Raw genomic sequence first — 125,555 nt, 5'->3', positions numbered from 1 at the left:
AAAGTAATCACTACAATTACATTTCAGTTACTTTTAAAAAAACACCTACAAGGTGCTGGCCTTGGCTGCTGCACATCTAAGTAGCCTAAAACAACATTAAAAATAAACACATACAGAGGTAATAGAATAATTATTTTTATTCATAAGATAGCAATGGTAGTCTCTCCACTGGTAAGGGTGGTGGGGAGGGAGGCTGAGACCACTACTGAGATCTTTGCATGTCAAACCAAGTGCAACCCCCCCACTCAGCCAGCCAACATAATCTCTCTCACTTAACCACCTCCCAGACCCTGCCCTGCCACCAACTAAGGGACACTCACCCAAGCAAACATTTTCCCCTGAGATGCAAAAAAGTTTAAATATTGCAAATGCAGCACAGTAGCCAGAGAGGGTGATGGAGGCCACTTTGTGTGCCAAGTGCAAACACAGTATTCACACACACACATACGTGGTTATGTTCCAGACCCTCGCTGTAAAGCAGAGCTCATTGAATAGAATGGCACGCGATGTCCGAAAACCGCTGTAAAAGCAGAACAAGAGCCATATGAGTGGGGATTTAGTCTAATTGCATCTGAGACACTGTAAAGCGAAGCGCTGTAAAGCGGGGCCCTACTGTATTCACACACACACACATCATCTTTCACCTCCACAGTTCTTTATCTCCATTCTGCTGCTGCCTGCTTCTCCTCCTTTATCCATGTTCTTGACCTCCGGATCCTTTTCCCCTCCCCTCCATTCTTCACCACCGCTCTGTTTTTTTAAATCATTGTTTTCTCCACTCCACCCCATCTCACTCTCCGCCTCCTCCCTCATCGCCACATGCATCCACAGAGCATGAGGAAAGAGCGACACTGCACAGAAGCCCAGTTTGAGGCACATGATTGTCATCCACAAATCAGAGGTGCAGAAGACTTCCCCTGCCCCCCCCCAAGTAATGCCCAAAAGTAATTCTGGAAACGTTACAATTACTCGACAAAAGTAGTAAAATTACTCCTAGTTCTATTACAATCAAAATGTAAAGGAATTACCCACTTGTTACTCAAAAAAGTAATTAATTACAAGTAATTCGTTACTTGTAACTAGTTACTTCCAAGCTCTGCACATAAGCTACATAAAAGTTATACCTTTAAAGTGCATTCAAAGCACAACCCCTACCCCAAAGTCCTGTGAACTGTACTTTGTTAAATATGCCCATTACTGTAGCTCTGAGATGGGTAAAATACAGTTCCCAAAATTTGGGGTGGGAGAGCATGTGCTTTAAAGGTATGGTGTGTACACAGCCATACACAATCCTTAATTCTCTGGCTAATGGATGTGGCCAGAGCTTTTTCCCCTTCACTGTAGGCCTCTGCTACTGGAAGGTGGTGTCAAATGTTCTTTCTGACAGGAAGTAGGAAGGCAAAGTACCTGCAGGTGTTCCTTTTCTGGCTGATGGATGGGCCTTTCTGCTGTTCAGTCTTAGGTCAATTCATTGAGGAATTAGGACAGATCCAAAAGCTAGATCTGAAAACATTTGTAGATCAGTCCAAAGCCCAGTACTGTAAAATTTACAATGAAGGACTTGGGGTTTATCCACGTGGCAGCATTACTTCGTACTAAAGATGCTGTTTTTACCTCAGTTTTCTATTTGAACTGTCCACAGTAAGGGCTCAGTGCCAGCTGCAGTGTTTTCTAGTCACACTGGGTGGAAAGATCAATTGCAGAGTTTCCTAATGACCACGCCCTCTAATTTAACATTTCCACTCTCTCTGGTTACCTGGCAACCGAGCATGCTCAGTTTGTTCTACCAGTTAGTTTTATTTTAAAAAACAACAACCCGGAAGTGCAATTGTTTGTATTTTCACTGGTACAATACATATGAAATACAAATCTTTGTTTGAGCAGTAGTATGTTTTTGCACACAAGTTAGGAGGTAAAGAAAAACAAGGCACCGTTTGCAGTAATATTAAAAAGGCTTGCAGAATGGGGGAGAGCAGCCAGAAGTTGCTTGTCAGCCTAGAGGAAACAAAATGAAAGAAGGGAATAGGAGGGAGTGGGCATGGAGAAGGGAATGATTGACACACCCACCTAAAAGCATTGGAGCACAGTGCACACTAGAGATATCAAGTGAAGGCACTTTTTCCTTCCCTTTTCGAATTACCAGAGGATTAGTACAGAATTACAGGGGGGAAACTGTGTGATAGCTTCTGTTTGCCAGCAACGTCATGTGAACCATGTGAACGAAAAGGGGATGTGAGTAGCACCAAACACACACTAAACCACCATGTAGATGAGCCCTTTGACAGGGTTAGTTTGAGCTCCTGCATCAAGAACAGCACCATTTACCACAGGTACAGCAGCGACAGAAGTGGTGGTGTAGCACTACGTTACATTAAGAGGTGTTATATGAAAAGGATGGAAATGAACCACTGTAAATTCAGATGTCACTAGACTAGACCTTCACCAGCAAAAGGGGAATTGTGGGTTTTCTTTTCTGATGTTCAGTTTTCATGTTAAAAAGAGTAGTCTCTCTCATTGGTAAGTCTGGTGTATTGAGCAAGAGGCGGAAAGTAACCAGAAGGAAACATAGTCTTGTGAGCATGGACAGCAAATGTTGCAGAGATCACTCACACTGTCGAAATTGCTCCAGCTGTTCAGATTGGCATTCCAATCCTCAACCTGTGCCTCCAGTTTTCCTTTGTTCTTCAGCAATTAGCTATACAGAATATTGACTGTATTGTTGGAGTGCAATTTTTACTACATCACCAGCCACTAGCATCAGCATAACATCATCATAGTGTAGTCAGGATCCTATACATTCCCAACAGACTCCCTCCCTCCCTCTCCCGCCCCCGCTGGAGCTTCAACACCAACCCCAAACACAAGACTCAGCCTGGTAAAGTGTTAAATTGGAAGCCACCCCTCTCAATTATTTGTTGGGGGCTGGGGACAGGACTGAGTGCCAAAGCAAATATCTCCTGGTATTTCATGCAAGGGAATCAAGCCACATACCACAGAGGAAAGCAAAAACAAAATCTTAGGATTGTCAGTCAGTGGAGAAATGTTTCTTCCTGAGCCCAAATATGGCAGTCATCCTGAGAATGCCCCTCCACTAAGGGTTGCTTCAAATATTTCTCCCCACCCCTCAAAGAAAATTGACATCACATTGGGTGACTTAAGGAAGCAGTCAGTAAACTTTTGAGAAAAAAAGTCCAGAATCTAGATTCAAGAGGAGCAGTGCCCACTGTTAAGGCAGGCTGGTTGTCAAGGTAACAGTAACACATCCTTCTTTCTGACATCTCTTGCTGGTGGCTTAAAAGTCTGCCAGGGTTTTCCAGTGAGAGAGTTAGGAGAAAGTGGGAGAGGGAGGGGGCACAGAGCAGATAAGGATAGAGAGATTGTTAGCAATTGTTTCAGATAGACTGGAGTCCTAGATATATTTTTGTAGGAGATTATATTAATTGATAATTTTACATATACATTTTTGTGTTTTGGAGGGATTAGAAGTTTGTGTTTCTTCTGGAGAGGCAGTCAAAAGAGACATTGTTTAATGTTAATGTAAGTAGGATTTCTTCTGCTTCTGTTTATATCCTGGAGACACATTTCTGGGGTCCCCTACACGGCCTTGGTCCCTTGGAGGTTGCTAGGTGAACTGCTCACTTGCTCTGCTGAGTTCAGATTTCCCATAATGGTTGTCACAATATCTGCTGCCACCTCCTACTGAGTTAGAGCAATAGAACTCTTCCTCTATATATTCTTGTTTGAATATATTCACACACGACACATGGAGTGAGCAATGCACCCAGCCTAGAACACAGATAGTTAAAACAGTAAACATATTTATTTGTAGAACTAGGGGCTCCACCCCCGCTTGCTTCATTCATCAACCCTGCCTATCACCGGCACTCCCTCTCATGGGTTGCCAGTGCTCCCCCTCCCTCCCCCGCCCATGAGTCGCCAGCTCTCTCCCCCCCACAGGTCATCAGTGCACCCCCTCTCCCTCCCCTTATGGGTCACCAGCCCTCCTTCCCTCTTTTCCTTGACCAACCCACTCATTGAGGGCCAGCCCTAGCCAGCACAGCTGCCTCCACCCCAATTGTTCGCTCCTCTGTGCACCACCCCCACTGGGCACCCCGCACGCCACTGCAGCCATCACTACCTCACGCTGTCACCACCAGGTACCTTGCGCACCGTCGCCACCACCAGTCACTTGGCACACCACCGCCACATTAGGCGCTGGGCATTCCGCCACCACAATTCACCTCATGCGCTACCACTGCCACATGAAGTGTCAGGCACACCTTGTGTACTATCATCCCCAGGTGCCTTTGCACCTTATGTGCTGCTGCCGCCACTGCCATGCACTTCTTGCACTGCCACCACCAGGTGCTTGCACGCGCCACTGCTGCCGCCACCCCATAGCCACCACCACCCTGTCTCCTGTCACAGCATCATGCTACTCATGAATACTTCTGCACAGGTTCACAGGTAGTGTGATGCTTAGAAAAATATAATATAGTAAGAAATAATACCTAGAACATGTATTCCTTTTATACAGAGTACTTAAAACAAGTTAATTATATATTGTGCGAAGAAGTCTGTCCTGAATCTTTCCCGTCAATTTTATTGGAGGACTCCAAGTTCTAGTATACGAGAAAACCTCTCCCTTTACTCACTTTCTCTCCAAGCCCTTGATAATCTTTGGCTGTCTTTCAGTCAACATTTTATTTTTTTGTTTAATCATTTTTGTTTTGTTTTGTTTTTTGTCTTTGAATGTTTTATGATTTTGTTTTGTATGTTTTATGAAAATTTGAATAAAAATTATTGTAAAAAAAAAAAAACTACTGGAGGAAAGTGATTTTATAATATAATTTAAGAGACAGGATTGTTATATATTGTAGACCTATAACTGATTTGATCTGCGACAAATGGGAAGTCAACATTTTATTTTTTTGTTTAATCATTTTTGTTTTGTTTTGTTTTTTGTCTTTGAATGTTTTATGATTTTGTTTTGTATGTTTTATGAAAATTTGAATAAAAATTATTGTAAAAAAAAAATATAATCTTTGGCTGTCTTTTTACTGATCCTTTCTCAGCTGTTTTGCACAGTGGCCACCCCCCACCATTTGAGGGGAAGCCCACAACAGGACATGGACACTATAGACTTCTCCTGGCTTGTGATCCCCAACAATTGGCATTATGTAGAGGCATACTGCCTCTTGCCCTGGGAGTAATACATAACCAGCATGCGCTCATGTATTCTCCATTTGGGCTTCCTCCACTTTCATGCAAACACCTGTCCCTGAGTAAAACAAAACCCTACCAATGCTCAGTCAGCTAGAAAGCTTCCTCTTGACCCTCCTGACACAAGTGAAGCCGCCCTAGCCAGTGACAAGTTGCAAAAGAGTGGTGAGTGTGCAGCAATTTATCTACCCCCTTTTTTATTTAAGCATGTTATTTGCACTATGAAACCATCATACCATACCACCATCATACTTTCACTTCTATAGCTTTAATGTTCAGGCTGTGGCTGCTGTACAAACCTTCACTCAGTTCCACAAAAATGGCATCAATGGGAAGTATGTGGGAGAAGCAACTTCAATTTGCCACATTGCCATAGTGCTATAGCACATCAAAGGTGATAGTAAACAAACAAACAAACCTGAAACAATTCTGGTATGAAAGGTTTTAGGATATTTTCTGGAAACTGCAGACTACACACAGATTGCTACTTATGTCACGTGACAGTGCCAAAAGCTTTGAGGGTACCAATCAACTTGAATGCAGAAATGTGTGCAACCATCCCAATATTGCCATTAAGAGCACAAATAATCCTGAATGCACAAAAAAAGTAAATTTAAAAGGTTGTCTGGAGAAGCCCCATGTCTACCCAGAAGTAAGTCTTATTGAATTCAGTGGGGCTACTCCTGGGTCAGTGGGGTTCGGATTGTAGCCTTAGTTGCTTATTAGCCTTGTGCTGCTGTTTTATTCTTCTCTGTTGTTTCTTTAGCCATGTTCATTTTAATAGGAAAGCAGCCTATACCTATTTCAAATAGGCAGACAGGCAGATAGACAGAATAGACTTGGTTGTCATTGGGTCCCTATTTGAATGTTGTTGTTTTTATGTGCCTTCAAGTCGATTACGACTTATGGCGACCTTATGAATCAGTGACCTCCAAGAGCATCTGTCGTGAACCGCCCTGTTCAGATCTTGTAAGTTCAGGTCTGTGGCTTCCTTTATGGAATCAATCCATCTCTTGTTCGGCCTTCCTATTGTGTGCCTCGTACAACTCCGGACTCTCCTTTCACATATATCAGGTTAAATCTTTTCCTGTGCTGACAAAGGTTTCATGAGACAAGGCAACACACTATCCAAAGCCAGAAAAAGAGAGGTGATACCTTTCTAAATGGGTACTAATTATTTGGGGTTTTGGATCAACACAAGGCATCTGAGGCTGTGAAAACACTAGTCACCAGAGCAGTACAGTAAAAAGGGGCAGAGTTTGATTAGCATTGTGTGACCCTGTTTTCAGAAGAGAGATGAATATGCACTGGAACCCACAGGTGAGTGTGTTTCTACCCTGATTTAGTTCTTTTTTTACCTCTACAACTGGAGCCAGTTCAGAAAATCATCCCTGTGGAGCAGTCTGAGCTGTGCTGTAGAAACAGTAAAGCTAATATCCACATCCTGGCAACACAGCTCCTTCATTAAGACTGGAGGAGTGGGGGGAAGAGAGGCTTATTTCAATGCCTGCTATTTCAATGTCAATTATTTCAAGGGTGCTGTAATAGCAGACATTAGAAATGGCAGTTCACCACAGGTTTTCCCCGATCTGGTGTGTGAGAAATAAAAAGGCTGCATCCCATCCCAATCCCACCAGAATGGGGCTAATGCAAACCTCAGCCTGGAGGCTTCCACATCCCTGTCCTTGCGAGGGGAAGAGGAACTTCCGGAATACTGCATGTGCACTGAACACAAAAGAAAAAAAAGGAAGGTACATGTGCACAGATAAACAAACATCTGTATGCACACGCTAACGATCGGAGCATCATGACAATATCCTGGGCAGAGCAGGGGCTGGTAATGAATGTGCATTGGCCTAAGACATCGCTGTCCCCATTCGGCCCACTGGAGCGGAAGAATCTGATACAATTCAAAGAGTAAAGATGTGTACACTAAGAGGTTGCTTGCGTCTGATCCCTCCCCCATCTCAGCAATGGAAGAGGTGGTGGGCTGGCTGGTGAGGCAAATCAAGAGTTTAAAAACTTTGTTGTGTAGAAAGTGTTAAACGCTCCTCCACCTTAGATCTAGAAGGTGAAATGAGCTATCTGGGCAGAGGGTAGGGATGGGCGAGGAATTCTATTCAGTTTGCATTTGAAGCCAAATGTATCAAATTCACACTTTTTGAAACAGGAGAACTAAAACACAGCCATCCTTTGAAATTAGCACCTATTTGAATTTTGCAACGCAGTTCGCCAACCAAACAATGTTTAAGAAAAATGCATATGCTAAGGTGCATAAAAATGAATAGATGAGTGAAAATAAAATGCAATAATGCATTATATGACAAGAAACGGCTTGGGAAATGTGTAAGTCAAAATTGACTACAAAAATATGTTTATTAGGGGAAATTAGCACTAAAATGCTGGAGAATTTTCACAATTTTTTAAAATTGCAAATTGCTGCAGGAATGTGGAGAAATGAATTTAAGACTGGAAATATGACAAACTGAGAGAACTGAAATTGGTAGATCTTTCCATCCCTAACAGAGGGCAAGGGAGTTCTCTTTCAGCTGAGAACTTTCCTGCCTTTTCTCAGAAGTCACTACAACAGGAGGAGCAGATTGCTTCTGTGAAGAGCTGGCTTCTTCCAAGTCATTGGGGGCAAAGGAAGAGTTTCCAAGGGCAATAGAGCCTCTTAACTGTTTAAATAAATAAATAAGAATTGTCCCATGAGGAGTTTGACGGGTTCCCCTGCTGGATGGCTCTGTAGATGCACTGTTTAGCTGTCTCTAAGGATTATACAGATTGGCACGTTTCTGACCCTGACTGCGGTAGATAAAAGTTTGAATGTTGTGCTGTTTCTATCTGCTCCTTTGCAGCAATGGGGTCAGGTTTTGGCATGATGGTGGTGTGGCACTGGTTGCCTACCTATCTTCCAGGTTTTCAGGTCTTTGGCTTAAGGACCTTTAGTACTGTGGCACCTGCCTTTTGGAATTCCCTCCCTTTAATATTAGACAAGTGCCATCTCTGTCATCTTTTTGGCGCCTACTGAAGACCTTCTTCTTTCAACAAGTCTTTTAAGTAGAGACCTTTTCCCAGTCTTCGTCAGTGTCGGAACTGCTTCTTAAGATGTTTTTAAAGCTTTTTTTTAAAGATGCTTTTCCGATTTTTAAAAAATGTTTTGGTTTTGAGATGTTCTAAGATGTTTACTGTGTTTTGTGTCTTGTTTGCCGCCCTGGGCTCCTTCTAGGAGGAAGGGTTGTACAGAAATTTTAATAGCCACCACCACCACCACCTTTTGGAATGCACAGCTCATCAAAATTTAGTTACTTGTAAGGTTTATATAAATTGGGTAAAGTTCTGCCCATGGTGTAAATGCATCTTAGATGCTGCTTTTTTTTATCTGTACCTTGGCAGCAGATGGGGTCAGGAAAATTCCCCAGTCAAAGTCTGCATACACAGTGTAGAAGAAAACAGAGCTTTCTGTTGTGTTGAATCAACAAGATCTGCTAGAGGCACCTTTTATTAAAAGCAAACAAAGCCAAGCAAACAAGTGAATGGCCATTCGGAGAGAAAATTCACGCATGCTTGAGCCCCCCCAAAGGTTCCAGCCCATTCTTATAGTTTTCTTTCAGAGATATAACACAAGCATTTCAAGTTACTAGGATAGAGTATCAGGGTCACACACATATTTATCTATTTAGAACAGTGGTTCTTAACCTTTTCCACTGCCAGCACCCCTTGGATTTCCAAAATATGCTCTTGCACCCTCTGAAAAAATACCGTTCATTTTTTATTTATTTTTTATTTTATTTTAATGTGTGTTTTAGCCTAACTTAGCTAAGATAAATGACAGTTTTCCAAAATCTTTGGTTGCATAGTTACCGCCTCACACCCCTAGAAAAAGTCTCGCACCCCTGGGGGTGCATGCACACCAGGTTTGTTGTTATGTGCCTTCAAGTTGATTACGACTTATGGGGACCCTATGAATCAGTGACCTCCAAGAGCATCTGTCATGAACTGCCCTGTTCACATCTTGTAAGTTCAGGTCTGTAGCTTCCTTTATGGAATCATTCCATCTCTTGTTTGGCCTTCCTCTTTTTGTACTCCCTTTTGTTTTTCCCAGCATTATGGTATTTTCTAGTGAATCAGGTCTTTTCATGATTTGTCCAAAGTAGGATAACCTCAGTTTCATCATTTTAGCTTCTAGTGACAGTTCTGGTTTAATTTGTTCTAACACCCAATTATTGGTCTTTTTCGCAGTCCATGGTATGCGCAAAGCTCTCCTCCAACACCACATTTCAAATGAGTTTATTTTTCTCTTACCCTCTTTTTTCACTGTCCCCAGGTTAAGAACCACTAATTTAGAAGGTTGAGCCCCAGTAGTTATCTCAGAATGTTCTGTGGCATTTCCTTGTAACATCCTGTCAGCATGTTTCAATGTCAATCTCCTATCACCCCATTCGTACTTGCAAAGTCTTGACCAAAGCTGGGGCCTACAAATCTTTATTCCACAGTTTCCCCTTTTTGAGCTTATGTAGATCAACCTCATATCACACTTCAGTTTGCTTTAAACCATTCATTTCATTCTCATAGTCTTTCATTTCAATAATCTCATACATGTTAAGCGCTTCCTGTTTTTGTTCTGGGTTCAAAGGCTTTTGCTTTTGTTCCATGGTACAACTTAAGCAGGATTTCACAAGCATTATGACAGGATAAATTCCTACTAATATAGCAAACAATATCTGTGGCATTTTCTTGTAACATCCTGTCAACATATTTCAATGTCACTCTCCATGTCAAGAATGCCTGGTTTGTTAAGAGGAGAAATTTGGCTCTGAATCCAGCACCTTGGCCATTTCATTTTGTCCTGTATTGATTATGCTACGTGTTTTGCTGAAGCTGTTCCCCTGTCCAGTGTAATTGCCTCAAATATTGCACAGGCCCTCTTAGAACTGTTTTCTCATTGGGGTTGCCCTATCACTATAGTTGTGGAAAAACAAGGAGTCTGACCACATTAATATAGAATGCTATTATAATGCTCTCCCGCTGGAGTGGAACTGACTCCCTCGCTTTGCAGCTCCATGACTGCAAATGCCGCCTCAGTAGCTGCTGAGCGCGAAACGGGGGAAGCTTCTCCCAGTCTTCTGTCCAAAGGCCACACAGATGCCAACAACAAGCACTGAGACCTGGCCAGCGGCACCGAGATCTGGCCAGAGAACAAGGCAGGTGAGAGACCAGGGAGTGCGAGGCGTGCCTGGCCCGCAGGAGCTGCCCCCCTGGCTTGAGAGGCCACCGGACTGAGTGAGTGAAGAAAGCAAGGTGGGCAGGCAAGCAGGTGGTCAACTCCCAAGCCCAAGGCAATTGATCCTGACCAGGCACAACTCGTGTCTCCCTTACCAGTGCTGAGTTAAACCAACACCAATCCTGCAAAGTAGGTAGATTGTCAGCATCCCTTTAACCTGGTCACCCACTCTGGGCCAAGGGGAAACCCAAAGTGCTAGAAATAGACCTGCCAAGGATTCCAAAAGACAAGAGCTAATGATGCACTCCTTGTCTTGGAGCCTTAAGGCCAACTAAATGATACTCTGTGGCTAAGTAGCCAAGGTGCTGGATTCAGAGCCAAATTTCCCTTGAAATGAACACACACTGGTAAATAAGAGGTAGCTTGATTAGAATAAAATATAGCGTATATTCCGGCGTATAAAACGACTTTTTAACCCAGGAAAATCTTCTCAAAAGTCGGGGATCGTCTTATACGCCGGGTGTCGTCTTATAGGGCGGGTGCTGAAACTTCTGAGCCGGACTGGAGAATCTGCGGTCGCCGCATATGGTGGGGGGAGCTCAAAAACGGCCGCGGCCGCATCCCCGCCGTATGCGGCAACCGTATGAAAGCAAACCGGCTGGCTGGATGCTGGCCTCGAGCTGGGGGGGTGACAGTCACCCCACCTCACGCGAAGGCAACCCTGTTGCTACCAAGCGCCCCCAATACTATCGCCCCCAATACTAAGACTCACAGGTAGCTGCAGCCTCCGACAGCAGGGCGGGGTGCCGTAGGGAGCGCACCTCTGTCTCCTCGGGGGGGGGAGTTGTTCGTTGTCCTCCCCAGGTCCGGCAAGCTTGTAGAGAAGGGCTCGCTCAGGCAAGGCAAGCGCACACGCTCCCGTGACTATCGCCTCCCTATTTTGACAAGGACGAGCCCAGCGCAAGCGCACACCCGCTGGCCTGAGGCAAGGAGGCAGGAGGAGAGGGATGAGCGCGGAGAAGGCCCTCTCCCTCCGAGACAGCACGGGCGCTGTGCCCTCCTTAAGCTGGCAGATTTCTTCCACTCCGTCTGACAAGGCGCGTTCCCTCTCAGACCATCACAACACGCGCGCACGCACGCTTCCTTTAAATCAGGTTGTGATCCAGTAGTGTATTAGTACCGTATATTCTGGTGTATAAGATGACTTTTTAACCCAGGAAAATCTTCTCAAAAGTTGGGGGTCGTCTTATACGCCCAGTCGTCTTATACGCCGGAATATACGGTAAGTGCAAAAATATATCAGCAAAATAATTCCTTAAACCAAACACCCCTAGGGTTAGGTAAAATACAAAATGCAGAGAGTTCAAGTCCCAAGCAAAAAATAAGCAGCCTGTCTATGCGCCCAGTCATCCTCACAGAAAATGACACTGTTTTTAAAAGTTATTCTCTGAGAGAACAAAATGGATGCTAAGCAAAGATGGATTCCAGTTGCTTCAAATTTCCTCCACATCTCCCCCCCATTGGCAGCCTTTGCTGCCACCTTTATCATAAAGGCTCCTCCTTGTCTCCTATCCTCCTTTACCTCCATGTCATCAGTCTTTGAGGCCTGGTGAAATTTTGCACATCCCTGGCTCCCAAGAATTTTTGCCAAATTATTTCTGAACTTTACCCCGATTAAGAAATAGAGAATGGGGTTGAGACAGCTGAGGAAGTAAGCAATGGCCTCGGTTATGATCAAAACATAATCAAACGTCTCATCCAGAACAATACTCCAGTGTACCACCCAAATAAACTTCAACAGATTGAAGGGTGCCTGTGTAACAATGAACACCCCAACAAATAGCAAATATTATTTTTAGGGATTTATACTTGCGGAAACACTTGGCCTGGCATAATGTTTCACAATGGTTGAGTAACAAATAGCCATGACCAAAAGAGCCATCTGAGTAACTTCTGTAAACAGCTCCAATAAACCTTGTAGGGTAAATTGCAATGCATACCTTTTTATCATATTCATCCTGAGCACTAAATAAAGATTGCGGCAATGCGAATGCCATAGCAATTACCCATACCAAGGTGCAAACTGCCTTTCCCCAGACTACTCTTTTGGCTTTACAGTGATTGACTTGGACGGCTCGGACAATAGCAAAGTACCTGTCAATGGTTATACATGTAAGAGTTAACATGGAACCATATAGATTCAAGGTGTAGAGGCCTTGAATGATTTGGCATGGAAGAGTGGAAAAAATCACAGGTGGCAGAATACGCCCAGAATGGTAATATACAAAGAAAACACAAATCTGCTATAGCGAAGCTCATCAGAAACACTTCTGTTGATACTTGCACCTTTTCATAAACAATGAAAATGATAAGAACCACTATGTTTCCCAACACTTCAAGAATACAGGCAGCTGAATACATATAGGCCAGGAAAACTCTGCTAAATGAAAGAAATGCCTTGGACCCATGGGCTTCATGGAATGTTGTGTTGAGGTATTCCTAATAATCATACTCTTGGTGTTCATGTGGCCAAATTCATTATGGGTAGGGGTGACTTTTCGGGTGCCAGGTCTATAAGCCCCTGGAGCTAGAGTGAAAAGGGCAAATGAGAACATAAGAAAGCAACCCCCTTTCCCCATCTTCCCGTATTGGTTTGGCTTGCCTCTGCAGGCAACTCTTGAAGATTTTGTAGTCGATTACTTCACTTATTTTTTCTCCGGTACCCAAAACAGGATAAGAGCCAGAAGGTAGAGGGCGGCAAACAAGAATATGAACCAGGTCCAGCTAAAAATGCCACTCACAGTCCCAGAGTGGTCTCTGCCTCCTCTGCTCTGAGCCTTCTCGTGGGTTGGTCCCCTTGGCAGGTGGTAGAGGCACCAGGTCAGCTGGAGAGCAGGAGCAACTCGTGGATCTTGGTTAGTATAGGCTCACAGTGGTATCTTACCCAGGCTCTTTTGTGGCCTTGGTGCTGTCCATCGGCAGGCCCTCAGGGTCCGATATCAGTCAAGAAAGGTGGCCCCACACATTACTAATGCTAGCATGTTGGAATCTACCAGAAGAGAATTCCCGCCACAGTTAGCATTAATATTGTATGAGTGCTCCAGGAGTGGAGACAATACCTCATCTGTTTCTTCTTGCTCTTCCCCGAGGTTGCAGGGGAACAGATTGTCCGGGGGTCGAACTCTCAGATACCCGGGGAGCCTCATCCAGGTACCAGGGAAATTCTTCTTGTTCTCTAAGTCCAGAACATAGCTCACCAGGTCCAGAAGGAGGTCTGGGTTGAAGGCACAGTCTTTGCACCTAGGCTTCTTGGGTTATGTGTGGTTCTGTTTGTCTAGGGGAGAGAAAAGTCTTTCTTTTTAGTGTGTGGACCTTTAGCATACAAGGCTTACTCATGGGGCAGCCAAGGAGAGACAACCCATGTTCTCGTTGAGCTGTGGCTCTCGTGGATGAGTGAGGGGGAAAGCAGTAGCAATGACAAAATTTGAACTTTGCAAAGTGGGTCATTTGCCAAAGTATGTGCCCTGGGCAGTCTCTAAGTCTTTAGAAGATGGGGGTGTTGAGGTGTTTTTAAGCATGTAACTTCATGCAATTTACAGGAAATGCTGCAGCAAGCCAGGCAGTAGAAATAGCACAGTATGTCCATACATCCCTACACCTCCCCTTTGACCGCATGAGCCTCCATATGAGAGTCATGGGGACAAGGAACGTCCATTTTTTTAGCATTTTCCAGCAGGTATTCTTGCTAGAGTGGACCAAAATGAATAGGAAAGTCAGGAACCCTGGTGAAGGCATTGTGACCATTGAGGGAAACAAAGGCAAAATCACCTGTCTTTTTGGGGTCCCTCCATCCCAGAAGTGCCTGCAGTCCCCCACTGACACCTGAAGACACTCCAAGATTGGAGTGGACAATTAGGGTCCTACCGGGGTGGGGGGAGCTTTTCATTTTGATCTGTATTGATTATGCTACGTATTTTGCTGAAGCTGTTTCCCTGTCTGGTATAACTGCCTCAAATATTGCAGAGGCCCTCTTGGAACTGTTTTCTCATTCGGGGTGCCCTAAGCCTATTGTTGTGGAAAAACGAGTCTGACCACATTAATATAGTGGCTTCAAATTTCCTCCACACTGTCATTTCTGACCAAGGCCTTGGGTTTGTGGCCAAGCTGACCCAGAAGCTGTGGGAGATTGCTGGCATTGAACACCTTACATCTGTTGCTGCTTGCCACCAAATTAATGGACTGTGTGAGAGACTGAATTTGACTATCAACCATATGTTAAAGGCATATGAGTTGAAACATCCATCTGACTGGGACTTACAGTAGCTGTACCTTATTTGATGTTTGCTTATTAGGATGCCCCTCAAGAGGGTTTGGGGTTTTCTCCTAATCAGTTGGTCTTTGGAAGAGACCTGGTTAGACCTCTTTCATTATTCAAGGCAGAGTGGGAGGGGAAATTGGAGTCTATCCCTGTTTCAATTGTTTCTTACATGCAGAATTTGCAAAACACCCTGAAGGATGTGCTAGAGGTGACCCATAAGAACTTGGGGGAAGCTCAACAGCAACAAAAGGCTTTGTATGATTCTCAAGCCAAGGCCTGGCAATTTGCTGTGGGGAGTGAAGTCCTGGATTTGAAACCATTTCCAGGCAACAAGTTATCAGTGATCTAGGAAGGACTCCTACTGGTAAAAGAAACGTTGTGGTACTAATTACTTGCTGGCTTATCCCAACTCTTCCAAGTGGCCTAGAGTGTTTCATGTCAACATGATGAAACAATATTTCTCCAGAAAGGGTTTAGTATTGGCCTATACTGCTGCAAAAGAGAATGCAAAAGATTTTGTGGACTTAGTGGCTGAAAGTCAGCAGGAGGGGGGCATTTCTGAATCCTTTCTACCTGACACTTGTCGTATGAGCAGCAGGCCCAACTGTTTAAAGTTATGTCAGAGTTCCAGGCCATTTTTTCCAGTAGGCCTGGTAGGACTCATTTGGCCACTCATTCTATCGTTATTGGTGACCACCCACCAATCCAGTCGCAACTTTATTGTGTTACTGGACCACATGCAGAGATGGTGGAGAAGGATATCCAGGCTATTCTGGAGCTTGGAGTTATTGAGTCATCAACTAGTCCATGGTCTTCACCCATTGTTCTGGTGGCCAAGAAGAAGGCTAATGAGGCCCGCTTCTGTGCGGACTATAGGAGGATCAACCAAGTTACTCAAGTGGATCCTTATCCTGTGCCTAGAATGGACCATTTGATTGAGCTTTTGGGAGCTGCCAAGTACATAACTACTCTGGCAGGTGCCTCTGGATGAGGCTGCCAACTTGAACTGTGCCTTTGTGACTCATCTAGGACTGTTCCAGGTTAAAGTTTCCCCCTTCGGATTGAAAAATGGTCCCAGCTCCTCCCAGAGACTAATTTAGACTTTATTGAATGAAAATGAATTTGCATGTGCTTATTTGGATGACATTCCTATTTTCAGTTTAGATTTGTATTCACATGTTCAACACTTGCATACTGTGTTTCAGAGGCTTCAGGAAGTTGGCCTCACAGTGAAGGCTCAAAAGTGTCAATTTGGGTTGGGGAAGGTGGTTTACCTGGGACATCGTGTGGGTGGGGGAAGTGTGAAACCCCTTGATGCTAAGATCAAGGCTATACAGAATTGGCCTGTGCCTTGCACTAAGAAGCAAATTCAGTCTTTTCTGGGCTTGGCTGGCTACTCTCGCATGTTTGCCCCTCACTTCAGTAGTGTGGCTGCTCCCCTGACTGATCTTTGCAGGAAACACCAACCCAATCAGGTTCAGTTGTCTGATCAACCAGCCTTTGATGCTTTAAAGTTTTTGTTAAATAACTACCCTATTTTGAAAGCTCCTGATTTTTCTGCACCTTTTGTTGTCCAAACTGAATTGGAGCTGCCTTGATGCAAACTGATTTACTTGGAGATTTGCACCCTATTGCTTATGTCAGTAAAAAAACTTCTGCCCAGAGAGCATAATTTGGATACTATTGAAAAGGAGTGCCTAGCAATTTGGTGGGCATTGAAGCGCCTATATCCATATCTGTGCAGGCTGCATTTTCAGTTGCAGACTGATGATTCGCTATTGTGCTGGCTCTTCAAGATGAAAAACTGCAACAAAAAACTTTTGAGGTGGAGTTTAGCCTTGCAAGATTTTGATTTTACTGTCACACACATCAAAGGGTGAGACTATGTTGTTGCTGATAGCTTGTCTCGGGCCTATGCTCCAGATGACTGATTTTATGGCTATGCTGACCTAAGCTATGGATTTGTGGACCTGATTTTTGGATTGACCCAAATTTTATCTTTTCTTAATTTTTAGTCATTTTTCTAAGTCTTTTTACAATCCTTTTTAATGGTCCTCTTTTACATTCTTTTTTGAATAGATGCTTTTTATAGTTTTAGGCTAAAGAGGTAGCCTGACACGCTTGGGATGCATACAAATATTTCTTTTTATTATTAAATTGTTTTAAGGGTTTTGTTTTGTTCATTTTCTAACTTCTGTTTCACCATTGGCCAAACACAAGTATTAAACTTCTGATTTCATCTTCTTGAAGGGGGAATGTGTTGAGAACGCCGGATTTGTTAAGGTTGTTAACTAAAATGGTTCCATGGCAAGGAATTGTGGGGGGGACATATTGCCTGAAATAGGGCCTCTAGAAGGCCATGAGGCTGTCGGTTCTCACAGCTGAACTCAATTAAGAAGTGAGTAAGAACACCTGCTTATCAGCCTGAGACTGGTACTCAATGCCACAGGCTTGGGAAGGTTGGAGGAGTGTGTGACCGTTAGGCGCAAAAGCTCTCGAATATTTCATCATTGCTGCCCTGGGCTCCTGCCAAGAGAAAGGGCGGGATATAATCAAATAATAAATAAATAATCAGAAAGAATCCTGATTAGCTATTTAATTCCTGGTTGTTGCTGGGCTTTTTCCATAAAAGTAGAACTAAGACTCTGGGTCTTTGTTCCCCAATGTTCCTTGGTGCTATCTAATGTTGGGGTTTCATCTTCCATCTGCTATCCAGGCAATACACCTCTGGGGCGATGTGGAACCATGAAGTTACTCTGCTTGTTTTCCTAAACTGTGTGAATATAGAATAGGTTAGACAGATTTATTTTTTGCTTGGGACTTGAACTCTCTGCATTTTGTCTTTTACCTAACCCTAGGGGTGTTTGGTTTAAGGAATTGTTTTGCTGATATATTTTTGCACTTATATTTTATTCTAATCAAGCTACCTCTTATTTACCAGTGTGTGTTCATTTCAAGGGAAATTTGGCTCTGAATCCAGCACCTTGGCTACTTAGCCACAGAGTATCATATAGTTGGCCTTAAGGCTCCAAGACAAGGAGTGCATCATTAGCTCTTGTCTTTTGGAATCCTTGGCAGGTCTATTTCTAGCACTTTGGGTTTCCCCTTGGCCCAGAGTGGGTGACCAGGTTAAAGGGATGCTGACAATCTACCTACTTTGCAGGATTGGTGTTGGTTTAACTCAGCACTGGTAAGGGAGGCACGGGTTGTGCCTGGTAAGGATCAATTGCCTTGGGCTTGGGAGTTGACCTCCAGTTAGAATTCTTGACACTCCCCATCACTCCCTTAATATTTGCAAAGTCTTGACCAAAGTTGGGGCCTACAACACGAACCCATCTGAAGCACAAAAATGTAGTTTTTTCTCAATCTGGAATTGTTCATGCTGGTCCTCAACATGCTGCTCTCACTCTATATTGATTCTAGATCCTGCTGTCCACAACAGTGGTGGCTGGTGGCTCTGTGTCAGTGGGACATTGGAATCTGCTCTGGGTTTTAGTCCATACTTTCAACGAGCTGTCCAAGGTGCTGAAATCTATTCCTTCTGGTCCACAAAAGTGGGTGTGGTTACTTGTTACACATTTGAAAACTCTCCACTTGATTAGGTTCTTCCCAGGAGGAACCCAGGAGGATACAACACTCTGGGGCTGTAATGAAATCCTTCCTTGAGCTGGCAAAGGAGGAAAGCAATAATGGAAAAGAAAATGCCAAGCAGGAGAGAAACATCTGTGAAGACTTCATTGGTACAATGAATTGGGATAGCCATATCCTAGAAAATATGCAGGAATCCTTTGATAGGGCAGAGATGGAAAGCTTCAGAGATCAGTAACAATTCATGGACAAAACAAATACACTGTTGTCAAGCCTGGTTGGTAGCTTACAGGATCTAACTGAGGCACTGCTAGCGCTGCAGCAAATAAATACTGGTGAGAGCATCCTGTGAGCAGAATTCCACTCATGGGATGCTACAGAAACTTATTTATTATCTAAGTCACAGGCCTTTATATACAACAGCCCCAGGCAGAGCAAAGCTTGAAAGCAAGATGGAAAGTCACTGGACTACAACTCCCATAATTTCTTACAATGGGTTGTGCTGTGTGGGGCTGATATGAATTGGAGTCCAACAACATCTCGAGAGTTAAAGACTCCTCATCCTTGATTTAAAAGCTTAAATCTTTTATTCTCATCAGGTATCATTTTAACTGGAGATGCTTATGATTAAATTACTCAGTAGCAAGTATTATTTTAATTGAATAATCTCAAAATATCTCCCGAAGTGAGACATTAGTATTAACTTAATTGGGCAAAATGAAGGTTGTTAGCTGATTAAAAGAACTTTAACTGTTTATTAATCCCACTTCATTTTTTAGAACAGATGGTACTTTACTTTCTTCTATCATCATAAAATCTAATTCAAAACATGCTTGTTGTAAGAAACCTTTTAAATGTGCTTCCAAGGATGTGTATGGCTTTGATTTAAGAATGGTCTTGGCAGCGGCTGGTTTGCCCCAATTTGAGCCACATGGTGAGGAAATAATTCCCTTTTCAGCTGCACTCACAGAAACACACAGAATGTAAGGAGAAAGAAAATCTAATAAAATATTTGATTTGGTTCAACCTGGATTTATGTTTGGTATTTTAAAAATATGTGTGAAATAGGAATAGTTTCATGGTCCTACTTCTTAGCAGAGATATAAATGCAAGCAGGGACCCCGGAACTGTTTTCAAGGGGGGCCCCCCCTCAAGACTGGCAGGCAGGTTATGTCATGATGACCTACTTGCCGGTGCATTTTACATCTGCTTATTTAATGGGTTAAGTAAACAATAAATCTGTCATATTCTAGCACTGTCACAATCATAAATACACTTGAATAAAAAAGAGAAAAACGTAAGTTTAATATGTTTTCTCAATGTTTTTAATCCTTTTTTAAAGTTGTTTTTTTAAATTGTTTTTAACGCTGTTTTGTTTTAATGTATTTTAAGATCTATTTTCATGATGTTTTAAAGTGATTTTAGTGCTTTGTTTGCCTCCCTGGGCTCCTGCTGGGAGGAAGGGCGGGATACAAATTAAATAATAAATCAAATAAATAATAAATAAGTAGTGATTGCTCAAAGTAAAAATTACAGAAAGCTTATGGATAATGGAATACCCTTTGTAAGTTCTAACTAACCTGTTTATGCTTCAGAGATGGAAAAGAAGAAAGCAAGGTCTTTTGTACAACGTTAGGACCTTTCCATTTATTACTGGAACTTCACATAACATATTTAAAATAAATATGTATAAAGATCTTAAAATAAATTAAAAGTACAATAAATTAAAATAAATTAAAAAAAGATGTTAGAATAAATTTTAAATTAAAGAATAAAATAAAAAGATCTTAAAATATGTAATAAATAAAATAAAGATTTTAATATAAACAGTATAGCTGTGTTCCTTGTATTCTATTATTTATAACAGGGATATCATAACAGGCATGTATTATACTTAATAACAAACCCTAAAGATAGTTTCAGAAGGGGTGGTCATGTTCGTCTGAGATATGAAAACACAAACAAGGAGTCTGTTGCATCTTAAATAAATGTGTGAGTCTTTAAGGTGCCATAGATGCCTTGTTTGTGTTTTAATAAACCATAAACATTACTGTGGCACACTTAAGCCAAAGGTGGCTTGGCGTTCAGCAGTTCTTGTGATGAATTCATTCATAATATTTTCCAAAGGAATTTGGCCAGTTTTTTGCTTGTGCACATGAGCTGGAGTGTAAGGCGCTTCTGTGTCATGAGATTACTCGAGTATGTCTTTACCCTCCTCAGAGCACTGAAAGAATGTTCTCCTGATGCTGCTGATGCAGGTATGGTGTGTAAGAGCTGCACCAGCATGACTACTTGGTCTAAGAGATTTCGGACTGTCTGAGGCTGTTGTCTCAATAAGATACCTTCAATAGTCTTTACTTCAGCAGTTGGAATGACTGTTGGGAGGAGTAACAGTTATGCCAGAAGCCTGTTCAAATCAAAGTCACAGCTGTGAACTCCAAGGGCCTCTCTGAGCTCTTCTGTGCTGCTGAAATGCCTTCCACATGCAGCAGTTACTAAAGCATTTTCCAGTTTCACTAGTTGGTCCATTCCAGGCTGGTTGAACCAACGTTTGATTTCAGATGTTATGTGATCAATTACATCAAAGAAATCCTTCTGGAGAGTTTTCTTTGCATCCAGGACCACTGGTGGTGTTGGTGTCTTTGTATGCTCAAAACGTGCTGGTGCTTTTCTACCTCTTGAAATTTCAGGCATCTTCAAGTCCAGTTTCCCAGCAGCAATTTTTGTGTCTTGCCAAATTGTTTCAAATGCACTCTCTGATCTTAGGTTTGAAAGGGTACAAATAAGCATTTCTGCTGCTTGCTTTGCCCCTGCTGCACTGTATTTGGTGCCTTGTAGGGCAACCTTCCATTTACCTATTTCACTTGCCCTACTTCCTACTACTGTGATCCTAGGGGCAGTGGAGGTTGTGCTCCTTCTCAGCGCTGCTGCGGGACACCATTTTTTAAAACATTCCTTCCTCCCCACAGAGTGGGAACATGAAGTGGGATGGAACAAAAAACACTGCTGACAATTACCTAAGTACAGGCGGTAACTTGCTCACCAAACCATACATTGTAGGACAGGCTAGCATGGGCCAAGGAACTTCAAGTCTTCCCTCCACCTATAATGTGTTGTTAGACATCCCTTTATGCTACCACATCCTTCCCACCCTTCCATCCCCCTCATTTTGGAGCCTATTTGGATCTCTTCAGTACAATTAATATAAATATAGACCTAGGAACTGGAGCAGCAGATCTTATTCATCTGGACATTTGAACTTGCACATGGTTTAAAATGTTTACTGGGGCAAGTGCTGAGCAGATGGCATCCATTTGTTTTTAATAATTGCCATTTTATTATGCTCTTTTAAATAAAGCCAGGATCCTTGACACAAAAGCAAATACCACAGAATTCTGGACTGGGCCCAGACATCACACACAAAGGGCCAACAGTTATCTTTCTATCACCACTTATTTTGCCTGTGTTGCTTTTGGAAATGGAGATAGAATCTTATTAAGGACCCCTCCAGACATTATTTTTATTGTGCATTCATGATCAGTTGTGCTCATGATGGTACCAGGGTGGTTATATGCAATCCCACTTTCAATACTGTTTGCAAAAGTTTTGGGGTGAACATACTACTTTGTTTCCAGTCTGTGCATGTCTTGTAACTTCCTGCTGTATTTTGTCCTGCTCTTGTTGTGCTATGGTTCAAGATTGTTCTAGATGGCAATAATGCAATAACATTGGGGAAGCATCACAGAACAACTAATAAAGCGAAATGATGTGTGAATGGTCCAGTATAAATCCACCAATAATGCACTATTATTGCTTCAATGACATGTTGCAGAATACATCCACAGAAAAAAGTCTGGAGGGTCCCTAAATGACAGCACAAAATGTTGAATGGCAAAACTGGAAGAAAAAAGGGGCAGTATCAAGAGTAGGTTGCTGGGAAAATGGGACATGCTGACACTGAAGTATAGTTGCCAATACTGAGATGCTCCCCATGCCAGACCTCCAAGAAGTATAACACAAACACAAATGCTGTCAAGCCTTCCATGTTGTCACTTAATGGTCTTGTGTGGGTACTTCTAAATCTCAGAAATCAGCCCATTAATAATAAAAAGGACAGTTATGAAAATAGCAAAGCTTCAAGTATGCTTATTTGAAATCTAGGCCAACCTTGACTTTTTAGAGTCAAAGAGGTTGACAGGAAAGCAGTATTTTAAAGCCCATATTTTTTGGACATATGTGAGGGTAACTGAATGCCATTAGTAAAGGAGGGTTTAACACGTAGGCCAAAGGGAGGCGCAAGTGCAGAAGATCGCTTTAGAATGGAAAATTACCAGTACACAGTTGGGGAATTGTATCTTTGTATCTTTGTTGTCTGTAACTGAATAAAAGTGCTGTGCCTCATCTGCCTGGGGGCGCAGTTTGGAGGACAAATTCCCCTGTGCCTCTGCTAGCAATAAAGCCATCTGTTGAACCGAATTTGGGCCTGAGACTCTGTTCTTCTACCGTAACATTTGGCGCCCGAACAGGGACTTGAGATCAGGGGTATTTCCCCCTGCTCTACCTGGAGTCTCGGTCAGGGATATTTCCCCTGTATCCGCCTTGGTCCCCGCGGTTCCCCAGATCACTTCACCACCTCCCTTGGGAGCGCGCCTTCAGCAGTTGCTGATGCCCGATCGAGCTGAGGGAGACGCTGGGGAGCGGCGCTGAACCAACGAGGTCCTTTCGGAAGTTCGGTCCAGATCGCTTTACACCCGGTACCGGAGGTGTTCACCGCCAGGTGAGTATAAGGGGATCCTTCTCACCACTGTCCTGTTTCTGCCTGCCAGCCGATCCCAGTGGGTCGAAGGGGGGTCTGATTCGCCCCCATTTCTGTTTCTCTGTCGGGAGGATTGGGAGGAGGGTTTCCTGTCATTTGGTTGGTGAGTGTGTGACTGACCACTCGATTCCCACGTCTGGCCGTTGGACGCACTAGTCCTGGGATGCCCTTGGGTGTCTTGAAAGTCCGGGAGACGTGGGCAGTGGTGTATGCCTGAAACCCTCGCCTCAGCAGGTCGACTCCCCCAATTCCTATAGTTGGCTTGTATCCTGTGATCCTCCCTTCTTTGTGTTGTTTTCTGTCCTGATTTGACTAGGTTAGGAAAGAGCTAGGTAAGGATGGGGGGAGGCTCTTCAACCCCTTTGGCTCTCATGGTCAAACACTTTTCTGAAGTCTTTGATACCAGTACCTGCAATGTAGAGGCCATGAAGACTAAGTGTTCCTGGGACTGGCCAGGACTCGGACCCCTGGTGGATTGGCCCCCTGAAGGTACTTTTTACGGTCCGGCCATTTCCCGCCTCTGGAACGTAGTCATAGTGGAAGGCAATCCTGGATGCCCCGAGGATATCCATTATGTGGAAGGATGGAAGAAGGTGGCTAACAATCCGCCGCCCTGGGTGAAGAAATGGGTGGAAAATGCAGCTATGATTATGCTAACTCAGGTTAAGAAGGCCCCTAAGGCGGGTCGCAAAGTGAATCAGAAGGCCAAGGCGCAGCCCGACCTCTGTTACACTGTCACCCAGAAACAGAAAACAGCTTCAGAAGACCAGGCCGAGAAATCAGAAAAACCTGTTTTAGGAACTCAGCCTGAAGAATCACCTCCATCGTATGTGTGTCCTTGTCCATCTTCAGCACCATCAGCTCCACCACCCCTTGTAACTGAGACTCAGTTGGTAGAGCATGAGACTCTGGATAAACACATATACCCTCTGCTGCCCAGGGCAGAAGGTCAAGGAAGCCCTGCAGAGGAGGGCATCGAAAGCCTCCGGAGATCTGCCCGATTAATAGAAAAAGAGTTGGGGAAGCCCAGCCCCTTCAGACAGAGGAAAGAGGTAAGTACCAGTCAAGGAAAGGACAAAAATATAGATGAGAGCAACCTTGCGGGCTCTAAAATTCTGCCTGTTCGCACCGTCCCAGCTATGGTTCCCGCTCCAGACCCAATTGATCCCGACAAAGTAGTCTACAAATCGGTCGATACCTATACTTACGTGCCATTTAGTTCCTCCGACTTGCTCAATTGGAAAAATCATGGACCATCGTATGAAGAGGAACCGGAGAAGTTTGTGGATATGGTTGAAGGTATAGTGTCAGCTCAGAACCCCACCTAGTCCGATATACAACAGTTACAGGGATGACTACTGAGCAGCGCATGCAGATTCAGACCAACTTAGAAGAGGCTGCAGGCAAGATTGCTAAGTGGGAGGGAGCTAGGGACGAAGACCGAGCTGTGTATACGGCCACATATGCTCCAACTGTAGACCCTCGATGGGACCTTTCTAGTGGGACGGACCGCACCGCTATGCGTCAGTATCAACAAGCCTTTGTGGAGGCAGTGAAGAAAGGGCGGAAGCGAATGATGAACATGCAAAAGATCCACGATGTAGTCCAGGAAAAGGATGAAAGCCCTGGGGCTTTTCTTGAACGACTTTTTAAGGCATACCAAAGATACACCCCCATCGACCCTGAGGATGAAAGGAACCGACAGACAGTGGCGCTGGACTTCGTGTCCCAATCAGCACCGGACATCAGAAAGAAATTACAGAAAGCCGAGGGCTTCGAAGGAATGCCCCTCAGCCAGTTGAAGGTCTTAGCAGATAAAGTATTTCTCAGTCAAGATGTGGAAGAGAAACAGGAACAAGTAAAATGGATGAAGGAAAAGGCTAATCTTCTTGCAGCTGTCCTGAGGCCCCAGGAGTCACGAGAACAGTTCCCACACCCTCGTCCGTCTTTAGGACGTAATCAATGTACATATTGTAAAAAGGAAGGCCATTGGAAAAATGAATGTCTGGAAAGGCCTCCAGGTCTGGGAAGAGGACGTGGACAGGATAATAGGTCCCATCGAGGACAAAGCCGGGGAAGAGGACATGGAAACCTGAATCCTCAGGCTCCCCCGTTCCGACCTCCACCCCCCCGTTGGACAACCTGCCCGCACTATGACCATGGAAGATTATTATGAAGGGGAGGACTGAGGATGCCTACGGGGCATTCTGCCTCCCGACCCTGTACTGGAAATCACTGTGGGAGGCAGGAAAATCAAGGGCCTTTTGGACTCCAGAGCTCAGCGTTCGGTCCTCAACGTGCTGCCTGCTGAGTTGCCCATTAAAAAGAAAACCTACATACCCGTCATAGGGGCGGGAGGACAAATCCTTCAGGCCCCCCAGTTTAAACCAGTAGGCACCAAGGTTGGTTCCTGTGAGGTTGATCACGAGTTCATCCTGATCCCTTCTTGTCCAATACCATTAATCGGCCGTGATCTGCTCTGTAAAGTTCAAGCTACCTTGTCTTTTCACCCAGATGGCCGAGTCACCGCCACGGCCAATGGACAGCCCCTGACGTTGATTTGCCCCCTCCAAGAAGCCTGGAGGCTCGGACCAGCCATGGGCCTGTGTGCACCGGCAATTATTCATCAGTCACCGACGGCCCTCCGTGTCATTGGGGCTGTGCCCGGAGTGTGGGCTGAAGATCATCCTGGAGGGTTGGCCAGATTGGCCACACCCCTTCGGATAGAATTAAAAGACGATTATACCATAGTTAATCAAGCCCAGTACCCAATTCCAGCAGAGGCCCGAATCTCCATGCATGAACATTCGGGGAAACTAGTTCAACTTAAGGTCCTGGTGCCGACCACATCTGCTTGGAATACCCCCTTATTACCTGTAATAAAGCCCAGTTCTGGACCAGTCCCCCTCTATCGTCCAGTGCAAGACCTCCGATTGGTAAATCAACAGACCAAAGATATCGTGGCGGCGGTCGCCAATCCATACTCTCTGATAGGATTGATCCCTGGAGGAAGCCAGTGGTGTTCTGTGATTGATTTGAAAGACGCTTTCTTCACTATCCCCTTACATCCTGATTCTCAAGCAATCTTTGCTTTTACCTGGGAACATCCACAGACTGGTCGAAAAAGACAGTTCACTTGGTCACGGTTACCTCAAGGGTTCAAGAATTCACCCACCCTGTTCGGCCAGCAACTAGCCAAAGACCTTCAGCAATTCCAAGAGGAGGTCGGGTTGGTGCTTCAGTACGTAGATGACCTCCTCCTGCCCCGCCGGACTGAACAAGAATGCTCCACCGACACAGTTGAATTACTCAGATGGCTCCAGAACTGTGGGTACCGTGCCAGTAGGGCCAAAGCTCAAATATGTAGCCAAGAAGTCACCTATTTAGGGTCCACGATCAAGGAGGACACCCGTGTTTTAGGCAGTAGTAGAACCCAAGCTATTAATTGCTTGCCCCGGCCTACCAACAAGAAGGAGCTCCGTGTATTTCTGGGCATGGCTGGCTACTGTCATATTTGGATTTTAGATTATGCTTCCATGGCTAGACCATTATATGATCTGTTAACAGGAAGGGTGCCAGAATCTTATCCCATAAATTGGACCAGAGAAGAAATCCAGGCCTTAGAGCGGTTAAAGCAGTCACTAACTAGCTCACCCGCTTTGGAGTTGCCAGACATTACTAAACCCTTTCAGCTTTTCGTAGATGAGAGAAAAGGAACCGCTGTGGGAGTTCTCACCCAGCAAGTTGGAACCTGGAACCGACCGGTCGCACATCTCAGCAAAAATATGGATCCTGTTAGCCGAGGATGGCCAGGCTGTCTCCGGAGTATAGCGGCAGCCTCGCTTCTCTTGACAGAAGCTGTCAAACTGACGTACGGCCAAACTATAGAAGTGACTGCATCCCATTCTATCCAATCTTTACTAGAAGTGCATGGACCTAAATGGATGACCAACTCTCGCTTGGTAAAATATCGAGCCCAGCTATGTGAGAATCCCAATATAATTGTAAGGGACCGAACGACCCTGAATCCGGCTACCCTGATGCCCCTGCCTGGACGGTTAATACACCAGTGTGATGAAATTATGTCAACCGTACATTCCAGCCGACCAGATTTGAAGGATGTGCCAATCCCTGGGGGAATCGTATGTTGGCATGAGGCCTAGTAGTTTTCCATCAAGTCTGAAAGTTTTGAAAGTAAAGAGGAGTTATGTCCTTGCCAGTCTGGGAATGGACAGTGAAGGCCGTTGCTATGGTAGCCATCTGATAGCGACTGGGAAAGCTCTAACAGAGTCTATGTGTTGTTGTCTTCTGAATTATGCCTCTGAGCTGAGAGGCTGTCTTTTGTGTTTATCTATGGAGAGAGATGTACCAGAAGGGGGGGTGACTGAAGAATCTCTACATGTATTTACTCTTAAGCCTCTGGCCTTAATGTCTTTCAATAAAGACTCTTAACATGCTCTGAAGAAGTTTCTTGCTCAACTTAACTCCAACGTAATGTATGCTGTTTCACTCAACAATGCACACACGCCAACATCGTATTGTTTACTGATGGAAGCAGCTCTATCATAAATGGAGTCCGGCATGCAGGGTATGCTGTGGTCACTGAAGACCAAATCCTAATGGCTAAACCCCTGCCACCTGGTACGTCTGCCCAAAAGGCCGAACTCATAGCCCTAATTGAAGCCTTGAAGTGGGCTGAAGGGAAAAAGGTTACCATCTACACCGACTCTAAATATGCCTTCTTAACTGTTCAAGTACATGGGGCCCTTTATCGGGAAAGAGGATTTCTGACTGCAGAAGGCAAGGAGGTGGCACATGCCCCTGAAATCCGCCGATTACTGGAAGTCATTTGGAAGCCTGCACGGGTGGCTGTAATCCATTGTCGAGCCCATACAGGGAAGACTAACCCTGTGGCTAGAGGAAATGCTAGAGCTGATAAGGCTGCCAAAGAAGCCGCCCTGGAATCCTTACCCAAGACTGACAATATAATGACTATTTCGTTACCCTCTCTGACTCAGGTCCCGCAATATACCCAGGAAGAAATTGAGGAAAGTCAGAGACAAAATTATACCCGTCAACGGGACTGGTATGTTCTTACTGATGGCAGGGTTTGGGTACCCCAAAGGTTGGCCCGTACGGCCGTTTTCCATATGCACAATCAATGCCACCTAGGAAAAGAGGCACTCCGACACTTAATTGAGAAGACTATGTTTATTGATAAACTTGCTTCTCTGTGCACTGAAGCGTCTCGACGATGTGTAACTTGTGCCCGAAGCAATCCCCGAAGAGGATCCGTCCCTGAACCAGGTCAGATTCTCCGGGGAAGTTGCCCGTTTCAAGTGATCCAGGTGGACTTCACTCATATGCCATCAACCGGGGGCTACAAACTTTTATTAGTGACTGTATGCACCTTTTCCCGATGGGTTGAGGCATGGCCAGTCTGGTCTGAAGGATCCAAGGGAGTAGTAAAGCATTTACTTGAGGACATCATCCCCAGGTACGGGTTGCCTCGACAGATTAACAGTGACAACGGCGCAGCCTTCCTAGCTGAAGTGACAGAAAAACTCAGCAGAGCTCTTGGAGTGGACTGGAAACTCCATTGTGCCTGGAGACCTCAGAGCAGCGGAGCGGTTGAACGGGCCAATCAGACCCTCAAATTGCACCTCAGGAAAATGTGCGCTGAAACAAAGACTAAATGGATTCAGATGCTGCCGGTGGCTTTGTTACACATGAGATGTACACCTGGAGCTAATGGACTCACCCCATATGAACTGGTCTATGGGAGGCCACCGCCTTTGCCTGTGGTAGTGGATACACTGGCATTAAGGGGGGAAATAAACCTGAAGCGCATTTTAAAGGAATTAAACCGAACTGTTCTAGAGATAGGTCAATACACAGAACAGAGCCCCTTGGGACTCACCACCCCTGTCCATGGATTCCGCCCTGGAGATACAGTATGGGTCAAAAGTTACAAGGAAGATGCTTTGGGAAAAATGTGGGAAGGGCCTTTTGTTGTCTTATTAACTACCCCTACTGCCTTAAAGGTCGAAGGAAACCCTACCTGGATCCACTGGAGTCACGCTAAAATAGCCTCTCCGGAAAGATGGGCGATTGCCAGCCAGAGAGACCTGAAGATGACCCTGAGAAGGGAAGCCACCACGCGGGACGCAACGGGAGAAGCCTCCTCAGGACCGGCAACCGAGAGAGCGAAATAGCTGAGGGCGCTGCATCCCCTACCGTCCTGGATAGAGTAGTGGGACTCCGCCCGAAGATTCAGATTTGCCCAGCTTCGACTAGAATGCCCTGTTGTAAATTGTCTTATTTGATTATACTATTCCAGTTTGGGGTTATTCTAATGCTGCTGTTGTTTCCTCCCCACTGTGAAATGACTTGCCTCCCATTCTGCAAGATTTGCATTAAGACTGTTAGGAACCATAACAATATCCAGGACACCATAGTTTATCAGAGTAAATTCAGTTGTAAAGGGACAACTGTCGCTTGCCATTTTCGTAATGTTAGTTACTCAACTTGTACTCAGGGAAATCAGACAACTTGTTATGATCCGAAAGAAAATCCTGATCAGTGGTGGCTCCAGGTAAGGGAAGGTACGCAGAGTGGACGAATGCTCTCCCAAATCAGATTAGCCACTCCTAATACTAAGGTATGGATCAAAATTGAGCCTTGTGAGATTTCAAAATGGCCTGACCAATGTGGGAGTTATGATTGGGAAAAGACCTATACATGGAATGACAAGTACATCTGCCCGGAAAAAGGAATAAGTACTGAATGCACGAATCAATGTCCTTACTGGAACTGTGTGGGCTGGGCCACCTGGCAAACTACCGGGATAAGTGCTCACCTTTCCAAGGTCACGGTACAAAGTGACTGCGGGCCCCGGAAGTGTAATTATGTAAATTTTACTATTAATGACCTACAGGCCTTTCTGAATAAATTTGGGCAACACTTTGGGCTACGCATTCATGGCCAAGAGAAGGACCCATTAGGATTGTTTTATCTGAAACTCGTCCAATTGACAGAGGCAGGTCATACCTTGCAGCAGACTTTCTTCTCTGAGTTTTGGGAGGAAATAAAAACCCCTTTCCAGGTGCCTGAAGTGGCCAGAAATTTGTTTATTACTTTTGCAGAAACTGTTGCCACCACTTTAAATATCAGCAACTGTTATGTTTGTGGGGGAACTCAGATTGGAGATCACTGGCCCTGGGAAGCTGCTGAGTTGAATGTTAGTCAGCTTTATAACGCTACCAATGTCTCGAACCCCCACAGTCAATGGATATTGAAGGCTACCCTTGTTGGTCGTTGGTGCATACAAAGAATCTTCTCCGGAGCCCCGCGGATAGGTCAGATGCCTTGTGAAACCATGACCATTTTGAATCAGTCCACTGTTAGTTATTGGCCCAATGCCTCTATGATACCGGTTAACTTGTTATGGACATCAGAGTTAAAGTTAAGATTAAATTTATCGGTTGTTAGCAATGGTTCCCGGAAAGCATTGCCGGGGTTTTACTGGGTTTGTGGGAAATATGCTTATTCAGAACTACCCGAACCCTGGGAGGGAACTTGTACCCTAGGAGAGGTCAGACCATCCTTCTTTCTCATCCCCCTCAGTGCAGGGGTTCGGTTGGGACATCCAGTATATGATAGAAAGAAGAGAATGGCGATTAGGATTGGTGACTGGAAGGACGATGAATGGCCCCCTGAGAGAATAGTCCAGTACTATGGCCCTGCGACTTGGGCCCAGGATGGGTCTTATGGGTACAGGACCCCAATTTACATGTTAAATAGAATAATTCGGTTACAGGCGGTGCTTGAACTTATAACGAATGAAACTGCAAGAGCCTTGACTGTCCTGTCTAAAACACAGACCCAGCTTAGGAATGCTGTATATCAAAACAGGCTCGCCCTTGACTACCTATTGGCAGCGGAAGGAGGAGTATGTGGGAAGTTTAATTTGACCAATTGCTGTCTACACATTGATGATAATGGGAAAGTGATAGAAGACGTAACTAATAAAATAGTTAAGCTTGCACACGTGCCTGTACAAACATGGAAAGGATTTGAGTGGGCGAAAGGATTGGGCCCATGGTTCCAATGGGTAGGGGGGATACGAGGTATCATTGGAATAATAATTGTGGGAATTTTGATGTGTGTTTTGTTACCTTGTATTTTACCTCTGATTATGCAAGGGTTAAGAAACATGATGGAAAACATAGCAGACAGGAGAACAGCAGTACAGCTAATGGCGTTGTATGAATATAGATCCATAGCTACATGTGAGAATGATACTCCCTGAACCTCTTAGTGAGGGTCAGTGAAGTATCAAGGGGAGGATTGTGAGGGTAACTGAACGCCATTAGTAAAGGAGGGTTTAACACGTAGGCCAGAGGGAGGCGCAAGCGCAGAAGATCGCTTTAGAATGGAAAATTACCAGTACACAGTTGGGGAATTGTATCTTTGTATCTTTGTTGCCTGTAACTGAATAAAAGTGCTGTGCCTCATCTGCCTGGGGGCGCAGTTTGGAGGACAAATTCCCCTGTGCCTCTTCTAGCAATAAAGCCATCTGTTGAATCGAATTTGGGCCTGAGACTCTGTTCTTCTACCGTAACACATATTGAAGTCATATGGAATGCTTTCCACATTTCACTGACTGGAAGTTGTTTTGCTGATTGTTCAGATGGGAGCTCACATACTTTGTGTCTAAATAATTTGCTTGCACAATTCTAAATTTACTTTAATTTGCTCCCACAGTTGTCATTGCTATGCTCCAAGGGAATAGAGAGATGGCCTATGCCACGTTACACAACTGACATACATAAGCATAGATTTCAAATGACAGATTAATGAATAGTGAGGTGTAAATCAAGGACTTTTGAAACAACAGATTCTGTGATGTACAGAACATACTTTACATGCAGAAGGGCCCAGGTTCAGTGCCAAACATTTCCAGTTAAAAAATAACCTTAGGTGGCAAAACTGAGGAAGACATCAGGCTGAGACACTAGAGAGAGACTGCTAGTCTGAGTAGGCAGTATTGGGCTATATCTTACTTGTTATGAGGCAGTTTCATGAGCTCATAATTATAGTCTGGAGTCCTTTGCACAATTCAAACATATGTGAATACTCTGCTGATAGAATGGAGTTCTTACACCTGAAGTGTTTCCTGAGGCACTGAAACAGATGAAAGTATGGACATATGCAGTTAGTAGGGAAGCATTTATGGATGAAGTCCAGTTTGCAGGCCTGTAACCAAAATTCCCAGGCTGTGCCAGCACACAGTAGTTTGCCATATAAATTAAATATAAATGATCCTGCTTGCCCAGAGGATACTCCCTGCTGTGTATGAATTAGTGTTCTGGTCTTGCTTCCTTTGTCTGCCTCTGCCAAGAATCTACATAGGATTTGACTGAGTCATCCAAACACTCCTGATGGAGATCTGTAGCAAAATTACCAGTCCCAGAAGGAAGCTGTCTGTTTATCTTTACATAACATATCTCTAATTTTAATTTAGAAAAAAGTAGATCTCAGCTCTCAGACGTTTGAGAACTGCTTCTTTAAGTAATCACTGGGTTGAGGGTGAAAAATTAAAGAATTAAAGATGAAAGAAAATTGAATCAGCACCATTGAATTCGATAGAGTAGATGTGGTTAGGATTGCAGCCATAGGTAGTGAGCCTCATCAATGTTTCGGGATATGTCAATAACCTCCATTCAAATTCAAGGAAATCAATCAATTCCAATCTCTGTAGTCCAGTTTAAGTCAGGTGTAAATCATGGGAAGGCTATAAATATTGAGAAAAATCCTAGCCCAGTAAAGCAAACATTGTGCAGTTGGCTTTTTTATGCTGCTATGATATCTTTTACCTGCCTGATGGATGACTGTACTCCTTCCATGAGAAGAAAACTTGCTGTTAAAGTAGATCAAAAACACTTTTGTCACAAGCAGTATTTCTTTATTTTCAACAGAAAGTTTGGCAGTGATCTCAGATTCTTATACCCCATCTCAGCTGCTATAAAAATCAGAAAGATATTTTGATACACTGTAGGTTCTCATGTCAAAGTAGCCAACTATAGCATCTCTTTTAGAACATCTGCCACAATTCAGTGGGCTATTTAACAACAATGATACTTCAGTCTTCCCTACTCATTTAAATGGAGGAAGCCAATCATGTCATTTTGCATGAATGGGGACTGCTCCCTATGTGAAAGCATGTAATAGTGTGTAAATAAGCAAATACTGTTATGAACAGCCAAATTCTGAACGAGGTTGACAGATTTGTTCATGTTGCTGAAGCAGGGACGTACTGCACTAATACTGTTGGGATGACACAGAATATCCACTGAAGAAACATGGACTGTTTTCCCCTTCAGTTCCAGCTTAGGAAAAGATTACACAGGCTGGAGTAATAGTAGTCCTTCAGCATCTACTATTCCCCACCACCATGGCTATATGATGATCTTTTTGTTATACCTTCTCAAATTTCTTGGTTGTGTTTTCAGCCAGATGTACCCAGAAGGAAATTGCCATAGCTCAGAGATATAGTATTCTCCCATCAGCAGATGGATTTATTTTATTTTATTTTGTTTATTTTTTTTACACAAAAGGATCTTGTTTGCACATCTTCTGCCTTCTTTACACCATCATTGTCCAATATTATAATTTAGGCTGAAGCAATTCCACCTAACTCTGATTTTAGTGGTAAAAAAAGTGCTAAGTGGTTTTATGCAAATTAACAATTCGCCCATGAGGAGGTTTAACATTAAATGAAAGCAGGCTGTGCTAAAGCACTTTCAGCTTTTCATTCCAAGAGATGGTAATATGGACAATTCAGCAAAAACTGATTTAATTTAGTGCAGTCAGCAGGAAGGAAAAAAGGACTGGAAGAAGATTACATGCAACAAACAACTAATGAGCCTTAAGTATCACATTATTTTGGCAACATTCAAATGCTGCTCAAATAATGAAGTCATCCTATTAAGTACTGGGTGCGAAAATGTGGATATTGATAACTCATGCCTTTTAAGAATAATATAACTGCTACTGAGTTGGATGTAGCTTTCAGCCAATTAAAATGCAGCATAGATCTAATTCATTCTGCCAAGCCATGACTTTATCTGCAAAGAGTATATGAGGGTGTATAGGTGTTGCATGTGTGTATATATATTCCTTTGCAAATATGTATGTATATTTATACCCACACAACACCCACACACACAGAGAGCACTCTATTTCGGGACCACGTGAAACACCTTGACCTACTCTTCCATAGGAGGAGTCCCACTGTTAAACTATCATGAACTGACACACATAAGGCAACTGGTCTCTGCACCTCTTGTCAAACCACTTTCCAACAGCAACCCCCGACAACACTGCACAGTTTTCTAGCTTCCCACCATCAGGCTGGGTGGTGATCTCTGTTTCCCAGTTCTTATAGCGAATGCTGGTACTGGTCAGGTCCACCCATTTTCCTTCAGCTGCCAGATCGTTAATGCCAAGCCAAATTTCCATTTCAGGCCCAAGGCTCTTCCTTACATAGTCATACAGAGCATCATTTTCATCTCCTGTATGAGGAGTGCTGAGGGTGCCACCTTGAGAAATGCAGTCTTCACTGGCCTCATGATAGGTCTTGGCATCGGAAAAAGCCAGGAAACATTTTAGGTTGACTTTGGTGCCTTTCAGACAAACTAGCAAAAGACAAAAAGGGGAGGGAGGAGTGTCATCAGAAAAAGAACAAAGTGGTTTGAGGTTTAATACTAGCTCTATTAAATGCATCTGCAAGGAACCAGTTTCCTGCCTTGTCCATGCTACGAGTTTTTAAACCACAGGTTTCATTCTATAGTATGTGAATGGTAGTCAGTGTTAATCTGGGCCAATGTTTTTGGGAACCTTTGGGCAAGATTCCTTCAGTGGACCACCTTTTCTGAGGGGACCCTTCTCCACACTGCTGTTTCCAATTCACACCCTCTTCCTTTGGACCCAATCCACATAGCCAGAGGGAGAAGATGAGATGTGTCAAGGATTGCTCCTTCTTGTTGCACCTATCAGTTTTCAGAAGGGAGAGCAGGAATTAACAGCAATGTGGAGGAGTGGCACAGCCAGAGAGATCCAGAGGCTAGCAGTGGTCCACCTGGAAAAGCACAGACCTTGGCATATACCAGATGAAGCTGGTTATCTCTGTTATTAAGCTGGGGGAGTTATAGCCTGTTGTCCCTGTGTATGCCTTCTACTCTCACCACCTGGTGCTTCAGAGAAATTGGCACTGCCATACTTCTTCTGGGCCTTGGAGCATGGAGATGAAGAACTTCTGCATGATAAGAAAAGGTATGATGGATGGTTTAAATTGAAGGTTTCTTCTCAAAGGAGAGTTTGAGATACAATAGGTTGGCTGATGGGCACCATGACTAATGCTGGTGATAGTCTCACTTGCAAATGAGTCTGTGTGGGGGTACCTGGCACAGCCAGAGGGACAGATAATGTGCTCAGCAAGTCTTCTCCAAGATGGGCATACCACTGCTTGTCAGATAGCTGGGAATGGTATCTTTCCAGACTAGGAGCACTGTTACCAGCTTATAAAATGACATAGGTCTGCATTCTACTCCTGAACAATTTTTGTGTGGATAGTTACCTGTTTGATTTTAAGGTTCACTATCTTACTGCATTGCTGCCCTATAGAGCCATACCCCTCTTTCCAATCTCCTTAGACAGTCTGTTGAAGACTGCCTTGAACTAATCCACAGATCAGTGAATACACTTGTCTCAGTCCCATTCAGCACGTAGCCCAAACTCTCCTGTTCTGCGATTACTGTAAAAATAAGGGGTAGAAGCCCAAGGCTAGCTAGCAGGCAAAGCCCCGAGGTAACTGTTTCAAGTTCCTTGAAATCCATGTACCACCCAATGCTTGCACAACAGGATGGGTGCATGCTGTTTTGTACACTTCAACACTTAACTGACATGATGGGATTTGACAGGATAAAAGGGTGTTGCAGGCAGGGACAATGTGGTTCCTTTGAGCCTGCTCACTGGTCAATGAAGGAAGGAAGGACACAATAGTGATATATGTGTGGTGTGCATCTCCCATTTTTAGAGGCAGAAAGAGCACTAATGGGGAGGACATGCAGAGATCATGGGGATGTGGAAAAATGCAATGCGACCTATAAAACTGTGTCCGCTGAACTGTTTGTATAAGTCCCTTTGAACAATGCTGTTCACTTTGCTTCCACGGCAAAAATAATAAAACAATGCATTTGTCTACTCGCGTTCTTTTATTTCCATTCCCCTCATGAGCTAGCATAGGAGCTAGGGTGTTTGACTGGCAGGGACTGATGATGAGGATGTGGACAGGGAGAGATGCTGAAGTGGTTTGGTTTTCTAGCCACTCTGCTCTTTATTTATTTATTTAACTTATTTATTTGATTTATATCCCACCCTTTCTCTCAGTAGGAGCCCAGGGTGTTAAACAAAAGCACTTTAAAACAACATAAAAACAGACTTCAAAATATATTAAAACACAACAACCATTAAAAACATATTAAAACATTTTTTAAAAGCTTTAAAAACATTAAAAAAGGTTTTAAAATATATTAAAAAGCAATTCCAACACAGATGCAGATTGGGATAAGGTCTCTACTTAAAAGGCTTGTTGAAAGAGGAAGTTCTTTAGTAGGCGCCAAAAAGATAACATATGTTGCCTGTCGAAGATTTGATCTCTGCAGCTAGGATGGGTGTGAGGGTGAAACAACAGAACAAATCCAGATGTCTGAGCTTGAATGTAATGTAATGAATGTAATGAGAAACCAGTTAGTGCAAACTATGGTGCTTCATACCATGGTTTAAGATCCACATTTGTTGATCTCAAACATCCCAAACCATGGTTAGTGAACAGTTCATATTAAACTGGAGATAAAAACAAGCCATATTTTAGCTAACAAATCATGGTTTAATCTTATGTCATAAACAGCCCACTCACTAAATCTACTCCACAAGCTGATACAATTTTGTGGTGTATAAAATATGACTGTTGGGTTTTGTACCTGTTTGAAGTGCTTGCTTTTCCTTTAGCAGAGCCACTTCCTGGGAGATATTGTCTAAGTGCTCCTTCAGGTCTTCAATCATTTTGAGGCTTATAACATCTGCAGAGCAAATAAAGAGATGCATGATAATGTCTGCCTACACCTAATGAATGTAATCACAGTTATGAATGGAATCAGAACTTCCTTCCTCATTCAGGGAAAGGGGCATAGCTCCGTGGTAGAGCATCTGCTTTGCATGCAGAAAGCCCCAAGTTCAATCCCTGTCATCTCCAGGTAGAGCTGGAAGAGACTCCCTGCCTGAAACCCTGGAGAGCCACTGCAAGTCAGTGTAAAAGATACTGAGCTAGATGGTCTGACATGGGATAAGATGGCTTCCAATGTTATATAACAAAGTATACAATAAACAAAAAAGCAGCACATTATGCATATGTGTTATAAAAATGAAGTTAGCAGTATTATTTATTTATTTATTTATTGCACTTGTATACCACCCCATAGCCGAAGCTCTCTGGGCGGTTTACACCAACCAAAAACATTAAAACAAATATACAATTTAAAACACATATTTTAAAAACAATTTAAAACACAATTAAAAATTTTAAACAGTATAAAACACATGCTAAAATGCCTGGGAGAAGAGGAAAGTCTTGACCTGGCGCCAATAAGATAACAGTGTTGGCGCCAGGCGCACCTCGTCAGAAATATCATTCCATAATTTAGGGGCCACCACTGAGAAGGCCCTCTCCCTTGTTGCCACCCTCCGAGCTTCCCTTGGAGTAGGCACCTGGAGGAGGGCCTTTGATCTTGAACGTAGTGTACGGGTGAGTTTGTATCAGGAGAGGCGTTCCATCAGGTATTGTGGTCTCAAGCCGTGTAAGGCTTTATAGGTCAATACCAGCACCTTGAATCGAGCTCGGAACAGGCAGCCAGTGCAAGTGGGCCAGAATCGGTTTTATATGTTCAGACCGTCTGGTCCCTGTTACCAATCTGGCCACTGCATTTGGCACAAGCTGCAGTTTCCGAACCGTCTTCAAAGGCAGCCCCACGTAGAGCACATTGCAGTAATCTAACTTGGAGGAGTAGATGGAATTAGCAATTAATAATGTGTCCATGTGGCAAAATATCTCACCTATTTGTTGCATATCACATCTGGTTAAACATGGGACCCAAAATACCCTCAAACTTGGCCACCTTGTTTTTATAGTCATATGCACCTCTCATGTGTTAGAAATGTGAAATAAATGGCAAGAATTAAAAGAAAAGAATAAGAAGATGTGTATTAATGACTACTTTAGTCATTGCTCAGTTAACTTTAATGAGCTTCACTAACTTTGCATTATCATTATTATTTTGGTTCCTCTTTTCAAAAACACATTCTAGGAAAATGTCTGTTTCACAGCGCTCTAGTCTAATCATTCATCACAATATTTCTGGTTTTTTATAAATTACATTCTGCTTTTCTTTGGGATGTGTACAGCTATTCTAGCTACCAGTCATAGCATGAATATGGCAAGGCTCTGCTCTCCTTCCTTATAGTTCTTCATCTTTAAAACTTGACTTGGACCAGACAACTTTTCAAAATGAAAGACTATCCTCTGTAAAGTAGGACACATGGCCCCTCTAGTCAACAATATGATATGCATTTCATGCATGAGCATGTTTAAACATGGAACAGTTTTGATCTGAGGGCTCTGCCACAAAAACAGAAAAACCTCATCCAATTGGCCATGCAATGCTTAAGACTCAATTTAGAATACTGCCATATACAGTCTAAATATAATAGATAAGGGGGAAGAAGTGATAATAGTGTTAATGTGCTTTGCTCTTTTGATAAAGCCAGTTTGGACAGTAATTTCAGCATAAGAGAGAATGAAGTGCACAACTGTCACACTGAGACAGAAAAATGGAAAAGTGAGCAATTTACACGTGCAGTTTTTGTTGAACTGTATGACTTCAAAGTGGGGAAAACACACATTTGAATGCTTTCCTGTGTTGCAGAACCCTCTTTATACATAGAGAACCAGAATTTCATGGAGATGGCATCCCTGGTTTCTATATACCAATTGCCCTAGCCACAAATGCTGTGCAAAGCTGCAGGAAGGAGAGAATCCCCATATCCAAAGCCAGATTGTGCTGATGTTTCCCTGGCCCCAGTTCAGAGATAGATGAGCAAACCTGTTGCCTCACTCCCACTAAAAAATAATGTAATACACTTTTCTATTTAATGTTTATTTTTCTTTTTTTCATGAATGTAATATACTCAGAGTAATAAATTGAAGAAACTATGTTCGGTTTGTGACATGACTTAATGAATGACATGCTTTTCTTTTTTTCACATTGAATCTCCTATTTATAACAGCTTCCCTTGGCTGTGTTATAGGTTTTCCTCTTCAGATAAAACAATAAAACTTCATGTCATATTTACTCTAAGTCTAGATTTCTGTAGGCAAATGTTTTAAGAGATCTAATGGTCAGAGCTGGAGAACTGTGAATGAAAAAGGAACACTAAAAGGCATAACTTGTAGTGATTGTTGGTAACTGTTTCTAAACTCAAGAACAGAAGGTTATATAGTTTTTTCAACATATATTTAGCTCATTCATACAACAGACAGGCAGACCCATTGAAATTCTACAGGTCATTTTCTACAATTAATTTCATAAAAATATATATTAGTGATTATTAATTCATTTAGCTTGCACTATTCATATAAACAGTGCTGGTGTCATCCTTCCTCCATAAAAATCATTTGTTACATGCATTATGTAAGCCAGTAAAGGAAAATAAATGAGTACCAGAAAGATGAAAAACAAAAATATATATTAAAACGTTTGGAGTCCACTGTCTGAGTTAGTGGGTATTAAAATTGGTAGTTTACTTTCGATGAACTAAAACCCTGACATTTGGTAGATAAATGGTCCAAGAATCCTAGTTACTAGAAAAGTCTGCAAATGTGAGTTCTACACCTCTCTCTCAAAATGGGGAGCTCTAACGCGCACCTGCAATGTATAAACCACTTCCACGCTAGTAAAATGCTGAATTTGGTACAGACATAACCTAAGACATCCAAAAATCTAGAAAAATCTGAAAGACATTTGTAAGCCTCTCCTGAGAAATGAGGCATGAAGTATACCTCATAATTAGTTAAGACACTTCCAGGTGTCACAGAAACCTAAATTCAGTACAGACATAATCCAATGTGCTATGTTTACAATAACAACAAAAGCAATTTTGGATGTTTCTGAGTCTCTCCTTAGGATAGAAATGGAGCGTCGGGGGGGGGGAAGAGGAAAGATGTGTTCCCAAATGATTATGCCACTTTCATGCCACACAGAAAGCTGGAATTCAGTAAAGAAATAAGCCAAGACACACCAATTACTAGAACATTCTGAAAACTGGTTGTTTTTTGCACTCATGAGTAAGTAACCTGGGGTGTAAAATTTACCTCATATAAGATAAGCCAGTGTTCTGGTATTGAGCAAGTCAGGCTGGGACAGAATGTTGGGTTTGTCAGGGTTCTGTTGCCAAGACTTGGTGTTGTGGGAGAAGTCACTTTCAAGTGTAGCATATAGCTATGGTTGCAGATTGCAAATTGCACCATCTTGTCCTTTACATTTGCTCTCTGCCTCCCAAGGGACATGTGTGTTCCAATTAGGGCTTGAGACAGAACCAAGTAATGACTAGATGTTATATTCTCAAAAATTAGTGAATATCAATTGGGGTGTGTGTGTCTCAATAGCACTGACGCATCTTAGATCTGCCTTACATCTTGAGTGGCGAATCCAACTATATCTATAAAACTCCTCCTGCATTCCAGCTCAATATGGTTATAAACGGTAGACATTGGTAGCAACTATATCACTCCAAGCTTTTTCACCCCACATTTATGGACTCACATTTATTTTTAAGTAGAAGCAAAGCCTTTGTAAATTAGTATTTGTAGGAAAGCAAATATTATATAAGCTGTAACCTTTATTCATCTTTTTGGGTCTCTTACCTTTCTTGGGTTCTGGCTTTCTCTTGGGTCTGGTGTTTTGCTGAGTTGTCATCTGTGCCATAGAAAAAAGGCACATGAGAAGGCAAACTCCTCGGAACGCCATCCTTCTGTGGCTGCTATCCTCAGAGGGAATGGAGAAGTGGATTTGAGCTGTCCTGAGCCAGGCTTTTTAACATGGCCCTTAACCAAAAATGTCTGGCCAATAAATAGTTCCAGATCCGTCTGTAAGCATTCCAGTGACTAGAGGTTATTTCACAGATTGCTGGGAGAGATCCAGTATCCTAAGGACTTTCAAACTTTCCCATAAACATAGAGGATAGGGAAATGGGATGTTTGTTTTGTGCTCTTGTTTAAACTTGCAGGCAAAATAACCAAGAATGAAATATATTCAGACTCCAAAATAGCATTGCCACCTTTTCCCTTCGACTAGAAGTTTCTGCCTAACAGTGAAGGTTGCCAACTTTTCGATTAGCCACTGAGCGTTTAACAGCATCTTGATGTGCAGACGCATTACCAGGTGACAATATTCAATTCCACACTGTGAAAAGCATCTGCTGATTTCTGTACCTCAGTAAGCTATTGGTAAAGGCACAAGAGGAGGCAGAGCCAGGCTTTTTTCTAATAAGTTGGTAACCCTACTAATAGTCAGTGGGAACTTCAACAGGTGTAATATTTCCCAGCATGGAGATAAACTGATAGGCAGCATTTCAGGACATTCAACTCTCCCTGTCACATAGCTCTAAAAGGCAGAGGAGCACTGCCATTGTGCTAGCAACTAAATCCATTATTTAGCAATTCCACTGGAGAGCCTATGTGATGTAATAGTTAGGGCGTTGGACTATAATAGTGGGAGACTAGGGTTAAAATCCCCACTTAGCCGTGAAGCTCACTGGGTGACCTTGAGCCAGTCACTGTCTCTCAGCCTAACCTACTGCACAAGGTTGTTGTGAGGATGAAATGGGGAGGGGAAAACCATGTACACCACCTTGAGCTCCCTGGAGGAAAGGTGGGAAATAAATGTAATAAACAAATAAATAAAATTTGGAGCATTATTTTCCTGTTTGGCAATTTAGAGATGGCCTCTAAAGACCATTGCATAAGCAACCAATTACCCTTGGTTTAATGCATTTTAATGGCCAATAGAAACCAATGTATTTCCAGAGCCGTTTGATAGCAACCAAAGCATTCCAATGGTCATTTGGTGTCATTCTTTTTAGCATGTCCCAAATTAGAACTGCTGCTTACACTTCAGTATTGCCCTGGACAATACTGGAAGGAAGAGTGGGATATAAATTTAATAAATTAAACAAATATTATTAGAGGCAGCCTTGCAGATGCAGTCAGTGGGTAATAGAGCACAGAGTTGCCCTTAACACTGCAGTGAATGGCAAAGCTCTTACTAGCACAGATCTCAAATGTGCAGAATGGAGTGAAGGAATGAAGAGCGGCTGTACATTTCAGGTCATAGAACAAGACTAACACTCAGCCAGAAGAAAAAACAAGTAGTGATGTCACTAACCATTTTTGAAACAGTTCTAGGAAATAAGCAGGTATTGCCATGCAATAATTAGAACAAAGCACTTTAGCATAAGTGTTAAAAGAAAGAAAAGGAACTGCAGATGGGAAACAAAGGCAAGTTGTTAGATAAAGCTCTTCAGTTCACCGTTTGAATAGATTCCACATCAGCAATAACTGTTAAATAATTAGGCCATAAAGGAATTCATATATCCTGCTAGAATATTAGCAAATATACTCCATGACACACGCACAAAGAAGGCTCAGGATAGAAGTAGGCACTTCTTCACAAGCAACACATAATTATCTTACAGAATTTGATGCCACAAGACATGATGGCCAGCAATTTAGATGGCTTTAAAACAGGATTAAATTTATCAAGGCTAGGCCTCTCCACAACTTTTTATTTCATTTATGAATTCCCTCCTATGAAGCATCTCATTTCATAAGAAAATAACAATATCTATATAACTGTTAGGCATGGTAACTGAATAAAGCTTCCATGTTCACAAGATACCTAACAAAAAACAGAGTGGCCATCTCCACTGGTCAGTTTGTGAACTTTCAGAGGCATCGGCCAGGAGATTGTTAGAAATATAGTAACTTTGCTTTGATCTGGTTCATCAAAGCAATTCTTAAGAGTTTAATTATTATGAAGATTAATGATTATAACTTATATCTTACAGTAATTATCCATTCCATACTTAGAGCTGATTTGTACATGCAATGATGATAGCAAACAGACAGCACACCAACATCCTTAGGCTTATGCTTACCTGCTTCCTGGAGGAAGTATCATTCATTCATTCATTCATTCATTCGATGTGTATCCTGCCCTTCCTCCCAGTAGGAGCCCAAGGCAGCATGTGAACCAGAAGCGAGCACTTATCTGTTTATAAACAATTATCCAAATCTGAATTGATCTTGGCTACATAAATGCTAGTTCAGTTACATTTAACTAAGTACATCTTGGCTTCTGGCTCTCATGCTACATTTGAATGCATTTGAAAGTCTGGTGGCAGTACCATGTGTGTAAACCCCCCTTGACTTGCAACACGTATTTCAATGTCTCACATTCCAACTGGAGTTATGGCCTCCCAACAAGAGTGAAATTCTGAGGGTCAGTTCACATGTTATCCTCTTAATGAGGGAATAAAATGAACTGAAAGAACTTGAAATGTGGCATTTGGGACTCACTAACGACCTTGAAAAATTAACATCTTTTGCAAAAGCAAAGATTTCCACAGAATAAACAGCCAACTACTGCTCTTGAACAAAGAAGTTTTTTGAAAAAAACTGTGTGGTTGATCTATAGTTTAGCTCCCACTATTTGGTTTAGAAAAACTTCTATAACTGACACAAAGATATAACAAAAGGAAAAACCATTTCTTATTTTCTCTTCAGCTCTGAGGAGTTATTGAAATTCTTGGTATATTCCATGAGGCTTTTGGATGTTACATTCTGAGCAAAAGCAATTAAATGCTTTTAATTTCTGGGACAAACATAGCTCTTTACTCCACAGATGTTTCCTTTTATTGCTCTGCTGGATGTATGACAAAGAAAACGTGGCAGTAACTGCGCAGCAACACATGGAAATTTCCACCAGCCATAATGGCAACAGCTGCCATGGCAAAGACTGTTCAAGAATTAGACTGCAATTCCAGTTGGGTGTGCAGGCTGTTGCCTGTCTGGAACAACATGTCTATGAATTTCTGTGTCAGACAGTTGTGTTGCCGGTGAGGTGGGCACACCTCTCTTAGCAGCGTGGAACAGACAGTTCACCTCTGAGACATTTAGCTTTGAGTGCAATCCGTTAAACTACAGTACAAATCATTCTGCTGATGTCATTTCCTGTGCTTGTGGATCCCTTCTGCCATGTATTGTCAGTTCTTTGTCATTTCTCTTATTTTGGGATATTAACAAGTTGGTGTTTGTCATAATAAATCTACATTGGATCATTGTATAGTGCTGGTCCATTTAACAGAGAAATATAGTAACCGAAGCAGAGGCAAACTCCTTATCAACTTGAAAGGGGCTTTTGATTCTGTTTCAAGAAAGTTATTGTGGGATAAACTAGCAAAAACATCTATGGACAAAAGATCGTTATTTCTTATTCACAATTTGTATGTTCAAACTAGTATTCAAGTTTGCTGTGGTCAGAAGGGTCAACTGTCATATGAGATCAGGACAAACAGGAGGTATAAAACAGGGATGTATATTGGCCCCATACTTTATTTCTGAATGATTTGGTTTCATCACTGCTGACGGTAGGCAGCCCTCCAAAGACTGGTGTAAGTTAAGATCTCATTGTTGTTATATGCAGATGATGCTGTGATATTATCTTTAACACAATTGGGTCTAAAGCAACTGTAACAGGCCTTCTCAGACTATTGTGATTAAAATCTCATCAATTATAAATTTTGCAAAATGTAAAATTTTGGTTTTCTCTAAATCATGGGAAAGGTTTTATTAGACATGAAGAGGGAATACTTTGGAACATGTTAATAACTAGGGCTCCATTTTCAATACAACCTCAAGTAGAACTTGCAACATAAATATGCACTTGAATCTGCAAACTGCAGTGCATCCGCAACTGTTTTTATTATATTCAAGGTGGCTGCAGTAATCGTCCACCTCTCAGGGTAAAGCCAAGCCACTGACTCAATAGTATTCCTATATGGATTGAGTTGTCTAGTTCTGCTCTGGAAAAAAAGCCCAGGCTCTTTTCTTACATCATATTCTGGGAGTATCCAACTGGGTAGGATATACAGCCATGTGCATGGAAACTGGTATAGGATTTGTGGAAACCAGAGCATGGATCCAAACACATTTGGGTTACATCCTCATTTTTCTTCATCAGTATCTAGCATTATACAACTAATGCTAATAGCCTCATATTTTAATAAATGGTCCCATATAACTTTACATGAAATTAGTTCAATAGGTGTTTCATTTAAACCCCTTTTAATGCTTGAGCAACAAGCTTTCAAAATTTTGACCCAACAATTGTATGGCAATGACAAACGAAATCTATACTCCTTGGCTACTAGAACTTGTTCCCCCATGGCTCATGGGATTGTGCCCAGTTATGATAGTTCATCTTTTAATTCGTTTTCTATCAAGAATATACAAACTCATTGAGAATTTATACTTGCAAGAGGTAACGTTTTATCACCAGCAGTATTCCAGGGCAGATTTTTGAAAAATCTATTTCCCGAGATTGTATCCATATAAGGCTGTTAGATGGGAGTCCTTGAAATTCTTGACACATGCACTTCTATACTGTAATTTCTATTCTAAATGTCATATAATTTACCCTCCTCTGAGTAGTTTGTCAGGTAATGCATTGTTTATTGGATAAGGTCTTGTATATGACTGAACAGGTGGGTAACTTTTTCCTAATTGCCATGCACACAGAAGATCAACTGACTGTGTTTAACTAAAACTGGATAAATTGTATCTTTTGTGTACTGTTATTTGTGCTCTGCATTTTAACCTGAATGGGTCTTATGACTATAATAAACAGAGCTTGGAAAAGTTACTTTTTTGAACTACAACTCCCATCAGCCCAATCCAGTGGCCATGCTAGCTGGGGCTGATGGGAGTTGTAGTTTTAAAAAAGTAACTTTTCCAAGCTCTGTAAAGGCATCAACTGTCTACTGCAGGTCTGTGGGAAGAAAATCCTGGACTGATAGGGAGGGGCTATAAACACAGAATACTACAAATCTGTTGCTGCACTCTCTGAAACATTCCACCACCCTCCCCACTGTGCCTGCAGATGACCAGTCAGGGGCAGAAAACAGCATGCAACCCAAGAGCTGAATGCAGGTGATCCCCAACCAATATAGCACCTACCTGAGCATGTATATTAAGATCAGGGTGGGGAACCACTGGCCCAAATGGTGTCCCCCTCTAGCCTGTGAGGCTGTTGTGGGCAAGTCACAGCTACTTGCCATACACCTGATGTCATATATGTCAGCTGAGGGGCAGGTAAAGGCAAAGCTTAGCTGAAAGGGGTTTTGCAGGCACTGCCGATTGGCAGCACCTGCCAAGCTCCTTCTGCAGTGCTTCCTAAGCACCTGAAAATCAGCTAGTTGTCAGGTGGTTTCAAAGCACTGCTGAAAAGGTTCCGCACTCCACTGCAGCTGGATGGGGTAAGTCAGTGATGGGAAACCTCAGGCTTGGGGGCCAAATGCAAGGCTCCAGACCTCTTTATCTAGCTCTCCTGACTCTCTCCCAGGGATGGGGGACCAGTCAGGATGGTCTGCCCCCAAACACTGATGGAATCTGATAGATTCCTGACCGTTCTGGGGGATTTTCCAGTGGATATAGCAGGTGATCCTGTTGAGACCGTGGACTCACTATGGAATGGCGAGACTTGCAAGGCCATTGACATGATTGTTCCTGAGGGCCCTGTCTGGTGCCATGGAGCCCACTTTGCTCCTTGGAACACTGAGGAGCTGCAGTCAATGAAACAGACCGGGCGAGGATTAGAGCGTAAGCAGTGTAGATCTTGTTCCAGAGCTGACCATGCACAGGTTCAGGCTCATAATTGGGCCTACCACATGACGGTGGGGACAGGAGACTACTTTGCTGTCTCCATTGCATCTTGAAGGAGCCACCCAGCTGAATTGTTCTGTGTGGTCTGGAGGTTGGTTACTCCTGACCAGGGGGGCAGAACTCTGGAGCACAAAGTGTCCAGCTGTGATTTAGAGGCTGCTATTGTGGCAGTTCTAACCAAGGTGTCCAATGCAACGTCAAACCCACTGTGGGGTCAATTCCAGTTAATACAGCCTGATGATGCCAAGATGCTTGCAGTAATGCATCCAACCACCTGCTCATTAGACCCTTGCCCATCCTCGCTTGTTAAAGCTAGCTGGAGTGGAATGGCTGAATGGGTCACAGGTGTAGTAAACACATCTTTGCATGGTGTGATGCCCACTGTCCTTAAAGAGGCAGTGGTGCACCCCCTTCTTGGGTGAGTGTTCCTTGGCCCCCTGGCACTTGTGCTATTGGGTTCTGCAGGGTATTATTCTCTCCCCAGTACTATTTAACATCTATGTGAAGCTGTTGGGAGTGGTTATTAGGAGTTTTATAGCAAAGCATCAGCAGTATGCTGATGACACACAACTCTATTTCTCCATAACATCCGAATCAGGAGAGGATGTGAATGCTCTGGATCAGTGTCTGAATGCTATAGTGGACTGGATGAGGGCCAATAAACTGTGCTTGAATCATGGGAAGACAGAAGCTCTTTGGGTAGGTGGTTCCCATGTCTGGGAGATAAGGAAGTTACCTGTTCTGGATGGGTGTGCTCCCTCTGAAAGACCAGGTCCATAGTCTAGGGGTAATCCTGGATTCACCTTTGTCACTAGATGCCCAAATATCCTGTGTTGCTAGAGTGCTTTGTACCAGCTTTGTCTGGTTTGTCAGCTACAGTCGTTCTGGGACAGGGATAGCCTGACCTTTGTAGTCCATGCATTGGTAGCCTTGAGGCTGGATTACTGCAGTGCACTCTATGTGCAGCTGCCCTTGGCCCTGGTCTGGAAGCTCCAGTAGGTGCAAAATGTGACAGCCAGACTGCTAATGAGAGCAGATGGCCAACAACATGCGACACCACTCTTAAAATATCTGAACTGGCTGCCCATCCACTACTGAGCCAGGTTCAATGTCCTAGTATTAATTTACAAAGCCCTGAACAACTTAGGGCCAGGGTATTTTAGGGACTGCCTGAACCCTTATATCCCAGCTCGATCATTGAGTTCATCTGCAGGAGCGGCCTTAGTTGTCCTCTGAGATGGCGAGACTCATTTAACATTGACATGAAATTGAGCCTTCAGTGTCATCGGCCCAGTTCTCTGGACTGCTCTGCCGACAGAGATTCAGCAGGCGCCTTCTGCTTTAACTTTTAAGCACCTGCTGAAACCCTTTTTTTTTCCCTGCCAAGCTTATGTAGGCAATTAAAAAGTGTAGTTCTGCAATAGCTGACCTTTGTATTTTTAATGTTTTTATTATCTGGTTGTTATTTAACATTGTAAACTGCTTTCATATTTTTAACAAAATAGTGGTATACAAATATATTTATAAATAAATACACACACACCCCAGGCACATTCACCACTGGCCTTGCTTTGCACCCTCACTGAGTAGGCTAGAAGGTGTCCTTGAACTCTGATAATGCTTCTTGCTTGCTTGGATGGACAATGCAAAAGGATGTGTGAATGTGAAGAAACTAGCCTACTGTACAATGGTAAAAATCAACATTTATCGCTTTGCCCCACTTTGCTTCTGGCCCTGCCCACTGCTGGCATTTGGATCCTGAAAGGGAACATGTTCCTCTGGCTGAAAACACCACCCTTGGGGTAAGTGAATTGAACTACTTTAGAATTCAGTGCCTTCTTTTACATTTATACAAAGGTGTCAATATTTTTTAATTTTGCTACCATCACCCACTTAAACAAGAGTTGAAATGACAAACGAGAGGGGAAAAAACCACTTTTATTTAAAGAATATATATTCAACTTTGTAAAAAAAAACACAACTAGCTAAAAAACGAACCCACTGACAGATTTTCAACTAGTTCAATGTAACGATGGTGTTCATCCCAGGAATCCAACTTTTTTCTGTGCTGTTCCAAGAGTCTCTTCTTTGTCTAAGATTGTTTGCAAAGAGGTATGCAACACCTTGCCTACCCGCTCTCCTGTCTGGAATGCAAATGAAAACAAACAGAACAAAAACAATGCGTGTCAGGAGAATTTAACTGCAAGGAGCCAGAGAGAAGACTTCTTCTGTGGAAATGTTTCTCTTTAACAGTTAATAACTACCAAGTGTGGTGTACTGCACTTTTAACAACTGACTGACTGGACAAAAACCATATTGTTTCTATTTGATCAAAATGTATTTGTAAAATGCAATGGAAAGCCCTAAGAAGTGATGCATAAAGTTGTGCTCCTGTTCAGCATATAGTAAGAACCATTCATGTAACCACTTTGAGCTAACATTCAGTCTGCACTTACATAAGCACATTCTGACGCAGATCCCTCTGTGTTTCACTGCATGCCCTGATCCTGATTTACTGTACCTTTGCCAAAGAAAAGACAGAAGGGGAAATAGCCTGGTAGACCTACAGATCTAGCACTGAACTTGAAAAGAGGCAGAGGCTGGTTCTATAGTAGTCAACCTGGCACCAATGTGCACCATGACCTCAGAAATCCATTTTCGTGTCTGCCAAGGCCCTCTATCCCCCCAGTTAAAAAAAAAAAAAAGTTTTGAGGAGGGTGCTTGTTTTGGCTACATTTTGTTTCAGGGTGCATACAGATACTTTGCCTGGTTTGGAGGGTGGTGGCGGTCCTGACCATCTCCAGTTTTTTTTTCTGTGCCCATAACAGCTTCTTAGATTTCCAAATGTGCCCCCAGACTCAAAAAAGATGGGAGACTCCTGTCCAACTGATGAATAATTTGACTTGTTGAAAATGCAGCAGAAGGTGTTATACACTTGCATATTTTCCTAAACAGTTTACAATTTTTCAGATCAGAAGAAGTGTGGGAAGAAGCTCCGATGCTAACATTATCTCTCTTCCCCAGCAGATTTCAACAACAGTGGTAAATCAGAAGGGTTATTGTGAAGTACTCTAACCTCCCACTGGAGGCAAAAATTGTTCTCCCTAAAAGCATTTTAGCTATCTTGATATCTGCAAAGATCACAGGGGAGATACAGAAATTGGTGCCACAAAGCTCATGGAGTGCAACAACACAAAAGCAACTATGCCAATGCTGTATGTCTTGGAATGAAAAAGAAAAAAAGAGTTTGCCTTCTCTGCTACTTGACTATCTTAAAAAGGAGCTGGTATAAGTGATAGATATAAAGCAATGGAACGTGGAAGAAAGGCAATAGGCAAAACATAAAATATAGATTTGAAACTACAGATAAGCAATGCCTACTATAAATAAATCTGACCTGCAACATAATTTGCTATACTTTTCCAAAGCTATCTTCTATGTTTTATGTGGGCTAGATGGAATTATTGTCTGCCTCAAGGCCAACAAACACAATGCAATTCCTCATTTGGTGTCAATATGTTGATACATGTAAAATGTTAGGGAAGAGTTATGAAACTGTTACACATCATGTACCTTGCATTTTTAAACATCCTGCTTGCACCCCCATTCAGCAAAAATATGCCTTCCATTTCCTAAGAAAAAGCTCTGATCACCATTTCAGATGAGAAAGAGCATGCGATTGCTGACACATATATATATATAAACTAAGCATTAAAATGTTAACAGAAACCAGTATTTAATAAAACTGTAACAACTAAATGGTTTTAATTTATATAAACAAGTGTGCATACAAATGTAATGTCTCTTGAGAGATGCTGCTTGTTTTTAGTAGTTAGATCTTTAAAACCAAAATAGTTTTGACTGTTCAATCTTTATACTGTATTTATTAACATGCTCAAATTCACACTGTAGTTGGAATTGCAACAACCTGGCCACATCCTACTTACCTCCATCATCTCAAATATGCTTTCTGGGTCGAGGCTTCCCCTTCCCACTTTCTTCATACAGGTTAGGATGCCTCTACTGGTTACAGAAATGAGGAGACTAGCCAAAGAACATGCTTCCTCCTGAAGTGTGGCATCCACTACATGCCTATAACCAATCTGAAAAAGCAATGAGAAACAAACTGAAGCTGCAAGCCCTTATAGTGATGTGCGAGTAAGACAGGTGAACCCGGTGGGAGTTACTTCCAGGTAAACATACATTAGGATTCTATTGCTCCCATGTGGGAGTAGTGTTTCATATACCGAGCAGCAGAATGGACAAGAGCCTTCCTATTCATTTCGGTATCAGAGGCAGCTCTACAAGTATATCCCAGAAAGAACACAGTACTGATCCCCACCCTAAAGTGCAGTTTCTGCATGTCCAGCCTGCCCTTACATTAAGATAATCTTCCTTCCGAAGCGTTACTGAGAATGCCGTGCCATCAAAGATGAGGCAGGTGACAAGGAGAGAGAAGGGCTTTTTGGTGGTTGCATCCCAAGTGTGTCATGCTCTCCCCACCAAGGTTCATCTGAGATCTATATTACTATCTTTTCAGCAGCAAGCAACTCCCTTTTAATTCTCCAAGGCATTTTAATTCATTCTTAATCCTTGAAGGTATTTGTTTTATGCTACTATCAAGTTTTATGTTACTTAATATTTTTATTGATTATAGTTTGGCTTTACAAAAGTAGGATTAAAAAAACTAATGTATTGCAGTGTTTAAAATAATCATGGATAGAATCATCCGCAGCTAGAAGTGTGGCTGTTTAAAGCTGCTCCACACATCACATTTTTTCAACATGGATTTTAAAGATCCCAATGTTTGCGCTGATAAATGGCACAGCTCTTTCAGATGTTGATAAAGAAAGCTTTTTGATTACTTATCCATCTCAAACACACACATTTATATACAACCTTTCAAGACATAATATTTCAGGGCGGTGCACAAGCATAAAGGAAAAATACACAAAACACACATAAAAAAGGTAAAAAGTCAGTATGTTAAAAAAAAGAAAAGGAGAAGAACAATTTAGTCTAAAGGATGAAAAGTAGGAACAACACTGAGAAACAGCATGGTGAGGGGATTCTACATCCATAGCATTTCAATCCAGAATCTTCATACCATTCATTCACCAAAAGACCTACTGAGATTAATAGAAGCCCTCATAAGCAATTGCTTTCTGTAAATATGTTATCAGTCTGGAAACTGTTTTTTCAAAATAGTTTCTCAAACCACTGGTAAATAATAGTCACCCAAGTCATTAAATATGTTGATTGACAAAGTTCTATTTCTATTTATTTATTTATTAAATTTATATCCTACCCCTCCTAAAAGGAGCCCAGGGCTCCTTTTAAACAGAGAAATCTCCCCCCACCCACCACCTAATCTGTCCCATATTGGAAACTCAAGAACACAGAGAGAAATAATGAAATTCTCTCATGGTCTCCATGGCAGTGGCCTCAATAAAAAATGGCAGGTCAACCTTTTTGTACTGAAACTTTTCTATTGAAATATACCCACAGGAGACAAGTTCAATTTTTTTCAGAGGCTTACTTTGCTTAGCGTGATAATGCAGGGTACATTATCCACATTAAGTCGAATACAGTCAAAGGGATCATCAGAAAGCTCAATTTCCCGTCCTCCTTCATCCTCCAAAACACGTACTTTGGGTATCCTAGAGAAAATAGGAGTAAATGTCAAAATAATATGCAATTCCTACATATGTTGCCACATGGGTTTACCCCAGTTCCAAATGTGATTAGTGCCCTCATAAATTACTGTAAGAATTCTGTTCTAAAAACACCCTTCGTGTTCAGGAAATTCTAGGTGGTACCTGAAGAGCATGTCATTAATAAACCAAAAGCACAATTAAGAGATCACTATATACTCATGCACCTTATCAAAAGGTGACCAAAAAGATTTAGTAAAAGAAACTTACATGGTCAGGAGAAGAATATGCAACAGTGTTACGTGACATGGAAACAGGCAGAATGAGAGCAGCACTACTAGCCTGCAAAAAGGGGCATATGCAGAACCCATTGTGCCAGATACGTTGCAACATTGTCACAGCCCAATTCTGAGTGAGGCAACTCCATTCCGATAATCTGCCATTGCATTCCCACTAGGAGATACTGCCACAACATTTCAGGAGCAGAGGGTTATATGGATGTAACTGTTCCCAGAGTGGCTAATAACGTGCCCCTGACCACTCTAGTCTATTTCTATACTATATTGCTGCTTATGCATCAGGCAGCACAATCCAACTTAAGGGTAGCCAGCAGGAGGGGGGCCAGTGGAGGAGGAGCTAGAGGGAGCTCTGCAGCATCTACCTGCTGCTTGGGAGCCTCCAGCCCGGCTGAATGGAGGCTCCGTGGGGAGCTGCGAGCGGGAGCTGGACAGGAAGAGCCAGATCCCACGTATAGGCCTACCAGGGAATAAGTGCTCCCCATAGATCACCATTATCATTATAATACTCTGCCTGCCTTTTTGCAGGGGAGCGCTCCAAGGGGAACTTGGATCTTGTGTAGTCCCCTCCTGTGGCCCCTCCCCCGCAATGCCCTGTTTTCAGGGCTACCACTGGCTTTTGCTGACTCTCCACCCACGAGGCTGGCTGTCCCTGGCAGACCCCCAGCATCGCTGGCAGGGTCCTGGTGGCACCGTGGCTCAGCTGGGACAGGGAGCTTCTGCTGGTGGAACCCGGCACCTCCAGGAGCCTGCCAGCTCAGCCAGGGGTCCACCTCATCAAATTCTCCCCAGCCTGGTGCAAAATCAAGTTGGATTGCGCCCTAAAGCAAGAATGGGGACTGTTTGGGGCCCCATGGGCCAGGTCCTTATCTTCTCCCATCCCGCAGGCCAACTTTGTCAGGTGGGTGGGACTATCATCTGCTAATTATCTGATGTCATAATGACATCAGGTATTGACAGAAGGATTATCCTGCCACCTGTCACAGTTGGTCCATGAAGGTGGCAGCATCAATTGCTGTGTGACAGAATCAACATGCAGCCATTTTAGGGCAACATCTAGAATTAGCTTATGCTGTCAGGAGAGCGCCCCAAGTTGCAATCTCTGCACCCTAACCAGCCACACTTCTTAAGAGGCACAGCCTTTGAACCTGATAGCATGAGAAAACACATGCAACATGACATGACACCCCATTTGGCATTTTTAAAACAGCATTATGATTGCAGTTCAGAGCTAACAATTTTACGTCACCATTGATCTGTAGTCAATTTTAAAAAATTAAAATGAGAATTTTTCATTTTCTGAATAGAGAGGCTTTTGCCAAGACCATGAGGAAAATGTTGTTTTCCTTATCTAAACTTTTTTAAAACTGAAGCCGTATCAGCTAATAATTTAGAACAGCTTCCCCTTCCATAAAAAAGAAAAGGCACAGTCCCAGTCTAATATGGGTTCATTCCATTCCAGTGCTGAGGTCTTTTCAGATAAACAACCTAGAACTGTTTTCAAATAACTGTGTGCCAAAGCATTATGTAGGTTTTATATAATACAGTGAGAAACAAAACACAAGGCAAGATGTTTTCAACTAGACTGTTTGGCAAAGTTTAGGAGCTTCATCATGTTACAGTTCCTCTGTGCATGGTAGGAGGTCTAAGCACAAAGTCATGGTCTCTTCACATTAATTAATTTATATGTATTGTCCTCAAGACAAGACAATTGCTGCATTTAGAATCAATATGTGCTGGCTTAAGAGAATCTGGAGTGTAGCAGAAATGGTAAAAATGATCAATACAGTCAGGGTACATAAGGTAAACAAAAGGCTAACATGTTACTGGAATAATGGTGCAATTGCAGTTGCTACGACTAAAAGACCAAGCTACAAATCTGGAAGTCCCTGGTTCAAATTTTGCCACTTATGAACCCACTGGGTACTCTTTTTAAGCCATGAGCCCCCAATGGCAATAAGGGAATAGTAACAGGGACCTATCTTATAGGGAAGGTGTATAATGCATGTAACTACAACATTTTATCTGAAAAACTGGGTAACAGCAACCTTCTGATTAAAGCTACTCTTTTGCCTGCAAACAGCTATCACATAAGAAGCTGCTGCAGTATTTCTCCCTTCCTGGCACATCCATATTCCTAGTAGACACTCTACATGAGGAGTAAGCAATCTGTGGCTCTCAATCTAATTTCATGTGGGTGGGCAGGAGAAAAATGAGTGAAGGGGATGGGGGAGGAGAGACAGAGACAGACCGAGGGCAGTAGAACAAGAATGAGAGAGAAGGGGGATGGCAGAGAGGGAGGGAAAGAAACACCCTCCCAGCACACTTTTGGCTCTAGCCCCACCTCCCCATGGCTTCAGCCCTGTCTGCCACTTCCTCTGGCCCTGCCCACTGCCAGCATGCAACCCTGAACAGATTATCCCCCAGGGACAGTGGTCCTCAACAGAAAAAAAAAGGTTTCCCATCTCTACTTATTTGTTAATGAAATCAGCAGGATTTGGAGGATTGCTGCTGCTGGTACTATTAGTAAGTGTTATTTGGTGATTGTTAGGTGTATTTAAAGGATTGTATTTCATCAATTTAATTTAATTTTTAACTGTTTGGTTTGTTGTAAACCACCTTATGGCTTCTGCAAAAGGTGGAATATAAATCTAAATAAGAAAGTTACCAGGAAAAAATTAAGTCAGTAACTTAAAGGAAGACTTCAATACTTAGGCTTATTAAGTATGGTTTTGCTCCCCTCAAACAACAAACAGACTTGTGGCATCTTAAAGTTTAATAAATTTTGTTACAGCAGAAGCTTTCCTGGACTGGAGCCATCTTCAGGAGTGGGGAGAACTGACATGCAAAAACAAGAGTGATAATTCAATTAACTGGAAACATGAAAAACAAGCACAGTAACCCTTTACAACAGCAATGATAAGCAATACATCAACCAACTTAGTAATGCCTAATGAATTAACATCTGTAGTATGTTAGGAAACCATTCTCACTGTCAGTACTTTTTTGCCTTTCATGTCCCTCTAACCTCACTGCGCACACGCACACTCTGTGTACATATATCTACAACTGAGAATTAAGCTTTATGCATCTGATGAAGCAGACTCTAGTCCAGAAAGGCTTATGCCATAATAAATTTAAGTTTTTATGGCACCACAACACTGTTTCTGCTGCAACACAGACTGACATAGTTATATCTCTGAATTGAATTCCACATGTTTCCTTTAGAAAAGGTTGTGTACCTTACCTGGTATTAAAAAGTGCTGCCTTCACTGCAACAGAGATGGCATCAAACAAGTTACCACCACACTCCAGTAACTGAAATGTTAAATAATAAATTAGTGCATTTTACATGAATAGTCCATTCAGTTATATCAATCTTAGAACCTATCAGTAATATCCAATTGTGTGCAACAGCAATTCCTTTAGCATAGTGCACCAGCTGAATCAAATGGTTGTCTTGTGCTTTGAAAGATGTTGTGCAACTCCTCTGCTAATATTATTATACTCTATGACAGAATATTGTGCCCTGCTGCTTGTGCAATAATGTCATCTCTAAACCTTCTAGCACTAACGTTAACATTGAATCTCACCCTATGAATATCTAACCTGTTGCTATTTCTCTGAAAAACAAGCTATATAAATGTTTAAATCTTAAAGATGACTAGTCATAAGACATTTTTAATGATAGACACTTCAAAAAAAAAAAAGGTCAAATATACCAGAAGAGTGAGCATTATAAAAAATTGTACTGGATGAGATGATATTTGAATAATACTTAAACTAGATCTAATATCTAATAATACATGGGCTGAAATCCTATATACACTTTCCTGAGAGGATGTTTCACTGAACTCAATGGCATTTGCTTCTGAGGACACTTTAAATGCTTTACATAGGTTCTCTTGGTAATCCTCACGACAATCCTTCAAGGTAGCTGATAAACAGCAGTTTGCTGAGTTTGCAACTGAACTTAGCCTGATTTTTTTACTTGGAACTCAAGTTGTTAACAGCTATCTATGCAAACTTTCTCTGATTTCAGCAATGTTTTTTAAAAGATTTTTTTTGTACACGAACAAGTCAAGAGTTAACAAAACAAGCAAATAGTACCTTGCCTTGGCTCAGATCAGACAATACAACACTAGAAAAGTTATGGGCAGAAGTGATTCAAAACAGAATATAGAAGATAGGGTACTGTTTTCCAGGTGATTTGGACAAGGAAAAACCTCAGTCCAAACAAGCCAAAATAACAAATCTACTTTGAACCATGACTTCATATCCTGGTCTGCTTCAAAGCCATTAACCATAGTTTCCAAGTTCAGACGTAAAAGGAACTTATAGTTAATTAGTTTCTAGGCTTGTTTTGCAGCTTTTGCAAAGGGATGACCAAATCGACTGCCTACAGAAGCAAAAGGCTTGTTTCTATCTTTGCTGACGAAAGGCAGCTAATGATGTCCAGGGTTGTGGTGACATTTAAACTATCTGCCCTGACTTTGAGAGGAAACAAGTTCATTAATTGATTCAATCCATCAACAGCCTGAGAAGTTCTTTGAAGCTCTAGTTTCAATTAAGCTCAGATTTGTTTTACTTACCAAGACATCAACGTAAAGCACCCAGCAGTGTTCTCTGGGGGTAATGCAAAGCAACTTCAAGTCAACACTGCTCTCATTGTTAAATATTCTGTAGAGGGTATTTGCTATTTCAGTGCCAAGCTCCTCTCCACCGCGGCCTTCAAATTCTGGAGTCGCATTGGCTGAACTGAAAGGAAGAAATAAGAAACCAAAACAGCTTTCATCTTTCCATTCAAGGCCCAATACAGAACATTAAATCCCATTCTTTTTCTGCTAAGAGACATGAATGCATTTGGATGTAATAAATCAGAATAATAAAGGGGCCAAAGAGATCTATGAATTACCAGAAACAGGCAACAATAACAAAAAGTCACATAGTTAGGTATCTCAGCTCCAACTCTTTTAGTACACTATAACAAAAACTACTAGATACAATCCCATAATTTGAAGGATTTTTTTTTTAAGTTAGGAACAATTGGCCCCTTCTGTCTTCAGGTAAAGAATAAGGGAAAAAGTTGCAGAGCTAACAATATAGTCTGTTAAACATGACAGATTTAAAGGAGACAAATGCAGTGGGAGAGAACAGATAACAGCGTGATCGGCATATTCCTAATTGGCTATCGCTACCCTACATATTTCTCTACTGAAGTAGTCTCATCATCAAGAAGTGTCACTCAGGATGGGCTCTAGTATTTTAGAAATGCACACACAATTTCAAAAGTGTAAGGCAAAAATTATGCCTTACCTGGTTAAAAGGTATCCCTGCAGGAGGGTCAGCAGAAACTTTACTGGAGGCCTAAAGGTTTTAGTGCAGTCCATCCTGTTCCCTCCCACCTGTTGCCCAGATTCAGAAGCTCTCAGGTCCACAGCAGGTGGAAGCAGCTGCAGAGACCAGCTCCCTATCCACCCCTCTCTCTGCAGGAAGATAAGTGCACAGTAAACAGCACCTAACCAGCGCTTGGTTCTAGTTTGAGTTCAAGTCAGGCAGAGCCACAAGTAGCTGCAGCAGGTGAGAAGGAAGAGAGATGTGGACAAGCGAAGCACCACCCTCCAAGCTGCTGCATGTGTAACATATCCCCTCATTCCTCACCACTACACTTAGGAAGGAAGGTTTCACATGTCTTCCTACTAAGGGAATCTCAATAAAAACTTTAATTAAACAAGTAAATCTGCATACATGCAGCTTGCCACCTGCAGTTTTTTTTTAAAGTATGTATTAAGTACTTGTATTAAAAAAATGAATCTGCTGCCCAATTGACTGAGGGCACCTTTTTGGTCACTTACAAATCGATCAATTTATCTAACCAATTAAATTTAAAGTACTTATATACTGCCATATAATAAAATATTAGGGCAGCGTACAACAATAAAACATACAACACCAGTAAAAACAGGAAAAAATGATCATTAAAGTGACTGGCTAATCAAATATGTTTTATACTGCTGCATAGGACTGTAAGCATAAAGAAAATATTCAAGATACACCTGAAAGTCAAAAGCGAGGATGGCTGTTGAATCTGCTGGAAGAGCATCCCACAGCATGGGACTAGTGACACTAAATGCCTGACTTCTAGTTGAGGCCAGTCAAGTCTCTGCAAAACCATGAATCCGCCACAGTAAGCAACAGCGACAACAGCACTGTTGGGAAAGCGGCTTTATGCCCGATACTCCTGTTGAAATGGATCCATTAGATATGCATGCTGTCTATTTTCCTGTAGTATACATAGATGACTGTTATGTACAGGTACTGTTTTTCATAGCAGTATAAAAAAGGAAGCAGGAATTTAACTTAGCATTTCTCTTGTCTGAGTTCTGAGTCGAGCCACCGGCAATTAGTAAGAAACTGGACACTTTTTAATGGCATACTTCTGAAGGAGCATTAAAAGCTTTCTAAGGAGAAGCACATACAGGAAAATAATTCTAACAATAATCTAATTCATCTGCACTGTGCAATTTAGCTTCCAACCAATTTGGAATGCTAAATTGTGGCAATGTTTTATAATCAGTTTATATTAACCTCAAGTTAGACTGTCATATATACTGCACTAAGGGTGAGATTTAAATTATGCTGAGTTAAATTAAATTAAAGGACAGGTTCAAAGTTCTTTGAGCTTCTGCATTTTAGAACTTTATTATAGGAATACATTACATTTACAAAGCAAAGCAATGAGCTACACTGTCTGTTGTTGCTACTGTCCATATGAATTTATTGTCCATATTTTAGTTAAGTGGATATAAATTGTCTAAACAAATAAAATAAGGCTAAATAAACAGCAGTGTCTACAGTATAGACTGGAACTTGCCTCCCAAAACCCACAATGGAATTTGTAAAACAAACAAACCTTATAGGCACGATTCTGCTCTGTGTATGCATAAAGCAGGATTTAAAAGGTTGGTGTGTAGCTTTCCCAGTCCTCCTTTCCGACTCTCAGTGGTTAGAAGCCAGGTAGTCAAGAGTCTCCCACAGCAGCTGTCACTGCCAAGTAGCATAGGCCAAACTAGGTTACTAGCTCCTCAGTGCCCCATCCAACCCGCTTCCACCACAAAAGCTGCGGTTTATCAGTACTGTATTGCTGATACCCTCATCACAAGCAGTTGGAATAACTATGAACATTCCAGTATGCCATAACTACTTTTGTCTATAATAAGGAATCACACAAATGTCAGCCACCTATTATAAGAGAGGCTTACATGTCCAGTTTCTGAACGGTTGGCTCAAGGTTTTATATGCTTAGTCATAAGAAATCCATAATACAACTTCCTCCCACCCTACACCACCAAATTTAGGGAAATTACATAAATTAGATATAGATCAAATTAGCATCAACCTCTTGGTATCAAGTTCTTTGGATGTGTTTGCTGTGCTCTTCATAACTGAACAGGTTGCCTGCTCTCCTGGTACAGAGCCATAGAACAGTTCCCCGTCCTAACGTGCAATCATGGGCGAGAATGTAGTCCTCATTTTATTCATGTGTCATCTCAATAACAATGCATCATCAACATACAGATTTAAAAAATTCTAGTGGAAGACTCAGCTTCCTGCCCTTTCTTATATGTCTCAGAAAGTACAGGTCAGCAATTCAAAACTAGTTCATAATTCGACAATCTTTTAAAATGGAAAAGAGAAATCACCAGAATCTCCAATAAACAATAAATATACTCAGTCTGAGGAAGCTGAAGTAATTCACTGAAAAGAGCTTTGTATGTTAAAAGTGTTCAGTTCACGCCATCTACTGGCAGGCCGATAATGTGTCACAAATTAAAACATACAGTTTCTTATTATGGTAGTGAAGCCTCCTCATTTGCTTTGAGCAGGTGCAGCATACCAGTAACAATATGTGCAGGTTCAAATGCACACATGTTCCTCTACTACTAGTGGTGTTCCTGCTGGCAGTAATCAGCGGAGGGCTCTGAACAGAAGCATTATGGAATGGGGCAAGGGTGGAGCTGGGCCTCCTACGGACCTGCCGGCTCCTTTACTGTGCAAGCCTAGAGCTAGCATAGCGAAAAAAGAAAAAAAGAAAAGACAACCACTCCCTTCTGCCTTGGTCTACAAGGCCTGGCAGGATGGCAGATGCAACAGAGGCTCTGCTGCTCTGGAGCCCTGCTTAAGATTGCTCAAGTATTTTTTTTTTTTAATCTGACTTCATGTACCTCTCTAGATATTATCTTGCTACCCATCAATGTCATCTTGGGAAATGCAAGAAGAACAAAACCATCTGCAATGGTTGCAAATAAGAGGTGCAAAATACAATACAGGTATTCCAGTTGTCAGAGAAGAAATATTTAAAATGTAAAAACTGATGTTTTGATCCTCCGTGGCGCAGAGTGGTAAGCGGCGGTAACGCAGCCGAAGCTCTGCTCACGGCCGGAGTTCGATTCCAACGGAAGGAGGAAGTCGAATCTCCAGTAAAAGGGGTCGAGGTCCACTCAGCCCTCCGTCCATCCGTGGTCGGTAAAATGAGTACCCGGCATATGCTGGGGGGTAAAGAAAGGCCGGGGAAGGAACTGGCAATCCCACCCCATATATACGGTCTGCCTAGTAAACATCGCAAGACGTCACCCTAAGAGTTGGAAACGACTCGCACTACAAGTGAGGGAACACCTTTACCTTTATCATGCTACTCCAGTAGTGTGGCCCTGCAGATCCTGCCAGGTCGTCGTCTCCTTACTTTTGTGGGGGCTGAGTCCCTACCAGGTCCCTGTGTTTCCAGCACTACAACCAATCAGCATGAGCCCCCTTTCATGCTGATTGGCTCCTACCAACATCTGCTGTTGTGGGAGAAGAGTCACGAGAGGAGGAGGGTGGCAAGGAGCATGACAGTGACAGAGAGAAGTTTACCAGCCAGAAGCGAGTGCCCCGTGACTGGGGCTTACTTAAAAAAGAAACAGTATTTATTTATTGCATTTATAGAATGCCTCATAGCCAAAGCTCTCTGGGCAGTTTACAATTAAAAATATTAAAAACAAGTATATAAATTTAAACCATGCTAATTTAAAAACTCATAAAAACTGATAGGCAAATTAAAACACATGCTATTCAAATGCTGTTTTAAAAAATTGGGGAGGGAAGGAAGGAGCGGCAGAGACATTATTCCTCCATGCTCAGCCTCCTAGCACTGCCTGCCTGCCTGCCACCAGCTAGCGCCTCCTTCATCCTATACTGAGGTGAGCTAAAGGTGGAGAGTGTGTGAGTGAATGGCAGGGACATTGCTGCAAACTCAGGCTGCCGCTGCCTGCCAGACAGCAGCACGTGCCTCCTTAAAAAGTTGGGGAGTGAAGGAAGTGGAAGCAGGGGAATCCCTGTATGCTCATGCCTGGCAGACATTGCGGAGGCAAGGACAGAGCAGAGGGGGCATCCCTGCATGCTCAGGCTGCTGTTGTCCACCAGCAAGGTGGAGCCAGTGGCAGGTGCTCCCGTTGCCCCAGGGAGGAGCTTTTTGGAAGGGGCGTTGCTCAAGCAGTGTATGGAGTAACAGATTTACATGTTCTCTGTATGCATATGAGAGAAAAGGAGATATGTATGTGTGGTCTGTGGGGGTTGGAGAGGTGCACTTGGACAGAGACAGAGAGATCTATATGTAGCGTGTGTCTGTGTAAGAGAGAGAAAGACGGGGTAGGTATGTATGCATGTGTGCTGTGTAAGAGAGAGGGAGAGATGCACCTGGACAGAGAGGGAGACATATATGTGCGGTTGTGTATATGTGAAGTGTGTGTAAGTGGGAGGATCAGGGAAATGCCTGTGTATCTGTGGTCTGTATGTGTATGGTGAGGACATATGTGTCTTCTGTGTGTGCGTACGAGAGTGTGTATATTTTCCCTGGTAGCAGCGAATGCTCCCTGTTGTTATTAGACGACAACAGCATCACTGAAGGAGAGGGGGTGCGATAATCAATATTGTGCCACTGTCACAAACAAGACCAGCAAGACATAGCACTGACTTCCCAAGGTAAGCATGAGGTGGTGGTGGTGGGAAGCAGCAATGGCAGAAATTGTGTGCCACGCTACATACCCTGTAGTGGCAATTTTGCGATTGGTGCCTGTGATGTTCCTATATTAATGTATATATGGTAAGTGTTGGTTGTTTAGAAGATACATGGTAAGTGGAGTGAAAGAGGAGGGGGAGTGAATGGGCAGTAGAATGCTAGATGATTGGCTGAGTGTTTAAAATGGCTGAACGTATAAAAGGAAGAGTGAGAGTGGAATCAGGGGGGGAGAAGAGAAAGAGTGGATTGCTTGGTGGGGTTTGAGAGAGCTCTTTGCCAGGAGAGAGTGGAGAAGGAGGGGGGTGGAGTTCGGATTAGTATTGAGTAAAACCATATGCTTATGTGCCTTAAGAAGAAATTTTGTTAATCTTGTTAGCTTTGTTATCTTTAATAAATACTTAATTTGGTTTACCAAAGGCCTGATCCTTGGCTGGGGTTTCACGGACCAGAAGGGAGGGTAAGGTAATGACCAAGGCTGAAGGGGAACTGTAACAAATGATGGCAGCGGTGAAGAGAATAACAATACCAGTATTCAGAGTCTCTGGGAATACTAGTATTAGGACGTGACTGGTGGTTGCCTAGCAGGGGGATCTGTTGAGATCTGTGCTAGAGCGGGGAGAGAAAAAAATAAAATAAAGGACAGTCTGGACTGGTGGAGTCCCTGGTGGTGCCTAGTGACAGGCAGTAGCCACGTGCAGGTAGGAACCTGACAGGGAGAGCCAGGGAAGGACGCCTCACAGTGCCCTTGGCACCAGTCTTAATTTTTAGAACTTAATTTTGAGTTCATTCCAACTCAAAGTAATATTATCTATAAAATGATAAATATTTTTATTTTTATTATATATTGTTTATTTTTATTATCAACTTTTTATTATCATTACATTATTCAATCGAGAAGGGGAAGGGCGGGCAGAAGAGTGTATGTCGCTGTGAGGAGGCGTGGCATGGCTCATGAAGGGACCCTGCACTTCTAAATTTGCCACTACATGACTATGCTACTCCAAACACCACTGCCTGGTATTTAGAGGGCAAAGAAACAACCTAAATGTGAGAAATGCACATTGCAGCGAAGAGTTGAATGTGGTGCTCGCTATTCTGGAAATGATGGCAAGGTCACCTCAGCAAAGGGAACGAAGGAGAAGGAGCCACCAGCAGCAGAGAAAGGGAGTCAACAGAATGGAATGAATGGCCTTACAGAGATCTGGTGAGGACCAGAAGATGGTGTGTCTCAGGGCACTGGCCATGAGCAAAATGCAAGACACTAATTGCAAAATGCAAAAGATGAGGGATGGAAAAGGCAAAGAGCTTGTCAAATTAGATTACTGGGTATCTTTAACAATCCATTGTTTGGGATCCTGAAATCCTGAAGCAAGCATGAACAATTTTTTTTTGGGGGGGGGGGAGGAGAAAGTATAACAAAATTCATCATAATTTGGTGTAGATGAGTGAGGGTTACTATGTATGCCAACCTGGAGGAAGAGTGTGCTATAAATTAACTAATTAAATAGAGAAATGTAATTAAAGTTTTATCACTGAAACTTTAAAAAACACACAAACACAGAACACACAGTCCTGACACCAAATAAGTAACACTTGTATGGTTGAATACAAGGCCCCATTGTGACCCAGTTTGCACTAACCAATCCACAAAGAATTCCAAGTAGCCTTCATCTGGTTTATCCAGCTTTGGTGCTCCCATTTCTGCTTTGACTCCAACCAAGATGTCTGTGTGCCCCTGTTAAAATACAGCACTCTGCTAGAGATGTATCCCAAGTCATATGATCTTACCAGCATACATCCCTTTACTTTCCATATTGGTCAGCATTACCTAGTATTCTTCCTTAAAGAAATGAAAAGCTTTGAAAAGACAATGATAACCTTTGAAGTTCCTTTGAAGTTCCTTCAAAGCACTGAAACAGCCAACCAGCTAATATCATGATCTGATGTAAACCAATGTAGACAAGCACTGCTAATAAACAACGTAAGTTCAATAGACTGTGGTATTAACGTTGCCAATATTTGTTGTTCAATAGAATGTCTACCTACAGGGCTACTAAATAAATTCCTCTGAGTCTCCAGACTTTGTCCAGCATATGCTAAACAATACATTTTATTTTAATATAATAGGGACAATAAATTGTATTTATAGTGTGCAACTATACCAGGCAACTATAGAGGTAAGATACTACCTAGAAGGAATTTATCTTCATTGGTTACTAAGCAGATGGCTGTAGAGAACTTTCTATTTTTCTTCATCTTTCACATATAACTAAGATTCCCAAACTGTTTGTATGATTAGAAAAAGTACGTTCTCACTAAAGAGTTGTACCTAAAGATGAGGACTCATAAATCAAATGACCACAATGCAATTAATCCCCTCTCTTTCCTCCTGTTTGGCCTCACTTTGCCCTTGAATATCTGTTTTACAGGCACCTTCTCCACAGTAGTCTTGCTTGTCTGTCTCCTTCCTGACAATACTACATGACACTTCAGACAATGTGAAGTTTTTCCTCAGCTTACTTTTCTGCCTTCCCTACCATGCAAGCTCCTTCCCACTCTACCAAATATTTTCTTCAGCTCCCTACTTCTGAGTTCATTGTCTATTCTGGCCTCATCCTTCAGGGATCTTGCCAGAAGCCCCCTCCCAGCTTCCTTAGCAGCTAGGCCATCCCTGGCTGGGGCTGATGGGAAGTCCAGCAACATCTGGAGAGCCACTGCTTCCCCTCTCCCAACCTAGGCCTTATCCATTTTCCAGCCTTCAGCTTCCTCGCCAACCCAGCATGCCTACCCCTTCTCCTCCTGCAGCTTTTTGCCAGCAGCACCATATTCTCTTGTGTATATGTCTTGAGTGATTTTTTCTATAGGCCCTTTTTCCAGTAGTACCTGCTTTCTTCATGTCTTATTTCTCCAGTCCCTCATCCCTGCAAGCTTCTGCCTCCTCCACCCATGCTTCTCACATCAACCCTTATTTTGTCTCCTTTCATCTATCCCATTTTTAGGTTTTCTGTCTCTTGGTTCCAATATATTTTGAGCCCTCTTCTCACTGAGCTTCCTACTCCTCAGACACCTCTCTCCGCATTTCCTCCAATAGCAAACAGGCCCAAAGCTGTTCTTTTCTCATCCATACTAACCTTTCACTTCCCATAACCTGTACTGTTTGCCATCATTCTATCATTTCAATACTATTGGGTGATTATGCATACTGATCATCTAGCTTTGCCAATTCAACACCCATAGGGAAGTGAGGGCCATTACAACAGAATCATTTCTATTTGCGTTCTACATGTTAATGGGGCCCATCTCTCTCTTGCACTGCTGGGTTCTTTGGCCCCACATTTGTAGACATACATGTGATATGAATACACAATAATATCTGCCAACTATGTTTCATGTATCTTCCAAGTGGGTTCTTGGCCACAAAAGCTTATGCCATAATAAATTATTTACTCTTAAGGTGCCACTGGACTGTTGCAGCTAAAGCAGACCTATGTTTCTAGCATTATAAAGAGAGGCATTTGATCTTCAGAGAAAATGAAACAATATAACTAGCAATGTATAACAGACCCTACTAGGTGTACTTACAAGTTTTACTCTAGCAGATCCACTTGTATTAGATACCACATCCGTCTCCACTTCAGTACATCTATAATCTTCACAACGACGACCATCAACTCGAAGATCCTCCTGAAACAGTAATCCATCACAATGTTTTACCTTATGCCATTGATTAACTACAAGGATAAATCTTGCCTAGAGAAACAGATGACTGCATATTATTTATGAGCTTGTGATTATGTGCCTGTCAAATAAAAGTTTGCCTCCTAGTATAACCTTTACCTTTGCATTTCCCCCCGTTATGATTTACTTAGGCCCAGTTTGGAAAATCACGTACAACAGTGATGGAGAACCTGTGGCCCTTCAGATTTGCTGGACTCCAGCTCCCATTAGCCCCAGCCAACATGAACAATGGCCAGGGTTGTTGGAATCATAAACAACATCTGAAGTACCAGAGGTTTCCAATTCCAATGTGGTATCCCCCAGATGTTGTTGTATTACAACTCCCATCACTCTGACCATTGCCCATGCTGACCAGGGCTGATGGGAGTTGGAGTACAACAATATTTGGAGGGCACCATGTTGGCTATCTCTGGTTCAGATTATCAAAAATGAGTGGCACTGAGCCCCTGGCTTGCCTGCTTTCCTTTCCCCTCCTTTTTCATGTGCAAGGTTCCTCTTTCACATAAACGAGGAGGAGAGTGTGAACCCATGGCTCAACATAGCTCATTTCCCATAATCTAAACAAGGTTCAGATGATTGCCCAAACTGGGCCTTAGTCAAGGCTGTTGACCATACCAATTACCCAGCTCTTTTTAAATTGCCTAGATTTCTATGCCTCACTTTTATCGGTTGAAGCACATTATTACATATGACAAGATATGCAATGGATAGAGCAATCAGGAATGTCACTATTGCCACTATGAAAATATTCTGAAAAAATTGTTTAGAGGGACACAAAGGGCCATCATTTTTTCTGTTAGGCCTCAAATTTCTGTAACAGTGCACAACAGTGTAGATATTAAATTCAGATTTTCCTTCACAGATATGTGGAGACTGGGAAACCTTCACCAACTGAATTTCTGCCCTTCATGCATGTGAAAAGTAAGAGACAATAAGTGGGCAACTCTAGTTGGGAAAATGAAAACATTTGCAGGTGCTACCAAGAACAGCAAAACCCACTATGCTACTATGAACCTCAACAATTAATCTATGTCACTTTTAAAGAGTTGAAATATTGGACCATCAGCCCATTTGGAAGCCTTGTCTCCGTAAGCCAGACATGGAGAGCTTGGCTCTGCATACTCAAAACTGGCTACACTTCCATACAACCTCTATCAGTTGCAGTTCAAAGTGTGAACTGACTATGTTGGGAAGTACTGCATCCGAGGTGATATCGATGATGTTAAAGCTCCGTGCCTAGTGTTAGGTCTGGGACAGCTCATTCATACATGCATGTTGTGTCATTTGAAGTCTATGCAGCCATCAAGCTATAAGCATGCATGTGTGAATCAGTCCTCAATAAAGAGGTCAATAAGCAAACATTTTATCCCCGACAGCCACATGAAGAGGTGGTGGCGATGGTGCTCGGTGGTAGATGGGCCATTAACATATATGCATTCAGCGGTCTCTCCCTCCCTCTCTCTGACACACACATTTCTCCCCACCCAGCATGCCGATGCAGGCAAAATAGTTGTCCTCTCATTGCTATGGTACATTAACCAAGTACATGCTCTTCCGAGAAGTCTCCGGGCTCTTCCCTGCTGCCTTCAGAAACATTGTGCTTCTGAATAATAGTGGATTACAAGTGAGGAGAGCACTGTTGCATTCAAGGTCCTGCCTGTGAGCTCTTCATAGGTATCTGGTAGGCTACTACGAGAACAGAATGCTGAACCAGATGGGTCTTTGGCCTCATCCAACAGTGCTTTTCTTATACTCTTATCAACCGGGAATACTGAGAAGAAGCAACAAATACGCAATCTTGATATGATTACTCAGAAGTAAGCCCCATTGAGTGCAATAGGAATAACTCCTAAGTAAGTGCGAACAGGGTTACAGCTCCAGCCGCCTTTAGCGGCCCCGGTTCCTCCGAAGCCGTTACCTGGACACCGTGTATGATGTACACTTTCTCCGCTTCGCTCAACGCCACGGACGCCATAACGGTCAACTTTCCGCGCAGACTCAACTCGCTTTAAGCGCCGCGCGCCCCTCTCTAGCTGCTGTTGCCGTCAATAAAAAGGCGCCCAATGCAACTTCTGGAATCCCGCTCATCGTCACGGCGCCTTCTAATTACGTTCTCCCTCCTTCACACTCCGCTTTCTCTTCCCTCCCTTTACTGGTGTGTAGGCGAGGCGTCCTCACGCCTTTCCCACTGAATGATTTATTATCTACTCTTACGTCACAGACGGAAAGGGATGCTGAGGGCTGAAAAGTACCTGTTGGAGCTGGTTGAGGAATCTCCCGTGTTCAGTCACAGTGTAGGTCTTTTTTGCAAGAGAAAACCGTTGCTGCTAGACCGAAATAAAAAAGGACGTTGTGATGTTTGTGCCCGATCACTTGTGTCTTTAGTCAGAAGCAAGTCCCGTTGTTCATTTAAGCTTACTCCCAAGTAAACGCAGAGGATTGCAGGCGAGCCACCCCAATCTGCGCATGTTTACTCGGGAAGTAAGCCACACTTGACTTACTTCGAGGTAAGTGCACTGAATTGTATCCTTATGCGTGAGTATGAATTGTAGAGCCTGTGCGTAAGAACCATTTATTTACAATAAGGAAACGCGGCGTGCATTTTATCCCTCAGTTTTCAGAATTTAAGAAACCAAGCCATTATATGTTAGCGAAACCTCATTCTATCATTAGCAAGATAGGATCTACTGGAAAGTATCCAATATTGAGTACGAATTCAGTATATACCAGTAACTAGTACAAAATATTTGTGTGCATATACACAAAAGTACACATTTTCATATCTGAGGGGCACATGTGCCTTGGTTTCTTTTTGACACATATATTAATATCCCACATTATGAATGAATTGGTTGCAAATATGGTTCTGTTTGAAGTGCCATGTTCACTTTTGACTAATGCTATTCAGCAAGGCTGTTCATTAAAAAAACTCCCATTGGTTTCAATAATTACTTTAATTATGCTATATGACTGCACCCAAAGGTGCCATGCATGCACGAACTGTGTATTACAACCAAGAAGTGCAAACATTAAAATCCACTTACGACAGTACAAAATGCATTTTGAGTTAATGATGTATGTATCCTTAGCTTGGGATAAGTTATTGGGTTAACTCTCCAGCTTTCCAGTTTTTATATGAAACTGCTTGAAGCTTGTCAATGGGTATAGGATACACGGATGATACCTTATCATTAAACCCAAGTGAGGCAGGTGATCACATGCCCATGATCAGAGGGGGGCTTGGATGAAAATAATAAGCTAAAGGTTAATCCAGATAAAACAGAGTTGGTAATAGTAGGGTACTCACTGCTAGAGATAATAAGAACGCTGGAAGAGACTGCTGGAAGCAGATGTCTGTGGAAAGCCCACAAGCAGCATCTGAGTACAACAGCACTTCCCTTCTGCAGTTTCCAGCAATTAGTATTCAGATGCATACTGTCTCTGACCTTGGAGGCAGACTATAGCCATTGTGGCTAGTAGCCACTGGTAGCCTTATCCTCCATGAATTTATCTAATCCTTTTTTAAAGCCATCAGGTTGGTGGCCAGCACTGCCTCTTGGAAGAGAGAATTCTATAGTTAGTTATGTATGTCTGTCCTGAATCTGAGGTTACACTCCTGTATAAGAACCAATTTTGTAGTTTAGAGTACTGCTGGACCTGGCATACCCTCTGGATTCCCAGGTAGCAATTGTGGCCTAGAGTGCCTTTCATTACTTCTGCCAATTCACCAACTAGAAAACTCATTCATGCTTTGGTGACCTCAAAATTAGACTATTGTAATGCACTCTATTTGGGGGTGGTTTTGAAACTGTCAAGAAAATTCAGCTACTGCAAAATGTGACAGTCCATGCATTAATAGGCATGGACTAATATTCACATATATTGCTTGTTTTGAAGCATCTGTACTGTTTTTGTTTCTAGACCCAATTCAAAGTGATAGCTCTAGCCTACAGCCTTAAAAGGCTTGAGCTTCCTTTCCCCTACACACAAGATCTTCTGATGAGGCCCTGCACTGGACTCTGTCATATGGCGAAGCTAAGAGTGCCCGCTATGAGCAAGGCCTTTTTTGTTGCAGTCTTCTGAGTGTGTAACTCTTCTGAGAGAAATTCATGCAGCCTTCTCCTTGCTACCCTTTCAAAGGGTGATTAAAACATTTAAGTCAGTTTGGATTTTGAAAATTGATTTATTTTATTTGTCCTGCTCTATTGATCAGTCTCTACATATGGTTTTCCTGTCATTTTATATTGAAAATAAGTTTATTGATCCAGCAACCTGTCATTTTAGAGAATCTTTTGAGTTTCCTTTTGTATTATTGTAGCGGCGTTTATTTTTTCTTTTAATATGGTCATTATATTTTTATAAATAGCACTGTAGAAATATTCTTAAATAAAATTAAATATAAAAAATAAGTTATGCGTAATGAAAGGTGCTATTGCTAACAAATGAGATGGTAGTATTTTAATAATTCATCCCTGATCCATCACATATCTAAGCACACTTTCCGGGTAGTAAATTCCATTGAAATGTATGGGAGTTACACCCAATGTCCTAAATACATTTACTTGGTAATAATAGGGACCTTGAAATTTATGTCACAGGTTACCTTACCCAGGTGTGACCCTCCAGATGTGGCTGAACTACACCTCCCACCATTCCTGGCCATTGACCATGCTTGCTGGGGCTAATTGGAGTTATAATTCAGCAACGTATGAAGGTCCAAAGGTTCCCCACTCCTGCCTTATCCCTTATTGTGTCATGCGAAAAAGGGGTGGGCAGGGGATTCTGTCCCGCTAATGGCCACCTTTTTATAATCTAAAGGACTAAAGCAGTAAAAGCACAGTAACGCCACTTAAAGTAGCTTGGAGGACTTGACAGCGACAACGTTGTTGCTGCAGGAGTGACAAACAACGCTGCCTCGAGCTCTCTCCATGGGAAAGGGGCGTTCCGGTTTGAAGGAAGTGGATGGAGAAGGCGCGGCAACGGTGGGAGGCTCACTTCCTGGTTCCTTCCCCTCAGAGCGTGAATGGGGGGGGGCAACGGATGAGTAGAGTCGAGCTCTAGTAGGCTCCCCTCGGCAAGGAGCGCAGGGGCGTCGCGTGCTGGCTTTCCCGGCTGGTGGGGCGAATGGAACGTTTCCCTGGGCGCTGGAAGGTCGAGCCAGGAGGCGCGGGCCGCTGGCAGAGCGGGGGTGGCAGCAGCAGCAGCAGCAGCAGCAGCGAGCGCGTTGCTTCATCATTAACCTGGGTAGGTTGAAGGGGGGGGGAGCCGTACGGAACGGAATGTTGAGAGCCCGGGGGATTCTGAGCTCGCGCTGGGGGAAAAGGCAGGTGGGCGTTTAGAGGCTTCACGAATCTGGCCAAGGGCTGGCAGCCGTTGCTTTCCCTGCAGCAAAGAAAATGCAGGGAGCAGGCAGGCAGGTGGATGCGTGTGTAATGGCGTGTGAGAATCAGAAAGCCGGTAGCAAACGTGGTTGGTCGGGATGTTTGTGTGCAAGCAGGGTTTCCTGCAAGGTGAATCTGGTGTCACCAAGGGTAGGTATAGTGCTTATCCCCCCCCCCAATCTATATCATGTTTGGTTGAAGTTTTAAAGAGGGTAGGATTGGCTGAAACGAATGAACCAGGCTGTTGACTGAGTGTGAGTACATTATTTGCCAGAGTTATATTCTAAGGAAAATACACGAAGACCCCCCAAGCTCTCTTCTCTTTGAGCAATGTTCAACATGCCAAATAACAGGGCCCAATGTCATGAACAGATCCTGTAATGGTATGAATGCTGAGGGTGAAGACCTATACTAATATCTTGTTAGAGGTGTGTGCATTAAATGATGTGAATGACATATTTTTTTCCAAAACAGTCTTAAACATCAAAAATGCTAGGTGCTGCTATGAAAACTGACAATTTAGGTGTGGACAGGAGATATGGCCTTACACTATACTAGTGATCTGTCACTGTTTAGTACTTCTGGCCTTTTTTTTCAATTGAGTTAATGGAACAAAACTTGTAGTTTAGAGGTTCAAAGCTTCTCATAATTGGTCAGAACTGAAACCTGCACCATTACATCTGAAGGCCCAGTTACTATAGGCACGTTGCTAAGTTCTGCTAGCAGAATTTAAAACTTACCTGCTTCATGAACCTGGAACCTTGCAGATAAACTTCTATCAGTGAAGTGTAGTTGGTGAAGTGTTGGAATTGGTCTGGGAAGACTTGGGATCAAATATCTGCTTAGCTATGAAGTTCTCTTGAGTGGTGTTGGACCAGTTGTTATCTCTCAACTTAACCTGTCACACAGTGTAGCTTCGGGGATAAAGTACATGAAGATGAGATTTCTACCGGATAAGGGTTCCAGGCTGGGCACACCCTTATTATGTAGAATTGTATTTCACTGTGGAGTGTTGCGACATAAACCAGTCTTTGAAAGTAAGAGGCCTTCTCCTCACATGCTTAAGCCTATGAAGTTGTTTTCAAATTTTGGAGGGCCTGAGCAAATATTTAAAATAGCAGGTGTGATTCTACTTGTACAGTAACTTCCAGAAGATAAAGTAAAATATTACATTTTTTCCTGTTAACCTGGTAGCTAATGTAGTTTTTAAAAGGGAACATTTATTAAATATATTCTAGATGGTGAATTTTTTTAATTATCAAAGCTTGCCTGGTAAAATGCATGTGGACCTGATAAAAGATGTCACTATGTAGCTTGTCTTCCTTATTCTTAAATTGGTGGCATTTCATATTATTGGAAAGTCTTCAGTAGCCCAAGTATGTCTGCAGCTTTAAGCAGTGGTTTTCTTTGTTTATAATACTAAGGCAGTATTCAGATCTTGATTTATAAACTGATAATTTACCAGTAACCTAAATTAAGAGAAATTTGGAAGCTTCTCATTGTGACCTTTAAACAATTTATTGCACTACATAGCACATTTAACAATCTTAAATTCTTTTCCTTTGGTATTCTTCAGTATTCCACGAAAGGTGGGAATGCTGCTCTTTGGCATGAACAGTTAAAATAATCTAGACATGACTAAATTTTAGGTGTAAAATGTCTTAAGCTTTCCCTGTTTTATCTCTTGGTATTTTGGCACATTACTACACTTGAAGTTTATAATTTTTCAGCAACATATGTTTGGTGACTGCAGTGCTCTTCAAAAGGTGGTATTTGCATAAAAATGCAGTTCCATTTGTAATATGATTAAACCTTAAGTGGTGAAGTGTTTATTTTTCCATTTAGTATAGTATAGCAATGTATGTCTGCAACTTCAGTGCTTTTCTGACTTATGCAAAGCTGTCTGCTTCTTTGATATAGCCTGTTCATGCTATGTAGATTGAGGACAGCCTTTAGTTACCGAATTTAAGATTTTTCCCTGCTTGGGACAGTAAATAACTGTCTGCTTATAATATTATTGTATTCATCTGTTTGCTCTTTTACATGAATGTTGTTTCTTATCTAAGATTGCAGTGCTATTGTATGCACGCTTACCTGGGAGTAAGTCTCATTGAACTCAGTGGAATTTGTCAGTAGACATTCCTAGGATTGTGCTGTAAAGACGCTGTCTTAGATTTCTGACAAAAATTCTGTTGTGTGGTTCTCTTCTGAGCTACTCCTGTGTACGTTAATTGTTAATCCTGTAGATGCAGGAAGAGATGTGATCCATAACGGGGAGAGTAGAAGCATTGCCTCAGCATAATCTGTCCCAGTGTAACTTGATCACACACAAATTAATCCTCAAAACAATGCAAAGCATGTCCACTCTGACTTGTGATATGATATTGTATCATCTTTGCCCATTTTGATGAACTGGTACTTCCAAAAGACTTTTTAATTAACTGGTTCAGGTAGATCCAATGATAAATGATTTTGCAAGTCCAGGAAATACCGTGTTTCAAGTTTACTCATATCAAGATGCTTGGTCACAGAAGAGAAGCTAAAAACAGGGATAGGGAGCCTATGGTCCTGCAGATGTTGTCATTATCTCTCATTTGTCCCAAACACCATGGCTAATGGTCAGTGATGATGAGAGCCCAGCAACATCTGGTGGGCCACAGGTTCCCCATCCCTACTTCAAAACAATCCAGAGAGGAACCACAATTGACCATCATATCTATTTCAACAACTAGCATACATGAGAGGAGTCTGGAAGGAAAAAGACATTTATCCATTGGTAAGCAAAATCCAACATATTTCAAGCCATAAATAGCGTTTGATCATACATGAGTAACAAAATCACGCTATGCTGTACACCTTCATATCCAGGTTTCATCCACTGGCATGTTGTATAATGTTACATATTTTACAGCAATGCTCTTCAGCTCTTTACATCAGGTAGCCGCAGTAACTATGTGAGGCATTGTATGGTGTGGTAGTTAGAGAGTGATGCTATAACTGGGGAGACCAGGCTTGACCACTTCACTATCTCTTGGCCTAACCTACTTCATGGAGTTGTTGTGAGGGTGAAATGGGAGAGGAGAGAATTGTATATATTGTTTTTATTTGGAGGAAAGCCAGGATATAAAAGTAACAAACACATCTGGTATTTAAGACAATGGGAGATAAGTTTAAGAGTGCATTTTAATGGGATTTCAGGCTGAGGTTATTTCAAGGGGATTGACTTGAAGGCAGTCCATTTCCATTTTCCTTTTTTTTTTAATTCAGCACATTGAATATCTGCAAGGCCCATAGAAACTAGGATGATTTGTGTGCAAATTGAAATGGTAGATCAGAGACCAGCAGACATGGTGGGCCGGCAAAGTTCTAAATGGCCACTGTTGCACAAATACTCTTGTATTGCTTAGCATGTCCTATATCTCCACACATATCCCTTCTGTTTTAGTTCTGTTGTACAGTATTGGCTAGGGGGAAACTGTCATCTTGATAAACTCTCAGGCTTCATTAGTACTTGGTCTTTGACTTGCAATTACTGCACTTAAACAGAGCAGTTTCACCGGATAGTTACTATGTGAAGCCACAGAACAGGAATTCTTTAATAGATTTTAGTGTCTCAAGGCTTGAATAAGGATTAAATGAGCAAATTACTACAATGAGTAAATTACTTCTCATTTAACTGTACATTGTGTTTATATATGAGTAGTTGGGCTATGTTTCGTATTCCTGTTATCTTTAATTTCACTCCCTTAAAGCAATTTCTGCTTGCAGTAACATTTACTTCCTGTCCAGTTAAAGCATCAGGTGAAATAGGATGTTGCTTATGAGCATCATGTCATAATAAGCTGGTACATTTCAGAGGTACCACAGCGATATCTTCTGCAGCTACAGGTGAACATAGGAGCTTTTCTGAAAGATTGTAGTTGGTAGTCTTGAACATGGTATGGCTTAATTTGTAAATAAACACACAGAGTGAGACTTGTCATAAAACAATGTATTGAGATAAGTAAACAAATTCAGTTAAAGCAACAAATAAGTATATGATTTCTAAAAAATTTACACATTTCAGCCTAGAACTAGAGAAGCAGCAGGGAGTGCAGTATGAATAAGGATAAACAAGGAGTTAGCTGATGATAAATCAAGAAACAGCAATGCAATACATTTTGTACAGTTGGAGATTGTGAAATCTACATACATGAACATGTTCCCAGAACACATAAGCAATATTGTGGATTTTGAGCTAAATCACACAGATGTGTCAAACCTTGGTAAGCAGATTCTGCAGAAGAGTCGATAATGCAAGGCAGCCAGGATAGAGAGAACTTTTCAGAGGAAGGCAATGGTAAACCACCTCTGAATACCGCTTACCATGAAAATGCTATTCATAGGGTTGCCATAAGTCAGAATCGACTTGAAGGCAGTCCATTTCCATTTTTTCTGATTCTTGCTCCACCCTCTGGTTAGAGTTAGATGGCCAGTGAATAGGGGGATTTCATTATGGGACATAGGTTCTCTCTGCTCTTCCCTACAAGTTTGGAGATAAAGGCTTTGTTACCTTGCCATGTTGTTACAGAGTAAGGGATACAACAGTGGCTAGATATTATGCCCTACTGCAGTTGTTTGGAAAGCAAGAGTTTTGTTCTGCAAAAATCAGGATCACAATGAGAATATATTCCCCAACTATGTTTTTTCCAACAGCTAGCTAGGAGAAAGGGGGAGGGGGGAAGGGGAGGGGAGGAAGCATAGGGGGAGGGAGGAAGAGGGAGGGGAGGAAATTGGGTGGGTGGGCACTGGACAGAGGGAAAGCCCTTTTCCTTTCCAAAAGGAAAACGTTGCATCATTATTTGGGGGGGTTCCCCCCACCTTTTTTTCTACAACAGACATATGTAGCCTCCCACCCAAATTTAAACCAAAGCTGTCCCTGGCCATATCCACACCAGATATTTAAACCACTTTAAATAGTTGTGATTTCTCCCAGACACCCCCTGGGAAGAGTTATTTGTGAAGGGTGAGGAGGGTTATTAGGAGACACCCTATTCCCCTCACAGAGCTACAGTCATGAGTAGAGGGGCTGACTGTTAAACCATTCTGGCCACTGGAGGGAGGATCAGGGGACTAAAAGTCTCCTAACAACTCTTAGCATCCTTCACAAATTACACTTCCCAGGATTCTTTGGAGGAAGCCATGACTGTTTAAAGTGGAAAAAATGGCTGGCATGGGTATAGCCCCCTGATTAGCCGAGCCAAACAGCTGTTAGTCTGGCATTTAGAACACTGACAGTTGGTTCTTACTGAGCATGTCTGCGTTATCATAGACTCCAATATTAAATTTCTTAAATTAATTAAAAATCAGCCATGCATTTTTTAAACTTTAAACTGCAGAAACTGAAGGTCACAGTATGGGACAAGGTCAGTAATAGGATTACAGGTGCTCTGTGAGCATGGCTGATTTCTAATTAATTTCAACAAATTATGAGACCACTGACAGAAAAAAGTCCAACGGGGTCTGGATTTTTCTCTTATTTTACCGTTTGAACTCTAGATTCTGTCTGAGTGTTTTGTGTATTGCCATGAAAACTTACAGGGTTGTTAAGCAAGCGTTTCTGAGTTAGAACTATTATTGTAAGATTTTGTTTTTAAATGAGCTTATGGGAAGCAGCAGAATGGCATGGCTGTATAACATTTAACTGTACCTCTTACTTAAGGAGTACAGGTTTCCAAGTGTCTTGTTAAAATGAGTAGTTGTCAGTTTTCACATTCTTTCTTGATGTGTGTATCTGTGTCCTTTGAAGTAATAAAACTCAATCTCTGTCCTTCAAAATGTTGTACTGATTCATCTAGCATGAGTACTTGAAATATCAGCATCATTGTGGCATTGTTGGTGCAGCAGACCTTAGCTTTAAGCTTTAGGTTATACAGTGCAAAACCAAATTTATTTATGTGGGGGTCTTTTTTTTTTTTTTTAAAGAAAACTAGCCCTCATTCTTATGCTGTTTATCTCTCCACTTCCTTCAAAGTTTATCTGGTGCAAATTAGGAGAAGCACATTATAACCATATTTCCTGCTCTCAGTCTGAGAAAATTGAACTTGGGGGTTAAATATAATAAAGCTTGACTTTGAAATCCAAAGATTTCACCCTGCTCATGTTTTTCTTAAAGGTTTTCGTTTTCAAATATAATTCTCCCATTCAAACACTTCCTACAGAAATATATTTTAACTTTCACCCCAAGGTTGTTGCTACATAACAACTGTAACAGTTCATCTGTAATGTATGAAGGAGTTCTTAATTCTGTGTACTTGAAAATGTTGCGCAAATTATAGCTTTATATTGTGTGTATACATTTTTTAAAATGAAATGCATAAAACTGTAACTTTTTCCTGAGCAAGATTTTCAAAATAAAAGACCAATTGATATGGTAGAGGTTATATTCTTCTTCCAGAGTATTGGCTGAGAGCAGATTTCTGTACACAAATTTTGGCTCTAGGCCAGTCTAACTTACAAAAATGTCTAGATATGCTCAAATAGCAGAGCAGTATTCATATTGGTTAGTGGAGGGTAGGGAATACCACAGTATCTTTCTTGTATGTGTTTTCCCACGCAGCAAGTCTGTTCTATCAAATGCATGATTATAAAAGAACTTTTATTGACAAATCATGATTATTCATTTTTGTTATAAGTGATGCCTTATACTCTTGTCAGTTTTTAAAAACTTTAATTTGCTGTTTGCCTATATTAAACTGCTTAGAAGCCACTTAAACCACTTAGAAGCCATTTTGATTATTTATATATCAATAAATAATAATATTTTGGAGGAAGGGTGTCTGGAAATTTTACTTCCAAAAGTACACACTTCTTGAAGGTACAGAACTCAATTTACACTTATTTATATTTGAATGTGTAGCCCAGATTTTAAAATTCTGTAGGAATCTTGATTTAATCCATTGTTCTTGCTTTTTTAAAATTAAACTCAAGAGGACAAAAATAGAATGCTTTAGGCTACAGTCTTCTTCACACTTACCTAGAAGTAAGTCCAATTGAGCAAAGTGAGTACATATGTATAGGATCTGCTGCATGTCAGGGAGCCAGTCCTTATTTAATTCTGAGTGGTGCCCAGGATCTGGTATGAGATGTAAGCATTGTCAAACTGCTTGCAAACATCAGCAATGCTGCTCCAAAAGTCAACAAACCTGTAGGTGAAAAGCTGCCTGGAAAGTCCAACAAGGTCACATTTAAGTTCAAAAGTAACTTCTAAAAAGTGAGAGGATTAGTTAAAAGAGTTGAAGTTGGGATGGTCCAGGACACTTGGAAGAAGCCACTATTATCAAAGATCAGATAAAATTGTATGCCAGAGGCTAGAAAAGCTACAAATGTTTGCATGATTAATAAACAGAGCAGAGTGGACTGAGTGAAATCATGGCCTTTTTATATCATGATTTAAATCGCCAACTGAAGCCCGTTGTTCTTGGCTACACCTTGTGGTTAGTGAGGAGAGCTTGAGCCTGAGTTCAGATTGGCTTAAATCAGCATGGCACAGGAGCAAAAAGGACAGAGAAAGAGCAAAGTGGCTGCAAGCTCCTCATCTGGAGTCTGCACATTCTGTGTGGTCCTGGTTAGCTGTACTTTGACTTACTGTGTCTTTCAAACCAGGCTAATGGTTATTATCCAAGATGGCTAAATGGGACCTTCATTTTGAGAGGCAGTGAATTTCTGAATACCAGTTGCTGGAGGTTAAATTGCAAGGAAAGGTGCCTGTGCGCTGCCTGTGTGCTTCCATGAATCCTCTGGCTGGCCACTGTTAAAAACTGGATGCTAGCCTAGATGAACCTTTGTTCAGATACAGTAGGACTGCTCTTATGAGTAAAAATTGTAACATGTTTGAACAATTTACATTATTTGCTCACTCTTAGTAGATCACCCTGTTTAGGGTGTTTCCTAAATGCAAATGAAGGCACCTGCCCTGACTTGAGGCATATTTATGGATATGTTTACTTTGCCTAGATCTCTCTCAAGTGATTGGAATAATTGGTTGTACCAACAACTAATGAGATGCTGTTAGACTTGCATCTCATTTTTTCATGGCTTTTGTTCCATTTGGCACAATTCAGGATGAAGGTAGAATCCTGTCTTTTTTCAGCCCCTATTTAACAGGCCACAGGCAACCAGAAATTCCACACAGGCAAGTGTGCTAGCAGAGGAGGGATGGATTTGTGCTGGCCATGCGGGAAGGAAAGCCCTTTCCTCTGTGACCAGCACGGAATGCAGCAGACTGGTGGAAGAGGGACATATCACTCTGTTGCTCCTCCACCACTCCGCTTGGTAGAAGGGAATTTTTTAATTAAACGACTAACTAGCTGGTAGCCTGTATTTCTATGCTAGCTGGGGGGGGGGGTTCCTTGCCTCCACAGCCAACATGAAAACAGTCTGCTAGCTTCTTTGCAGGGTAGTTACTTTCTGTGGGTTTTTTTTTTTTACAAGACTGACTTATCCATTATGAATTCAAGCACCGTATCAATTAACAGTATGCAGTTTATACCAAGCACACTGTTTTTGGCTGCTATGCATTTTATAGCAAAGATGCCACATATTTATGCCACAGTTTGGGCACATGTTGCCTTGATTTTTGTGTGGCCAAGGTTGCTTAAGTATATTTGCTTTTTAGATAAGTAAATGTCCTTTAAATGTTACTGAAGTCATGGCCAGCTCACAGTGGAAGTGTGGTACCCCGTTTTCTTTTGTAACATATGAAAGCGTTCTTCATTCTATGTACTTGAAAATGTTGTGCAAATTATAGTTCTGTATTGTATGTACATTTTTAAAATGAAATGTATAAAATTATGTAACTTGTTACAAAGCAAATTTTTAAAAATAAAAAACCAACTGATATGATAGAAAACAGTGTATATTAAAATGAGGTGCATGTCTGTCTTAATACAGTGCTAATCTTGGAGTCAATGAAAGCAAATTTTACTAACAATTCTGTGAAAGTAGATGGAGGATTTTTTATTTATGCTGCTCATCCTGTAATTTTTGTAGCAAAAATATAAAATAGATTTTCTTGTAGTCAAGCTGATGTTTTACCCACTGAATCTGTTCTAAAATGCAGCAAAGAACCAGAAGGTTAGAGTAGACACTGTGTTAATTAAGCTATAAATATCTAGGCTCTTTTGGGAGGATTCATATTATAAAGCAGTGAATGAAAATAGATAGGTATTTTGGGGAATATAAAAAAGTAAGGTTTCTATCTCTAGGAAACATTCTGTGTATGCCCAGGTTCAATCCGCAGCATCTGCATTTAAAGGCTTGAGCAGACAGTGGGACCTTGGAGAGCTGCTGCCAGTGAAGAATAGACAATATTGGACTACATTCCTGATGTCCAACACAGTCACCACTCACCACATGTGGCGAAATGGTTATTGGCCTGTGGTGAATTAGTGTGTTACTTCTACCACCTATTTTTTAAATAAAAGTTGTAACAAAATTCTTTCATATATGTACCAGTTCAAAAAAGGGTCTACCCCTCTGCCCTTGACAATCCCAGATTCATTCTTGTGTTCTGTATACTGCAAAATACGTTTGCACTTTGGGCAGAGTCCACATACGGCCCTTGTTTTCGAACATCGCATTGTGGTCTAACTGATTTTAGGTTTGATTTTCCCATACTACTTAATGTCAGATTTGTCACTAATTCTATCAATATATAATTTTTTTTAATTGTGTATTTTTCAATCCTCAGAAACATTGTAATTTTTTGTCATGTGATGAAAATATTAACACATTAGCCACAATGTTGGCAAATATGAAAAAAAAACTACACCACAGCACTAGATGATGGACCAATAGTCTCACTCAATGTAACGCACTTTAATATTTCATTATTGAAGATAGAACTAGGTGGGGGTACCCAAGCTACCGGTTACATTAACTCCATAACTAGTAGACATGTCAGGAGATTTAAAAAAAAATAATCCTGGATGCGGGGATTCCCCAGTTTTCATTGGGTCTGTCACACACCAGGAGGAGAGGTTTAACCTTTCCCTTCCCAGCTGCATCCCTGGCTAAAATCCCCCCTCCTTTGCACTGTAGTTAATCTTTTAACATCTCTCATAAGAAAGTCCATCTAAGACTCATTCGGTGCCGTTGCATAGTGAACAGAGGATTCTGTCTGGCCTTCTGAAAAAAGAAATGGCTACAAAAAATGGAAGGCGGCACTAAAAAAAAAAAGCCAAAGAAAAAAAGGTGAATCTCAATTGTGTCTTGAGAGTTTATTAATATAGTTGAAATGTGTTGAGCAGTTTAACATGTATCTTCATCAAAGGCACCAACTGCAAGGTCCCCTATATCAAAAGATGCTTCCAATGAGTTTTAGTTGACTCACACTGGAGGCACGCACTATGTCAGCTAATATACTTCAGAAGCACCTGTTGCTGTTGAGGAACTTGCAGTTGTTACCCTTGATGAAGACACCTGTTGAATTGCCCAACCAACAATATGTGTAAACTTTCCTTTGACAAAGGACGGTAACAAATAAACAGCATTATATTCAGTGATCCAGAGATACTGGATCTGTAAAGGGATGCAGTCAATCACAGAAAATTTAGGAATGCATGCAACTGAGAAAATAGACTTAGACATAATTGGTTTCCACTTCAAGCTGGCATGTGTGCACCTATGTTATGTCCACAAATGCACTGTTAAATAGCTAACAGCTGCAGGAAAACAAATACCTTGGAAAGCATTTAGATAATTTTTATATCTTCTCAGGAATGGCCAACTTCTCCCCAGTCAAGATGCAGAGGATCAAAGGCTCCTTGGTGATGGTATCCTCATCAGCCCCAGAAGCTAGATGGCCCCCTTCTCCCCATCCCCCAGCTAAAGACCCTAGTGGTATCCTGGCAGCTAGGTAACCCTTTATATTCAGTTATATACTATATTTTGGAGGTTGGATGTTTGTGATTTATTTGTATTGGCTCTTAATTATCTTAATTGTGTATTTATTTTAAAATGTATTTATTGTACTTTAATTGTAACCATCTGGATAAAAATGTTTTAAATAAATAAAACAAATTGGCTCTAGAGCTGCTTCTCAATCGCCAATAAGAAGGGTGCTTGCAGGCTAATTTAAAACATGTCACATGCTTCTTTTGAGCAAGCTAGCACTGCTCCCTGGCCTCAAGGAGTAGGCTGCTTGATCCAAAAGCAGTGTGCAAGGCTTTATCTGTAATCTGCTATTCTATTCATTTCTTAAATTTGTATCCCATCTTTCCACCAAATGATAAAGCAGCTAACAATACTAATATACTGTAAAATAAAATACAATAAAACAGCAATAATAATAAAAATAATAATAAAAAGAAGGCAGGTAAAACATTGATAAAATCAGTTTAAAAATCTAGCTAGTTGATGGGCCAAAGGCCTGTCTAAATAAAAATGGGTGAGATCTAGGCGGTGCGAGTGGGCACCCACTTGCATAGTGGGGCTTCTTTCTCTCTTCCTCCTTACAACCCCTGTGTGCCCCCTAGATCTGTTCTGGAGTCTTGGGGGACCTTCTACAGTAGTGTTGGGAGGACATGGAGGGATAGATAGGGAAGAAGAGCAAGCAGAAGTCCCATCGCACAAGTGGATTTCTGTTGCTTAGGTGGGCAGACATAACTGGATGTTGCCCATAGTCTTTGCCTGCATGTGGACAGTCATTAGGGATGGGGTTAACTGGCCCTGTCTTGGGAAAGAGTTGAATAAATACTTGCCATCCAAATATTTGCTGTAGATGCTTGTCCCTCTCATCTTGATTTGGAAATGTATGAACTGAGTGCTGTTTGCTATAGTTTCTGAATCATATTTAAAATGTTTTTCACGTAATGTTGGTCTCTAAATTCATTCTTTGCTGAAGACATGGGGATAAGTTCCAGCCATTATCTACTGAATTGCTATTAACTCAATTACTCAGTGTAATTGAAAAAGCAAAGTTAATATTGTAACCAGGAATGTTTGTCTTCAGGAATTTCCTTCTGGCATTTACACTTTTTTCTTTTAACTGGTGCTTGTATTTAAATTCCTAAGTTTTTGCATTATTTTAAAAATTCCCAGTGTTCTCATCTTACTTTGGATAGAAGAATTCTGTTAATCAGAAATATTAGAGTTCTAACATTTCGAATAGAGTAAGGGCTAAACAGTTGTCTGAAAACATAAGAGCCCCATTAGATCAAAACAAAAACCCATCTAGTTCAGCATCCTCTTCTCACAGTGGCTAGGCATATGTCTACTGGGAAGCCCACAAGCAACACGTAAGCACAGTAGCACTCTCCCCACTTGTGATTCCCAGTAACTGGTGTTCAGAGGCATATAGTCTCAGATACTGGAGAATAATACATAGCTGTCATGACTAGTAGACATTTTTAGCCTTATTCTCTAGGAATGTAACCCCCTTTTAAAGCTGTCCAAGTTGATGGCCGTCGCTACATCTTGCAGCTGTGAATTCTACAGTTTAACTGTGCTGTGTGAAGACATAGGTCTTGTCTGTCCTGAATCTTCCAGTGTTCAGCTTCATTAGAGGCCCATGCGTTCAAGTATTCTGAGAGGGAGAAAAACATATCATGTCCCCCTTACTTGCCTTTTTTCTAAGCTAAAAAGCCCCACATGTTGTAACCTTTCCTTATAGGGGAGTTGCTCAGTCCCCTTGATCATTTTGATTGCCCTTTTCTGAACCTTTTCCAACTTTACAACATCCTTTTTGTTATGTGGCAATCAGATCTGAGCCCAGTGTTCCAAGTGAAGTCACACCATAGAGTTGTATTATATTTTTTTTATTTTCAGTTTTTTTCCTAATCCCAGTTTTATTTTCAGTCCCTTTCCTAATTATCCCTAAGACTGAAATTGTTTTTTCCCCAGCTGCCGCACACTAGGGCAATGTCTTCATTGAGCTATTCACCATGATCCCAAAATCCCTTTCATGGACGTGATTCATGTCCCAGAAGTATATATGTGAAGCTAAGATTTATTTGCTCCAGTGAACATCACTTTACACTTGCTTATATTGAACTGCATTTGCAATTTTAATTCCCATTCATCCAGTTCGGAGAGATGATTTTTTGTTTTAACCATTCTGAACAATCAGCAGACCTGGCCATCTCACTGCTAACCTTCTAACTCCAGTCATTTAAGAACAAGTTAAAAAGCACCAGTCTCAGTACAGATCTTGAGGGAAGCCCACTTCTTACACCCCTCCATTGGGAGAACTGTCAATTTATTCCTACTCTCTGCTTCCTGAGCCATTAAAGGACCATTCCCCTTATGACTGCTAAGCTTGCTGAGGAGTCTTTAGTGATGAACCATATTAAAAGCTTTTTGAAAGTAGGTACACACACTGTCTATTGCCTCACACCTATTCACATGCTTATTTGACACTCTCAGAGCACTCTGAAAGGTTACTTAGACAGGACTTCCCTTTGGGGAAGCTATGTTGATTCTTCTTCTGCAAGACTTATTCTTCTGTATGTTTTATTGTTTTATTGTTGCTTTCCACCAGTTTTCCTGGAACTAGCATTAAGCTAACACCTGTAATTTTGCAGATTGCCCCTGGATCCCTTTTTAAAAATTGATGTTACATTGCTGTTTTTAGGTCCTTGTGTACAGAAGCTGATCTTAGGGACAAGTTGCATATTTTTGTTAGAAAATCAGCAATTTCGTATTTGAATTCTTTAAGAACTCTCTCATGGATGCCATGTGGAACCAGTGATTTGTTGGTTTTTAATTTGTCAGTAAGACCTAGAATTCTATCTCTTGCCACCACTATTTCCCTTACTTCCTTGGGCTCCCTTAGAAAGTTAGGCATAGGGATCTGCCTGACATCTTTCTCAAGACACTCAGAGGTGTTTTAGGTGTGCCATAGTGATTTTCAGATTGAAAGGGTCTGTTATAACCCAGTTGTCTTTAAGTCATCTTCAACCACTGTCAAAAAGTGCCTTAACTTTAGTGTCCATTTAGTTTTGAAACATCACTAAAATGTTTACTCCATGGGCACAGGCACTGGTTTTGATGGAGAGTGTCCCAGCTGTGTTCCAAAGATCAAAGTACTAGCTGCAGCTCTCCTCCCAAGGCTTCTATTAACATTGTTTTCCTGTTCCAGTTAAAGAAGCCTTTCCTCATGAATGCATTTGTGATTATAGATAGTCATTCCTACAACAGCTCTGCATGTTATATTACAAGTATGTCAGTTTTAACTGGATTGAGCTATAGAGATTGCTTCAAACTACAAAGTGAATATTGCTTCTCGCAATAAGAATTAGCACAAGACTCAGAAGGTCCCCCTTATATTTTGAAACCATAATGTGAGACAGTTGATAACTAGATTGATAACTAGAATGGAGAAAGACTACGACACTGCAACACTGAAAGCAGGCAATTTTAAGAGTTAACGGTGGTTGAAGAGGCTTTGCTTCCCCATGATGTACACCTACGACATTTGCCCCATTGTTGAATCTGGTCACACAAGTCTGAGAGGTTTTTGAAACAACCAGATTCCTCCATTGACTTTGCAAAAGCTTCCCTGCTTGTTAAGCGTTTGGCTTTGCCCTTCAGTGAGAAATTTCAAGACGGGATTCAAGAGAGTGGAAACACCCTTTCCATTATAGCAGCCTTTCCCAACCTTGGCTCCCTGAATGATGCTGATGTTGATACTAAATTTAAATTTATATTCCTTCCTCCCAGAAGGAGAAGGAGCACAGGGTGGAAAACAGGTGATACAACACTAAAAAAAAAATCTATAAAAATCTTTAAAAACAAAACATCTTAAATCTTTTTAAACAATCTTTTAAAAAAATTCCAACACAGATGCAGACTGGGGGCTTATCCAAACGGAGCGGGATAATCCATGGTTTCCATATTCGGTTTGTCATCTGATAGTCCTCACTTTGCCTTTTAGTTTGCTCTTTCCCAATTAAAAAAAATGCTTTTTTGCACCCGCACACGCAGCGATTAGACCCCTACATTCTTTTTGCTTTTTCCAAGCTCCACCTCTAAAACCTCCCCCTATCAACCAGCTGGTCAGCAAAAAAATGGTGTATGCTCCTCTCCCCCTTTGCAGTGAAGCACAATATGGCCTTAAAGGAGTTCTTGCTGCGAAGGAAAGGGAGAAGGAGGAGGGTGGTCAGTTTCAGCCTGCCTCGGAAAGCTTTGTCAATTTCATTCTACTCACTGGGGTTTTTGCTTCAAATCATTTCCCCGCAGGAAGGAAAGGGAGAAGGTGCGTGTGACACGTTTCTTGCTTTTCGCAGGAAGGAAAGGGAGAAGGTGCGTGTGACACGTTTCTTGCTTTTTTGGAGAAATAAGTGCAATTGCCAGCGTGTGTATCTCCTTAAATATCCATAAAGGCAGAAAAGGATACATTCATTTAAGCATAATATCGCAAATACTGCTGGTCATTTTCACACCTTCCTCCTGAAAGCTTTGTCAATTTCATTCTACTCCAGGGAAAAAAAGGGTGAAGGAGGGGGGTTGACACCTTTCTTGCTTTTTTGGAGAAATAAGTGCAATTGCCAGCGTGTGTATCTCCTTAAATATCCATAAAGGCAGAAAAGCATAAGTTCGTTTAAGCGTAATATCGCAAATACAAACAAGAAAGGGGCTGCTGGTCGGTTTCACGCCTGCCTCTGGAAAGCTTTGTCAATTTCATTCACACACACCCTCCTTCTCCCTTTCCTTCTGGCAGTGAAAGGATTCCAAACAAAAACCCCAGGGAGTAGAATGAAATTGACAAAGCTTTCTGGAGGCAGGCATGAAACCGACCAGCAGCCCCTTTCTCGCTTGCTGTGCATTGCAGATCTCACCCAGAGCGGCTGCCCAGTTTGCAGGCTGGCAAAAAATAAAATGCATCTGTGCAGTAGTTGCAGACACCCCCCCAAACACCCTACCATTGCGATGATTGGCTCAATTTTCCCAGGCTTATTCTCACACATGCGCAAAAGTGCAGATAAGTGATTGGCTGGAATGGGGAGAAGGGGCAAGGGGAAACACCCAAGAACCACCCATCAGCTGTAAAGTCCGCGGTGTTGCATCCTACCTCCTGAAGGCACAGCAGATGATTCCCGATTTTAAACAGCAAATTGCATTTTTGCTGGTATTGCAAGAAGCGGATTTAACCCGCGAAAATGCTTAACAGCGCGAGACGTTATTTGGATGACCAAAACATAATGAACACACATAGCGGGCGTGTCACACATTTTGCAGTCGTCTGGATGAGCCCTGGGATAAGGTCTCTACTTAAAGGGTTGTTGAAAGAGGAAGCTCTTCAGTAGGCACTGAAAAAACAGCGCCTGTCTAATATTTAAGGGGAGGAAATTCCAAAATGTCACTGCCACAACACTAAAGGTCCACTTCCTATGTTGTGCAGAACGGACATCCTGATAAGATGGTATCTGTAGGAGGCCCTCACCTGCAGAGCACAGTGACTGACTGGATATATAAGGGGCATGACTATCTTTCAGGTATCCTGATCCCAAGCTGTATAGAGCTTTATACACACACAAAAAGGACGTTGAACTTAGCCCAGTAGCTAATGGGCAGCTAGTGCAGTTCTTTCAGCAGCAGGGTAACATTCTGGTGATGTCCTGCCCCAGCAAGCAGTCGCACCACTGCATTTTGCACCAGCTGCAGCTTCCAGATCAACCTCAAGGACAGCCCCACATAGAGTGCATTACAGTAATCCAGCCTGGAGGTTACCAGTGCATGGACAATAGTTGTCAGGGTATACTAGTCCAGAAACAGCTGCAGCTGACTTACCAGCCGAGTTCTTTTTAGCACTTGCTGAGTGTGGGAGCCCAGTGCAAGCGGGCACCGGATGCACCACCTTAAAGCTGTCCACAGGGTTACTGTCTATACCCTGGACTGCAAAGTAAAACTTGTTTAATCATCAAGTTTAAAAGTTTCATCCAGTAGCAATTGAAAACAATAGGTTTTTAAAGTCCATTGAACAGTAATCTAGTGGGTAGGAGGGAGGAGAGGACGTACTCAGTTTTAGGACTTCTAACATAAAGAGATTAAGGCTTGATTGTGATTAATATGGTTATCAATATACTGGTGCGAAGCTATGGCATGTGAGAGTCATTCTCCAAAGAATGTAATTTCTTTTCCCTTAGTTGTGGTGCCAAAATAATACAGAAATAGATATTTCAGTACTTCGTTTTCTTTCATCCTCATATACTAGATTTGTTTTCAGGAATCTAATAGGTCATATTTTGTTGAAAATGGATTTCAAAAATTAACAAATTGCAGCTTAAAATAAATATGTTGGTGACTATCCCTTCCCTGCCATCTCTAAACTGTACCAAATGCAGAGGTTTTACTATGTCAGGCGTTGTCATCCTTTTTGGACCAGCTAGTACCTTTTGAATTTTGAGAGAGTGATGTGGGAGCCAGCACAAAATGCCTACCATGGGGTCATGGCATAACACAAAATTCGAGAGTACAGCCATTGCTGTTTCTCTCCCTTACCCTGCCTTCTAGGACAACCTCATGCTTACCATGGGAAGTCACATTTGTTCTGCTGGTCCTGATTGTGGAGATGCAGCTGTTAATGGAGCAAGAACCCTGTTTTCCCCCATTTTTGCCCCTTGCCTTTGGAGAGGAGAATCTTTAAGATCCACCCACATTTATTGTGTAGCAGTATTTGCAGAAAATAACTTCTAGGGAGTACCTAGTCTCGGACGAACCCGTCACAGGAAAGATGCATCCTCTTTGCTGGGAAAAAAGAAAGGCAAACTATGGAGATTCCAACAACTACTAGAAAATAAGTCAGAAACAGGGAAAGTTCCTTAAAGGGGAAGGGAAAACAGCAGCTCTTTAGAACCCCAGGAATTCATATTGTGTTGTTTTCAAACAGCCTGACGGGGACAGCCTGATGGGGTGATTGACACTTATCAATCACAGGTCTGATTTCACTCACTGACTTTTCAAGAAACGCTGACAGGCAGGAGCAGCCAGGCTGGCTCATTTCAGAGAAATCACTTAGAAGGGTACCTGCACATTTTGTTTCATATCTTTCTAGCAGGGCTAGAGACTTACTTCATCTTTTAAAATTAAAACCCAGAGTGTATGGCATCATGCCTGGAGTCACTGCATTGGCAGCCTCTGTACTATGTAATGTAGTTCATATTTTGTTAAACCAGTCTTTAACTTGTGGATCTTGAGCAAGCTTGTAAATGGAAATTGTTCAGTCTTAACTGTGATAATTGGACTGATAATCAACTCATGATTTTACATATATCCCATATTAAAATATAGTTTGTTAAATTAATTTTAAAAATCTGCTTAGGAGCTGATACTATATATGTATATAGTGTGTGTGTGGGTGTAATATGTGGAAATTTTTAGAATTGTGCTTTATATACCGAAAAGGTAACTACTTCCCTTATGGATTGCACTTGTATATTTAAAAGCCTAAAAAATCATCTTAACTGTACCTGTAAAAACTTGTAAAATATCACTTGCTGCTGTCGGCCGTTCCAGTGAAAATGAGCCATTCAGGGTTTGGGAATCATTAGTCCTTCTAACTATGTGCTGGTCAAGTAGCAAGTGTTCATGTCAAACTCAAGTTTAATTAACAGTTCCCTATATATTCCCATATGAGCCTGTCCAAGCCCTGAGATCATCAGGGGAGGCCTTTCTTTCAGTACCGCCACCCTCACACGCATGTCTGGTGGAAACATAGGAAAGAGCCATCTCGGTGCCTGCCCCAGGCTCTGGAACTCCCTAGGGAGGTTAGACTGGCTGTCTCCCTGCTGTCCTTCCCTCAGCAGGTGAAGACGTTTATGTTCTGGTAGGCTTTTGGGAACTGACTGCAAGGGCTATTAAATAGGGTGCTGTTTTTACTGATTTGTATTTTGTGTGTGTGTGTGGGGTTAATCGCTATGTTTTAAGTGATTTAAATTTTATAGTTGGTTTAATTACCTTTTTATGATAGCTTCTGTATGTTTGATTTATATGTTTTTAACGGTATTTGTTTTAATTTTCGTAAGCCGCCTTGAGTCCCAGTTCTGGGGAAAAGGAGGGATATAAATGAATAAAATAGTAATAATATCTCTGTGCAATATTGAGTTTTTAAAATCTTTTTTAGTTCCTCTCAAAATTGGAGAAGATATATTAATTCATATTGATTTTAATGTTGATACAACATGCTTGGTTGTGAAGTGTTAGATAAATAAAAAGTTGTCATCCTTAAAATCTTTTTTTTACTGAACCCCTCTTTTAATCTCCCCTTTTCTAGAGTTCCCCTACAAGAGCTACATGTCCAAGAGGGAAGCTCCCTGATTAAGTTTGTAAAATAAAGAACCATTTTTGTTTTATTTTTATTCTTTAAAATATATTTTTCAGATCCGAGAATGGACATTATAGTCTATGATGATTACTCCAATCCACCGCTTCAGAGATATTGAGAGGACACCAGAATACCTTCAGCCGGACAAGTGTGTTCCACCTCCCAGCCACAGTTCTTCAGGAACAATGTGGTTTATTCGTGATGGCTGTGGTATTGCCTGCGCAGTCATCACGTGGTTTCTGGTCTTCTATGCTGACTTTGTAGTCATCCTTGTTATGCTGCTTCCATCAAGAGACTATATTTACAGTGTAATCAATGGAGTAGTTTTCAACACATTGGCGTTCCTGGCTCTGGCTTCACATATGCGAGCTATGGTAACAGATCCAGTAAGTTTTCTCACAGAATATATTAACCAGCTGCTATTTCTCTTGTTCTTTTTGGAGTGATTTAAGGATGTTCTAGAACTTGTTGGATGGACACACACAATATTGATAAAGCAGCAGGTTTTCTATAAATGTGCAACCGTGTGTGGGAAGAACTTGTCTTATTTAAAGTACAGATGCTTTTTAATTGTATTTTCATGGGAGTGGAGTAGATCATGATACTGAAATGCTGCGCAAATGACTATAAGGCAGCATGGGAGGGATCCTCTGAATAAGAGAAGGGGGAGGTTGAAGAGGGAGTCTTTCTTTCTTTCTTTCTTTCTTTCTTTCTTTCTTTCTTTCTTTCTTTCTTTCTTTCTTTCTTTCTTTCTTTCTTTCTTTCTTTCTTTCTTTCTTTCTTTCTTTCTTTCTTTCTTTCTTTCTTTCTTTCTTTCTTTCTTTCTTTTCAGTAGTATGTATAATGTTGCTGGCCTGGCATGAAAAGCTGGAAAAACCGGTCTCGTTTTCCTATCTCCTCAGAAAAGTATCACTGCATCTAAACTGTATTTTGAATAAAAATACATGCTGCCTTTTTCATGTTAGTACTGGATAGTGGTTGTTGATGTATGCCAAAACTATATCAAAGTGCATTTTAATATGGGTCCAAAAACAATATGAAGCCACAGTTTGAAATTGGCTTAATATTTTGGCTTGTTCTGAAGCAGTTAATCAGAGTTATCCAGTGTGGGATCTCAAACAATGTTCTTTATTTCTCAGTTCAGTCACAGCCATATAGTCCAAGTTTTTTTCTAATTCCAGATTTAATATATCTGTTCTATTCTCCAAGATTTGTACCTTTTCTTTAGTATTTTTTGCATCCTCCTTTATTTGCCCAATTGTCCCTTTAATCTCATCCACTTGTGTTTTAATATAGTCTTTTATATCTATCAATTCAGTTTTCGTTTCCTGTTTTATATCATTAATCCCTTCCATTATTTTTTGAAACATATCTGGGGGTATAGCCCCTTCCTGTGGGTCAATTGAACCTCTTCGCTCCTGGGCCTTAGTTGCTTTTTTAGTTGTCATTCTCGAAAGAAGCCTTTAATTTCTGATATTAACCACTGTTCCAAAACCTAGAGGCAGTCTATTTCTTTTTTTTTGTTCCTCCACCAACAAAAGAGGTAATATTCCAGGCCTGTTATTATAGTCCGGCCAGCACAGCACAGTTCTTATCTACGTCCAGGAATGCAAAACAATTCTGGTTCACAACATCAAGCGATTAGTAACATATACGAACAGCAGATTTGTCCAAAAAGAAATAGTCCAAGGAGAAAAATAGTCCAAAATATATTTCCGTCAAATAATAATTACCTCTCATCCGTTTTTAAACGTTAAAACTCCAAATTCAGGCCAGCTTTTTGTCGTAAAAAAAAAATATATAAGTTGTTTACATTTTCTTTCTTCCTTAATTATATTTAAAAGAGAAAAAGTATGACTCACCCAGATTTCTCAGTTGCTGATTCGTAAACAAATCCCTTTTATTGTAGTAATTTAAGCCAAATGATAAGATTTAGAAAGAAGTAGGCTCGCTGGTTAAGGACGTTTTTTTTAAGAAAAAAAAAAAAGCTTCGCTTTTTTCCAGTACAGCTTGCTGGAAGTCCTGACTCCATCTTCAGCCGATCGGCATGCCTTCTTATCTCAGGGATTTCCTGATCAATTCCAGCAGCCGACAGCTCAATGAAGTCCTGTGGAAAATCTGATCAGTTCTCCTATACCTTGGAGAACATTTAAGCCAGTCAAAGTTTCCTCTTGGCTGGCTTTTAAACTGAAAAAAGCTTCCTCTGAGGCAGAGATCTCTCAGAGACAGTCACCAGCTGAGCACTCACTTCCGGGAAGTCCGTGCAATCCCTGAGGAAACAGGTGAAGACATCAGAGATAAAATTGTTAATGCTTTAGTAAAATTTCTGGATTTGAATGAAGATCGGATGAAATTTGAAATAGACAAAGTTTATAGAATTAATTCCAGATATGCAACAATGAAAAAAATTCCAAGAGATGTGCTTGTTCACTTTATAAAGAAGACGACCAGAGATATGGTATTACAACAACACTTTAAAAATACCTTTAAAATTGATGGTAAGGAAATACTGGTGATGAAAGAAATTCCTATTAGACTTTTACGTAAGAGAAAAGAATATGCTTTCTTTACAGAAAAACTTAAGCAATGCAAAATTCAATTTAGATGGGATGTTCCAGAAGGAGTGATTTTTACATTCAGACAACAGAAATATCGATTGAATACTGTTCAAAAAGCAAGAGACTTCTTGAGAAAAGCTTCAAAAGACATGGAAGAAGATAAACTCAAAGATATGGATATAATTCCTGGGAAACAAAGTCAACAAGAACATGCAGAGGAGGGGAAGGAAGATGATGGATTAAAAGGAGCATCAGGCACATTTTAAAATACACGCTTAAAGATGGATTACAAATATCTAACTTGGAATATAAATGGAGCCAACACGGCGCAGAAGAGAAAGAAAGTGTTTCATTATTTGAAAAAATTAAAATTGGATATAATTTGTTTACAAGAAACTCATATTAAGAAGAAAGATTCCAAATATTTGATTTGTAAAAATTTGGGTGAAGAATTTATTTCGGCTGGACCAAAAAAAAAAAAATGGAGTTGTTCTTTACATTAACCCACAATTGCTTCCTAAATTGGTATTACTGGATGATAGTGGTAGATTTGTGGGGGTTGAAATTACTTTACAGGGTACAAACATTTTGATAGTGGGTATTTATGCCCCCAATGAAGATAAAACAAGGTTTTACACAGGACTTATGGAAAAATTGTCAGAGTTTTCATATGATCATTGGTGCATCATGGGTGATTGGAATGGGGTAATCTCACCAAAAATTGATAGACTTTCTGAAAAAAATATTAAAGAGACACAGGGTAAATTACCGAAGATTTGCTTTGAACTGATGGAACATTTAGAATTGGTGGATACCTGGAGATATATAAATGATAACGCAAAGGAATTTACTTATTTTTCAGGAAGACATAAAACATTCTCGAGGATTGATATGATTTGGATGTCTAAAATTCTAGCGAAGGATATTTTTAAAATGGATATATTACCAAAAACTTTTTCGGACCACAATCCTGTGATATTAACTTTAAAAAAAAAATCTTGGATTTAGATGGAGACTAAATGAATCTTTATTACAGAATGACAAAGTAGTACAAGAATGTAAGAAGAAATTAAAAGAGTTTTTTGAACATAATTTACATAAAGGAACAAATGAAAATATCGTTTGGGATACAAGTAAGGCATTTATGAGGGGATATTTTATTAAATGTAACTCTGAATTAAAAAAAAAGAAACAACAGAAAATGCAATTAATTTTGGAAGAAATAAAACAAAAAGAGGAAGAATTGAAAAAGAATCCAACTAAAGTTTCTATTGTAAATCAAATTAAAATGTTACAGAAGCAAGTATCAATGCTGACAGTTAGAGAAATTGAAAGGAAACTAAATTTTGCTAAACAAAGGACTTTTGAATTTGCAAATAAACCAGGGAAATGGTTAGCATATAAATTAAGAAAAGAACGTCAAAAAAATATTATTTTAAAGATACAAGAAGGAGATGAGACGCTGACAGATAATGTAAAAATCAAAAAGATTTTTCATCAATATTATTCAACATTGTACAAGTGTCAGGAAATTCCATCTGAAAAAATAGAAGAGTATATATCTAAACAGAATTTGCCTAAAATTACAGACTTTCAGAGACAAGCTATTAATGGCCCTATTACGTCAAGAGAGATATCTGAAGCTATAAACAAAATTAAATTAGGAAAGGCGCCAGGACCAGATGGGTTATCTGCAATGTATTATAAATGTTTGGTGGAAGAACTCTTGCTACCTTTACAGTCTACAATGAATTTTATTCTGCAAGAGGGAAAGATACCGGATAGTTGGAAAAATGCTAACATAACATTAATACCTAAAGAGGAGCAAGATTTAACTAAAACAAAAAATTATCGGCCAATATCTCTATTGAATAATGACTATAAAATTTTTACAATGATCTTGGCAGAAAGATTGAAAATAATATTGCAACAATTTATCCAGGAAGATCAATCAAGGTTTTTACCTAAAAGACAATTACGTGACAACGTCAGGAATGTCTTGAATGTGTTGGAATATTTAGAACAACGAAATGATAAACAAGCAGCTTTGATTTTTTTAGATGCTGAAAAAGCATTTGATAATTTGAATTGGAAATTTATGTTTCAGGTTTTGGAGCAAATGGATTTTGGAGACAATTTTATAAAATGGATTAGATCGATTTATACATCTCAGAAGGCTCAGATAATTGTTAACGGAGATTTAACGGATTCATGTGAAATACAAAAGGGTACAAGACAGGGATGTCCATTATCTCCCCTTTTATTTATTCTGGTCTTAGAAGTGCTGCTTAGAGATATAAGGCAAGATAAAAGGATTTCGGGATTAAAGATAAAAAAAGAAGAATATAAATTGAGAGCATTTGCTGATGATTTGATAATTGTACTAGAAAACCCTTTGGAAGGAATTAATGTATTGATGGACAAATTAAAAGAATTTGGACCGTTAGCAGGATTTAAGATCAACAATCAAAAAACAAAGATGTTGGTGAAAAATTTAACTTTAAGGGAACAGAAAGAGTTAATGGACAAGACAGATTTTACAATAGAGAAAAAGTTGAAATATTTAGGTATCATTATGACAAATAAAAATTCAAAGTTGTTTCATAATAATTATGAAAAATTATGGACAGAGATTAAGAAAGATTTGCTAAAATGGGATAAACTACAATTGTCATTAATGGGTAGAATATCTGTGATAAAAATGAATGTATTACCGAGAATGATGTTTTTGTTTCAAACAATACCTGTAATATCCTCTGATTTACCTTTTAAACAATGGCAAAAAGATATCTCTAAATTTGTATGGCAAGGAAAAAAACCAAGAGTTAAATTTAAACTACTACAAGATGCCAAAGAAAGAGGAGGACTGGGATTACCAAATCTGAGACTTTATTTTGTGCCTGCTGTCTAGTCTGGATAAAGGAATGGATCTTATTGAGGAATAAAAGACTATTGGATTTGGAGGGCCATAATTTGAAGTGGGGATGGCATGGATATCTATGGTATGACAAAGTAAAAGTAAATGTAGACTTTAACAATCATTTTATAAGACGTCCTCTGTTGAAAATATGGAATAGATATAAACCAAGGTTTTATTCGAAAATACCATTATGTGTCTCAAGTCAAGAAGCGTTTTACAGAAGAGAAATGGCTGGAAAAGAGAAATGGTTAACTTATCAAGAACTATTAGAAAATGTACATGGAGAATATATAATGAAAGAGAGAGAACAACTGACAAAGGAAGGATATAGTTTTCAATGGTTTGCCTATTTACAATTGTTAGAAAGATATAAAATGGACAAGAAAATGTATGGGTTTGAAATAAGTAAATCTGATTTTGAAATAGGTTTGTGTACAAATGATGAAAATATAATTGCGAAAATGTATAAACTCTTACTGAAAATGGATATGGAGGAAGAACAAGTAAAAGAGTGTATGGTAAAGTGGGCAAAAAATTTTGGTTATAACATACAAATGGATCAATGGGAAAATATGTGGAAAAAAGGCTTGAGATTTACACTATGCTATAATCTTAAAGAAAATTTCTATAAAATGATGTACCGTTGGTACATGACTCCAGAAAAGTTGTCAGAAATGTATAGTAATGTTTCTAATGTTTGTTGGAAATGTAAACAACAAGAAGGATCATTTTATCATATGTGGTGGCTGTGTAAAAAGGCAAAATCATTTTGGGCACAGATAGGTAGGAAGATGCAAAAAATTCTAAAGATAAATATTCAGTCAAAACCAGAATTTTTTTTATTGGGTTTTATGGATAAACAAATAGAAAAGAAATATGGAAGAATAATATTATATATGATTACGGCAGCAAGATTATTATATGCACAAAAGTGGAAAATGGAATCAACACCAACAACGGAAGAATGGCTATTGAAATTAATGGACTTAGTAGAAATGGATAAATTGACATGTCTACTTAGAGAAAAATCGACAGATACATTTCTTAAGGAATGGAAGCCTCTCTTAGACTTTTTGTTGAAAGATCAAAATAAAATGATGATATTGGGATTTGACGATTAACTAAGACAGCCTATGGAGAAAAGTGATCCTGTATGTATACATTAAGGGACAGGTTTGATGTATATTATATACTTATAGCTGATCTGCGACAAATCGGAAGTCAACTATTTTATTTTTATTTTTTTTGTTGTATTGTTATGTTTTTGACTTTTTTTTTGTCTTTTGAAAAAGTTGAATAAAAATTATTAAAAAAAAAAAAGTTATCCAGTGTGGGCATAATGGAAAACTATAATTAATGGAAGAGTTCCTGGTTTGTTGCTCCCACCTCAGTTGCAGCATTTTTTAACTTTTCTAAACTTTCCCTTTTTGGTTTATAAAGCTCTGTTAATGTATCTAGGAGCACAACATTTCACTAACTATGTATTCAACCATTCTGTGATGGGGCCTATTGAGTTTACTGACGGCAACTGAAAGTGCTCTGAAATTCTCTTATCTTCATTCACAGGGTGCAGTGCCCAAAGGTAATGCCACAAAAGAGTTCATAGAAAGTTTACAGCTGAAGCCTGGACAAGTAGTTTACAAGTGTCCAAAATGCTGTAGCATCAAACCTGACAGAGCACATCACTGCAGGTATGGGGATATTATTTCATTTATTATTGTCTCACTTGTTAATGACATGTATTTTCCATGGCTTGATGCATGACATCTGCAATAACCCAGTATATGGAGGGTTAGTTTCACATCTATCATTATTGCGATGTGAACTCTTTTCCATATTTACATTTTGACTCAATTTCAGCTGTGGTTTTTCCAACACACTGCAAGCTTGCCACTTGAAAAAGCAAGCTTGCTAGCATACTGATATGTACATCTTAATCTCCAGTTTTCCGTGTCAAGTGGTAGCTTGGGAGTCTTGTTCCACCAGCTGCTCTGCTAATGAAGGAAATTGCCAGCTTATTGTAGGTACTTAACCCCTTCGTGTGTGCATTGTGTGAAGAAATATCAAACACAGAACAGAGCTGTGGGGCCGTGCTGCTGGCCCTGCCTCTGAGGTCACTTACGCTTCTGCTGTCTATGCATTAGGCATGAACCACTACAAAGAAAGACATGCGCATAATCTTCTGAATGTTCTAGAACCCTGATCATGCAGGGTTACAGAAAATGTGGAAAGCCTACACACACAGAGGTCTATGTGCAGCAGTTCACACCTAACGAGTAGACGTTAGCACCACACAGCTTCAGGGATGGGGCCAGAAATGTAGCCCCATAGCCGCATCTTACGTGCGATACACCTTCATGCCATCACATGTGAAGGGGGTTCCTGTTGGCCCTTTTATTCCTGTGATGATCTTTATGTATGTTACTATGTCTCCCAACACAGGGCAGAAACAAAGGGCATAACCGGGTGTGCACCATTGCTGCTACTGCTGCTGTTGCTTAATTTATATACCCCTTACATGCCAAAATGGCTTCTAAGCAGTTACATAATTTTGGTGGCAAGCTCACTGTAGAGGTGTACTCTGCAAATTTCTAATACACATGCTGTCATTTTATCTGGATCATTCTTAGGGGAACAGAAGCTCTATTTGTACAGTGCTGATTGACGGAAGTGAGGTGGCTTTATAATTGACCCAGACCTTGGCTGGTTTTCAGATTGAAGGTGGGGACTTTAACAAATAGGCCTGTTTGAGCAGATAAACAGTGTCTCCCTCTATGAACCTATCCGGACTTTAAGATCATCTGGTGAGACCTTACTCACTATTCCATCTTTTCCGCAAGTTCTTCTTGCAAAAACACAGAATAGGGCCTTTTCACTGGCTGCCCCCAGATTGTGGAACTCCCTCCCCAGTGAGGTTCGATTGGCCCCTTCGCTTTTGTCTTTTCGTGCTCAGGTGAAGGCTGTTGTATTTAGACGAGCTTTTAATTGATTTTTAATCATTTTAAATGTCTTAATCTGTATGATTACTGTTTTAATTGTTTATGGTTCTTAATTGTAAGCCGCCTTGAACTCTTTGGAGGTAGGGCGGGGTATAAATATTATAAATAAAATTATAAATAAATAAATAAATAAACTTGACGGATGCATGCACGCACCCAAAATATAGAGCTAACAGCCTGTCCAATGTGCTGGAGGATAGGGGAGACCGTCGATTTTTTATCTGGAACCAGATACGTGTGTAGCTATAAGCAAAAGTGGTGGAGAATTACACCCACTCTTCACTTTAGATATGTCTGTGCACAGGCAACAAGGGACAAATGGCAGACAGCAGGACATAGTAAACTGCAGCATCATACATAGAGCCCAACTGTGAGCAGTCTGGAATCTGCTTCTTCAAACAGGCCTTCTGTTGTCAAAAAGAGGGGGGGAAGTTCAGTAGTTCCAGTGTGGAGTAGCTTTTTAAAAGTTGTTCTCTTTCGGTATTATAACCGTCCTAAGCAAACAAAAATGTGTGAGCCAGTTAAAGCCATAGCAGCAGAGTTTATTACTTATTAATGCAGCTCTAAATCCAGTTGATATTCCTTCAATTATGAATGATGTTGTGCATCTCAAATAATGTCATCTCATGCTTTTGGTAAAATGGAAATATTTCTTCTGTGATCTGATATCAGAAGACTTTGGTTTTTGAAGTGGATGGGATTCCATTTCAATTTATGGCACGTGCTTTTCTTTTAGTGTTTGCAAGAGGTGTATACGGAAAATGGATCACCACTGTCCATGGGTCAACAACTGTGTAGGAGAGAATAACCAGAAGTACTTTGTACTGTTTACAGTAAGTAATTTACTGTGTGACTTTTCCTAGTAATTCATACAGGGGCTTTGAAGTTCCGGGTAGGACTCCTGTGGTTACCTGTTAAATAATTACAGCCAAGAATAATCTATCCACAGTGCCTCTGTCTTGTCAGGATACAGATTCAGTTTATTGGTCCTCATTCAGGACATTATCAAATAGAGTTACCAAATATGCACCTGCATAGCCTCAGCTGACTTGGAAATAGGTGTCAACAGCACACCAATAATAGCACTTCACTCCAAATCCTTAGATGGCCTCACCCAGGAGTTCATATAGAAATTAAAGAGCATAGGGAATAAGATAGGACCCCATAATAGGAACACCATGGGCTTCAACAGAAATCCCCTGGTGCTACATGCAGGGTCATCTCCAGAAGGTAAATGTGCCCCCTACACCCGTGCCCCAGAGAGGATCCAGCAGAATACCATGGGTGATGACATCAGTGCTGCTGAGAGATCAGGGAGAACCACCACGGTTGTACTCCCCTCATCTCTCTCCCATAGCAGTTTTTTTTAAGTGTCGAGAGACTGGAGAGTCTGGGTTGGGTTGGTTGGCTGGAAACCTTTTTGCTTTCCCTTCCCCAGTGGAGTGATCTGGCTCTTTTGCTTGAATTAGCTGGTGCTATTTGCTTTGGACCCACTTCCTACCATGCACTTGCACTGCACTTAAGCACTACTGTGTTCAAGATTGCATGCTGATTTGAGTTTGAAGAGGGAAGAGTGTGGTGGTCTTGCATTGGGCAGGGGCCAGACTAGATTGCCTTTGTCCCTTTTAGATTCTAATTCTTATGATTAATTTGCTAGTATTATAAATCATGTTTCAAAAGGTTTTCATCTGAGTTGGAAGAAAACTGCTATCATCACATGACATAAAATAGAAGAGTAGATCCCCTTCTGCTCCTGCTCTTATCGCATAATTCAGTATTGTTAGAGGAAAATGGACCTCTTGTTCAGGCAGTTTACTCCAGGTACTTTTCCACTGGATATAGCTTGGCCTATTCATTCTTTGGTTGAAGTAATTTAGGAGATTGATGATAAGGGAATCTTTAATCATGGGTCTCAAATATGTTTATCAGTCCTGAATGCCTTGTCTGGGATTTCAGCTCCAGCTAACACTGGCAAACAAATTTGGGCCTTTTTAAACTCTTAGGTTATTGTCTTGTCCTGCCTTAACTCCCCCCCTCTTGATAAAGCATTTCTTCAAACATAATGTGTCCTTACAGCTGCACAGGAAAACTGCCAGAGGGGAGAATGTTTATAATGGTGTGACACAAGATAATCTCGATGGAAGCATCAGCAATAAAGGATGGCTCTTCTCTTTAATAAACTGAAGCTATTCATAAGAAATGTTTGTTTAATTTAATTCTTTACATTAACAGTCCAATCCTGGCTGGTTGGAGTTGAAACAATCTGTTGTACAGTACAATTTTTCTTAGAGCTACTACAGTGCAACACTATCCAATTTACATGCCTACCAGTCCTATGCGTATTTACTCACAAGTACGTTCCATTGTATTCAAGGGAACTTGTTTGCAAAAGAAAAGAAAGTTTAGAACAGTTGGGCTGTAATTCTGAATTTTAGGCTGAATAATACTAGTAAAAATGGAAAATATGCTGGCCTAGTTTGCATGCTGCATTAAGATTGCAATCCAGTGCATGTCAATCCAATGCTTGGGTTCAATGGGACTTACTCCCAAGTAAATGTGTATTGGATTGCAGCCTAAGTCATAATTTAAACAACAGTTTAATGTGAATTAGCAGTGTGCTGTTGCATGCTGCCCAAAGGTTCTGACGATGCTGCTCTTGCTACAACCAAAGATGAAGCAAGCCAGACTGTGGCTAGTGTCATCCGATCCCAGGTTCCTGGGTTGTTTCCTCCATAAACCAAGAGCAGTAGCCAAGGCTGCTTCTTGGCTGACCACTCGTGGCTTGTTTGAAAAAAACAAACTCATTCTGAAGTATACACTGGTTTTGTAAAACATCAAAGCTAATTCTTTATAGACCTCTTGAATGCAGTTTGAGAGCTAGGAAATAACTACACTGATTGCATCTTAAGCTCTCTTGCTGCTTCTTTCATACACAATACAACCATCAGAAGTTGCAATTACTTTTAGACATGCATCATTAGAAAATATAGCATATTTTATATATATATATATATATATATATATATATATATATATATATATATATATATATATATATATATATATATATATATATATATATATTGCACATACCATAGGGCTGGCATGTAAAGATGCATGTGTGTCTTAACAGTTTGAAATCATATTGTGTTTCAGATGTATATAGCACTTATTTCTCTGCATGCCCTGATCATGGTTGGATTTCATTTCCTGTATTGTTTTGAAGAAGACTGGACAAGTGAGTATTATGAAATATAATCCTTTCAAATTAATTGGATCAAATTCTTTTCAAGCAAGTAAAATCTGTGGGAAAGTGTCACTTTATTCTTAATCCACAATTCCTTTCTATAGGTTTTGTCAAATCAGGCTAGTGTCCACGTGTGCAGAATTGTCTCTAATCATTCTGTGATTATGCATGAATCAGCCCTTTTTGGTCCAGTATGAGATAGCTGGTCTCTCAATTCCCAGAGACTGTTAACGATTCCACTGTTCCTGTTCAGCAATCCCAGTGTGGTTGCAACTCTCATTTTAGGGAACGCTTAAGCCAGTTGTTCCCAACCTGGGGGCCGTGACCTCCAAGGAGGCTGTGAAGTAATCCAGAGGGGGCCGTGAACAGTAAAGAAATGAATTATTTATTAATTTGTTTTTAAAAGTCTTCATTCCCTGGACACTGTCAGCTCAGATGCAGATGCCACGTCCCCCTTGCTCCAAATGAGAGGGGAGGACTTTTGCTGAAGCACCAGAGCATCTATAAAACATGTGGCAGACACCAAAGGAGGCTGAGGGTGGAGCTACCAGGAAGAAGTGGGAATTACTGTCACCAACTCCTGTCTCCTCTCACTGCTGCTGCTGCTGACACCCTTACTCAGAACGAGAGGAGAGGGCTTTTTGTGAATCAAGAAGAGGCAAGGCTGTAAGGAAGGCTGCTTTCCTACTTCCTTCCTGGCAGCCAGCCAACCTGCCTTTCTTGGCTCCTGATTCACTGCCATCTCCTTTTAAAAATTATTCTTATTTGCGAGGCCGCCCAGATCTCACCTTAGCCCAGACAGAGCCAAGGAGCAGTGAGGAAGGTCAGGACTTGCTCACCCCCCATCTCTGAGGTTGTGTGTGTGCGTGCACCAGCATCCCCCCTTTCTTCCACCTACAGTCCGCTCCCCCATCTCTCTCTCCCCTAGATGATGCGGCAGTTGAGGGCTTCCCCCTTCCCACATGCCCAAATGCATGCCTACAGATGCTTGCAGGATGGGCAGGTGTGTTTGTGTGTGTGCATGCACTGATCTGCCTTCTGCTCCACTCTCATTCCTCAAGTGCACACTAACCAAGTCATCAGTTCTGATGATCATCCCAAGGCCTAAAAACACTAACCCCCCTCCTCAATCTATCCGCCCCTTGGTCTTCACAATCTAACATCCCCACCACAACTACATTGCTGCTGCTGTTGCTGCTTCATCATCATCATCATTATTATTATTATTAAAAGGTCAGCAGGTTGGGTGAGGCTGGAGTCCACACACTGCAGCTCAAATGTATTTATTTTTGCATTTATATCTCATCATTTCTCCATGTTGCTCAAGGTGGTGCACATAGTCCCCCCCCTTTCCATTTTATTTTTACACCAGCCCTGTGAGATAGGTCAGGCTGAGAGACTGTCTGGCCCAAGGTCACCCAGTAGGCTTCATGGCTGGGTGGGGATTTGAACCTGAATCTTCGTTCAACACTGTAACCCACTGGTGTTGGGAGACAGGACTGTACATCTTCAGACTATGTGTGTGTGTGGGGGGAGTGGGATACCAATTTGATGAACCTTTGCATTAAGAAAAAAAAGCAACACCCTGTCTGTAGGGAGGTTTTTATGAAAATTATTAATATTATTAATATCTTTATTTATACCCCGCCCTTTTCCCAAAACTGGAACTCAGGGAGGCTTACAACTAAAATGGGTACATATAATTTGGACATATACAAATCTACATTTAAAATAGAATTAAACTCATTACAGCATTAAAACAATTAAACATCACCTCAAAATACCTAAAACCAATTTAAGAATAATGTAATCAAACAGTAAAACAACACGGGATACCTCTAGAAGTCCTGTTTTAAACAACTTCTACTCCAAAAGCCTGCTGGAATAAATAAGTCTTCACCTGTCAAAGAAAGGACAGTAAAGAGGGGGCCATTCTTGCCTCCCTCAGAAGGGAGTTCCAAACCCTAGGGGCAGCTGCCAAAAAGGCCCTATCTCGCGTCCCCACCAATCACACTTGTGACAGTGGTGGGACTGAGAGGAGGGCCTCTCCCAAAGATCTCAGGGCCCGGGTAGGCTCATATAGAGAGATACGGTCTGACAAATAGCCGGGATATTTGAAAATGTGATTGTGCCACGTACCATTTTTTCAATTAACAGAGATTAAAATTACAATTAGCGTGGAGAGCTCATGAAATTTTTTTGAGCTTACAAAGGGGGTCCTGTACTCATAAAAGTTGGGAACCACTGTCTTAAACCAAGACTCTTAAAATGACTTAAAAAAAAAAAAACTGCTTCCCTAATCACATCCTTCTTATATTTGAGTAACACTGTCCCAAGAAGCATGTTTGATACTATTTATATATAGACAAGAGCCTGTGATGCGGCCCTTACAGATCTGTACTGCAAGAAATTTAGAGGATTTAGGGCGCAATCCAACTCATATTTACGCCAGGCTGAGGGGAGTTGGATGTGGTGTACCACTGGTTGAGCCGGCAGGGTTCCGGCTCTATCGGCTCAGCCAGAGGTCTGCAGGGGAAGCCCAGCCCAGCGGACGGAATGTCGACAGAAGCCACTGTAAGGCCTGCAAAAGAGGCATTCCGGGGATGTGTTGGAGGAGAGGATGAAGGAGGGGACTTATGCAACATCCAACTCCCATTCGGAGCACTCCTGCAGATCCCGATCTGAGCCAAGATTATGCCAAGAAAAAGGTCAGTCTAATTATAATAAAAGTCAGTGGGGAGTGTTTAATTGCCGGTAGGGGTATTTGTAAGAACCACCTTTTTCTTTTCCGTACATGTGTGCAGCTCCCGGCTGAGCAGACATTCCACCAATAGCAGGAGGGAGAAAATAACATAATTAAAACAGCAGACAAAAACTGAAACACTGAAAATCTATCAGAAAAACATCTCAAAGCGGGAGAACCTGTTGGATAGCGACATATTTAACTGAAAGTTGAGGTTTTTAATAAAGTGGAATCTCCAATTCTGCACTTGGGTGGTATGATTAAAATTCATATTACTTTGATAATTCCTAAAACTATTATTCACATGGGCTTTTAACAATATTAATTGTTGGTTTTTATTATTAGTGTTTTTTAGTTCTGTGGTCTTTAATATTGTATGTCTATTCTTTCATATATTGTATATTTTCTTATTTGTAAGCCACTCTGTGTATAATAATAACATCCATTGGCTCTGGTTTTGTCTAGAATATCCAGTCCTTTGTCATGCTTTGTTTTCACAGAATGCAGTTCGTTCTCTCCACCCACTACTGTGATCCTTCTTATCCTCTTGTGTTTTGAGGCTCTCCTCTTTCTCATCTTCACATCTGTAATGTTTGGAACGCAAGTGCACTCCATCTGCACTGATGAAACGGTGAGTACTTTCTGATCTCTTGCTCCCCACCCCCTTACTTCTGCACATTACTTGATTTTGCTTTCCTTACTGTAGCAGGGAAATATTCTTTTTTTATAGCTTTCCTCACATTGATGAGCATACTGCTAAGGCAGGCAAGTGTGAAAAGTATTTTATGAAAATAGGAATTGCCTTGTAGTATTCTTTCACTTAATGGAATAAATGAGAATCTCACACAACAGTCCAGAATGTTCAGGGCTTCTGTTTTTCCAAGTTCCCGGTTTGCATTGTCTCTTATTGTTGTTCTTCACACCTTGTAATAACTTGCAAAGATGATATGGCAATTGTGATAGAAAGCCATTTTTACTCAAGTGCAATTGGATGTACCCGTAGAGGGACTGTGTCCTGAAAATAACAACCTCTGTACCATCCAGTTACGTGGAAAACAAAGCTATGCTTACAGCAGCTAAAACTATATTTGAATGGGCAGTAGGATATTAATGTCTTGGGGTTCTGCCTACTGTCTCTTGCAAAGGAAGACTTTAAGGTACTATTATGGTGTAGTGTTGAGCTGCACCAAGAACACCTGAAGAAAACTTGTGACTGGCTTAGAACATAAGAGGACCAAGCATCCTTTCATAACCTCATGTGTGCCAGGAGGGATGTGTCTGTGTTTTGATGATGGTGCAAAGAGGTGGACATGGGTATATGAACCTCATCCTTGGATCCTCCCTAATGGAAAGTTCTAGCTTTTTGCAATGTGGCTCTGACCCAACACAATAATTTATGTCTACTGCTTGTTTTGTCTCATGAATCAAAGGGGATGTTGTCATACAGCTGTGAGTGGCAACTTGGTACTCTTTTTTTAAAGAACATTTTTATTAGCAGCTTTTGCAAAGGCCTTTCCTACAAACTATCACCTAAAATTTATGTATGCATTTGCTAACATAAAACCAATGTCATCTTACAATAATTGATTTTGAGTTTCAAAGTTGCAAAATAAAATATCATACAGAAGGAAATGACAGTATACCATTTGTAATTCAGTAATATGAGAGCATTGGTCAGGGGTCTGATCACTTTTGCAAGACACTGTATATTGTTATCTGCCTCTGAAGGATGTGCTTGGTTCCTGGAGTAAACTGCTTTGTACCAATGAGATCAAATATACCTAAAAGTGAGTACGTGAGGGTGGAGCCTACAGTGTTACCACTAAGGCTGCTTAGGATTGCACTGCATGGCATCTTACTCAGAAATGCATTCCTCTACATTCAGTGGGGTTTGCTCCCTAATAAGTATGCTGCATTGAGACTGACTTCTGCATAAACCTGCTTCAGATTGTTCTGTAAGGCAACAATCCTATGCGCAGCTTCAGGTACGTTCTGTTGAAAGCAATGGGGTCTCCTATCCATGTTTTCTTGGAAGTATCAGCTTGAAAATAACCTGAGTGCCAAAGCAAAAAGGATTAAAATTCATTATCAGCACCCTAAAGAGGTATGTGTGAACTTGGAAGAAGAAATTTGTGGTTGTATACTAGAGGCTTGAGATTGAGTTCTTTACATAATCAGTGCTTTCAGTGTTGCTCATATTTATTGTTATGAAAATTTAATAGGGTGCTCTTCAGCATGAAGAACAGCACAGCGTGCAAAACTGCTGGAACAGCATGCAAAAGTTAAAACACAATAAAATAATTCTGTATAAAATTGCAGAGTTCTAAAACTGCAAGCTAAGGACTCCACAGTTCTAAAAGATCTTAAATGGCCTGGGCAAAACAAAGGTCTTCACCTGTTGCCAAACAAACATCAGATTCAGTACCAGGTGAGCTTCCTTGGCAGAGGCATTCCAAAGCCATGGTGCCATAACAGAGAAGGCCCTACCTCATTTGTGGGGGGTGGGCAGGGAACACAACAACATAGAGAAGTACTTCAGAGGAAGATCTTCATACCTGGATAGATCCATGCAGCAGAAGACAGTTCATAATGTAATCAGGTCCCAAGCCATTTGTGGCTTTAAAGGTTAAAATTAGCACTTTGAATATAGATGCTCATATAGGTGATCATCTTTAAACTGGTTTAAAATAAATGTTATAAATTGCTATCATGTCATATTTCCTTTCCTCGCCCTTTGTCTGTTTCTGGGGGGAAAAGATACTTTGGGGGGGGGCTGTGTCCTCCAGATGTTGTTGGACTCCAACTCCCAACAGCATCAGCCAGCATGGCTGAGTGTTAGGCAGCTTTATATGGAACTATGATACTGGAAGCTTTATCTTCAGTTCTTTTCTAATAATTTCCAACATTGAACTTGCTTTTTTACTCGACACTGAGTTTACATTTTCACCATGACTACAAAATTTCTTTTCCAGATAGTCACAGGTAATTCAGATCTCACCAGTATATACAGAATTAGATTATTATTTTTTTGTCCCAAGCATCACTTGCACTTACTTGAATCCCGTTTGTGGTTTTGTTGTGCATCACCTGGTTTGAAGAGATGCTTCAGAATTTTTTCAGTCTGTTTTAGATTTCACCCTCCTCAATAACTTTGTGCATTCTGCCAAACTTTGTTAAAAGCTTTTTAGAAGTCTCTATAATGGCTGCTTTCATACATAATGGCAAACTGTCTCTTCACAAACATGAACAGGCTTGGGCTCATAAAATCCCTTCCTCCATGCAAGAGGGGAAGAGATTCAAGCTTTTTGTTTCTGTTTTGCAGCTGTTTTATATGAACCTGGCAAATGAGTATGTGCAAACCAAAGTTTGGCTGTAAACCCAGATTCAAACCATGATTTGATCCTGTTTTGGGATCCTGCTTAGCATAAACCACAGTTTACCAGGGTTGCCTCAAGCAGAAGCTTCTAATCTCTCCTACTCTTGTTCAATGCTACAGGCGAGGAGGACTTGTTCAGGTCTCAGGCTTTTTTGCCTGTTTGTAGCAGTTTGCCGTTACGGCTGAATACATTCCATATCTACTGGATCACACAACCCTTACAGGCTTCTTGATACTCAAAGGATTCTCAAAACATTGTTGAGACAGAAATTGCCTTTGCAGAAACCAAGCCGATTTATCCTTGGCAAGGATTATTTTTTAATATGCATCATAATTTTATTTTACGTAACTCAGAAGTTAGGCTGATATGTCTGTAGTTTTCTGATTTCCTTCTGAATCTCTTTTTTAAAATAGTGTTTTTTGTTGGCAATGAGGTTGATTTTATAAGTGTTAACAGATTAGCAATTTTACATTTACCTGTGGTTGTCTTCCAGACCCAGTGGGTCGTTTAGCTTAGAGTTTGTCAGATAGCTCAAAAAATAACCCCTTTCTCTGTTTGACATAACTACTCGGATGCCTTTCCTGAAAACAATGAGTCAGATGTTGGTGTCTCTCTTCCACAGTGAAAGATGATAAAAATAATTCATCTAGTCTCTCTGCAATCTCCAGAGATTTCAGAAATCCTTTCGCACCTTTATCTTTCAAAGGTCCTACCACCTTCCTGACTGGTGTTCTGCTTATGACATTTTTAAAATAAAAATTTAGCTTTGTTTGCACCTTTCACTCCAGAGGAGTACCAAAGTGGTTTACAACCACAACTATATAACAATCATAAAACATCCATAAAAGCATACCAGTAAAATATTAACATCTATTACAGTAATCAGGCTGCTAAAAGCTGGCATTAACAGCCTGCAAATGCCTGAGCAAATATGTTTTCCAAAAAAACTTTTTATTTACTGGATTTTAAGTAAACGAGAAGATGCAACAAAACATCATTTTCAATGACAATTCACAGGTAGAGCAGTCCTGTTTAACCAACTCCAATGTAAGCAGTAGTTCCAGAAAGCACAAGTCCTAAAGTGATATAGTAGTTTACCAACAGATATCTGCTCCACGATGTGGGAGGAGTCTTTGGAGGATGATAAGAGGAGTTATATCTATTAATAACACTAAGAAACAGAAACCCTGCGATGTCAAACTATTACATTTAGTGGTGCCCCTTGTTACCCTGCTATGATGGGCCAGATGTTCTGAAAGAGCTACGTCCCACTCTTTGGTCCACCACCTTTCCTTCCAGGGCCCTCACGCTACCTTCCACCTTCTAGCCATCTCTATCCGTGCAGCTGACAATAACAGTGAAACTAATTATTTGAGGCACACTGTGGAATTTCGACTGCTTTTAGCCAAAAGCAGGGCCAATATAGGGTCCAGGACTAAGAGCTGGCAGGTCATGCTAGAGATTAATTCGAAAACCCAAACCCAGAACTGGCTTACATTGGTGCATTCCCATCACATGTGGATGAGAGCCCTCTCCTCCCGCATCCCTGCCAGTGAAGTGGGGACAAGGTCCTATTGTGGGAGAGCCTAACTGCAAGCCAGTGCCACCTGAGAAGCAGTTTGAGGGTTGATTCTTGAATTGCTGGCTAGGATGGTCCATTTGCAGGCAGGGGCACATTCAGATTTGTTCCCAGTTTGACTCTTCTAGATGAACTCCTAGGTCATCCTCCCATATGAACGTCAAGCCTTCAGTACCACCCATGATTTTGTCAATTGTTTATGTTTAGAGAGGCTACTCCTTTCAGTTGAGGATCAGCCTGGGAACAATAGTGTTCATAGATAGTCTGCAAATGTAACCCCTCTCCCTTCCTTATCAGTTTGTCTGCAAACGCTCTGACCTGAACTAACCAATTGTGCTGAAGTCTCCTAGATTAGCCCGAAGGGAAGCTCTTCCATGATGGGCTGTCTCCTCTCAATAACATACTTTTGCTTGGAAAACCCTCTAGTGGCCTATCCAGAGTATTGCACTTATTGGTCTGGAGTGATCTAGGAAAAAAAGTAAATACATTTTTAAGCATACCGGAAGCACCTAGCAGTCGGTGTCTGCCTAATTTGTGGTATATGTTCTGTTGGAACATCTTTTATAGTTGCGTTCAGCAACCTTTGGGTTTCCTAGATCTCCCCTTCAATTTCCTTTTTAACTAATGCTCTATTTAATGAAATTATTACATCTGGATTTGAATTTGACTGGGGTGACTTTTTAGGCAGTTTTCCTATGGTGTATATGATGAACTTGATATTTTAGTTGCTGTTCAAGTGGTTTAGCAACACAATATAGCTCACATGAGATCCATTCATTGCTCAGTATTTAAACTGACGTGAGGATCACCTTCTCTCTTGTTGCCTGCATCACTATTCTAAGGCACAGTCATTTTATTGTGTATAGAAATACTTTCTTTGTCATGACCTGAATGTACACTTATGCTCATATTCTCTGGGTAATTAACATCACTTGTTATCACAATATTATCCCTTCTGGCTGTCTTCATGACTTTTTTCCCCATTTTGGTGAATGCAACAATAGCAGGTCCCCTTGCATTCTTATTTTGGCCTGGAATTTCTTTTCCCATTCCTATGGCTCTGTTCTCCCTGGAGTTTCTCATTTTATTGCATAGTGGCCTGCTCTGTCCTTCCTGTCTTTCTAAACGGCAGTGTAAAATTAAATTTTTGATGCTGGATATTTTGGAAAACAGATTAATTTTCCAGTGTGTTTTGACTCTGTACATTTTGCAGGTTTTTAAAAATGTATAGTCATAACCAATCTCTTGAATGCAAATGCTAACACTGAAGTGGTCAACAAACTAGAAATGTATTATCAGAAGGGTCTATATTTGCTTTCCCTCTAACTTTTACTAAACTAATGTTGTACCATTGATTCACTTACTCTATATCCTGCAACTCTTTTTCCTGCTGACAGCCTGTACTTTGCTAGTCGGAAGATTCAGCGGGACGTCAAAAGCATTGCTGTTGGGGTATTTCTTGAACTTGCTTGTGAAGAACTTGGAAGTTGTTGGAGGGTATAATATTGAATTAATTTCATATTAACCATTTGCATGAACTTTTTCACTGCTATATCAAATGCTTTTTTGGATGAGGGCATTGCGACATTTCCTAAAACCTTCATGACAGTTGTATGATTTTCTCTTTATTCATAAATTCCTGCTGGTTTTTGTGTGTTCTTTCTCTATCCTTTTTCAAAATAGAAAGGGAAATGTTAAGGAAGTGAATCTGGTTATTTTCCTGCTCCAGCCATTTGATAAAGGATAGTCAAGAAGTATCCTTTTCCCCCAGAACCAGAACTACAAAATAAGTTCCTGACTGAAAATGTCATATTTCTGTTTTCAGGGAATAGAACAGTTGAAAAAAGAAGAGAGAAGATGGGCTAAAAAAACAAAATGGATGAACATGAAAGCAGTATTTGGCCATCCGTTCTCTATAGTTTGGCTTAGCCCATTTGCTACTCCAGATCAAGGAAAAGCAGACCCTTATCAGTATGTGGTCTAGGAATTCATGAACAGCATTTCCACTAAAACAAAACTACATTTACAGCACTACAGTTATTATACATGAATGTTTCAAATGAAAAAGCAATTTTTTTAAAAAAAAATGCCTATTAAATGGCTGATTATGGCAGAGAAAAGACAAAAAATAGCAGCTCTGTATTCTGGAAAAAAACTTTTGGTAATTCTTTGTCTCTGGTGGCTAAAGCTTTTTGTTTCCTTTTTTTAACTTGTTAACTTTATTGGCCTATTTTGTTTTTCTGTCTGCTTTTTCTATGACACAACTAATGTAAAGGGGAAATCTCTTCTTTGTGCCCACCTAGACTTTATACATCAGGGTTGACATCTAAATGACAGCCCATGCCAGCAGTGCCAACCTGTTGCATAAGCATTTATGGACATCTTCATGGCAGTCGATGCTTTCAGTGGGCAGTAGGTCTCTTCATGTTGTGATATTCCCCACCCCTTAATTTTAAGCCTCACTTCTTCTGTCTTTCAGTTCTTAATAACAAAAATGTGACACTGTAAAAGGGTCAGTTAGTAATAAAATTGTTTTACATTTAGTATTTCAAACATATTGCCAACGTTACTGTACTTTTGGAAAGCGACATAAAGGAGTCTTACATTGTTTGGTTCCATATTTTCCCAGGTTATCAGGAAATGTCTGCCTAGGTTACATGATGGAAGGTTTTTGTGAGTGTGCATTTGGATTTAATGCCTTATAATTGGAGGAGGAAGAAATCTTGATTTAAATGTATAGAATAGCAAGATAGTGTCTGTCCTTGTTTTGAAAACTTGAGAGATGCTTATTAAACAGTGTTCATGTGTAAAAGAGGCTTTGCAGATCCAGATAAAAACCTAAGCACAGAATGTTCATGTAGATATGTCACCACTATCTTTTTTTAAATACTACCACCTTTTTAAATCTCTGTAAATGTTCTTTATATTTATACATGTTATATATTTTACATTGGGAAAATGTCAAGTGTTAAAGGATCATGCGTGCCTTCTGGCATGACTTTCTGGAGGGGAAACTGAATGTAGTAAGAGCTGGGAAGTAGGGAGGTGTGTAGAGGCCATTCACTTTAAAACAAAAGCACGTAGAATAGAGTACACCCAAAATAACTTGAGTCTGTAACACTTTTGTATCTCAACAGGGATTTATTGTAGATCTCGGATCAAAAAACTGCTGGTGGGAGCCATCAGAGTAATTGCAAAAAAACCCCACCCCAAATGGTAGAACTGCAGATAATTTTGTGTTCCTGAATTTATTCTTTTGACTGAATCAAAGCCGGGGGGGGGGGGGGAATCAGTGGCATGAGTCTGTGGAGGAAGCGAATGGATCTTTCTCATTTCAAAACTGTGTGAATGCTGCATCTTTTCAATTCTGTCAGTGCTTCCACATGGGAAACAAAATGCAATAAATCTTTTCTGAACACTGTTCCTGTGCCTTTTTTATTCAACAAACAACATATTTGATAACCATTTGCATGTCAGGTAGTAAAGGGAAGAAGGTTGACTAAATAGAACTTGAGTTTAAATGATGAGAAACATCTAAAATCAATCAGACCCTGGCTACTCATTTAAATTAGTTCTCACTGACTTGGTTTGATAAGTAAGCAGACATTTCTGTAACAAAATCTGTTTTGCTGCTCTACAATTGTATGTGAAAATATTTCTGTTACTATAGGAATGCACACAGTGTATCAGCTGATCTCACTAAAGTGTGGCAATTTATTTAGAAGTCAGATGTCTTTAGCAATTGCATATTTTTTCACAGTTGGAAAAGAGGAAGAAGTTTTTCTTTCAGCCCGATCCTATGATCATTGGATAGTTTCATCCTGTATTGAGCAGGGGATTGACTAGATGGCCTTGAAGGTCCCTTCTAATTCTATCATCATTTCAGAAGGTACTCCTTGGTTGCCTGATGGGAGGTGGTGATCAGTATTCACATTCATCAGCACCCTATGGAATTTTCTCCCCATGGAGACTCTTAATAGCCACGTTGATGACTTTTTGGCAGCAGGCAAAGACCCTTTTATTTTCCCAGGCCTTTTAATATCTGGTGAGATTGTTTTAATGTTATTATATTATTGATTTATGTTTTGTGTGTGTACTTTTTGATAATATTTATACTGAAAGGTGATAGATAAATCTATGAAATAAAAATTCAATATATATCCTTGCTTATTTGTATAGGACATAACTTGGTTATTAAATGTGTTGAAGTCTATACAGTAATTATTATCCTTCTTTAAAAAAGCCTAGTGCCAAATCATCTTTTTCAGTTAAATATATTTAATACCAGTTTTATTTTGGAGAGCTGTTCTAGGAACTAAAGTGGAAGTATTAAAACCTGTCCTGGAAGTATTCATTTTCAATATCATAGGGTGATAACTAATGTTGTATGTACTCAGACTTACTTTGGGTAAATAATAGTCATCCTTGGTGAATAATATTTGATAACTTTTCCACATCCCAAGATAGATACAAATAAAATTGTCAGATGAATTGTCAGATGTCTCTCTGGTGGGCGCTTCTTAAGGATTTTCAACTCCTGCCTCATTGTGGTGCTACAGCAATCTGTCCTGTGCTGATGATCTTCAGTGTCTCAAGGAGAGAGAGGTTGGCCTGTCTGTAGCAGTACCATGGAGGAACAGAAATGGAACTTACTGCTCATTGCTATAGTAGCATACTTTTCCTCACTGACAGGATCATCTCTAGTTTGAATTAAATCTTTAAGCTATCTTTTGTTTCCGTACACAATTCCCAACTCTCACCCTATTATTTCAGTTCTTCTGGATTTGTCTGCTAACTGCTAACTTACTGCGGTGGGTACACGAGAAGATGGGGAGCCAGTAGTCTAGTGCTCTAGTAAAAACTCCATGAGTCTTTGGACTCTGACAGGATCTTATTGGCTACAGAGCATTTGATTATCCAGTGCACTATCATCATGGCAGCAGATCCCACCTCTGAAGTACACATTCATTGTAGTGCCTGAAAAGTCTCTTCTACATATATGTTCATGTGCATTGGGCTCTTCTCTGCATGTTCAGGAACTCTACTTTTCCAGGCCACCTTCAAATGTTAAAGTCTGAAAACATTTTTTTGTCAAGACCATTAATGGAAAGGTTTTTATCTCTGAGTGCGCACTAGGGCTGTAGTATTTAGTTGATTATTTTATTTTAAAATATATATTGGCCAATTAAAAAGGTGCCCAGTTAATACCATAACATGTTCCCTCCAAATTAGATTATTTTTTTACTATAAATACTTACGAACATCATAGGTTGCAGGCACCATTGTGGAACAGATATTCTTCTCTCACACATGGAAAGGAATAGCTCTTGGAGATAGTGCCTGCAGCAACATGTATGTACCTAACATAAAAACAGAAGAGTACTGTTGTTTAATCTGCAGCTTGATGCAGCTTTAATAGCTTAAAATGTGTGATTAATTGACTAGGGTTTCTTTAATCAAGTGACTGCATGGATGTTGTTCCATGAGAACCCCAAAATAGCTGGCAGATTATGGGATGAGGGACAGATTCTGTTGTCACCTTCTGTGGTGTTCAATTGCAGACCGTGCAAGCATCAATCTAGATCAGGGGTGGGGACCTCAAACCTGGAGGGCAAATGCAGCTCACCAGGACCCACCCTTCACAGCCCTGTTCTGCACCCTCTAATCTATTATTGAATTGTGCTGATGCCTCTTGCTTGCTTTGGTGGATGAAATATAGAAAGCTCTAAAGTTTGCATGCTTGGGCTGCAACCTACTGTACAAAAGTAAGAGTTTCATCCATTGCTCTGCCCAGTTTTGCCTCTGGCCTCAGCCACCACTGGCATGCATCCCCTGGGAGGTTGCTCAGCTCAGGCTGAAAAAGATTCCCCACCCCAATCTAAATCTACCTCCAACAACCATGAGTATGGCTAAGAATTCTGGATCTGGGAAGATATCTGGCAACCCTGAGTATTGTGAATCCTTCCTGTAGAGATGTGTGAAAACAATCACTTTATTATTTGACTAATGAGATGGACATATAACAATATTTTCCTTATCCCTCTCTATTTATATTTTCATAAATAAAAATATAATTTTTTATTCAAAGCTGTTTGACACATTTATTTCCCCCCCTCTTTAGGAGGCTTCATATTCCTGACTAGAAAAGGTGTAACTGTTTATGCTGTGATAGCACATAGATGGTTAGCAGTGTCCCAAGTTCTGTGGTTTTAACTGCCTATGATGAATAAATCCAAAACTTTTGTCTTCTGCAGGGCATAGAGCGTCTTAAAAAACAGGAACCAACGTGGGAAAAAGTCAGCAGCTGGGAAGGGATGAAACTGGCTTTCGGGGGTGAACTTTCACTGCGATGGTTTAATCCTTTCTCAGACCTGAGTTGCAAGAAGGCTCCACCAGCTGGTTCAGCAACAGTTGCACCATCTGAGATGGTGATCCAGGAAGCTTTCGAACGGCTTTCTGATCAAGAAGTGATTGTGGGAGTGTTAAATGAATAATGTCAGGTGCCCTTGCAGATACCAATATATTTTTGTAACTCATGCACTTGAGCCTTAGCTTTAAGAGACCATGACGCATGAAACCATTGAGGCTTCCCCATTTCTTCAGTCAAGAACCTCACTTAACAAACGCAATGCAACTACATTCCTATGATGATGATCTGCTGATGATGGTGATTATTTAACTGAGCTTCTGTAACTTGTCATATGGAAACATTAACAGGTTGTCTAAAGTTGACAAAAAAAAGGTGTAATAAGAATGCTGCTTCAGAAGAAAACCGCCAAATTTACCTTAACTCCTAGTCATCCACCAGGTGTTGTGATGAGCTCTCGTAAGATGTAGAGACTGGCCAGGAAAATAGTTTCAAAGACAAAAATCCAAGTATTGGACTCTGGGAGACCATTGAAACCTTATTTTTATTCCTACTCATCCCATTGAGCATTTGTGCAAGTTTGTGGGTCCCTCCAGAAGAATTAATGTTCTATAAATTACTGTTTTTGCCACATTTGTGACAAAATAACTACAAAAAGTGTAATGGCCACTTTTTCTTTTTGGGTGTGTGTGCAAAACTAGTATTACAGATAAGCTTTTGATAGGAAAAACGATATAGGCAGCAGTAGATAAACTATTCTGGGTGTTGATCTTTTACAGTTTGGAATCTGGCATTAGAGCATTTACTTAGAGATGGCCCATTGATCTCAGTCTATTTCAAAGAGTTTTCCACTGAGTACAGGCTTGTGGCTTGTTAGTGCAATTCTTAAAATCTCTGGCTCCTGTTGGAATTGTAGCTGCAGCCTGGTGTATAAAGTTGAAGGCCATTGCACATTTTTATGTAAAATGTGTTTGTGGGCATGGTTATCACAGTGATTTGGCTGATCACATGAATGGCAAAGCCATGAGTGAATATTCTTTTGAATATTCAAAAGGGGACACTTAACTTCAGTATTAAGTCCTGTCTTTAATAAAAGCAGAGAATGTTACCTTGGGAATATTTCAGAACCCATTGAATAGTCTGGGGACAACAGATGGTGCAGCATTGTTGAAGCTGCACAGGCATGGACCTCGGTTGAGGACACCATTGGGAGGTATATGTAAGAACATGTGATACATGTAATATATTTGAAAAAACATAGAAACTTATCTGGAAGCAAAGGCTTAATATAGAGCTGAATGGGTTCTTCAATTTTGGGTGGGGATAGCTCTGTGAAGGATGAACTAGGATCTAAAGAACTGTGTGACTTTCTCTGTGTCCAGGAAAGCTTTGGGTTTGTGTTGCTTTAACTTTTAGCTCCCACCTCCCCATATGGCCTGGCAGTGATGTGCTATTGAGGAAGGGGGGGGGTTGATGCCTAAAGAATTACTTATAAAATATAATTAAAATATAATTACTTTAAAAACTGGAAGCTAATTTTCTGTATATCAAAAAGGGAATTAAAAAGCTCCCCCAGGTTCTTGTTGTTTGGGAACTAGGAGAGAAAGAGATTGTGGGCCTGAATTAGGGTTATCTAGTAACTCTCTCTGTGTGTGTACCTTTTAAACTCCCTGCAAGAACAGTGGTTGCTCCTGCCCATTCTTTTCTGCTCATTTTGGCCTTCCCTCCTCCTCCCCTGCCTACAGAAATGAGCTGGATTCTTTGTCATATGATGCTGTCTTATCTGGAGCCAGCCCATTTAGCCCAGTATTGTCTAGTCTGACTGGCAGCGACTCTTCCAAGATTTCAGGCAGAGATCTTATTTATCACTTGCTACCTGATCCTTTTTTACTAACAATGCCAGGGATTGAACCGGGGTCTTCTGCATGCAAAGCATGTGCATCTACCATTGAGCTACAGCTCTTTCCCACTTGCAGATGACAGGTAGGCAGACAAAAAAGGGGGGAATATGCAGGAGCAGTTGTACCGACCCAGTCTCTTGCTTTCATAAGTGAATGAAAAGGAAAATGCATGGCCTCCAGATTGCATCTTGACAGCCTTAAGATAAATACCTGCTTGGTTCTAAAGCGGTATATTATTTTAGAAGGGATAATAAGGGAAGCTATATAATTGATGGAAGGGGAGAAATGTAGTTTTATAGATGGAAATTGATAAATATATGCCTGTTAAAATGGCAGCTGTCAAAATATTTGGGATTCCACAATAAATAATATGCGAGTGCCTAACTGAAAGCACAGAGAAGAAGCTGAGGACTCGGTGCAAAAACCACAGACGATCATGAATGTCCTGTCCTTAGGCATGTGGAATTCCGTTCAGACAAGATTAAGTGTAAAAGCATCAGCCGAATGTGGTGGATGGGTTTGCTACAGTTATTCTTGGCAGTCTTTCCTGTTACATGACAAAGTTTGCAACTGTTTTCTTGTTGGGAGTTGTATATTTTTTTATAAAATAAGTCTCTTGAATTTGAATATTGAATATTCTTTGAGATTGTTGACAACCTATGTATACATCAAACATGTATACATGTTTGCCAGCTTCATTGTCAAACAGATGGGGAAATATAATAGCTTGCTACTCACTGTGATTCATGACGCATATAAATTTAATAAATAAATGCTGATTGTCTGAGGGGAACATCACACTTGGTTCAGTAACCCATACTTTTTCTACTAGGAGGCTCTCCACTGACTTCAGTAAAGCATCCACTGGCATAAGTGCCTATCAGAGCTCTAATTTTATTGGCCTAATAGTGTGGTGTAGTGGTTAAGGTGTTGGACTACGACCTGGGAGACCAGGGTTTGAATCCCCACATAGCCATGAAGCTCACTGGGTGACCTTGGGCCAGTCACTGCCTCTCAGCCTCATGAAAACCCTATTCATAGGGTCGCCATAAGTCGGAATCGACTTGAAGGCTGTACATTTTTAATAGTCCTGAGTTTGGTGAATAAATCAAGCAACTCAGAGTTATGTGAGGTCTTCATAAGAATTGCTGCTCATAACATTTTTAGAAAATGCAGCATTAGTGCAAATTATTCACATTCTTTACTTCACCATTTATGTGGCATGGGGAAAATACTTCAGAATTGCCTTTTGAAATGGACTATGTTTATATTGTGTGCTTCATGAGGGGATTATTATGGTTATTTTTATGAAAAATAGAAATGGCAAAGCATTTTTGCATTCAAAAGTACTGTAGAAGATTATAATAGTGACTATGACACATTTGGACACATTGTCAAGGAGAAAATCAACCTTTAAACTTAAGAGAGAATTGCCTAACAATGGGCAGATTTCTGCTTTGCCATTGCCTATATAAGCAGGGTGAAGAAAGAGACTGGTTCTCAAAGGCTTGGATCCAAAGGTGGTGTTCAGTGAGTGGAAGGTACTTTGGTTTGCACAAAGGAGGTCCCTAACTTTTGACAACTTCTTGCCCAGTCCCCTATGCCATATGCCATTCTAGTCCAGGGGGTCCCCAAACCCTCAAAAGATTTTGGGGTGGGCACCAGGGGAATGAAGGGGGGGAGCAAGAGAGCCCTTTTCTGTGGGTGGCACTCAGTTGTGTTCTCCAAATGGAAGTTAGGATCCAAGCCATGATGGCATACATATGTGGTGACATATATCTGTTGATGGCAGAGGTTTTGCTGTGTCCACCCCCACCTCCTATTGGTCATTTACCCTAGGGATAGCCAACATGGTGTCCTCCAGATGTTATTGAATTCCAACTCCCACCAGCCCCAGCAAGCATGGCCAGTACTCAAGGATAATGGGAGTTGTAGTCCAGCAGCATCTGGAGGGCACCATGTTGGCTAGGCCTGATTTACCTTATACCAGTGGATTTCCATTGTGTTCCTGTCGCCTTTTTTCTATGACTAGCTGAAATCAGTGAAACGAGAAAAATCAAGGAAGAAATACAAATGGGGAGTTCGTTGAAACATTTTTGTTGTAGCTATACTCTCCTACATTGAATAAAAGTGCCTTATTTGGGTCCAGGCAAATTTATAAAGCTGTATGTGGCAGATTGAGACCAAATGATTTTACAGAATGCCAAGGCTAATAGACTATTAACTAAAGCTTCTAATTTCACATCTTCCCCCTCTAAAAAAAAAAAAGAATTTCAACACTGCTGTGATCTTTTAGCAGAGGGCTTTTTGGGCCAGGACCTAAGAAGATACTTCAAACCAAACAGCTTCTTGATCTAGGATTCATTGTTTACATTTCTAAGTATATTGCTGCCTATTGTGATTAATTCCATTGAAGCCAACAGAACAGCCTGCCTTAAGTAAAGTATATAAGTATTTGCACAAGCAAGACCTCAGAGTTGGAGGAAGGAAATGCTCTAGTGTATTAAGCTTATCATGTACTATGGTATTGTGCAACCAACTATCCTGTGTTTGTTTCAAAGCAACAGTATGTCTTAAACAAGGAATGCAACTGTTCTGGAAACATGGTTGGCTGAAGGTGCTGTAGTTCAAAGGCTTTAATAAAAGATGGTCTGTAGCCTAGCATGCAGGGAAATATTCTAGAATTTCAATTAGCAGTTTGGGGGCTGTACACTGGCCTATCCTATGCAATTACAGAGTATATACATTAAGAAATCCTTGTGTTCTATTTTTGCTCTTTGTATCTCATTTTCTGACTTACACTGCATAATGGTACTTATTAAAGAATCAATATTTTCATCTCACACCTGTTGTCTTATGTTGCCAGTAGTTGTGATGCCATGGAGGTGACCTTTCTCTGTGTGTATTTTGGAGCTCAGTTTCTATGCACACTAGTCTTTCTCAACCCGTGTCCACACCACAGAAATTCATAGGGTTTGAAAAGGCTGAAAAACCACAATTTTTGCTCCTATAAGGCATACTATCTACACTTTTTTACTTTATTCATATTTCATTATTTACAAAAATAACGTTCTTTCAAGTCTGTTATATCCATAATTCATGTTCATGCCGCCGTGGGCTCCTGCTGGGAGGAAGGGCGGGATATAAATCAAATAATAAAAAAATAAATAGTTTACAAAACACAACCACCTTGCAGCTAACGGATGGGTACTTCCATTTCTCTTATGAACCTAATCTGTCATTTCATCCATTTCTGCCAGCAACATACATTTTAGTAACCATTCCCGTATGGATGGAACTTGTGGATTTTTTCCATTTGCAAGCCCAAACTATTCTAGCTGCTGTCAGCAGGATTTTAACCAAAGACTTTTGTTCTCCAGAAATATCCTGCTTGATCCAGTTAAACAATATTGGCATTGGAGAGAGTCTTAAGTTGAACCTATGATTACTATGTACAATTTGCTTCCAAAATTTCTAAGGCAGCCTAGGACTGGTGAGGGCAGCTATGAGAGAACTAGAAAAGGTCCTTAAATGCAAAGATGTATCACTGAACAATAAAGTCAGGATCATTCAGACCATGGTATTCCTGATCCCTATGTATGGATGTGAAAGTTGGACAGTGAAAAAAGCAGATAAGAGAAAACATCAACTCGTTTGAAATGTGTTGGAGGAGAGCTTTGTGGGTACCATGGACTGCAAAAAAGAAATAATTGGGTGTTAGAACAAACTAAACCAGAACTATCACTAGAAGCTAAAATGATGAAACGGGGGTTATCATGCTTTGGACATATAATGAGAAGACATGATTCAATAGAAAATATAATAATGCTGGGAAAAACAGAAGGGAGTAGAAAAAGAGGAAGACCAAACAAGAGATGGATTGATTCCATAAAGGAAGCCACAGACCTGAACTTACAAGATCTGAACAGGGTGGTTTGTAACAGGTGTTATTGGAGGTCGCTGGTTCATAGGGTTGCCATAAGTCAAAATTGACTTGAAGGTACATAACAGCAACAACTGACAATCCCACCACATGTATGAGAAATGTGAATTTACAGCAGAGCTTTTCCAACACTTGAAATGTATGTCCATACACAATTTATTGGAATGTGGAAGCCTCAGTCTGTTTGATGGTAGAAAGAAAAGCACCAGTGTCCACTAGTAAAGTGCAGTCTTTGCCATTCACATAACAGTAGCCTTCAGAATGGCAGAAGAAGAAATGGAAACAAATTGAGGCACAGCATCAGATAGAATTTCCTGGCATAGTCAATAGGGGGCCTCATTGAACCTTTGAGGTCCTTGTCATGGGGGTGCACCCGAAGGCTGTGGATGTTGGAGCTCTGGAGGAGGAGGGGGAAGTTGGGCATGAAAAGATTGTGGGCAGAATACTGGAGCAGTAGGGTCAAGCTGCTGCTTAGCCATGTCCCTTTTGCACTTTCTACATTCGTTTTTCCAGTGACCTTGATGATGGCAATAATTGCAGGAGGAATTGTTTTATTAGTATTGTTACCACGATTGGAGGGGTCGAACTACCTAGGTTGTCCAAATTGGCCATGTTCTTGTTGTTTGGGGGTTGGGGTTGACCCTTGTGTTGCATGTCTGCAATGCATGGCCTTAAGTGTGGTTTTGAGCTCGTTTCTTTTTTGTCTTTTCACTTTGCAAATTTTCCCAAAATTGAGTAGCCACTCCCACAATTTTCTGTGGAGTTTTGGCCTTCCAGCCAATTAAATTATTTTTAATCTTTTCAGAGATCTCCAGTCACATGTTGTCCACCAGGGTAGTGACCAGCATGGGATGAAAATTCTCTGCCTCGAGGTCAAAGGTAGTGTGCTTCCTAAATGTTGCAGTGAGTCTGGCCTGGAATTCCACAGAGGTCTCATCTGGTTTCTGCTTGCAGGAATGAATCTTTGTGCAATCAGGTTGGACTGGGCAAAGTCTAGAACTGCATTCAGAAGATCATCCAGGTCCCTTGCCAATTGGTCTTTGGCGTTTTGATTTACCGGTGAGCCTCTCAAAGGATCTGATGGCCAGACATTACCTTGGTGTACTGGGGTGCCTGCTGTCCTGTGTGCTTGTTGCATTAGAGCTGCATAGTCATGTATCTCTAGGATACCTCTTAATAGCCGATCAACATATCTCCAGGTTGGATAATATACATTAAACAACCTCTGGAGTTCCTGCTGGAAGCCTCCAGGGTCCTCTCTGATCTTGGGTAGCATGGTTTTAAAATTTAGAATGTCTGCTGCAGTCCAATGGACATGTACCACAGTGGGGTTTCCCCCATTCAGGTCAGGGAATTGGTGGAGTGGTAACAAGCTTTTGTGCTGTGCCTTTCCTAGGAAAGCCAAAAAGACCCAGAAACATTTTAAAAGTGTATTCAAGTACTTGGGATGACCCAGAGGTGTCTTGACAGAGAACTATCCCCTTATCAAGATCCACTTCAGTAATCTTGACATTTAGGGTCTTCAGAGCAGGGTGTAGGTGCTTCAGAAGGGTCGACATGCTTACATCCCTTATGGTTGCGGCAGTGGCAGTGACAGACACATAACCGGATTCAGGGATGTAGGTTTCAGTTGTAAATTGGTCAGAAACCACAGCCCCTCCAAACCAATCAACAGCAAAACCGTGAAGGGTTTGGAGAGCATTTGATATTGGGGAACCCCAGTCAGACTCATGACTTGCTTGTGGTGTTTGAGTGATGGGCAGTTGAGTGGAAACAGGGACGGGGGAACAAAAGTATGATTGGGGTGAAAGGGTTGAAAGGGGAGGAGTGTTAGTAGGGACTGAAAGAGGCTGAGGTGAATTGGGTTGGGGTGTTCAGGGTTGCAGTCTCCAGAGATCCAGGAGGTCTGGCTCAGGATCTGGAACAATGGGGTTGGTTAGGAGGGTAGAAGGGTATAAACTAGTCAGGTAGGAAGGAGGGTAGCCGGGATTGTTGGGAGGGGAAGAATTTGAGGAAGGGGCTGAGGGGTGCAGGCGCAATTGGTCTCTTTATCCTTTGTTTCTTCATTTCAGCCAATTGTTTCTGCATTTTCTCAAGAGTCTTTTTGGATAGGTATTAACGCTTTTATCTCTTAATTTAGTGGCCCGATCATCCCAGAGGAAAAAAGAGTCCATCTGGGCAGGGTGTGGATCTTCCAGGAACCATCTC

The 125,555-nt window shown here is 41.1% G+C and overlaps 4 protein-coding genes and 1 pseudogene across 11 annotated transcripts; 2 read left to right on the top strand and 3 right to left on the bottom strand.

Moving 5' to 3' along the window:
- Positions 1-7,742: 7,742 nt before the first annotated feature.
- On the bottom strand, positions 7,743-13,653 carry LOC133365512 (C-X-C chemokine receptor type 6-like; annotated as a pseudogene).
- Positions 13,654-25,766: 12,113 nt separating this feature from the next.
- Positions 25,767-29,384, top strand: LOC133365508 (protein NYNRIN-like). The gene is made up of 2 exons (XM_061587479.1): positions 25,767-27,316; positions 27,710-29,384. The coding sequence occupies exons 1-2, from the start codon at positions 25,767-25,769 to the stop codon at positions 29,382-29,384; spliced, it is 3,225 nt and encodes a 1,074-aa protein (XP_061443463.1).
- Positions 29,385-32,849: 3,465 nt separating this feature from the next.
- On the bottom strand, positions 32,850-46,681 carry CLEC3B (C-type lectin domain family 3 member B). 2 transcript variants are annotated; one of them, XM_061586178.1, is made up of 4 exons: positions 46,580-46,681; positions 41,210-41,261; positions 37,215-37,313; positions 32,850-34,868 (listed from the first exon to the last, which is right to left on the bottom strand). In XM_061586178.1, the coding sequence occupies exons 2-4, from the start codon at positions 41,259-41,261 to the stop codon at positions 34,468-34,470; spliced, it is 552 nt and encodes a 183-aa protein (XP_061442162.1). In that variant the 5' UTR covers positions 46,580-46,681; the 3' UTR covers positions 32,850-34,467. The 2 variants fall into 2 exon arrangements, with proteins under 2 accessions (XP_061442162.1, XP_061442161.1); XM_061586177.1 differs by lacking the exon at positions 46,580-46,681 and having other exon boundaries at positions 41,210-41,361.
- A 2,521-nt stretch (positions 46,682-49,202) lies between these two features.
- Positions 49,203-69,159, bottom strand: EXOSC7 (exosome component 7). The gene is made up of 8 exons (XM_061587971.1): positions 68,948-69,159; positions 66,874-66,975; positions 64,932-65,026; positions 57,827-57,992; positions 56,482-56,552; positions 52,824-52,944; positions 51,232-51,387; positions 49,203-49,428 (listed from the first exon to the last, which is right to left on the bottom strand). Exons 1-8 carry the CDS (start codon positions 69,002-69,004, stop codon positions 49,324-49,326), a joined length of 873 nt encoding a protein of 290 aa, XP_061443955.1. The 5' UTR covers positions 69,005-69,159; the 3' UTR covers positions 49,203-49,323.
- ZDHHC3 (zinc finger DHHC-type palmitoyltransferase 3) lies at positions 69,104-122,247 on the top strand. Of its 7 annotated transcripts, none has more exons than XM_061587966.1 (8): positions 69,104-69,323; positions 83,169-83,307; positions 91,770-92,099; positions 98,758-98,882; positions 100,927-101,023; positions 103,347-103,428; positions 106,681-106,811; positions 117,391-122,247. In XM_061587966.1, exons 3-8 carry the CDS (start codon positions 91,794-91,796, stop codon positions 117,628-117,630), a joined length of 981 nt encoding a protein of 326 aa, XP_061443950.1. In that variant the 5' UTR covers positions 69,104-69,323; positions 83,169-83,307; positions 91,770-91,793; the 3' UTR covers positions 117,631-122,247. The 7 variants fall into 7 exon arrangements, with proteins under 7 accessions (XP_061443950.1, XP_061443952.1, XP_061443951.1 ...); XM_061587967.1 differs by lacking the exon at positions 69,104-69,323 and adding an exon at positions 69,330-69,536; XM_061587963.1 differs by lacking the exon at positions 69,104-69,323 and adding an exon at positions 71,998-72,273.
- Positions 122,248-125,555: the final 3,308 nt, after the last annotated feature.

The sequence above is a fragment of the Rhineura floridana genome, chromosome 10 (assembly GCF_030035675.1).
Source record: "Rhineura floridana isolate rRhiFlo1 chromosome 10, rRhiFlo1.hap2, whole genome shotgun sequence".
NCBI classification, from domain to species: Eukaryota; Metazoa; Chordata; class Lepidosauria; order Squamata; family Rhineuridae; genus Rhineura; species Rhineura floridana.
This window is presented reverse-complemented; position numbering and strand designations above follow the sequence as displayed.

Excerpts from the sequence above, each read along its gene's own strand:
- CLEC3B (XM_061586177.1), bottom strand. The coding sequence starts at position 41,312 with ATGGCGTTCCGAGGAGTTTGCCTTCTCATGTGCCTTTTTTCTATGGCA. Across the intron at positions 37,314-41,209 it reads AAAGCCAGAACCCAAGAAAG|ATGTTATAAGCCTCAAAATG; the intron begins GTAAGAGACCCA and ends TTTGCTCTGCAG. Across the intron at positions 34,869-37,214 it reads AAAGCAAGCACTTCAAACAG|TTTGTCTGAAAGGCACCAAA; the intron begins GTACAAAACCCA and ends GTCTTTTGCTAG.
- LOC133365508 (XM_061587479.1), top strand. The coding sequence starts at position 25,767 with ATGGGCCTGTGTGCACCGGCAATTATTCATCAGTCACCGACGGCCCTC. Across the intron at positions 27,317-27,709 it reads ATCCCTGGGGGAATCGTATG|GTTTACTGATGGAAGCAGCT; the intron begins TTGGCATGAGGC and ends CAACATCGTATT.
- EXOSC7 (XM_061587971.1), bottom strand. The coding sequence starts at position 69,004 with ATGGCGTCCGTGGCGTTGAGCGAAGCGGAGAAAGTGTACATCATACAC. Across the intron at positions 65,027-66,873 it reads GATCTGCTAGAGTAAAACTT|GGGCACACAGACATCTTGGT; the intron begins GTAAGTACACCT and ends GTATTTTAACAG. Across the intron at positions 51,388-52,823 it reads GCATTATCACGCTAAGCAAA|ATTGGTTATAGGCATGTAGT; the intron begins GTAAGCCTCTGA and ends TTGCTTTTTCAG.
- ZDHHC3 (XM_061587968.1), top strand. The coding sequence starts at position 91,794 with ATGATGATTACTCCAATCCACCGCTTCAGAGATATTGAGAGGACACCA. Across the intron at positions 92,100-98,757 it reads GAGCTATGGTAACAGATCCA|GGTGCAGTGCCCAAAGGTAA; the intron begins GTAAGTTTTCTC and ends CTTCATTCACAG. Across the intron at positions 101,024-103,346 it reads AGTACTTTGTACTGTTTACA|ATGTATATAGCACTTATTTC; the intron begins GTAAGTAATTTA and ends ATTGTGTTTCAG.